Source organism: Mchenga conophoros, linkage group LG4 (genome assembly GCF_057382185.1).
Source record: "Mchenga conophoros isolate Kocher_MC1m ecotype Shallow Benthic linkage group LG4, M_conophoros_male_GT1.1, whole genome shotgun sequence".
In the NCBI taxonomy this organism is placed as follows: Eukaryota; Metazoa; Chordata; class Actinopteri; order Cichliformes; family Cichlidae; genus Mchenga; species Mchenga conophoros.
In genome coordinates this window covers 21,678,107-21,805,244 of record NC_140529.1, presented here as the reverse complement: position 1 = coordinate 21,805,244, position 127,138 = coordinate 21,678,107, and the positions used below count along the sequence as shown (strand labels likewise).

The 127,138-nt window shown below is 40.5% G+C and overlaps 7 protein-coding genes across 13 annotated transcripts; 2 read left to right on the top strand and 5 right to left on the bottom strand.

The window, feature by feature from the left end:
• Window positions 1-23,843: 23,843 nt before the first annotated feature.
• Window positions 23,844-29,475, bottom strand: LOC146576002 (somatostatin receptor type 5-like). Its single transcript, XM_085272616.1, has 4 exons — window positions 29,163-29,475; window positions 26,854-27,556; window positions 26,402-26,740; window positions 23,844-25,149 (listed from the first exon to the last, which is right to left on the bottom strand). The coding sequence occupies exons 2-4, from the start codon at window positions 27,517-27,519 to the stop codon at window positions 25,075-25,077; spliced, it is 1,080 nt and encodes a 359-aa protein (XP_085128742.1). The 5' UTR covers window positions 27,520-27,556; window positions 29,163-29,475; the 3' UTR covers window positions 23,844-25,074.
• A 10,000-nt stretch (window positions 29,476-39,475) lies between these two features.
• Window positions 39,476-41,147, bottom strand: LOC146576001 (myeloid-associated differentiation marker homolog). Its single transcript, XM_085270964.1, has one exon. It carries the CDS (start codon window positions 40,973-40,975, stop codon window positions 40,112-40,114), a length of 864 nt encoding a protein of 287 aa, XP_085127090.1. The 5' UTR covers window positions 40,976-41,147; the 3' UTR covers window positions 39,476-40,111.
• A 520-nt stretch (window positions 41,148-41,667) lies between these two features.
• On the bottom strand, window positions 41,668-44,768 carry LOC146576000 (myeloid-associated differentiation marker-like). The gene is made up of 2 exons (XM_085272615.1): window positions 44,122-44,768; window positions 41,668-43,714 (listed from the first exon to the last, which is right to left on the bottom strand). The coding sequence occupies exons 1-2, from the start codon at window positions 44,386-44,388 to the stop codon at window positions 43,154-43,156; spliced, it is 828 nt and encodes a 275-aa protein (XP_085128741.1). The 5' UTR covers window positions 44,389-44,768; the 3' UTR covers window positions 41,668-43,153.
• Window positions 44,769-50,141: 5,373 nt separating this feature from the next.
• On the top strand, window positions 50,142-56,893 carry LOC146575999 (lipopolysaccharide-induced tumor necrosis factor-alpha factor homolog). Its single transcript, XM_085270963.1, has 5 exons — window positions 50,142-50,550; window positions 53,626-53,866; window positions 54,085-54,126; window positions 55,188-55,332; window positions 55,446-56,893. Exons 2-5 carry the CDS (start codon window positions 53,647-53,649, stop codon window positions 55,549-55,551), a joined length of 513 nt encoding a protein of 170 aa, XP_085127089.1. The 5' UTR covers window positions 50,142-50,550; window positions 53,626-53,646; the 3' UTR covers window positions 55,552-56,893.
• A 4,071-nt stretch (window positions 56,894-60,964) lies between these two features.
• On the bottom strand, window positions 60,965-74,880 carry LOC146575998 (interferon-induced protein 44-like). The gene is made up of 8 exons (XM_085270962.1): window positions 74,814-74,880; window positions 73,498-73,509; window positions 73,086-73,116; window positions 72,185-72,386; window positions 71,880-72,023; window positions 65,193-65,364; window positions 61,715-61,815; window positions 60,965-61,609 (listed from the first exon to the last, which is right to left on the bottom strand). Exons 2-8 carry the CDS (start codon window positions 73,505-73,507, stop codon window positions 61,442-61,444), a joined length of 828 nt encoding a protein of 275 aa, XP_085127088.1. The 5' UTR covers window positions 73,508-73,509; window positions 74,814-74,880; the 3' UTR covers window positions 60,965-61,441.
• A 12,615-nt stretch (window positions 74,881-87,495) lies between these two features.
• On the bottom strand, window positions 87,496-91,267 carry LOC146575997 (interferon-induced protein 44-like). Its single transcript, XM_085270960.1, has 9 exons — window positions 91,251-91,267; window positions 90,635-90,680; window positions 90,173-90,211; window positions 90,021-90,054; window positions 89,630-89,828; window positions 89,096-89,242; window positions 88,674-88,845; window positions 88,473-88,573; window positions 87,496-88,348 (listed from the first exon to the last, which is right to left on the bottom strand). Exons 3-9 carry the CDS (start codon window positions 90,207-90,209, stop codon window positions 88,178-88,180), a joined length of 861 nt encoding a protein of 286 aa, XP_085127086.1. The 5' UTR covers window positions 90,210-90,211; window positions 90,635-90,680; window positions 91,251-91,267; the 3' UTR covers window positions 87,496-88,177.
• Window positions 91,268-97,619: 6,352 nt separating this feature from the next.
• On the top strand, window positions 97,620-124,176 carry spag9a (sperm associated antigen 9a). 7 transcript variants are annotated; one of them, XM_085270954.1, is made up of 31 exons: window positions 97,620-98,113; window positions 101,570-101,690; window positions 105,051-105,121; window positions 105,218-105,306; window positions 105,428-105,578; window positions 107,622-107,708; window positions 108,712-108,847; window positions 108,972-109,065; window positions 109,163-109,284; window positions 110,266-110,280; window positions 110,563-110,620; window positions 112,542-112,694; window positions 112,947-112,998; window positions 113,099-113,229; window positions 113,385-113,441; window positions 115,009-115,170; window positions 115,297-115,426; window positions 115,683-115,772; window positions 115,874-115,990; window positions 116,100-116,286; window positions 116,366-116,581; window positions 116,661-116,880; window positions 117,162-117,278; window positions 117,519-117,599; window positions 117,715-117,782; window positions 117,951-118,099; window positions 118,252-118,423; window positions 118,683-118,796; window positions 120,182-120,364; window positions 120,682-120,819; window positions 122,011-124,176. In XM_085270954.1, the coding sequence occupies exons 1-31, from the start codon at window positions 97,814-97,816 to the stop codon at window positions 122,127-122,129; spliced, it is 3,900 nt and encodes a 1,299-aa protein (XP_085127080.1). In that variant the 5' UTR covers window positions 97,620-97,813; the 3' UTR covers window positions 122,130-124,176. The 7 variants fall into 7 exon arrangements, with proteins under 7 accessions (XP_085127080.1, XP_085127079.1, XP_085127081.1 ...); XM_085270953.1 differs by having other exon boundaries at window positions 117,948-118,099; XM_085270955.1 differs by lacking the exon at window positions 110,266-110,280 and adding an exon at window positions 109,772-109,783 and having other exon boundaries at window positions 117,948-118,099.
• Window positions 124,177-127,138: the final 2,962 nt, after the last annotated feature.

Sequence of the window (127,138 nt, the reverse complement as noted above, 5' to 3'; positions counted from 1 at the left end):
TGTTGCTCATCTGCACATCCTTCACTTCACAGCGATGATTCCACTGAGTCGGAGCATCATTTCCTCTCTCAGCTCCTCTGGGAACTCGAGGAAATCACTGTTTGTCAGGCCTGGAGTCCAGGCTGGCTCACTGTTATTTTAGCTGTACGCCTACCCGCTGATGGACTGTCTAATCTTGATGACTGTTCCATTTAATACACTAGTTTCCTGTCAATCAGCCATGGAAGGATCATCCTTTTCACGGTGGGGCACTTTAGGGAATTTAATTTTCAGCGGAGACAACACAGCAGCAGAAAGTGGGTCGTTATCGTTCCTGCTCCGAGGTTCACTTTATTTTTAGATGGGTGTTAACATTTCCCGAGGAACATATAAATCTCTCTCAAAATGTGACAAACCCTGCTGCTGATTTCTCACTTTTAATTTTATTTTGGGGGATAAAATAGTCCTTAGATGAACCATCAGCAGTGGAGCTCCAAGGATTAGCGGACTGAAAAAAATGACTGGGAACAATTTTGATAGCGATTAATCATTTGGAGTGATTAAAAAGTTGTGCATTAATGGCCAAAACGTGTTGCTGATTTTCATAAAAATAGCCCCCCCCAAGGGCTAAAACTCAAACCTTTCATCGCAAAGAACAAAAAAAACACATGCGCTCATGAGCTTGCATAATGATGAAGATTTATTCTGCCTGTCAGGCCCTGATTGTGCTGCAAGAGCTGCGTTTCATGTTGCATTCTTCTGCTGACAGGGACCGAGAGGGGAGATATGAAATTGTAATGTAGCGCTCAACACAATCACCCTCCTCCTACATGAACTTTTGCACGTTCTCTAGCTCTCTTTCTGTTCCAGTTTCCATGTCATCATCACATCACCGCTTCTTCTTCTTATACTGGCGGATGGTGGAGGTGAGGTGGAGAGATGATGGTGAGGGTGGGTTGGATTCAGTGACTGACACCTCCCGGAGGAAAAAAGAAGGTTTTAGTGAATGTCTGCGCATAGAAAGAAAAACAGCTGGGGATTGTCAGCATCCACACACACACACTGTAAGATGTGTTTTACCAGCACCAGCGAGGTCTTCTGCTGCCTGTTTATATTAAAGAAGACAGCTGGTGCCATCGGGGGGAGAATTCTTGGGGGAAAATGTCCATTTTTAGTCTGTGTCACAGCTGTCACTGCCTCACCTAAATGGCTCCATGAGTCAACAAGCACGCAACACATACACACACACAGTGTCCACAGCAGGACAAGCTTCAGGTATTTTATTCCGATGACGCAATCACAACCGAAGTAGTCTCAAGTGCCTAATTTAGTGCCCAAGTTTTACCCCCTCATCTCCTCAAATCATGCTTTTTCTAATTGATATAAACAACTTAGAAAACACAGGCGCGACCTGGATCTCCGTCACACCCATGTGACCTGGTTTAATTGCTACTGACACACTGGAGCCCTTCCTGCTGCGAGGCTCCTTCCGCTGTCGGTTTTGCAGAGAGTCTCTGAAATATCAAATGGGGTTTTTTGAGACATAAACCGGTGTGAAGAAAATGGCATTGCTCCAGGAAATGCTGCATTAATAAGTATGACATATGCCATTTTCTAATCTTAAAGTCATCATCATCTCGGTCCCAGTCCTCTGGGTCATCTGTGACACTCCACCGACTGCTCTTTTGTTCAGGAGGCCTCTTATATATGACTTTAAACTTGAAATTGAGGCGGCGAGAGGTGCGGATAGACAGCAATCACATCTGGGTTTCAGTGTATTATGGCACACTCAATAATCTGCATCCATGCATCTTGAGTTTATTTTCTCGGATCCATCTGTCATACATTATTGAAATGGACAGAGACATCCTACCTTCCCCCTCCTGGCAGAGGGAGGAAAAGAAAACACTGTGGGGTGGAGAAGGGCACAGCTCTCAGCTTTAATTAACCACACAGGGCAGCTCACTCCTCCTCCTCCTCCTCTTCTTCTTGCTGATCCCCTCTGTGCTCCTCTCTCCGCTATGTGTGCAAATCACATGGAAAGAATGTTAAGTTTCCTGACTTTCAATTCAAATTCCAAAAACAATACACTGATTTCTTTTAGGTGTGGTTAAGACTGACTTGACAGACAGTGCTGCAAATGATGTGTGAGAGATTTTGGGTGTTTTTCAGCCAAAATGCATGCCTTTGTTAAAGCATTCATTTAAATGCATCAAAGTCTGAAATCATATTTCATGCTGTATTATTATTATTATTTTTACCCCTAAGCTGTTAAAAGGCTGACAGGTTAATGACGTCACCCCGCCAGGCAGGCGATGTAGGATTTTGAAATGGATACCATATGTGTGTCTACTAGGACCCCTAGGGGTACTGGGGATCGCGCAGTATTTATATATATATATAAATACTTCAGATTTTGCACTCCCTTTATATATCTTTGTATGATAGATATTGTAAGTTTCAGCCAGATCCAAAAGTGTTTGCATGATGACATAGTTGTTGTAAAATTGCCTCTGCAGACCAACAAGGGGATCTTAAATCAAAGATGGGACTAAAGTGCAGGGTTTAGTAAACTATTGCATTAACTGTTCAGGAATTACATTTTTATACACAGTGAAAAGTAATTGGACAGCCGACCGAGCTGGTAGCCATTGGCATGTTGAATTTTGTGGTTAGCAGCTGTGTGTTTTGTCTTTTGTCTCCATTGCACAAAAATTACCGTTAGATAAAACACAACTGAAACACCTTTACTTGTTATTTAACACACTTGCTAAATATCAACATGTTAGCATTAAGGTAAGTAAAGGAAGTAAGCTTTGATTTAAATAGCATCGCTCAACATAAATGTCATGTGTTGCACTGCTAAAGCGCACAGGGAAAAACTTTGTAATATGCTCCGTGTTAGCATTTATCTCAAATTTTCCAAGTAAAACCTGAGTTAACATAGCTGCAGATTTTCTGTAGTTTGCCAAAAACACTCAAAATCATGAAGCAATAATTTAGAGTAAAATGAAACATATTCATATAAATCAAATGTTTATTTAATATTATTATTAATCCTTACAGAAAGCATGCTTGCTATAAACTGAAATTATACCAATCAAGTTCATTTCATTCAACCAGATTCTATTAAATTTAATGTTCTACATTGTACTTATGCAACAAAACATGGAAAATTTACATGTAATAAACCTGCTTGAAGTCAGCATCTTTTATTTACTTATGTATTTTGGGCTGTTTTTGGCCTCAAATAAAATGGTGTTGCTAATATTGTCTCACGAGGCATGGTTCTTTTCAACAACAAAACACTTGCAACTTGGACCTCTGTTCATAACTTCTGCAAACATGTTAAAAACTTTATGCACTTGCTAAATGTTCATATTTAGGAGCAATAATTGCGCATGTATTTTGATCTGTGATATGTCCTGCGTCAGTTAATTGCAAACAGGTTCTCGGAAGGGCCTCTGCAGTACCTTTACAGCTTTGCCCTCCAGCCATCAATAATTTTAACGACCTTCACAATAATTAACTTGCAGCTTGTTCGCTGGTACAGTGCTGAGTGCGTGACGTGAAGATGGCTGCAGGGAGACGAGCTTACCTATCAGCTTTTTAAAAAATATATATTAATAATTCATATTTTGAATCAAAAGTTAGATTGAAAAAGTTATACTGAGTGCCGTGGTTTGTTCACACTGTTATAGTGACAAACCTCGTATCACAGTCTGCTCGCTTTCCTGACAAAAATGTCTGCTGTAACTTGAAATGTGGGAAAATCTCAGTGTTGTTCCCATGAGCTGTTTCACTCTCAGGTATCATCCTTAAGCCTCAGGGGCAACAGTTTCCTCAACTTTATCACTGGATTTCCAGTTTGCTGGTCTCATGTGCTTCTCAGAATTTGCTAAATGACCGCAATAGCTGCGAGTTCCACAAAGCTGCTTTTTGAGTTTTTCTTTTTAATCTATGTGCGTTCAGATGTTACGGTGTTAATCTTTAGCTTTTATTTCATGACTGCTTTTTATGCACATACTTTGCATTGTTAAAACCCAACATTGTAAAAAAGGCACTAAATGTCATGAAAAGAAAGTAGACATGCGTCATGCTGGTTAACAAACTATCCTGGGTTTTTTGCTTTACACGGAAGGATGTGCTTTCTCGCAAGGCCAGAGTCTTCCCCAGAATCGTGCTGTTAATGGAAATTAATGGTGCACCTCACTCGGTTCTGACTGGGCGAAATGAAATACCCCCACAAAAACCCGACCAGTGGACCTGCAGGTGTGTTCACTTAGTGAGAACCCCATGTGATTTCTGCTGTATTGCAGTGTCTTTTAGCGGTGCAAAATAATAGCGGAACAAACCATTCCTGTAATTCCTGTCAAAGTTTGGAAGGACCTCTGGGATTTGTCTGTTTCTGAGTATAGTTGAAGTTATGTGTGTATGAAAGATCACATTTACTTGTGCTTAGTCGTTCGTGGCTGATTTTTCTTAGAATCAGCAGAGAGCAAAAAACACTTCTAGTGTACTGTGCACTGTTTTCTGTTTAATAACAATACTGTTTAGCATATGACATTGAAGGAGCTAGAACAAAAGCTGCATGACTGCAAAACTTTTTGTGTGTGTTCACCCTCACAAGTTACCACAAAGCAAGTTGTCAGTAAAAACACAGCAGAATAAGGGCTAAGCAGTGAGGTAAAAAGTTTCTTAAAGAAGTGTCAAGTGTGGAGGCTGTGGAGCAGAAAAGAGTTAGACACTCATATGTATATCTTAGAGGAGGTTATGAAGTGGTCAAGCAATTTTTTTTATTAGATGTGTTACTTTAAAATCCTTAGATCATTGCCATAATGAGTTCATATTTTAAATGTAAAACAGACTATGGATAACAAAGGTGTTCTGTGGTGCAGTGGTTTGCAAGATCATGAAATTTGCATGATCTCTCTTTGCATGTGTGGGGGAAAAAGTCTGAAGGCATGGCTTTTAGATTAATTGGTGACTGGCTGCTGATTTGAGTATGTTATCCCTGTGATGAACTGTTAACCTGTCCACGGGTGTACCCCGTCTCTCAATCTGTGAAAGCTGGGATAGGCTGAAGCTACCCAGTCCATTTAGAGCCCATCACTAAAATGCTGATTTTCTCCTTGAGGTACCTCGTTGGGCTTTATAACAACCTCATTCACTTTTGCATTTATAATTACTGAAATGTTTTTGGGTTGAGATCAGGTCACTGACTTGGCTGCTGAAGAATATCTGATTTATTAGCCCCGAGAAACTCTTTTGCAGTATATTTTGGGCCATTAACCGTTTGCATTGTTAAGCCCTGTCTGATCAGTTTTGCAGCTTTTGGCAGAATGTGACAGAGTATAGACGAGTAAACACGACTGTTCATCCTACTACTTCTGTCTGCAGTCACATCATCAATAAACACAAATGACACTAATGACCCAGTTCCAAAGGCAGTCATACATGTCCATGCAATAACATTACGAAGACCCAACTCATCCGCTGGATGGGCAGGTGGGGGGACGGGCGGGCAGCATGGACACCCAAGTTTGTGAATGTGAAAACCCGAGAACAAGGTGACGTAAGATTTTGAAATCCATATCATAGGTATATCTGCTAAAACCCCACATGTGTTTGAATCTCAGTGATATCTAACTCAAGGTCAGAGGTCAAATTTTCTGAAAATCTTTTGAATGCAATAACTCAAGCAGGAAGTCACCTAGGATTTCAAATTGATATACAATGGTGTATATCAATGCCAATAACAAATCTGATATATAATATAAATGAACTGTGGTGTATTCAATTTTGAATACACGTAGACATTGAGGGCTAGCAGGAGGGACTATGCGCTTACCTGCTGCTCTCTGGCAGGTAGCTCCATGCCCTCCTGGGTTTTAAATGCACCTTAGAACACACATGCATCAACACTACAATGAGCGGGTGGAGGGAGGTTTGGAGTCTTCTCTCACCCCCGTTCTCTGCGGCCTGCTGGAGCGGGGGTGCTAGGAGGAGTTGGTCGTCCGACTGCGGTCTGGAGTGTGGGGCCTCCCTGCTGCTGCGGAGTCGGGGCGGTCTGCCTCTCCCCACCACAGGGAAAAGGGTAACACCACCTAGGTCTGGGTGCAGTTCCCCCCTCCAGGGGCAAGGGTACCTAGACCCGGTTCGTAGAGTACGCTTGGGGAGTGTGATCGTGTGTACAGCGTCTCTTTATGTCTGTCTCCACGTTGGTTGAGTGTGGAGTAAGTGCATATGAGAGCATGAGGGTGGGAATGGATGTTTGTGTCTGTGTGTGCCTGTATGTCTGTGTCTATATGTCAGGTTGGGTATCAGACGCCACCTCTCTGGGGACATCTCAGGCCCTCCAAGGTTTGGAGGCCTATCTCCACCCACCACCACTTCCCCTGCCAGTGGCAGACTCCCTCAGGTGTCGGTGTGTTGGTGGTTCTTTGTGTGTGGGGGTGGGCGTCCGGGTACACACCGGCTCACTCCTTGGCGGCCGCTTATCGGGGCCTGGAGCCTGGGGCTCGCTCGGGCCACTTCGGAGGTGGGGTGCCCCCGGCCTCTCGGCCTGGGGCTCGGTCACTCAGGCACAGCTGGCTGCCGGCGCGTCACTGCAACTCCCCCTGGCTTCTGCTCTGCGGCTGCTGAGTGAGCCCTCATCTGGGACTCTCTCCTCAGCTCTTACTGGGACAGTGGCGCGGCTGCCCCTCTGTTGGTCTTCCTTGGTCTCTTGTGTTCTGGGGGCCTCTGGATGTCTGGAGTTTTGATCTCCTCCATACCTGCTTCATACCCTGGAGGACGGGGCTGTGGCTCCCCACACTCCCTAGCAGATCGTTACATGGAGAAACCTTTGGAATGCAAGCATGCTGATCCACACAGGTATACACACAGGTGTACACACGGGTATTCACAGACGTGGACTACAGCTTTCTTGGCTGCTGCCTCAAAGCACATTGTGCGCTGTCTATCTTGCGTGCTGCACAATATCGTTTATTACTTAGTATCTACTGATAGCTACTGCTAGCTAGTTTATTGTGATGGTGCCGTTTTTTTTATTATGTTGCTCTTTGTTGTTTGCTTTCTCTTCTGTTTTTTTTCTCCATACAGGTGACCCAGGTGTTTTGTTTGTTTGTCTGTTTTTCTTTCTTTCTTCTCCCCCTTCTCACCGTCTCTTCTCCCCTTTGGTTTTCTTTCTCTCCCTCTCTTTCTTTCATTCTTTCCCCCTGTCCTATCCCCCAGTCATGTCTGTCCCGTTTGTAGCAACTGAAAATAAAATAAATTCATAATTATAATAAAGGTCAATCAAATGGACCAATATGGCAAGGCCATGATGATCCACTTGGTAAAATAAATCCGCTTGGCATCTTTCTTGGCCTTAAGACAACAATTCTGATGGCTAAAGATCCAAACGGGACACAAAAAAATAAATAAATAAATAAATAAATAAAATAAAAAAATAAATGAACTGTGGTGTATCACATCTTTGTTGGTAAGTTCAGTTTCTCTAGCCACACCCAGGTCTAATTACTGCCACACCTGTTCTCTATAACAAATTACTTAACTACGACCTGCCTGACAAAGTGGAGAAGACTAAAAGATCGTCAAAAGCCAGATGTCATGCAGTGATTCAAGGAAATTGAGGAACAAATAAGAAACAAATTAAATGAGCTCTCTCAGTATGGAAAAGGTTATAAAGCCATTTCTTAAGCTGTGGGACTCCAGTGAACCACAGTGAGAACCATTATCCACAAATGACAAAAACATGGAACAGTGGTGAACCTTCCCAGGAGTGGCAGGCCGACCAAAATTACCCCAAGAGTGCAGTGATGACTCATCCAGGAGGTCACAACAGAGCCCAGAACAACATCCAAAGAACTGCAGGCCTCACTTCCCTCAGTTAAGGTCAGAGTTCATGACGCTAACAAAAGAAAGACACTGGGGAAAAATGGCCTGTGTGACAGATTTCCAAGACGAAAACCGCTGCTGAGCAAAAGGAACATAACTTTTGGTAAAACAGTCTGTAGGCTGACAAGAGAAGAACTGAACTTTTGGAAGGTGTATGTCTCGTTATATCTGGCGTAAAAGTAAAACAGCATTTCAGAAAAGGAACAGCAAATATGGTGGTGGCAGTGGGATGGTCTGAGGCTGTTTAGCTGCCTCAGGACCTGGAAAATCATGAATTCTGCTGTCTACCAAAACATCCTGAAGGAGAATGGATCCGTTAGTGACCTCAAGCTGAAGCGCACTTGGGTTCTGCAATACAACAATGATCCAAAAAACACCAACAAGTCCAAGAAAAACTAAATGAAGAGTTTGGAGTGGCCTAGTCAAAGTCCTGACTTGAGTCTGATCGCAATGCTGTGGCACGGCCTTAAAAAGGTGGTTCATGTTGGAAACCCTCTAATGTGGCTGAATTACAACAATTCTACAAAGATGAGTGGACCAAAATTCCTCCACAGAGCTCTAAAAGAGTTAGCTGCTTGATTGCAGTTTTTGCTGCTAACGATGGCCCAACTAGTTATTAGGTTTCTTATTGAGAACAGGTGCCCCCTTTCCGACAGGAGATCAGAAAGGGGGCAAACACTTCTTCGCACGACAGTATGTGCATCTACTAGGGGGCTTAGGGGCAGCACTTGTGGCCGTCAGTGATTTTATTCTTTATTTTATTTTAATTATTCTCAGTAATTCAGGTCCCTGATCAGTTGGGAGCAGAGATGGGCAGTAAGTAACGCGTTACTTGTAACGTGTTACTGTAATCCGATTACTTTCTTCAGGTAACGAGTAAAGTAAGGGATTACTATTGCAAAAACGGTAATTAGATTACCGTTACTTCACCGTAGGAACGCTGCGTTACTGCGTTACTAAAACCGTGATTTTTTGTGAGAATGTCTCACGACAGTGACGTAAGCGAGTGGGACGTTCGTGGCAACAGCTGTGTGCAGATCAACAATGGATCATATACAGTGGGGCAAAAAAGTATTTAGTCAGCCACCGATTGTGCAAGTTCCCCCACCTAAAATGATGACAGAGGTCAGTAATTTGCACCAGAGGTACACTTCAACTGTGAGAGACAGAATGTGAAAAAAAAAAATCCATGAATCCACATGGTAGGATTTGTAAAGAATTTATTCGTAAATCAGGGTGGAAAATAAGTATTTGGTCAATAACAAAAATACAACTCAATACTTTGTAACATAACCTTTGTTGGCAATAACAGAGGTCAAACGTTTACTATAGGTCTTTACCAGGTTTGCACACACAGTAGCTGGTATTTTGGCCCATTCCTCCATGCAGATCTTCTCGAGAGCAGTGATGTTTTGGGGCTGTCGCCGAGCAACACGGACTTTCAACTCCAGCCACAGATTTTCTATGGGGTTGAGGTCTGGAGACTGGCTAGGCCACTCCAGGACTTTCAAATGCTTCTTACGGAGCCACTCCTTTGTTGCCCGGGCGGTATGTTTTGGATCATCGTCATGTTGGAAGACCCAGCCTCGTTTCATCTTCAAAGTTCTCACTGATGGAAGGAGGTTTTGGCTCAAAATCTCACGATACATGGCCCCATTCATTCTGTCCTTAACACGGATCAGTCGTCCTGTCCCCTTGGCAGAAAAACAGCCCCATAGCATGATGTTTCCACCCCCATGCTTCACAGTAGGTATGGTGTTCTTGGGATGCAACTCAGTATTCTTCTTCCTCCAAACACGACGAGTTGAGTTTATACCAAAAAGTTCTACTTTGGTTTCATCTGACCACATGACATTCTCCCAATCCTCTGCTGTATCATCCATGTGCTCTCTGGCAAACTTCAGACGGGCCTGGACATGCACTGGCTTCAGCAGCGGAACACGTCTGGCACTGCGGGATTTGATTCCCTGCCGTTGTAGTGTGTTACTGATGGTGACCTTTGTTACTTTGGTCCCAGCTCTCTGCAGGTCATTCACCAGGTCCCCCCGTGTGGTTCTGGGATCTTTGCTCACCGTTCTCATGATCATTTTGACCCCACGGGATGAGATCTTGCGTGGAGCCCCAGATCGAGGGAGATTATCAGTGGTCTTGTATGTCTTCCATTTTCTGATGATTGCTCCCACAGTTGATTTTTTCACACCAAGCTGCTTGCCTATTGTAGATTCACTCTTCCCAGTCTGGTGCAGGTCTACAATACTTTTCCTGGTGTCCTTCGAAAGCTCTTTGGTCTTGGCCATGGCGGAGTTTGGAGTCTGACTGTTTGAGGCTGTGGACAGGTGTCTTTTATACAGATGATGAGTTCAAACAGGTGCCATTCATACAGGTAACGAGTGGGGGACAGAAAAGCTTCTTACAGAAGACGTTACAGGTCTGTGAGAGCCAGAGATTTTCCTTGTTTGAGGTGACCAAATACTTATTTTCCACCCTGATTTACGAATAAATTCTTTACAAATCCTACCATGTGGATTCATGGATTTTTTTTTCACATTCTGTCTCTCACAGTTGAAGTGTACCTCTGGTGCAAATTACTGACCTCTGTCATCATTTTAAGTGGGGGAACTTGCACAATCGGTGGCTGACTAAATACTTTTTTGCCCCACTGTATCGAGTGCAGGAGAGAGTATGAGCGTGCAGCGTTTAAAGCGTGGAAGTACTGACCTTACTTTGACTTTGATTCCATAAAAAGTGACAAAAACATTAGTGTCCGTTGTGCGTGGGAAGAAACCCCCTAAACTTCCAAGCAAGCTACCACGTAATGGGAAATTCACAGAGAAACTCGCGGATTCTTCCACTGACCGCTGCGGCACACCTGCACCAGAGCACACCTCCGCCTACCCCACTCCTGCTTTACAGGTGAAAATAGAGCAACAGGACCGCTGAGTCTTTGATTTTATTTATTTTCTGCTGTTTTTTACTTGCATCTATTTGAAATAGTGAGTGTAAACACAAAAGAATATTTTATTTTATGTGCTGGAATAGTTTTAAATGTTAAACTAATTTCTTCAGAGAGAGTTGCATATAATTAAATTTTTGCTTGATGCATAAAGTTAAAAGATTTTAAACAAGTTTAAAAAAAAGAGACCTTTCCATTTGATTACATTTTATATGATGGATTATGCAGAAAAAGTAGAATTGGGCTGAAAGATCTATCACTTTATCACCTATTCAGGTTGTAAATCATGTTTTAAAAAAGTAACTAAGTAACTAAGTAATTAATTACTTTTGAAAATAAGTAATCATTAAAGTAACGGAATTACTTTTTTGGGGAAGTAATCAGTAATTAGTTACTGATTACTTTTTTCAAGTAACTTGACCAACACTGGTCTGGAGGGAGGTCACTCACTAAGATTGTGCACCCTCTCTTGAAAAACAAGAGTGAACTGAGAGTGCAAATAGGTCACCCAAGTCATCCAGGTCTGCCAAACTCTGTGGGAGCTTTTTCTGTTTAACATAACGACACATCTTTTGGGAAAGATTTACACCGTGGACTTGGACTACATCAGTTTGGGACTGCGGCTGTTCAAACACCAACATGCGTCTAAAGAATATCTAAAACCTTATGATTACTAAGAAATTTTAATGATTCCAGGTATATTAAAACTTGTTTATGGATTTATACCTCCTCTTTCCGTGAAATGAAACTACCTGAACAGATAGCTGTAACAGATCCCTTTTATAGAGGCGATATGTAAACAGTGTAACGATGAAAACGTAGTCATTTATAGTTTCGAACCTATGAGGAATATCTTTCACATCTCTTTTATTGAGTTTCGGCTCACTTCTGGCCACCTTCATCTTTAATATTTTGGTCTATGTTCACTCTTACCACATTGTTTTTGACTACAAAATGCTACGATTGTAATAATAATAATAAAAAACCCCTCAAAGAACAGCTGGAAGTTTAGCAATCATTGACCATTCAACCCCATGTTTTGTGTTGAAAGGCTCACTGTCAGCGGTGCTGAGATCCTTCAGCTGGAAACAAAAGCAGACACAATAACAGATTAGAAATTTAATTAATAAGGCAACACAAAACCCTGGTTTGTAAATGTTCTGGCCTCAGGACTGGCTTTGGGCTAGAGAACTGCGTAAAATATGTATTGATTATAATTTTAAGGTTTATCGACAATGCCAGAAACTGAAAGAGAGCACAAAACTGATATTTGCAATTCATGGACTGGAAAACATTTAACTGTGCTGCCAAAAGCACATGCCGTACTGAGCATTTGTATGCTGAGATTAAACTACTACTAAATGCTTGGACGTGTCCTTGTTTTGAACCATCTGTACACCTGTCAACATGGGCACATTTTCAGCAACCATGACTGCTGAATTCCACTGATAATTTGTGTTATGTATGCAGATGTTTGCTGGTATTCTCTGTTATTTTACTGTTATTTTAACTGCTGGTCTGTCTGGTAGCAGCTTTTGGGCTTTAGTAGACATACATACTTAGATTGGCATACCTTTTTTGACCCACATTTGAAAATCTTAGTATTCTTTACCTGATTGTGACACACAAACACCGACTGTGTTACTATACACCAAATTTTCTCCTGTGTGAAACTGGAAAATGACTCTAAGCTTAATTTTCTTTGGGAAAGTCTGCAAAATCTGCAAAGTGATAGATATTTTTATATCTTGTATTCTATGTGCACCATGCTTCTCTTTTGAATTCTTCTGCACACCTTTCTTTGTTGTCTTCCATCAAGGTCAAGGAAAGGTGTTTAGGAAAAGGAGATGGGAGGTGATTTTTTTAGATACTGGCCTTTTTAACACATTTGCCAAGAAAAAAGCTGGACCAATAAAAGGAAAAGATTAAAATGAGCAAATAAACGCAAAGAAGGGAGAGAATGGAGACAATAAAAGTTCTTATGGCGGATAAATCTTTGTTTGATGTTGGGTTAAAAAAAAAAAGGTAAGCGATAGAACAAATGAAGTGCTTGATGGTAACTTCCAAGCATGGCGAAGGTAGTGTGATGAGATTTCTTGGTGTTGAAGTTTTGATCCATTTTGCAAGCCACACCATACCCTGTAAACTCCACTGAATTTGACCCAGTGTGTTTCTATAACATCACAATGACTCAAGTGTAGCTCTAATGTGTTTAGAGAAGAAGCAGTCTATAACAGCGTTTCCATTTGATTTTGACCGAGCAGCTGCAGAAACATCTTGAAGTAGTGCCAAACAAATCCTACTTGTGGCAGGTCAGAGGTCTGCCAGACTGTTATTGCTGCAAACGGAATATTTAATGACAGGCGTAAGAATGTTGATGTGCATGGATCACATTACATCTGTGTGCAGTTTCTAAGCGAGGAAACATGATTGTGCTTTACTTTGGTAGTATTCTTTTTTACTTTGCAGCACCCCTGCAGCTCTGGCAACATTTGCTTTTGGAAAGGATCTTCTGGAAGCTCTCCTTGAAGTTTTTACTGAGGAAAGCATAAAGACCTGGTTTTGACAGGAGCTGACATACAGTGGAGCAAAAAAGTATTTGGCAGCCACCGACTGTGCAAGTTGTCCCACTATCCTCCACTCATTACCTGTATTAATGGATTCTGTTTGAACTTGATATCTGTATAAAGGAGACCTGTCCACAACCTCAAACAGTCAGACTTTATCCTCCATCATGGCCAAGACAGAGAGCTGTCTAAGGACACCAGGGACAAGATTGTACACCTGCACAAGACTCGGATGAGCCAGTCCACAACAGGCAAGCAGCTTGGTGAGAAGAGATCGACTGTTGGAGCAGTTATTAGAAAATGGAACAAACTCACAATCTCCCTCAACTTGGAGCTCCATGCAAGATGTCACCTCGTGGGGTACAAATGATCTTGAGAACGGTGAGGAAACAGCCCAAAATTACACAGGTGGGACTGGTCAATGACCTGAAGAGAGCTGGGAACACAGTAACAAAGTTTTCTATTAGTAACACACTATATCGTCATGGCATAAAATCCTGCAGCACTTGAAACGTTCCCGTGCTTAAGACACCACACGTCCAGGCCCATCTAAAGTTTACCAGAGACCATCTGGATGATTCAGAGGAGGACTGGGAGTATGTCACGTGGTCAGATAAAACTAAAATAAAAGTCTTTGGTATAAATGCCACTCGCTGTGTTTGGGAAGAATGCTGAGTTGCATCCCAAGAACACCATACCCACTGTGAAGCATAGGGGTGGAAACATGCTTTGGGGCTGCTTTTCTGCAAAGGCAGGAACACTGATCTGCAATAAGGAAAGGATGAATGAGGCCATGTATTGTAAGATTTTTGGTAAAATCCTCCTTCCATCAGTGAGAGCACTGAAGGTGAAAAGTGGCTGGATCTTCCAGTATGAGAATGATCCCAAACACACCACCCAGGCAACATAGGAGTGGCTACATAAAAAGCATTTCTAGATTTTGGAGTGGACGTCAACCCAATAGAGAATCTGTGGAGGGAGTTGAAAGTCCCTGTTGCCCAGCGACAGCCCACATCATGGCTCTTGAGCAGATCTGCATGACAGAATGGGCCAAAATACCAGCTGCAGTGTGTGCAAACCTGGTGAAGACCTACAGGAAATGTCTGACTGCCAACCAAGGTTATATTACAAAGTACTGAGGTCAACTTTTGTTATTGACCAAATACTTATTTTCTACACCATTATGCAAATAAATTCTTTAAAAATCATTCAATGTGATATCCTGGATTTCTTTTTAACATTCTGTCTCTCACTGTTGAAGTGAACCTATGCTGAAAATCGCAAACCTCTCTCATATTTTTAAGTGGGACAACTTGCACGATTGGCGGCTGTCAAATATTTTTTGTCCCACTGTAGGTGAGGATGGCCATGGAAAAGTTGATATCTATTCTTTTTTCAGGGATGATATGAATCATGTTGACAATGCTGAAAGTAAAAAAAAATACAAATCAAAAAAGTACAAACACCTGCACAAAAGTCACCACCAGGAGTGTCACCTTACACTTAGATCTAATCTGCCTAGTCAAGCCTGTATGTGCACATGCTGAGCTCACCTGAAAGTAAAATTTTAACACGAAAGTTTAATGAGGGCAGAATTTCAGTGGAAAAATCATTTTTGAACAACTCAGTCTATGCCACTTGTTATCTTCACCAACTTTGGTTTTAACACTGCGAAGAGGATAAATGATGAATAGGACGTGATCGATGCTCATCAGTGTCAGGGAAAAGGTGGAGGTGAACTGGCTCATAGCAGTCATGCTGATCTTGCAGATGCGACTCGAAATGGCCAATAGGAAAGCACGCTATTGGTCCTTATGAAGAGAATCCCCAGAATGTAGAGTTCAGGATGTAAATGTTGGTTGCTGTGTTCATTTTTGCATATCGGGCCATCACGTAGATGGCCAGTGTGTTACCCAGAAAACCCACGATGAAGACGATGGCGTGGATGATGATGATGACCTAAACGGTAGCAGCATACAGCAGGTGTTTGAGAAACTGTCAGGAGTAAAGCTGTAAGTGGAAGAGATGCTGACGTTCTCAGATATCCCACTGTAGTCCTCGATTTCACCTCCGCTGAGGTCATGCCAGAAAAAGTCTCAAAAGAGAAAATGACAGAGTTGTACAATTACTATACCACAAACGCAAATCATCCCATAAAATGTTTTCACAGCAGGAATTTATCTGCTGCAGATGCATTTGCAGTGCTGTTAACAGTCTGTGTGTCACGGCTGGGGCAGCAGTCGTGTGGTGGAATGAAGGAGGACCCAAGATGCAGATGGCAGTGGAGATGCGAGTGGAGATTTATTTACAGTGAAAATAACAAAGGTGGGGGCAGAACTGAACATAACCCTAAACTGGGAAAAACTAACAAACAAACCTGAAAAACATAAGGACAGCGGGAGATGTACAGAGGTGGCAGATGAAGAATGCTGGGCAGAGAGATGTGGAAAAATACAGAGTAAATGTTGAATAGCACAGAAGACTCACAGAGAAACACAGATGACACGACGAGGTGCACAGGCAGACACGCAGTATAAATACACACACCAGGTAATTAGGAAATGGCACACAGGAGGGGACACAGCTGGAACTAATGGGCATAACGAGACACAGACCTACAAAGTAAAACAGGAAACTCACAAACTGTTTCACGAAGAGAACACGGAGGAAGGACACAGGTAGGGATAATAGAACACTAAACACACAACTCAAACCCTAAGAACAAAAACAAAACAGCAGAAACTGGAAAATAATAACAATAAACTCAAAACACTGGGTCAACGACCCGGGATCATGACACTGTGTGCTTTCTATGAGGGCATACATGAAGTCTGCATACATGACAGTCGCTCTCTAGCTGTAAATGTACCAGAATATTATTAATACTACTTGCACACTGGTGCACATGATAGAGAGTAAAGTTCTGTTTGTGCACCTCTGCTGCTGCAGTGCATATATGAAAAGAGCTATAGTTTATTATATTGTGGAGGATTTACTATTCTGTAAGTTTCTGCTTTAGGAACTCCATTTTTGCTGCCCTTTGGATCACAGAGAATTACCATATGTAGAGAGCGCCGATTTCCTCATATTTACCAGGAGAAACTCTCCTGTGAATTGTTTGGGCATGTGGCCAACATGCTATTTCTTTTAATGGGAGGCTGCGCTTTGGAAGAGGATGACATTAGTTGAGCAGGCTTTGTGTGCTGCTACTGTCACTGGATTAGATTTCCATAATGGAATAACAGAGAGAATAAGACAACTAAGTGGCAAGTAACCCCTGTTGAAAGATGAACCATCTGGCATCTCATTCTGCAATATTGAACACTGAACAAGAGGAAATGCACATGAAGAATCCTGAATGCGCTCAGGATCACTGCTGTTCACATCTTTTCCCTGCTGCCATAAAAAAATGACCACTTTATCATGTCCCGTGTAACTGAACAGGCAGCATTCACCGTATTCAGCACAAGTGTTAAGTCTTTTAACACAACTGTTCTGCATGCAAAAGGATGACAAAATAATCAAAACATTTTATTAAGAAGAGTTTATCATTTGCATTCTTTACTTCAGCTTATAAAAAACACTAGATGGAAAGTTCGTTTGAAGTCAAAGTAAGCGAGGGAACATAGATCTCTGCAGGAATATTCCGTCCAAGCATGTTTGAGGTGCAATACCCAAATCAAATAATTCAGACTCTGAGTACCAAATGTTAAAAATGAGCACATATTCTAGTCACAGACAAAGCAAAACAGATAAATAATTTAACCAATCTTTAAGATATATTTAGATTTGGAGTATTCTCTGGACAGAAGACGGGAACGTATTCAAAGAAGGTCAGGAGAGGTTGACAAAGAAAAGTCAGGGAGACGAAGAAAGTAGACAGGAGTAATGGGAGACTAGGTGGCAAATGGAAAGGAAAAGACTTGTAGTCATTTGTCTGTGAAGCTGGACACTAAGGCAGGACAGAAGGACTTGTACTGACTGGGTAGGCATAGAATGAGCTATGAAGGATGTGCAGCAGGTCAGGGTGATTAAGCACAGCGATGGAAATGTACTAATGAGTTAAGAGAGGCTGTTGAGAAGGTGGAAAGAGTGCTTTGATGAGCCTATGAATAAAGAAAATGTCAGAGAAAGGAAGATAGATGTAGGAAAGTTAGTGAATTAGGAAATGCAGAGCATTAGTGAGGAGGAAGTGAGGGCAGCTATGAAGAAGATGGAGAGTGGAAAGGTAGTTAGTCCAGATAACATACCAGGGGAAGTATGGAAATGTTTAGGAGAGAAGAAAGTGGGACGTCAAACTACTTGTCAAACCAAATAGTTCGATTCCTGGAGAATCAGAGAGAATGCCTGAGGAATGGAGAAGAATTGCACCGGCACAGATTTTCAAGAATAAGAGTGGTGTGCAGAGCTGCTGACAAGACAGAAGGAAAGGTGATGAGCATGATGCTATGGGAAAGAGCTGCCAAGATATGTTTGAGGAGAACGGCTACAATTAGCAAGCAGCAGTATGGCTTTATGCAGAGAAAGAGCACTGTAGATGTGATGTTTGCTTTGAGAGTGTTGATGGAGAGTTATAGAGAAGGTTAGAAGGAGCAGCACCGAGTCTGTGTGGATCTGGAGAAAGCTTAGGGTGCTAAGAGCTGTGGCACGGCATGATGTTGGAAAGGTGGCATGAGTTGTTCAAGGTGGGGGTGCGACTACATCACAGATTGGCTCCTTCCTGTTTGTTGTGGTGATGAAAAGGTTGACAGATGAGGTCAAGTAGGAGTCTGTCGATTAAGATGACATTGTGATTGGTAATGAGAGCAGATGGAAAAAGGCCTGGAGAGGTGCGGGCTTGTTCTTTAGAGAAGAGGAATATTTATGGACAGTGATTTCTGCACGTGTTCCTGAGCCTGTGCATTGATTTCCACAACAGAATTGTTGGGTCGAAAATTTTGAATCTAACATGATAACCTTATCCAGCCAATGATATAGAGATCCACCCTTTTAGATCCAATTAAAATCAAATCATTTAAAAAGATTCTCTGGAAAAGAGTAGAATCTTGAAACAGAGCTTATTAAACAGTCATATAAACAGCAAAACACCGAACAACAAGACGACACATAGCAAAGCAAGCAAAGACAGAGACAGAGACAGGAAAAAGCTGGTGGGGGTATATCTGACCTGTCTTTTATAGGGCCCGTACCCTCTTTTTATCGTTCTTCATCACCTTTTAGTACTTTTGACAGTTTCAGGGCCAAAGTGAGTTCAAAAGTTTAAACAGTAGAAGCGTCTCCCTTACCACTCATAAGAGATTTTTTTTTCTCCCCATAGATCCTAAATCTTGCTAACGAGGTTTTTTTTTTACAACTTTGGGCTGTTTGGACTGTTATACCATGTGCATCGTCTGAGGGGCCAATGTCGACTATCTGTATGTCATAACCTGCCACCACGCTCCATAAAACTGTCAGAAGTTACATAGTAGCTTTACTTGTTAAATTCCAGAGCAAACAGTGTGCATCAACAGGCTCTCATGCAACATGTGGCACAGCCTCATGACTCATTCCACTAGTGGGCACACCTATGATACAAATGTGGATAATACTTTACCTAAATTAATGGGTCTTATGCACTTTGATAATACAAGTTAGATGCTTAGCATGGTAATCCTGTTATATAACACACTCCAGCATGGATATCCAGTGTGTACAAGCCTCATCAAAAACAGACATGATTTTATCCTGTATCCTGAAAAAAAATCCAAAACGAAATCATGGCTGTTTTTAATAAAATGCTGTCTGAGTGCCCAAAGATCACAGAAATCTATACTGATTTTTGACCTTGTCTTGAATCTTTTCACGATATTATCCAATTCAACTCAATTGTATTTATACAGCATCAAATCACAACAGCAGTCACCTCAAGTGCTTTATATTGTAAATAATAATACACAGTGTTGGGAAGGTTACTTTTAAAATGTATCATACATCAGGTTACAGAACACACGGCCCAAAATGTAGCTTGTAACGTATTCCGTTAAGTTACTTAACAGTAACTTAAAGGTAACTATTAGCTGAGGTTAATTCATAGACCCCAGACTGTTAGACTTGTGGGGGCAAAAAAGTATTTAGTCAGCCACCGATTGTGCAAGTTCCCCCACTTAAAATGATGACAGAGGTCAGTAATTTGCACCAGAGGTACACTTCAACTGTGAGAGACAGAATGTGAAAAAAAAAATCCATGAATCCACATGGTAGGATTTGTAAAGAATTTATTCGTAAATCAGGGTGGAAAATAAGTATTTGGTCACCTCAAACAAGGAAAATCTCTGGCTCTCACAGACCTGTAACGTCTTCTGTAAGAAGCTTTTCTGTCCCCCACTCGTTACCTGTATGAATGGCACCTGTTTGAACTCATCATCTGTATAAAAGACACCTGTCCACAGCCTCAAACAGTCAGACTCGAAACTCCGCCATGGCCAAGACCAAAGAGCTTTCGAAGGACACCAGGAAAAGTATTGTAGACCTGCACCAGACTGGGAAGAGTGAATCTACAATAGGCAAGCAGCTTGGTGTGAAAAAATCAACTGTGGGAGCAATCATCAGAAAATGGAAGACATACAAGACCACTGATAATCTCCCTCGATCTGGGGCTCCACGCAAGATCTCATCCCGTGGGGTCAAAATGATCATGAGAACGGTGAGCAAAGATCCCAGAACCACACGGGGGGACCTGGTGAATGACCTGCAGAGAGCTGGGACCAAAGTAACAAAGGTCACCATCAGTAACACACTACAACGGCAGGGAATCAAATCCCGCAGTGCCAGATGTGTTCCGCTGCTGAAGCCAGTGCATGTCCAGGCCCGTCTGAAGTTTGCCAGAGAGCACATGGATGATACAGCAGAGGATTGGGAGAATGTCATGTGGTCAGATGAAACCAAAGTAGAACTTTTTGGTATAAACTCAACTCGTCGTGTTTGGAGGAAGAAGAATACTGAGTTGCATCCCAAGAACACCATACCTACTGTGAAGCATGGGGGTGGAAACATCATGCTATGGGGCTGTTTTTCTGCCAAGGGGACAGGACGACTGATCCGTGTTAAGGACAGAATGAATGGGGCCATGTATCGTGAGATTTTGAGCCAAAACCTCCTTCCATCAGTGAGAACTTTGAAGATGAAACGAGGCTGGGTCTTCCAACATGACAATGATCCAAAACACACCGCCCGGGAAACAAAGGAGTGGCTCCGTAAGAAGCATTTGAAAGTCCTGGAGTGGCCTAGCCAGTCTCCAGACATCAACCCCATAGAAAATCTGTGGCGGGAGTTGAAAGTCCGTGTTGCTCGGCAACAGCTCCAAAACATCACTGCTCTCGAGAAGATCTGCATGGAGGAATGGGCCAAAATACCAGCTACTGTGTGTGCAAACCTGGTAAAGACCTATAGTAAACGTTTGACCTCTGTTATTGCCAACAAAGGTTATGTTACAAAGTATTGAGTTGTATTTTTGTTATTGACCAAATACTTATTTTCCACCCTGATTTACGAATAAATTCTTTACAAATCCTACCATGTGGATTCATGGATTTTTTTTTCACATTCTGTCTCTCACAGTTGAAGTGTACCTCTGGTGCAAATTACTGACCTCTGTCATCATTTTAGGTGGGGGAACTTGCACAATCGGTGGCTGACTAAATACTTTTTTGCCCCACTGTATGTGTCATTCTGAAAGGTATTGCTTTCAGAACTGCAAATGATTATTTGCAGCTAGGAGGTTGTAATGCAGTCTTCAGTAATAGTAATAAATTGCACAGCAATAGTACATTGAAGAAACAAGGTAGTTGCAGTAGGTCAATGCTAGTTTCTTTTTTTTTTTTTTTTTTTTTTTTTTTTTTTAAAGAACTGGCATCCAGATGTTTCTTTAGGTTGGAGTCTTTTGACACCGAGAGCAGCTTGATTGCTGGCAAACAGAGTTTGCATTGCACAGTCAGATTTCTTGACAGCGCCTCTTATTGCTTGTTTTGTTTGGGTTTCGAGCAATGCGTGGAATTACCAAAATTAGAGCGGGGATAGCCCAACACATGAAGCAGGAAAAGACCGCTGTGTAATCCATTTATTTCAACAAAGTAACTGGATTCTAATTATCACCTATTTAAACAGTAACTGTAACAGAATACAGTTACCCATATTTTGTATTTTGAATACATAATGCCGGTACATGTATTCCGTTACTCCCTAACACTGATAATACATACAGAGAAAAACATAACAATCATATGACCCTCTATGAGCAAGCTCAGGGAGGGGCGGGGCCATCTGCCACAACCGGTTGGGTTGGGGTGAGGAGAGGAAGACAGTGTTGTCAATTTTATGTTCAGGGACATTATTCTGAAATTTATTACGCAATTTAGAAATGAATTATTATTATTATTATTATTATTATTAAAATAATAATAATAATAATAATAATAATAGTAATAATAATAGTAATAATAATTCATTTTTTCAGATTGGTGACTGTTCATTTTTACATTTTCTCTGCCTCTCAAAGAAGCGCTTTTTATACCTCATCATATTCCTAAGTTGACATGTTATCAATTAACCCAACAACCTCCAGCTGTTTCTTTTTAGTACCTCTTAGAGGTCCAGTGTTTTTCAAAATGAGCTAATATTTCCACAAAATATGATAATGTCTCAAACTAAACATCTGATACATTTTCTATGCAAATCAATCCTCTCTGTTTGTATTTACACTTTAGTCAGAGTCTTAATTTTTTTTGGAACTGGGGTTTGATGCAAAGCTTCACTGAAACATGGTCCAAAACACAGAAGTGACATGCAGCCCGCAGTATGCTGTTGAGAAAACAAACACTTCCATCACCCATTCCCTTCAGGTTGCACTGGGACTGACATTTTTCCAAGTCTTAAAAACCACTTTAAATGTTCATATTAATGGCTGAATAATTAGAATTTAGAATATCAACCTTTCTGACATTATTTTTGCTTTTGCATGATTTTCTTACACTTCTTAGATTGACAGAGAATAAAATCCTTTCCTGAAATGATGAGACGGTTTTTTAGCACCTTTGACACCCTGTCAGTGTTAATGTGGGGATATTATGTGGTTGTTAATGTCATTGTGTCTTTGTATGTGAAAACCCTGCCCAACATTTGTATAATCCTCCTTCCTGTTAAACATAAAATACACTTTCAACAGGTTTAAGGTGCTGAAAACATTCTTAGGAGATTTTGGTCCATATTGACATGACATCCAAAGGTGCTTATTGTCAACTTCAAGACACTGGTTTGAGGTGGTTTGATCTTTATGACACGGTGTGTCATCCTGCTGGAAGCAGCCATCAAAAGACTGGTACATTGCAGTCATGAAGTGGTCAGCATTAATACTCATGTAGGCTTCGGTGTTTAAAATTTCTCAGTGAGCTAATATCCCCTCTACTATTACACCACGACCACCACCAGCCTGAACTGTAAAAACAAGGTAGGATGGAACCATGTTTATTGTTTATGCCAAAAGTCGCAGTAGAAACTCATCAGACCAGACAACGTTCTTAAAATCTTCTGTTATCCAGTTTTGATGAGCCTGTTTCAACCTGTAGACTCAGTTTGCTGTTCTTAGCTGAAAAGACCTGGCACCTAGCATGTTCTTCTGCTGCTGTGGACCATCTGTTGATGCTGTTTTGCATACCTTTGGTGCAATGAGTTATTTGAGTTACCATTACCTCTCACAACAACAAGCCCGCTTTCTCTTTCTCTGACCATTCTCCGTTAAGCTTGGAGATGGTTATGTGGGAAAGTCCCAGCAGTTTCTGGAATACTCAGTTGGTGGCTGTCTGGTACCAACAACTGCGGTACATTCAAAGTCACCTTTCTTCCTCATTCTGATGCTCTGTTTGAACTTCAGCAGGTTATCTTGCATGTTTATGTGTCTAAATCCACTGAACTGCTGCAGTGTGATTGCCTAATTAGATAATTGTGTTAAGGAATTTAGCAGGTGAACAGGTGTGGCTGCCAAGAGGCCCAGTGAATGCACATATCACAACTGTGCACTTATAATACATCCTGCTGTGTGTCAGCCCCATTCCATATCTACAAATTAGAGAATATACAAACATGTTGCTACTTTAGAAATATTAGATACTTTGTTTTGATGTATGCATTTTATATGTCTAACAGCTCTCATACCAGTGTTTACTTACTATTTGACCATTTTCCTTCATAAGAAAAATGAGACAGCTACTCCCCTTTTACTACTCCTATGAATGGAAGGAATAATGCATAAAAATATTAACATTTACTATCAGATTCAATGGGAACGTGCTGAAACATACATCTGCTTTTATTTAAAAAAACATACAATCACAGTTAGTGGAATAAATGTACATATAATGCAACTTTGTAATATATATATATATATATTTATTACATATATATATACAATTAATTTTGTTTAGTTAGTTACTGTTCTTACTGTCTTGGAGCAACTGTGACCATGGAGATGCAGAGTAACAGACGTCACCGTTTATTAATGGTCAAAGTAGCTTCACTATTTTTTTCCTTCGTATAGGTGACCCATATACAACACATTTAACTTTCATATGCATAACAAACTCAAATTCACTCGTCTTTTCATAATTCACAGTGCTTTGAACACAAAAAAATTCCCTTGTTCCATTCTCACCTGTAAGGCTTTCACAAGTCCATCTGGATTTTTAACCAAGCTCAAAGTCACGACTGGTCACATGCTTTTGCTTGACTCATGTTACAAATATAAGACGGGTAAGTGCTGCTCAGCAGGTTTGTCCACCAGGTTGAGAATGCTGCTTTACTTCCCCGTGTTGTCCACTCCAGTCTGTCAGACTGACTTTAATATGTCCCAAAAAACCTGTCACATGAAAATCCACCGTAACAGTCATGACCATTCAGCCAGCTTTACATCAATCAACAAGACAGTCACAAGTCTAGTAACAGCAGTACAAACCGAATACTGTAAATTCACAAATTAAAGAACGAACAGTGTCTGAGATAAAGCGGTGCAATAGGAGCCCGGGTCAAAGATGGCGTGAATGTAAGGCTAATACCTGATACATGAATATACGTTCAATCTAACGTCATTAAAATGTATACCGGTATTTCCACAGAACTGATTAACTACTTTGTTATACACAGTTTATTTCTAAAGGAATGCTTTCACTTTTCAAAAAAATTAACCTAATTTTCTTTTAAGCTGAGCACTAAAAGACCCCTCTTGTTTTTATCACAGTTACTTCAACACAGAAAAGAGTATGATAGTTGTTTAGTCCCAAATGCGCTCAGTAAGGTAAAGTCAGTACTTTCACTGAAATGCACATTTGACTGAATTAACAGGTAACAGCACCATGACAAGCTAATAGAGGTGAGAAAGCATGGGGTCTAATAATGCAAATTGAAAATTTTCAGCATTTTGTAATCCGATGACGTTTTCTACGTCATCATGACATAAACTTATGCCTTGTATAACACAGTCAGTCTAGTACAAAGTCCATAAAAAATATGCTGCAATGACTTCTTTTTACTCCTTTGAATGTTCCACTCAGGAAGAAATGATCATTAATAAAGGCAGGTTATTAAATGACAAGGGAGAAAGCATCCAGGTTCCATGTGGTATCAAAACAGTACATAGTGGATCAGCAGTCATTGGCCATTCACCACATTTTTTGTATTGAGAGGCTCACTGTGAGCGGTCCTGAGATCCTTCAGCTGGACGGACTATGGAGACAAAAGCAGGCACAATACTGGATTAGAGATGCAGTAAATGCAGCAATGGAAAACATATACATATAGATCTGGATCTGGGTAAGTATTATTACAATTTTCAGACTTATTCAAAAGTACAAGCTGATATTTACAATTCAGAGACAGGAAGGCATTTAGTTGTGTTGACACATTCACATGCGCTAAAAAAAGTGCTCAGAAGTTTAGTGTTTCTAGGAAATGCCATTATTTTGAAAGATCTCAACACATATCTGGGCAGGAATGCAGAGGCATATTTTCAGAACTAATCTGTATTCCAGTGAAGGATTGCGTTACTCAATAATATTTCTACTTAATTTTAGCTTGTTTAAAGTGTAACTGATCATTAGACTAACCCTCAAATAAGCCTCTTCAACTTCTTCTTACTCAATGAAATAGAGATATAACGCTTGTTATGAGCTAGCTCTAACCAGACTAGAAATACAAGTGGAGGGTAAGGGTTCACGAGTAACCAAGAGAACAACATCAATATCTCCACTTTGAAGAAACATGCCTCACAAGTTCAGATGAAATGGTACCTGCATGAAAAATGCCCGAGTGTCAATGGTAAACATGTGTTTCTTGGCCTTTCTTGGATTCTGGCCTTCGAAGCAGAGTTGGCAGAAAAGCCACATCAATTAAAAGGAACCGCTTGAGACGCACAAATGTACACAATGTGCAGATGAAGACTGTAAAAATAGCTTGTTTCAGGGCTGTTGTGAGTGTTTTATATATGTTGAGAAAAGAAAAAAAAAAAGGAAAAGAAAATCTACCCATTTTTCTTTGCTAATCCAATTCATGGCTGCAAGTGCCATGGGAGGTAGACCCTGGATAGGTTGCAGGACCAATACAGAAAGACAGATAACCATTCATGTTCACATTTACACGTGCAGCCAATTTATAAAAGCCAATTGTCCTTGCATGCATGTTTTTGCACTGTGGGAGGAAGCTGGAGTATGTGGAGAGCAACCACGTAGGCACCGTGAGAACATGCACGGATTTAACACCCAGGACTGTCTAGTGCTAACCAGCCAATGCAACCTGTAAGCTGCGGACAATAACCTAAAATACAGCTGTAATCTATGCAAAAACTTTGCACCTAATTGGATCAATAAAAAGGGTTAGGTGACCCCCCGCCACCGCCACCACCCCTTCAAGTGTTAGTGTCTTACTGTTCCTATTAAAACTTTGCACAAATGCTGTATGAGAAAACAGGATATTGGTTTACCTTGGTATCATTCTGTCTACCCTGCAGCACCTGTGCAGCTCTGGCAACATTTGCTTTCTGAAAGCAGAGCACTTTCTGGAAGCTCTCTTTGAAGTTTTTGGAGAGGAAAGCATAAAGAAACGGGTTGGCACAGGAGTTGACGTAGGTGAGGATGACCACGGAAAAGTAGATGTCCATACTGTGCTCAGGGATGATATGAATCAGGTTGACAATGTTGGTGGTGTAAAAGGGAAGCCAACAAAATACAAAGACCAGCACGATGATGACCACCATGCGTGTCACCTTGCGCTCGGATTTGCGCCGCTTAGTCAGGCCTGCACGTTCACGTGCTGACCTCACCTGAAAAGGAAAATTAAAAGAAAGTTTTAATGAGAGCGTGAGAGCAGAATCTCAGCAGAATAACAAAAAAATATATTAGCTAAGTCACAGGGTGCTTTTATTTGTCACTTTACCTTAATGACAATGAAGAGGTAGCAGAGGCAGACAACAATCAGAGGACCAAAGAAGCTCAGGATAGAGGTGTAGAGGATGAAGACAGCAGACCACACATCATGTGGTTCAGGCCAGCTCATGTTGCAGGTCTTAAAGTCCTCCTGTACACTTGAGAAGATGATGACTGGCAGAACAATCAGGAATGACACAACCCAGACTATGCAACTAGTTATCTTCGCCAACCTTGGTTTCCGCCATTTAACACTGCGAACAGGATAAACCACGAAAAGGAAGCGATCGATGCTCATCAGTGTCAGGGAAAAGGTGGATGCAAACTGGCTCATAGCATCAGCAGTCATGCTGATCTTGCAGACAGCTTCTCCAAATGGCCAATAGGAAAGCACGCTGTTGGTCCCTATGAAGGGAATCCCCAGAATGTAGAGTTCATCCGCCACAGCTAAGTTCAGGATGTAAATGTTAGTTGCTGTGTTCATTTTTGCATAGCGGGCCATCACGTAGATGGCCAGTGTGTTACCCAGAAAACCCACGATGAAGACGATGGTGTGGATGATGACAATGACCTTGTTAAACGGTAGCAGCATGGTGGTGTTTGAGAAACTGTCCGCAGTAAAGTTGTAAGTGGAAGAGATGCTGACATTCTCAAATATCCCACTGTAGTCCTCCATCTTCAAGGAGGTAGAGCTGATGTCCACTGGAGTTATGCTAGAAAAAGTCACAAAAGAGAAAAAGACAGAGTTGTACAATTATTATACCACAAACCTAAATCACCCCGTAAATGTTTTCACTGCTGCAAATGCATTTGCAGTGCTGTTAACAATCTGTGTGCTTTCTATGAGGTTGTTATCTGGATAGAGAGTTCAGAAGTCTGCATACATGACAGTCACTCTCTAGCCATAAATGTACCAGAATATTATTAATGCTACTTGCACACTGGTGCACACTGACACGGTAGTGAGTAAAGTTCTGTTTGTGCACCTCTGCTGCTGCAGTGCATATGAAAAGAGCTATAGTTTATTATATTGTGGAGGATTTACTATTCTGTAGGTTTCTGCTTTAGGAACTCTATTTTTGCTGCCCTTTGGATCACAGAGAATCAGCAACATATGGGGAGAGCACCGATTTCTTCATATTTACCAGGAGAAACTCTCCAGTGAATACTCTGAGTGAGAGAGAGAGTAAAGAAAATGCCTCCCAAGGCTCTTGAGTTCACTTCTTCTCACATATGCTCACTGCTGCAATCAAAACAGTTGCCACTTCACCAGAACAGGCAGCCGTGATCATCATTTTATGTGTTTGTGGCCAGCACAAGCATTACGTATTTGATTACATTCGCTTTTTATATTAAAGAAAAAGGACATGATAATCTATATTGCATTTTCACAGATCTAGGAGGATTCTTCCCTTTGGTTTAACCCCCCCCCAACCTTTAAGTGAGATTTTTTAATGTATATTTGTTTGAGGCGCTAAACTAAACCAAAACGGTGTAATTCAAATGAGAGATATTTTCAAAAGCTGGTACAGATGCAAAGCTCAAAGCAAAACTGCAGACTAACTTCAGCTGAACCAATTCATCAGACATAAAGAGAGTAAAAAGTGGCAAAAACAATCAACTTTCTTCTCCTATTTACAGCTTCTACCTTTTTTTTATGTTGTTGTTGCTGTTAAAAACACCCCAAAACCTTCAAACTGGTATTCTGTTTCATGTTGGCATCTCAAAGTTGCCCCCAGGCGCCATAAACGTGTCACACGATGTAAAACAACAAAGAGTAATGATGGCAACGACCAAAGCAGCCAGCATTCTAATAGTTAATAATCCGCGCACTTGTAGTAACTGCTCCTTCGGTAGCTCACTTAAATAATCTTATAACTGCCTGTTGTCGGGCGTTCCCAGCTGAAGCTGTGAAAATTTGTTGCACAAATAAATAGTGTGACGTAAATATTAACCGAAACACGCTGAAAAACAAAGGAGTGACGCGCAGCCCGCAGTATAATGTTGAGAAAACAAAATATGTCCAGCCCATGAGCCTTCAGGCTGCTTTAAGCTTGCCATTTTTGTTTTCCACCATAGCCCCCAGTTAAGGGAGACAGTTTAACCGTTCATATTCATATTCAATAAACGAAATCAACTAAACTACTACTTTCATAAATAAAACTTTAAGGCTTCTTGAACATTTTTCTAAGCATGACAACGTATTTTTGCCCACTTTTGGTAAATATTAGTTAAACTATTAAAATACCTCTTCGAATATTCTTTAAACTCAGTCTAAGTTAACATGTAATTCATGTCCAAGCATTTGCTTCCACCAACCTGTGCGCTCCCGTGCGCCTCTCCACGACCCAGCGCGTCTTAGGCACTCATGCGCTTTTGGAAACGCCAACGCTCCTTTCACAATTTCTTTTAAACAGGAAGCATCTCACTTGACTTCTCATTTTGTGCCATCTTCCCGAAGTCTCCGTGGTCCAGTCTCCATAACCAGCCACGCCAAGACTGCTGTTATCTTCGCCTCCCCACGATTTTCCTCAAGCTTCTTCTAGAGAAGAAAACCCAGTGTGCGGAGAGATGCTCTCCTGCAATGATGAGAAGGTCTTGTAGTATCCACGACTCACTGTGAGTGTTAATGTGTGGGGAAACTTCGTCCCGCCTTCGGATGAGGAAGCCCCACCCACGAGGTCAGTTGTTGGTATAAAAGCATGCATTACAGCCCTCCTTTCCTTTAATTTTTTACTGCGACTTTTATTGCCGCCCTTTAGGTTAATGATAACATGACACTTTTACCATTATTGTGAAAATAGTGGAGGGAGATGGAGCAGTGCCAAGCTCCAGCCAGAGGAATAAATTACCTTGATGGTGGCCTTGGGCACCTGAGATATTAGAGCAAAAGGAAAAGGGAAGGAAAGTGGAAGGGAGGGTGAGGGTGCACTTTTGAGGAAGACATTTGATGATAATTGTGTGGGAAAGCTGCCTAATTTCAAGCAATTAGTTTCATGTTGTTGTCATCCAGGTCAGTGCAGCGTTAACTAACACACACACACACACACACACACACACACACACACCACATATGCAGGCAGAGTGCGCTTGCAGAGGCACACTCACACAATGCCCCGCTCATGTCATTAGTGTCATGTCTGTATCAGGCTAAAACACCACACAGGGACATCAGTGACTTCTCACAGTTTGAAAGGTCCAGTTCACTGGTTCAAACCAGATCAACTGTTTATAAGTAAACACTGCCGGACAGGTGTGCACAGAGGCTTGCCCTGAAGGGACAGGTGGTGTGTAGGGGCATTTAGGATACCAGGATAATGATAAGGCTCATTTATACTAAGCTCTCACCAATGCAGGCTCATGGGTTCAAATTTTATAAGGCCAACGTTTTTGTTTTTGTTTAGTTTTTCCAGAACTAAAGAGCTTCACAAATGCTTTTTACTTTATAGAAAACTAAACAAATGAAAAGTTGCTAAACTGGTCTGTAACTATTAACAGCAGGACTATTAAAGAGGAGCTCAAATACAGTTTAGATGTCTAAACTGTGGCTCCAGCCAAAATCTGGTGCAGTGAAGGTTAGAATAAAGTCAGCATACCAGACATTTCTAAACTTCTCCTCAGAGACTGCATTAGCTGCTAGAAGAAAACACCTGGATCTTTCATCCAGCTGCATTGTTCTTACTGAGGGATGCAGATTTATTCTGTCTTTTTGTCGAAGGAACGCTCTTTGCATTCCTTCTGTTCTTTATAAAACTGTGTAATAACTCTTCTTTCTGTTACAGGTGAACACGTAAGATTACACACACGTATTTCCGCATCATATGCAGACCAAATTTAATGCTAACCAAATAATCACACTATCATTTGAACTATGGCAAACTGTTGTCATGTATTGAAACAAACCAAATTAACCCAGTTTACTATATGTTAAACTTTGACTCTCTCCTTCAAGGTCAATAGATTTGAAGGTCAAAATTATTATGATGTCATACAGAGCTGTTATAAACTGTGTTTCTTACTGCCATATTTTGTATTGACAACATGTAAGCATGTAGAGAATGATATCTAGAGATTCTAAATATCACATTATAGGAGACATGATGTCACGTTTGACCTCTGACCTTCCAACATCTGTCATGCTATTCTTATATGTCACTACACTACAAACTTCTTAGTGTATGTTTAAAGAGCACACATACACACAATACAGTACTACTGCTCAAAGAGTGAGCTGCCTTGGCAGTGGTTTGCACTCTCGTAGTGCTTCCTTTTTCATTTAATTTAATTTAATTTAGTTTTTCTGTATTATACATGTCATTTACTTATGAAAGCATCTTTTTTCCCTTCATTAAACGATGAATGATCTATGAATTAGGGTTGATCTGATATCCTCGTGTTAGTGTTGTTCCCAGATCATCATACTAAATGTTGTTCCAGGATCAACATTGCAAGTGACCAATCAGAATGTTGTGACGTCATACTCTTGCGACTTCGGGAAAAAACGGCGTAAAACAAAAAACTGTACTAAAGCTGCGTGAAACCGCCTCTGTCCGCCGATCAACGGACCCTGACCCTGACCCTAACCGTAACCCTTTAATAAACGGTAAGCAGAATTGATATTGTCCTTGCAACATTGGAATTTCATAAATGCACGAATGGCTTGGCGCGCAAAAGAATAACGTCACAACAATGTGATTGGTCACTTGCAATGTTGAACCTGGAACAACATTTTCATGATGGTCTGGGAACAACACCAACACGAGGATATCAGATCATCCATGAATAAGCCTGCATTAGAAACATGAGAAAGCATTTTCTTTCATGAGTAAATTCACGGTCCAATAACGGCTTCATGTAGAAAATATAAAAATGTTGAAATGCAGTTGGAAGTGAAGCATAACGGTTTCCTTTCTTCTTGATCTCTGCCTTTCTTTTCTCATACGAGTCACTGTGGCTTACAGCGGTTGTCATGCCCCCTGCCTTTCTATATCAAGCCTTCTCTCTGTGGGCACTGAGATGATATCAGAGCGGTGTCTGTCACTGACTTTGTCTGGCCGACGGCAAAAAGCTGGCAGAGATCGATGAGAGAACTACTTCTAGGTAAATGGAGCGATACTTATGTGCTTGGAACTGGAGGAGCTCTTGACCCAGCTAAATCAATACTGAACCTCTGGTTATAAAGAGGAGACAGAGGGGATGAGTGAAAGAAAGAGGAAGACAGAAGAGAGAGATTAATCAGATGATGTCCAAAGTGGGGATTGTGTGTCTATGTGTTGACAGATCTATGTGTTTAACTCCCTCTAAAATCACCTTGGCAGAGCTAAAAACAGCTAAAATTCACAGAATCTGAAGTGAGCTAGCTATTTAGAGTGACCTTCTTGACATACAGCACCCAGGGGTAAGAGTTTTGTTTATTATCTTGTGATCTGATTACATCACAGTGCAGTCATGTCATAAGCTTTTATGCAAGTTTAATTAAATTGTATTATAGAAACTGGCCTGTGCCTAGTGGTAGGAGACACAACAATCTTGATCCAACAAAAAAAGCCTGCATTTATTTACTTTCTGCTTCAACTTAAAAGTGATTTAAGAGTGATCACCAGGCCACCTGTGCGCATTTACTTTTGTTACAACGAAGGCAAATAATGAGGCTGTTTGCTTCTACACAGACTTCAAATGGAGCCGATGGCTGTGGTGACCTTAACGTGCACGGTGTTAGCATGTGGGGACAAGCATCGTGCTAAAAGCTAACAAGGTTTACCTGGATTCAAGCAACCCCTTTGTCAAATGTGTGCCAAGATGAGAGTTTTAACAAACATTTTATAATTTGGCACGTTCCCTGCTAGTTTAAAACCACCCGCAAGGCTAAAGTATCTCGGTAATGTGAAAAGCTGCAGTATTTGCAGTTATTACGGCACTTCCTGGACTTTACACTTCAATGAGGCAGTTCCTGATTTAAACAGATTTAGTGTAATTCAATGAAATGCCGAAGCTGTTTGTTATTGAAATATATATATATATATTCAAAAAATATCTGAAAGGAGAAGTATTACACAACAGAGGAACAATTTGATTCAATTATTTTCTTTTATAAGACAGTGCTTAATGGCTCAGGGTGTTTGTGGAGTAACAGCTTCCCCTAGTGGGATTTCAATATTATTCTAATAACCATGCACACTTTTTTTTAAGGCCATCAGATATCAGTCATTCATAAAGGCCTTTTCTTTTAATAAAATACTTCAACATATCTATGCAGAGATGGGTTCATCCACTCATCCAATTTATTAACAACTTTTCTACTGCAGGGTCATGGTTTGAAAGTGATCAGTGATTAAAAAGATAAAGATAGTTTAGTTAAATTATAATTTTTTTTGACAAAACTGATGCATTTTTATGTTATACAATCAAAAGTACACCATCACTCTGAGGATTTATTACATGTTTTTGTCTGTATTTGCATGTCACATCACTGACAAAAAACAAGTTCATAAATCATTTGACATAAAGACAGAGTTAAGTTAAAGTAACTTTACCTTGAACTTAACTCAAGTTATGGCCTATTCAGTGTTATGTATACCGCGCCAAATCACAACAGCAGTCGCCTCAAGATGCTTTATATTGTAAGGTAGACCCTACAATAATACATACAGAGAAAAACCCAACAATCATATAGAATAGAATATAATTCAACTTTATTGTCATTGCACATGTCACAAGTACAAGGCAATGAAATGCAGTTTGCATCCATCCAGAAAGTGCTTTAGCAACAATATAGATATATTACAAAATATATATTAACAATAATTTAGATATATAGATATATTACAAAAATGGGTCTATTATTGTTACAATGTACATGGTATGAAGGTATATTATGAATATGCTATAACTATAAGTATGTACAGGCTGTAGTGAGTGTTCAAGCTATGTACAAGATATAAATGTGAAACTATAGAGAAATATGAAATATGAACTATACAAGTTATAAACAGTTGTAGGACTATAATTATTGTATTGTATAGAATGATTGTCTATACAGCATTGACAGTAGTGCAGTTTAGATCAGTGAGATATGTGGATAATTTCTACAGTGGTTATATAAAGTGCTAGTGGTTGTGAGTGGTGGTTCAGGCCATGTTATTATTGTGTGTATGAGGGTACAGTTGGCCATTTGTTTGTTTTTGCTCAAGTGTGTGTGTGTTCAGTTATTGGTGGTTGTTGGTGTGTGTATGTTCAGTCCATGAGTTTAATGTGGGTCCAATGTCAGGAAGCAGAGTGACCTCCTATGAGCAAGGACTTTGGTGAAAGTAGGAAGGAAAAACTCCCTTTTAACAGGAAGATACCTGCAGCAGAACCAGGCTCAGGGAGGGGCGGCCATCTCTCACAACCGGTTGGGGTGAGGGGAGGAAGACAGGATAACATTGTCTCTGTCCACGGTGCAGTGGGTTAGTAATAAAGTAGTTTTATATATGATATGAGCCAGAGCTGAAGTTTTGGGGAAGTTTGAATATTTTATGATCAAAGATAAGACCTGTTTTACTACTACTACTACCAGTTTAAGCACTAAAATTTACTACTGGTTTCACTTATTAAAATAAACATCTTCCATGAAGTGGACAGTGTAGTGATATTTATTAAATTCTGTAGCTCATAACATCACCTTCTTCCACTGCTTGTCAACCACTCAGGCGTCAAACCCTATATTTTTTCGAGCCTTTACAAATCGCATAGTTTGAGAGGATCTGAACACAGGTCCATGTTCCCTTTCTCATTATGCTAATAATAGCAGTGCTTAATATTCCTTCTAACAAAAGCCCCTTTATACTTTACCCTGAAGGGCAAATTAGAGGAGTTAATTAGGAAAGACTGAAAGGCTAGATTGTATTATCAAAATAAGCCAGTTTGACAATGATAATTATAACTTGTCGGGACACTAGTTTTGGATGCAACAACCAATTTCTAAAACGAGACATGTCACTAAGCATTTAGGCATCGTTTGGCTTTTACTGGAGAGACAGTGTCAGCCTGCATTCATCTTTCCCCCTGGAGAATTGAAGGATCTACACAAAAAGGAAGCAGCTCAGAATAACCTCTGCAGAGAGGTGTGTATGTAAGAGAGAAATATTAAATGAATGAATAAGCCATGGCTAAACTGAACTGACTCAAGTTGTTTAACAAAATACACGAGTCTGTGTTCCCCGACATTTTAAAGACCTGCACAGAAGTGTCTCCAAATCTGCTTTAAAAAGAAGTAAATGACTTGCATTTGGTTTTTCTTTTATATAGAGATTGTTTTTTGTACACTTTAGTTGTGGTATTTGATTTACAGTCACCTGCCTTTAATTTGATGTACACATTAATTTGTTGTTTATCAAAAATATCTAATCAGCCAATCACATGGCAGCAAATCGGTACATTTAGAAATGCAGATGTGGTCAAGAAAGCCTTTCAAACTGAGCATCAGAATGGGGAAGAAAGGTGATTTAAGTGACTTTGAGTTTGATGTCCTGGGACTTTCTACACAACCATCTCTTGAGTTTGCTGAGAAGTCTGAAAAAGAGGAAATATCCAATGAGCTGCATTTCACTGCGCAAAAAGGCCAAATTGATGCCAGAAGTCAAAGCAGAATGGGCAAACTGCTCTGAGCTCATAGGAAGGCAACAATAAGTTAAAAATCTAGTTGTATGCAGACGAGCAACTGTGAAGCATATAGGCTACAGCAGCAGAAGACCACACAAGGTGCCACACCTCGAAGGTAAGGGGTTTCATGTTGGTACAACCAACATGAGCCATCCCATGTTGCACCTATAATTCAGGTTGTTGTTGTTGGTGTAGTATAGAGGATATTAGCGCACTCTGGGCCATTTAGTACCAGTTGCAGATGGTTTAAATGCCACAAGTACCTGAGTATTATTGCTGATCATGTTGATCAGCATTCCAAGCCCTTTTGGGATGTGGTGGAACAGGTGATTTTTTATTATGCATGTACAGCTGACAAATCTGCAACACCTATGTGATCCTGTCATGCTGGTATGGCAGCTTGTTGAATATGACATGTGTTGTAAAGGTACAAGCTGAAAGCACAACTAATAAAGCAGCAGGTGGGTGTAGTTATTATTCTCATGTTTCAGTCTTATTAAAGCTCTATGTTTTTGTGATTTCAAAAGTGCTGCAGAAATAGTATTTCTTTTATATTTGGTGATAATTATTAAGGAGGTAAACAATGATGTCTGAATTTAACTGTATAAATGAAGCAGCTTTGAAAGCAAGTTAAAGGGAACAATTGAGGTTGCGCCCGTGGAAAGGTTTTGCTTTTCAGTGTTTGATGAATGTACTGCAGGTTGGTATGAAAGGAAAGGAGCATGTGTCCCCTCTAACAAAACCCTTTAAAAAGCAGAGTCAGTTGACGTTAAGATGAGTAATTCCCAACAATAAAATTCAGTCATACTATCCACATGTTATCATTAGCAAACGTTCAGGCTGACTTTCTGCTTTGACTCTGGGGTGGTCTGCACGTTCATCCCTTTCCTCTCCAGGACAGGAAGCCTCTCATCTGCTGCTCTGATGGTCTTTCCTTTCTCTTTCCTGTCAGATGCACCTACCTCTGGCGCTTCTTACCTCTTTTTTCAAGGACCTCTTTTGAAACACAGATTACCGTGTTTTTTTTCACATCTAGTTGGGAACATAATTCAATAAATCACATAACAATTCGGTCTAGAAAGTTCAGCATGGGGACAAATGAATTTCTGTGCTATTTTCTGAACAACACTGTGACGGCCGCATAGCAGTGATTGATCTGAATATTGCTCGGTGATGATGTGACGAAGAATATGCCTCACGCGAACACATACACACACACGGGTTTACACAAATTTGCCACAATCAAATCTACCAGCTGGGCCATGTTACTTGCACACGAATAACTGGGTTAGCATAATTTTATTGCTGACATGCTGACATAGAGTAGGCCTGGATTTTTTGCTTAAAATTAATGTACGGCCTAAACCCTGTGCGTAGATTAGTTTTCTCTGTGGCTGTACCAGTGCCTGTATTTATCACATACCATTTGGTTTGTGATGTGTGGTTCAGATTGTTCTGCCTTGTTAGTCCCAGAATGAAATATTCTTGCAATAGCATGCCCTACGAGATTAGCTGGACATACAGATCACCAGTTGCATTAAACATACATGCTGTGTTAACTCACACTGCTGACTTTCAGCCTTCTTTCACAGCCAGAATCCCTGATTTTGAACAGTCACATGCACGCTGACGGACGATCAGTCGACCTCTATCTCAAGCTGAATATACTCATCAAGCCTCCAGATGTTTTTTTTCAATCTGACTTTTTTAAACGTGTCTCCTCAGTGCTGATAAACAGAGAACATTTCTTGTGTTGTGTAGTTGGATTTTGGCTGTGCATGTGGTAAAATGACTGCATTTTGAATCTGCAGCTGCAGTCTCTTTGGACACATGAGACAAAAAAAATGAAGAAAGGAAAAAAAAAAACCTGCATGAAGATACAGCAACTGCTTTTTTTAAGCATCAAATATGTGCCTTGAGTAGTCTTCAGTTCAATATTTTGGCCATAAATTTAAATATAATTTAATTCAGCTTCCATTCAGTTCACTTCGGTTGTATTTATTCATTTAGTTCTAATTCACAAAACACTGACTTTATAATGTAAGGTAAAGATCTTACAATATTAGGTCAAGGAGAAGTTTATTAGGAGAACTCAAATCCCTTAGCAGCTGCATTTGGTGAAACTAGAGAAGAAGAAGTCAAAGGAGCTTGCAAAGAAAAGCGTCTGGACTTCTTTAAGTTGCTTGAAGACGTTTCGCCTCTCATCCGAGAAGCTTCTTCAGTTCTAAGGTCAAATGGTGGAGAGTCCCAGATATAAACCTAGTGGGAGTGTCCCCCCACAGAGGGACAAAAGGACCCCCTGATGATCCTCTAATCGCCTGAGCCACACCCAGTTTCCCACCTTGGCTCAGGCGATTAGAGGATCATCAGGGGGTCCTATTTTTTATGTGTTCACTGTGCACTCTGCGCACTATAAGGCTTCTTAAACTGAAACTGTTTGTTTCATTTTTCAAAATAATAATTCAGCTTAAGATTGTGTTAAACTCTTTTGCATTATGTTTTCTATGGTAGTTTTGTACTTTAATAATTGAACAGTTGCTTTATGTTATCAACAATTCTTTGTTCTCTTCCGTATTACTTTAGTATTCCAACTAAAAGTTAGAACTAGTTAATGATTACCACTAACTCTGCTGGTATTTAATGAGCAAACACACAGGGAGAAAGCGTTGGTTGATTTAACCACACTAAACGTAACACCTCTTTACATAGATGCTTTGAATAGTAAATACAGTCACAAAATACATTTTACTGCAACTCCTTTTAATAAGGAAGGCACATTTTGGATGTATTGTACAGTGTACTTTTTCATACCTCTTTTCCCCCCTGAAGTGGAAGAAACTCGTGAACTGTTGATCGTGAGTTGTCCATTCGGTAATCTAAATCAAAGCACACCTTACAGAATCCAATTTACTGTCACGTCTGGCATATATAGACGATTTACTTAAATGTGGTCTTTCCTTCTGACAGACTGACATGAGAAGAAAAGCTAAATTTCCATGCTTCACTTACTCTATTTGACCCAAGCTCACTCACACAGATTGGTATACCGGGCAGCACAATACTTTTGGGATTACATGTAAGATCTGGATGAAGCTGTTTTAAAAGAATTAACTGAGGTCCTACTTTTTGCTTCCTAGCTTTCCAGGCCTGCCCAGCACATCTCTAAAGAAGAAAGAAAGGGGGGAAAAAAGAAAGAAAACACCTTCCAACAAATCCAACTTCATTTTCTTTTTTGGCTTTCCCACGTATCCCACCAAGGTCTGGAAATTTCTTGCCGTCTCACTGCTGTCTCTGCTTCATCTCCGCCTTTAGAAAAAAAAGAAATGTCCCTGTATTTCTCTCATTTCTTCCAGCCCCATCTCAGTGATAGGTCTGTTTGCCTTTCAGTGTTTATATTTTCCTGTTTGTGTTGCACACTAAGGATTTTGGTTTTATTATATATTTATCTGCAACACTGGCTTGACATTTAGGGAACAAAATGTGGTCTTTATTATATAATTCAGGTGACCACACCCGAATAGCAGAAAGTCTGGGAACATGGAAACAGTTGTTATTAACTGGATCTAAAAGATGAACATACATGTCAATGTCACGCATTGGTTTGTAGATTACTATTGTTGAAACTAGGACACGTTCATTTTTAGGTAGTTCAGCACAAACAAAATAATACTAGACTTTTGCTTTCACTTTTCAATGCAGGATACTTGGTTCTACATGAAGGTAGCAATATCGACCTTCACCTTCGAAGGAGATACCATTATCTAAATGTCGATCTGACTGTACTGGCATTTATATTGGCCATTAAACGAAAATTAAAAAGTAACCAAGGGACTGGAGAAGCACTCATGCAGCACGAGTCTTCATGCCGAGAACTTTGACCAGCAGAGGGCATTCAGTAACTTTCTTGTTGGCAACAGGAAAGTTGCCACAAACACAACAACCAGCTGACTGGCCAGAATGTAAACAAGTATATAAACTACAAACAGCAAATGTGCAGTTATTGGCTGAAATCTGTTTACATTTATATCATCCAATGTTGGATATCAGACTTTTTAAATCAGCAGATATCGGTATCGGCCTAAACAAATAACATATCAGTCAGGCTTTACGCTAATACTCAAGAGTACATCAATAACATTTTGCTCTTGGCCTTCATTTTTTTTTTTGAAAAATAACCACCGTGTTTATTATACAGCGAAATGTCAACTGTCAAACTCTTCCTTTCATCAGAAAGTTGTGACACCGTCAAGTAAAAAGATGAATGTGAACACACCCACCTTTATTTGGCATATAATTTGACTACACGACGCAGCAGAGCTATAGATGACCTCAACATTATTACCTGTACTGTTCGATCACCTCAGGATCCAAAGTTCCCCTCAGATATTTGTTTTGTTTTTAGATCTTACGACAGTGATACCACAGATCTAATCATTAACTGAGTATGTTTTGGTACTTTACATTTCTTTTATGCAGTTATTTAAGACAGCACTTTAGATTATAATAGACTATATTGGATTCGTTATTTGGTCAGCAGCTGTATAACACAAGTTTATAAAAAATTGAAACACTTTTATAACCTTGTTCTATTAAGAGTGATGCAAACACAGAGCATGTTTTGTTTCATATTAGTCTTCACGATTCATGATGCAGAACACAAGACGTATGGAGTACACAGTGTCCAGGGTGTAAACAATAAAGTTAAAGATTGTCATGAAGGTGACCACCACCAGCTTATCCCAGGGACAGAAGTGACCACAGTTAGGGGGTCTTTGTTTGTTCTTAGAGAAACTGTAGAGTGGCCAGATCACCATAGCTGTCGTGTACATCACTGCTGCCAAAATGTTATAGACAATCACCACCATGTCGAAGGAGATCGGCAAGTAGGAGGTCAGCTGTGCGAGGGTGAGCAGGATTATGATGATGGAAAAGATAAAACACAAGGAATACACAGCCACACACCACTGGATTCCTGAATTACCAGTGTACTGGCCTTGATCCAGGGATACAAAGATGAGACAGGCAATGAAGGTCTCCAGCATCTTCATTATCCCCGGCAGCGTGGAGAGGAACCCGCTGGTTTCCCCACGAGGATAAAGGCGTGTTAAGACCACCTCACCTGCATATGTGGCGGAACAAACCCAGGAGACCACGGAGGCACCGATAGCACGGTGGCAGGTTTTGCAAGTGAAAAAAGTGGGGTAGATGATGGAGACGATCAGGCACATGAGGCTCGCAAGCATTGCAAAAGCGGTAGTGAAGTCATCCCAGGCGAAAGGTACTTTGCTGTTGACGGTGGTGAACTCCAGGATGACAATCAGAAACGTGAAGAAGAAGCAGAAGCACCAAGTGAACATGCACCACGCCCAGTAGGAAGATGAATTAGCTCCTGCCGCTCCCGCCAGGCTAAAACACATGCAAGTGAGGATAGCTGCCATTATTCGCATGATCCCCACTGGCTGGGTAAGGGATCGGACATCTACATTCACCATGTCTGGACAGGATGAGTGTCTTTGACCTTAAAAAAAAAAAGTATTCTTTGGTTTTCCAAGTCAGTTTACTGTACTCAGTGTACAGCAAGCCTTTGACTTTGAAACCAGCTTAAATGATAGCAGCTAAAGATGTCCATGAAGGCAAAGACCAGAGCAGGTGTGTTCTTTGAAACAGAAACGCAAGTGGTGGTGCACATTCACTCAGAGCATCCTGGGCTTATCTGAGCTGTTTATGACCCCTGTTTCACGCCATTGATTGGATACTCATGAGCGTTATCATGTTAGCCTCGCAACCCACACTGGACTCTGGTCTTTGGCACAAACCCAGCTCAGTACAGCATAGTGATGGGGTGTAGGTCATATCCTAGAAATAAATGCGTTTTTTCCTGTAGTTTTGTTGACTTGATTTATTGCTTCTGTGTAGTTAAAAGAGAGCAATTTGGGACACTAAATTATGTTATTGAGCTTTTAAATTTCAGGCACTGAAGACACTGACCTGAGTTCCCTCCATGGTGCATCCGTGTGAGTGTTAGCATGAAAGCTACAAAAGGTGCTATAGAATGAAGAGCTTGTACGAATGTGTGTGAAAGGTTGGATAAATGAGGGTTAGAATAGATAATAAGTACTGTTATATAAGTACTATTCCATTTACACTAACACATTGGACATCATATGATTCATTTCCTTAAACATTCATGGAATATTTAAAATGTAAGAAAACCTTAAACAAACCACAAAACAAAGAAGCAGAGAAAAGTGTACATTTATAAGAATACATTTAAAAGAACACACAATCACTACGGTACTTTAACACACATTAAATCTGCAGATGCAGAATGTGGATGTGACCCATGTGGTCTCTTCCTCTCCAGTTCTTCCATTTTGTAGCTTTTTCCTTTTTTAAAAAACAAAAACAAAATCTCTCATTGCTCACAAAACTACATACTACTACATACAATCGCTTTTCATAGTTGTTCCCATTTTTGTATGCGGGTTGCTGTACATGATGGGTGAAAGGTTACGCTTCAACCATATATGCTAGTGGTTATCAGTTTTATTACTTATACTCTGATAAGCAAACTGGGCTAACCTTGAGCAACTGCTTTTATGGTTCGAATGGTCTGTTAAAAGAAAACTAAAATGGAAAAGTACTTATCCTGTACTCTCCCTTTAAGTAATAGATTTACTAAGGGAAATTTTTATTTTGTGACACTGAGTGAAGGTGTGCTTCATCTTTAAAAACTTTAAAATATTTATAAAAATAATGTTTTATTACTGTTTGGACAAAATCCAAATACAACCAGTTTAAACTGTGCATTTTTCACTGTTTACTGAAAGAATAACCAGAACCATTGTAGACTAATCAAACAGCAAAGTGGTTACTGATTATTGTTCCAACTGGCTTTAGAGCTTTGGATTGAATAAACAAACCTAAATAAACCTGTTCTGGCAGTAAACGTCCAGTAATTCTTTTCCTGTGTAAACACAAATGAGGAGCCGTTCGACAGCTCAGCTCATCATCAGCAGTTAAATCATTAGGACAAAACAAAGCAGCTTCTTTCTTTAACAGCTAAAGACTGCCTTTAAAAAAAAAACTACAACAAGAAAAAACTTTCTTAAGTCTGCTCTTTTTTGTTCTCTTTCACTTACTCCATGCCCATAATCGAAAAAAGGGAGTGGAGTTGTTAGCTCGAAACCCATAGCTGTGTGTATTGCAGGATATGCACACTTGGACACACCTTTGCAAACATTCTCAAAGGGGAGTTCATTATTTAACCCTGAAACCATGAAAGTGGTATTTATTTAAGATTTACTTATCATACTTTATTACCGAGGTGCTAAAACAACCATATGGGTATGTAGGCTTGTTCAATAACGTTCAGTAACCACAATGACTGGATTTTAATGTTCTTTATCAGGGTGAGATTTGTAAGAAACTACACTGAATGAGTTTCCTACTCGGTACTTTTACAGGCTCATGAACGTGAATAAAAAAAAAACGCTGAATCAACCACAGCTACGTTATGGCTTCAAAAAATGCAAAATCGTGTTAAAAAAAGCTACTCTAATTAATATGAAATCTGCAGTAAAAGAATGACATAAACCATCATAAAAATAACTATCATACAATCAATCAATCAATCAATGAAAGATAAGTTCAAGCTGACTTTTTGCAACCTATGTTCTGCTGACGAAGAAGACGAGCTTAAACGAGTAAACTGTATCCACAATGTAAGCAATGAGGTTCAAGCAGGTCATCACAGTAATGACTATGTAAAAATCATTGGTGCGTAAATTGTTCCTAAAGCTGTAAAATGGCCAAATGACCACAGCTGTGAAGTACATCAGCACTGCCAGCACATTGCACACCGTCAAGACTTTGTCGAAGGGCGCAGGGAAGAGAGACAGCAGGCGGCCGATGGTAAAAATGATGACGAGGAGGGCAAAAATGAAGCAGATGGAGTAGACGGCAACGCACCACTGGAGCCCCGGGAAGATAGAGTAAAAGGTGAAGTCCAAACAGATGAAGATGATGCAGGCCACAAAGGCCTCTAAAACCTTGAGGAGGCCTGGGACTGTGGAAAGGAATCCACTGATCTCACCAGGTTTGGCCCGAGTTAGCCCCACCTCACCGGCGTAGAGGATGAAGGCCAAGCAGGTCGTGACACTGGCACCAATACCTCTGCCGCAGCTAGAGCAGACGAAGAAATATGGATAGATAACAGCTGCTGTGAACATCTGTGTGAAAGAAAGGGTGGAATTTTTTTTTACTCAGAGTTGATTTTGACTGATTTCTTGTGTTTCACTCCGTTTAACTAGTTATAGATTATTGATAAAGCTGCAAAAAAATAAAGCTCTACCATGGGACTTTTAAACTCATCATTTAGGGTGTTGATATGTCTATCTCTAAAAACATAGTAATCTGCCTCTTATTTTTCATGAAGTAGTTTAATTGTACTTAAAGTAGTTTGAGCCGTATGAAACCTTTAAATTTAAGTTCAGCTTAAAACACTTTTATTTTCTTCAAGTCTCAGTGGCAGTGATCATGAAGAAAGCTGGCTAGTCCTTCATACAACCTGCAGCAATAGCTATAGCAAGAACAGACAAATGACATTAGAGTTTAAAAAATAAAAATCGACACATACCATCAGGGTAGCCAACATGGCAAATGCAGCAGTGAAGTCATCCCAGGAGATGGGCAGCTTTGTATTTAGAGTTGTCAGTTCCAGGAGGAGCACGAGGAAGGTGATGCAGAAGCAGAAACACCAGCTGAACATGCACCAGGCCCAGAAGGACACAGAAATGTGGCCCAGTGATGCCACCAGGCTGAAGGAGATGCAGGTTAAGACCACTGCCAGTATCCTTAAAATGCCCACCGGTGCTGTGAGTGTCTTGAAGTCCACCGTAACCATGCTGACTGTAAGCCGTTAGACAGATTACAGCTGGATCGATCGTTAATTTAGCACCTCTTCTATTTTTCTCACTTCAAAATTATTATTATGCTATGTAGAAGCTGTTTGGTTTCTGTCTCAGCAGAAATGCTGTCGAATGTAACTGAAGGTATGTGGAAACTGCGGCCGCTCCCTCGTTGCATCCCATCCAAAGCTGCAGAAATGTATGACATTCACATTTGCTTATCACTGTAGAGGGGTTGGTTTATTGACTAAGCTGTTAGGTATAACAGGAACAACACCTGCTGACACAGGACTCAGACTTCTCTATTCACCCTATTGCTCATCCATTACGAATTCTAAATTAGTGGCATGTTCAGGCCTTTACAACTTAAATCTGTTAATATGTTACAAGAAGCTGAGGAAATGGTCCTTAGCAACATGGTATATTGTTTTATCTACAGATGTAAAGTAGGATTATTTCAAAGAAATATGAATTAGTTGCTTTATATTGTGAAAAAAAACTTCTGTTTATCTGAATAATTTAAAAAAAGATCCGAGTTACTATACAAATTATTTAACATTTTAACGTGGACAGTACTTATAGCCTGTGGATGCAGTCAGTGTTCAGTAATGTTGTTCATCGGTTAGTGAAGTCCCAGCTTGAAGCCTCGAGTTTTGCATCGGCATCTAAGGGTTTGGAAACAGAATGTTATGAATGGTCTGTACCAAAATCAGGAACAGAGGGACAGCACACTACAGTACAAAAAACCCACCCCCCATAACACATGCAAGTCATTATCTAGCAACACTAAACAGGACCATAAGTCACTGAACAAACATCATGCTGCACCAGAAAAAGAACAGCAAGTAGAGACTGAGACCTCTTTCTACAATTGTAAGATAAATAACCCTTTAATGCCAAGTGCCCCTCCCCCCCACCCCCACCACCTTTTAAAGCAATAAATTGCATTAACTTCTGGATATAGCAAATATAATACAAGTTAAAACTCATATATGCAAATTAATATTTAATCTCCCAATTTAAAAAAAGTGGCTAGTCAAGAAAATGTTAATTAAAAGAAAAATAACTTCCTGTCAATTCAAGTTTTACAGGGTTAAAGTTTAGATTGTTTTAATAGGGTTTATGAAGTGAGCTTCAACACAGTCAAACTTATTTCTATTATAAACACAGTCTCCCCCTGTTGGCACTGAGAAAGAGCTTAAGCCAATTTCACATTAGCTTCATTTTTCAGAGCCAGAGAAAACATCCATCTTTATATACAGTCTATGGGTAAAACAGTGGAGACTTAAGTCTGTGAAGGTTCTCAGTCATCCAGGTCATCGTAGTCAGAGGAGCTTGCAAAGAAAAGCGTCTGGACTTCTTTAAGTTACTTGAAGACGTTTCACCTCTCATCCGAGAAGCTTCTTCAGTTCTAAGGTCAAATGGTGGAGAGTCCCAGATTTAAACCTTATGGGAGTTTCCCCCCACAGAGGGACAAAGGACCCCCTGATGATCCTCTACCTAATCACATGAGCCAAGGTGGGAAACTGGGTGTGGGTCCCAATCAGCCAGGGTTTCGGGTGAGCTCATTGTGAAACCTGGCCCCACCTTATCATGCGAATTCTTGAGGTCAGATGACCCAGGATGTGAGTGGGCGTTAAGACGTCTGGGGAGGGAACTCAAAACTGGATTATAGATGGCAGACAGTTGGTGTTGTAAACCACCGCCTCTGTTCAAAGATGGTCGCTCACAGTGGACGTAGATGGCTTAAGTGGAGACTTAACTAATCCTATAAAACCTTAATTATTTAACTGATAACAAAAACGTTAGAAGCTGATGTTGCTTATTTTGATCATTTTTGTGCTTTTGAATTCATTTGTGCTGCTTATGTAGCTCACAAGCAACTCAGTTTTCAGTAGAAATTAAGAGGATAAATAGAAACCCGGTGTGGATAATTAGATGCCTGTATTATCTGATCTCCAGATAGAGCACCTCTATAAAAGCAGAGATTTTGTTGCTAGTCTGGAGCAATGCCATATCACAGACTTCTCTGGACTAAATAGATATGAAAGGGTTTCCAGGAAAAAGCCTCTTCTCTCTAAAAACAACATGGCAGCTCAGATTAAGTCTGTAAAGTTTTAAATGAACAAACCATAAAGATACTGGTACAATGTCCTTTGGACAGATGTGACCAAAGTGGAGATGTATAGCCATGCACAGCGAAACATTTGGAAAAAGCAAACATAGCATATCAGCACTACAGCAGCTCCTCATACCAGCTGTTAGGCATGGTGGTGGAGCGGTCATGATTTTGGCTTGTTTTGTGGCTAAAGAACCTGGGCAGCTTGCATTCATTGAGTTGTGAGGTCATCTACCAACAGTTAAAACTTGCCCATAATGCAACAGGGCAATGATCACAAGCACAGCAGCAAATCTACAACAAAATGTCTGAAAAAGGAAAGAATCAAGGTTCTGCAATGGTCGAGTCAAAGACGAGACCTCAGCCTGACTGAAATGCTGCGGTGGGACCTTCAGAGAGCCGTGCCTGCAAAATTCAACAAAGTTGTAACGAAGAGAGGGGCAAAGTTCCTCCATGATGCGGGACACTAATTAGTCATACTGAAAGTGACTTAAATTTATTGCTGCTAAAGGTTGTTCTACAAGCTACTGGTTCATGGGGAGCTCAGGACTGCACAGAGTCCTGTGAAAAAACATGTTTTCACAGGATTGTAGATGAAAGATTTTATGGATCAACTTTTGTGTTGAAATAGTGCAGGATTGGCACAGAGCTATTATTTTAACTCTGCCTCATCCCTTAAATATTTGGGAAAGTGTTCTGAATACTACATAACCCCATCGATTTAGTTCTCACTCCCTTATAATAATCTATTACAACAACTATACTTTATAACTAAGGTTACAGAGTATTTCACTTTACATGGGACAGCACTATTTTATGATTTTACCCCCCACTGATCATCCTGAGACACTGCTCCAAATTTCCATTGGCTCTAGTTTACAAAAGTCAACACATACAACTCTCACAAGAAATGTGTGGCTGAGAGAGAGATCCCTACTGATGACAGAACAGAACAGAGGCTACAATAACAGCTAATCGTTTTATCAGATACTGGAGCACACATTTAAAACAAATATCACATAACAACATAATAACAAACTTTAGCTTTGATTTTTGCATTAAACAATCAGTGTGTAAACTGGTCCCTCACACGATTGATACTAAACTTATAACTTACAAACTTCATTTGTTTATTTTAATGCCAGATATGTGAAAAGATGACCTCTTACTCTTGTAATGCGCACCAGACAGAATCCTGGCCCCACAATAAGCATCTTAGAAATGGGAGAAATGCTGAATACAAAGTTTATTCCTCTAAAAATAGAGGAAATAGAGCAATAGAAAACTATTTGAAATAAAAATAATTATATAATAATATGGAATTGTGCTGATAAGAGAGACTTTCCAGGCATGGCCACTTAGGCCCCAACAGGAAAGATAACTTGACTTCTTTGTCTTTATCAGGTCACTTTTGCTTAAAATTGCATACGCAGTAGTACAAGCTACTATGAACGCTGATTAAACTGAGACCTGAACTTGGCCTACATCCTTAAACCTGCGGTTTTTCCAATGCACAGCCGGAGTACTTTAGCGACAGCAAAAAAAAGTGTCATTGTTTAAAAATGGATGTGGAAGCAACCCTGTGACTTGAGTGTATTTATCATTGTTCTCAATAAAAAAAAAATCCCCCCAAAACCAGAACTCTGAATCACAGAGTAACTGAGCTAAAGACGACATCTGCACAAAATGATACATACACACCCAAATACATTACTCCAAGTAAACGGTTTCTCATTCACAGTTAGCCTACCCAGACTGCAGGAAGTTTCAGTCTGAGATGACAGCTCACAGCATGACAATAGAACGAAAACCAATGAAAATGAAGGCCAAACATGTAGCAACAAGAATGATCGCTGGGTCAAGTTAGGTCGCAGCATTCCCACTATTCACCACTTATCATTGAAAAGCACCCAGGGGTACGGTCATAGGCCACAAAGTCCTCAAATGTTCTCAAAATGGAAAAAGACACAAATCACTGGGGATTTTGTTAAATGTTAGTTTCTAGAGATGTTGGAGGAAACAATATCAAGCTCTGTGAAACTGTGTCAGTGTGGCTTTTGAAAAATGTGCAGCTTAAACCAATCACTGCCAGCCATGTACCAAGCGCAGGCAAATAAACCCCAACACCCACCCAGTGTGTGTTTGTATTAGACGTGTGAGTGAGGGGAAGGAAGAGGAACCACAAGCTCATTTGTTCTTAGAACAGAAACAAACACTTATGCTTGCCGTCCATTGAGTCCCATGGTTGGGCCTGAGTTCTGAGATCACAAACGTGGACACAAATCTGTGCAAACGTTCCCTGGGAGTTGCCTCCTGCCCTGCTCTGCTGTTGATGGATGCTGTAATCCTAAATTAACCTTGGTGTCAAGAGTGTTTGTCTGAACATATACTTAAGTAAAGGAACACAACACTATTTTTCTAATTTTGTTTGACATATTTTCCATTTATGTTTTTTGTATGTATGAAAGTATTTGGACTGTAATTGATCTTACTTTGTTTAAAACTGGAGCAATTTCCATCTGTAGCTCAATTTGATGACTAAACCTTTCCAACACTGTTTTATGATCTGTACACTATAATATTTTAATAGAGCTCTTATCTGCTTTTTTACCTGGGGAGATAAGTTAGTATTGTGAAAATATGCACTGAATGAAGTAACATAGTGGTTTACACATTCACCTAAAAAGAAAAAGATCACTGATTTAACCCCAGGGTGAGACATAAATACCTTCTGGGTTGAATCTGATGAAGAAAAGAAAATCACATTTAGTGAACAGGTTCACTTTGCAAGATTTCCTGTGTGATTATGACAGACACTATGAATCAGTTGTTGCAACACCGGATGCTTGAGATACTCTTTGTGTGCTGGCGCACTCTCCAGTCTGAAGGATGCTTGAACTGCTCCCTAAGTTTAGAGGAAATAAAAAACAGTGTTGCAACACTGGAATTACGCTGACCTCTAGTGGTCGTAAATTGAAAGCAGACACTGGTCAGGCCGGCTGCACTCATACTCGGACACTGCAGTGTCTTCCAGAAGTGATGAGTAATGGTATTGTAACAGTCCCGTGAACCTCTCAGTGTCCTTTCCTGAATATCGCAAGCACGTAGCACCTGAGAGGAAAGTGGATATATAATAGAATAGCAGGCATTTATATAGCTGCTATTCTATTATTCAGTACAACATTATTTCTTGTATTGTAAATCTGGTTGAGCACATTTTTGTCAGCACATTCAAACTGTTTTGGAAGACTGAGAATGTCCTTACGAAATTCAGTTTTCTCATTGTGCTTCTAAAGAGCAAGGCTGGATGTGAAAGAAAATATGGCCACATAAGTTTTCATTTACTGAGTTCACTGAGGAAGTCAAAACCACAGGAAACCACAGATGTAGGCAAAAAAAAACAAGAATACAGAAACCAAAAGCTGTACCATGCATTGATTGGTTTACACTACCAAAGTCTAAGAAAATAACAAAACAAAAACGGTTCACATGAAAATAAATCTTGTTTCTTGATCTCCAGATGTTAAGTGAGATGATTCATGCTGTTATCGGACTCTATGCGTGCGTAGTTTTTTTAAACACGTAGGCAGGGATGTAGACACGGGCTAAAACTGATAAGATGAATTGTGGTAAACAAGGAACACTTTGTTCTCAGCAGCGGGACACACTCTCCCTGTCTTTTCATATTTGTGCTCACATATATCTTATGGCTGTGCTTTTTATGGGTTGTTTAAACAATAACTGAGCGAACAGGGAAATGCTTTTCTTCATTTCTTCTTCTTCTGACACACCCAGTTACATATGAGGGGAGGAGGGAGCGAACGGGGAAACAGAGAGTGAAGACTAACAGATCCACAGCTCAAAAGCCTTCCAAAGCTGACTGAGGAAATACGCTTCTTCTCCGTTGGTTTACAAGATTTTGTAGCAGTCGTGTCCATCGGTACTCTGTATGGACCTTCCTGTTGTGGTTTTACTGTGTTTCCCCTTCAGGCACTGACAGAGAGCTCCAGGAAAAAACTTTTTTTTGGTGAGATAAGAGGTAAGTTAATGTTGTTTTACGTTTGCTGTCAAATAAGGATGAGTTTCTTCCTGGTTCATAGTTAGACTGCCTGTTTTTTTATGTACTTTTGTAGAACAGAAATGGAAAAAAAGGTATTTCTTCTGTAGTTATGCTTCATAGCTTCATCAACACTAACGCTTATTCAGAAAGAACATTCAAACAAAACTGGATGAGGTGCACAGGGTGTGCTCAGGGGAATGACAGCGCCTCATTAGTTTAAGTGGTTTGTAGCTCTCTGTAATTGATTTAGGATGGATTTAGAGCAAGATACAGAAAGGCTTGGTTGGACTGACTGGGCCTCTTTCCTACCACACTGACCAGCCCACGGTACACAATGTAGGCTCTGTATTATAAAAAGAGACTAAGACCAGTAATCTGTAGTCAATGTACAACAGGACTCAAACTGAGTAAAGTGCATTCAAACCAGATTGCATCATGTCTCACAAACTAAGTAAATGTGTTACACAGTAGCATAGCTTCGTTATTGTTACTTTCCTGTTTGGTACTTCAGTTCATTTCAGCTCTGTGTAGATGTGGATTAAGATTTAATTTTTAAAATACAAAACACTGTCGAAGTTAAAACCACAAAAAACAACAACAACAACAAAAAACCCCCACACCAACTATATGAGCAACCCGTCTTAGTTGAGTTTTTTTCATAGTATTTTATATAAAATTGTAACATTCAGGAAGAACATTTTTGGAGCCACTTTACTTGAGCCCTTGAATAACACTTAGTAAATATTACTTTTTTATCATTAAGGTATTTGCTTATGTTGGAGAGAGTATTTCTTTGTTATTAGTACTTCAGATGACTGCGCTATATATACAGTGCTATGGAAAAGTATTTACCCACTTCCTGATTTCTTATTTTTGTGCATATTTGTCACATTTACATGTTTCAGATCATTAAACACATTTTAATATTAGACAGATATAACTTTTAAAGTAATGACTTTGTTTATAAAGGGAATAAAGTTCTTCAAAACTACCTGCGCCTGTATGAATAAAGCTGTCTGATGATGTGAAATAGGCTAAAACCCCTCAAAAAGCAACACATCGTGCCATGAAACAGTCATCTTTCAGTCTGGGTTACAAAGCAATTTCTAAGGCTTGAAGACTTTGGAACCATTTTCCACAAACGGAGAAAACTTGGAACAGTGGTGAACCTTCCCAGGAGTGGTTGAGTGCATTGAAGACTCATCCAGGAGGTCACAAAATAACCTAGCACAGCATCTAAAGAACTGCTGGCTTCACTCAGCTCAGTTAAAGTCAGAGTTCATGATTCAACAATAAGAAAGAGATAGGGTAAAAATGGCATCCATGGGAGAGTTCAAGGAGAAAACCTCTCCTGACCAAAAAGAACATGAAGTCTCGTCTCAGATTTGCCAAGAAACATGTTGATGATCCTCGAGACTTATGGGAAATATCATATTTCACACCAAGAGTCAAACTTGTTGGTGGTAGTGTGGTGGTGTGAGGCTGTTTTTCTGCATCAGAAGGACTTGCTGTAATTGATGGAAACACGAATTCTGCTCTCTACCAGAAAATCCTAAAGGAGAATTTCCAGTTCAGCTCATAGGCTGAAGCTCTAGACAATAAAGATTATTGCCCAGTCTAGTCAAAGTCCAGACTTTGTTGAGTTGAGATCCTTTGGTGTGGCCTAAACAGGCTATTCATTTTAGAAACCTTCCAATGAGGCTAAATTAAAACAATTGTGCTTAGAAGAGTGGGCCAAAATTTCTCCACAGTGCTGTAAAAGACTCAGTTCAGGTTATCTCAAATGCTTGATTGCAGTTCCTGCTGCCAAGGGCGGCACAACCATTTGTTAGGTTAATGGGGCAGTTACTTTTCATACAGAACCACAATTTTACTTAATCTTTTTTTCAGGAGTTACTATGATAAGTTTCAACTAGAGATGGATCCGATATTACGTATCGGTCCGATACTGACCTACATTACTGGATCGGATATCGGAGAGAAATAAAGAATGTAATCCGATCCTTTAAATATCAAAAAAGCACCTCACAAAACTTGCAACACTGGCGTGACTCAGCTCATAACCGTAGCACGTGGGAGCAGTGTGCTCACGTGATAGAGGCTGTGTGTATTTGTAGCCTCACTACCAAACCAGCATTTCATCTCCGAGGAAGTGATCCCAGAGAGAAGTAGAGCAAGTGTGTAAGTTCATCTCTGAATGTTTGTAAAGCATTCCCGCGTTAAGCTTAACAACGATATATGGAGCGACTGCCTCTTCTCTCTCCCTCCCCTTCCTGCTGCTACCTCACTCATGAAACTGATCAATGATCAGCTGATCGGCTTTTCTGTCGCAAGTTCGTCTCTCTTGCTTGTTTTTGGCCCACTTCGTGCCAGAAAGAGGAAACCAGCGGCTGAACAACAGCAGCACGTTTAACCTTGATAAGCTGTAGTTCGAATTTATTTAATATTACTTTCTACACCAGGATCCTTTTCTACGTAGCTGACGGCTGGTAACTGTGCAGGGGCGGATCTAGCATTATATTAAATATTAAATATTTATAATATAAACTGCAGAAAAACTACAACCCCCCCCCCCCCCCCCCGCCCCCAAAAGAGTGTGAATCTTGGATTTCTGTCTACGTATCTAAGCCACTGCAATTGTGTTGAGTTGAGTTGAATACTTGTGGTTACAGATTGGAGGGCCTCTTAACATATTTTTTGTGCTACACTGGGTAATGAGCTCAGTATCTGAGCAATAGTCAGATACTAACCTCATAAACCATTAGAAGGATATCAACCACTGGAAATATTTATGTGATGCTGTGGTTAGCTTTTAAAAAGCTTTAGCTCACACCAACATCTGCTAATGTTTCCTCTGAAACCATATAACTGGTTGTCACACACAAACCTTTGAATAAACAAATGCAATTAATATTTTGCCTCCTGTTTGCATTGGACAAAGCAAATTACAAGTTCCTCGTCACTCATTGAAAGTGACACAAATCTCAAATACTGTGTTGCAGTGCCAGAAAACTTAGATCAATACGTCTTAAGTTTTTATTTGTACTTATTCAGTTTCAGTTTACATTTCTGAAGATGGAAAAAGGATATCCACCACAGGAATCAGCTCCACCTTACCCTGGCCCACCCTTGGACTATGGACAAGGAATGCCTCAGCCAGGGACGTATCCTCAGCCAGGGACGTATCCTCAACCAGGGACGTATCCTCAACCAGGGACGTACCCTCAACCAGGGACATACCCTCAACCAGGGATGTACCCTCAGCCAGCACCTTCTCCTCCAGGATATCAGCCAGGTCTGTGTCTGCACTCACAAATTATTCCTGCTTTTTATACCAAAATATTCTAATAAACCTTTGTTGTTATGTGTTTGCTTAAATACACAAATGAAAGAGATTAAAGATTAAAGAGATAAATTATAGAGTGACAGTTCTCTTCAAACAGTATAGTAAAGTACTTATTTACGTATGTATATTCGTCCCTGTTGTGATGACTTGTGTACTTTGTTTAACAGGCGGTGTCTTTGCTCCTGCACCGGGTGCACCTGTCACAACAGGTGAGGCAACCTGATCCTGTAAAGTACACCTACGTGTCTTTGTATGATTTCTCAGAACTCTTGCATGCAAATATGCATCATGGGAAAATAAAAACATTAAAAGGTTAAAGTGTAACTTCTCACAGCTGTTAAAAAGCTGTTAAAAAAAATGAATGTGCATCTGCTCCAGCGTGTAAAGTGAACAGAGCTGCCTCTGTAGACACTGGCTGAAATTCTTGGTCTCATATCAAACTGATCTGAAGAATAGGCTTGTTTGTAGCCTCTCTACAGGGAAAAGCAATTGTTCAGAGTTCACCCCATGTGCAGTCACATCCTGAGTCCTGCCTTTTGAAATAGATGCATAAGAATTCACTCCAAAGCCACATTTGTGTGTTAAACACATGTAAAACATTAACTATGTCACAGTTGTACAGTTATATACTACTACTAATACCAGTAGTCTTCTACTTCTAGACTATATTACTGGTCTATGCTGTGCTGGACATCTGCTACTAGAAACCTTAGTGCTTGAATGGCTCATTACTTTAAAATACAAGACAACAGAAAGGCTTTGAAAAAAAAGCCCCTTTCCACCCACAACTTACTACTGCAACCACTACTGCTTGCTACTTGCACCCTCCAGTGGTGATGTCGAGTCTTAGCTGTTGATACAAGGCAAGGATGGGGAACACATTTCCACTGACTTAAGTAATGCAAGTGAAGGGTCACACACTTGACGAATGATTTGAAACCACACTGGGTTTGGTTATAGTTAAGTAATAGGAGCAGGCCAGCTGCAGGAAGTTGGCTTGAGATCAATCAACATAAGGTGGCTCCTTATGGAAGTTTTGAGGGTTGTTTGGTTTTCCTTTGCAGGAGAGTTCTGGTCATCAGCCTGCATCTTGCAAATGTCTGCTGCAAGATGCAACAGACATGAGATCCTCACTGCCAGTTTGATAGTCAGTTTAAAGCCAGTCTATGAAGCTCGACTGTGCTTTGAATTTTAAAATGGAAACAAAGGTTAATAGAAATAATAGGAATAAACACCTTTATTCTGTGTTTTACACATTTCTGTTCCTCAGTGACTAACATTGTAGTAACACCGAGGCTACAGGATGTTCCTGGACAAACTGTGTGTCCTCACTGCCACCAGGCAGTGATCACCAGGACACAACACACCCCGGGCCTGCTGACGTGGGCTATTTGTGGAGGCCTCGTCTTCTTTGGGTAAATACAACCATTTAGGTAGAGGATTTTCAAGCTAAAACTCTAAAAGAGCTGAGACACATATTTGATCTTAAGAAAACCTTAACATTACAAGTGCTTTTTTCCACCTACAGGTGCTTTCTTTGCTGCTGTATCCCATTCTGCGTTGATTCCTGTCAAGATGTGGAGCACCACTGTTCATCCTGTGGCAGAGTCATCTACGTTTATAAGCGAATGTGAATCTTTTGATGACTCTTACCCACTTGACTATGACAGAAATCAGTGGAAGATTTGTAAATCAAGAGATTCAAGCCAAACAACATACCAATAAATACTTTTATCAGGTGCATGTTGTAGTTATGAGTTTTTCTCCTTTGCTCAGATGTGAATCTGGGCGGTTGCTCATGCTGTAATTCTGTATTTAGACATGATATTATTTTGAGATAAATAAATATTGAGTTTATACACCAGATACATTTGTAACATTACAAATCCAAAAATTAAATCTGTAAATACTAATAGATTATATTTTTTTCATAAACTTCTTTGTGTGTTTTTATCATATAATTTTATGCCACTGATTGCACGATATTTTATATGTATCATCTTTATTGTTTGTTTTCTCTTAGTATACCTAGTTTTGTATTGCAATACTTCTAATGCGCTTTGAATTACTTAGACACCCAAACTCTTAAACTTATTTCCAAATTATTTCTGTGTAACCAGCAAAACTCGGACAATAAAGGAATATCCTTGGAATATTGTTTTGTGGTAATTAAATGCACAGATAAATGAGTGTGGTTAGGAGGCTAATTTCATCATTGATCTGATGTTGGAATCATCCTGAAAAAACAACATGATTTTGTTTTGTTTGACTGCGGTTTGACTGTGTGATTAAGTGTCTGTCTGACACATAACACACAAGATTAATGAATAAACAAACAGATTAACTAATTAACTGATTTTCAATTTTGCACTTTCGTTTGAAGGTATGTTAAATTTTTTAATTAACTTGTGAGAAAAGGGCTAGGGTTACAAAGCTAAGGAATTTTCATTTTGATTATTTGTTTTTTGTTGTTCTTCATGTAGTTCTTCAGCTTCTGACATATTTTTTTAAATGTTTATCCCCATGTCATCAACAAGCTTCTGGAATAATTCTGCTAATTTGACCAGAATTGGAGGAGTTCAGATAAACTTGTTCGTTTCTAAAAAGGTTGGCTTAGGTCGGGGCTTTGGGAAGAACATTCCAGAAGTTTAATGTCAGCCTTTTTTATCCATTTCAAAAACAATGTTGGCTTGTGTCTGGGATCAATGTCCTTGGAAGATCCAAGTTTCAACTGTTGATTTGAGGTGAAGTTGAGGTTGTCTTCCTTCTTTGTTAATCAATCTACTTTGTCTTCAATCTACAATGTATCACTACCACAGGCAGCAAAAAGCCTGAGCATGATGCTACCACCGCTGTGTTTGACAAACACTGTGGTAAACTTGTCCATGTGGGCAGCTGCAAATTTAAGTCGAGCTTGCAGTTATCAGTTTTTGTCTTGTTTTGTAAAGTCATTAAAGTAATTAATAACTTAAAAAATTCAAAGGTTTGTTATGTACAATCATTCCACCCCAGAGAAAACACCAGCTAGAACCATCTGAAGTAGTTCTAGTGGTAATATGAGCATTGCGAGCTGTAAGTCCTCCAATGGCTCCAGTAGATTCCAGGTACAACACTGGAGGTCTCTGTCCAGAAGAGTGCAGTCACAGAATAGCTAAGATACTGTGCAGAAATGTAGGGAGCTTAAGGTCGACACACTCACACACACACACACACACACACACACACACACACACACACACACACACACACACACACACACACACACACACACACACAAAACCTTGTGAAAGTTTTAGATATAATCCCACGGCATGCTGGATGCTGTAGAGAGAGAATCCCAGGGTGTGTTGTGACAACATGTAAAGCACATGGAGGAAGATAAGGGAAAATACATTTTAAATAAAATGTGACATGAAAATAGAAAATCTTTCTGTGTAGTTGTCAACAAAAAAAGAGCAGCTCAAACATTTATTTTAGAGAGAAGCAAAAGCATACACAGCTGAGTAGTTTCCCCTGGTACATTGTTTGAGGTAAGGAGGCTGAAAAATGTTCAGTACAACTTCCTGTTTTTTTCTTGAGCTTAATTAGTTTTAATTAATTAATTTTTATGACATTGAAACCATCTATAATGGTTGTAACTAGTTACTTCTCTTTAGTGTTGCATGTTTTTCTGCCTGGAGATGAGGGTTAGTAGCATTAGTTGGTCTACATGTTGTGGAGATGTTGCCAGCGGCCCTTTTCAAAAAGAATATTTGTGCCTATGTAGGTGTAGGTGCTGTAATATTGTGCTTTGTTGTAGCTATGGGAGGACAGAGTTCTCAACCTGATGACTCCTTGTCTTCTAAGAGTAAGACGTTTAAAACGGAGAATCAAGTTTAAGCTTTACAAAAACAACTGGGAAACATTGCACAGTTAATGTTCTTTATGTATTTTGTTAGATTTAGAAAATGAATGGCGGAAACTAGAATGAAGATGAATGTGTGCTGATGTTCAGTGTTTGCTTTTTGGCTTCATGGACTAAAACTACAAATGATTACCTTCTGCAATCAGTCACCATTACCCTTGTTCTGAACTGCGTCTGTACTGTAACTATAAAGTATCTGCATCACTAGCTTATTTGGCTTTAACACCGCAAATGTTCTTCCACAAATAGAAAAGAGAATGATCTACAGTACATAAATACATACCAGCCTCATAACAGTGAGATCCAGTATCTCAGAATTCTTCTTTATGGACCCACTGGTTCTGGAAAGTCCAGCCTCATCAACTCGGTTGATGATGCTTTACGAGGCAGAACGATCAGCCGAGCTCTGGCCAACGCAGCTCCTCAGGAAAACTTCCCGAAAACAGTACGTGCCAGTTTTGAACCAAGTTTGTATTTCATGCGCTGTAAGTGTTTAGCTAAGCTGTGATGAAACTAGTCAGCATATGGGTTTCTCTATCAGCCTTGGCTGGCCTTTTAGTAATAAGCAATGACTTTGCACAGTATAGGTGCTCAAATGTCATCCTAACAGATTTATTATCAACTGTATCATTGCAGACCTCACCCAGCCTATCAGAGCCTTCTCCCCTGTCATCAATCTACACTGTGCTAGAGACTAAAGGGAAATATGTTAAAAAAAAAGTGAGGAGGCAGTATTATTATTATTATTATTATTATTGTTGTTGTTGTTGTTGTTATTATTGTAACTTCATTTATATGGCACTTTTCAAAACAGAATTACAGGTGCTTAACAGTTCAAATAAAAGCCAGAGATTGAAAATAAGTGTACATGTTAAAACATACAGACATGTAATCAGCCATAATGACAAACATTCATTCCAACATACATGCATACACACATACATGATTGCAAACTAAGGCCAAAAATGATCAAATATATATAAAAATTAGTTTTTAGCAATTTCCTAAAACAAATAACAGAGTCGGCCTGATTGACTGAGAAAGGATGTTTCACAGTTTCAGTAAATAGGCCACAGGCTGACTGCAGGCAAGTGGAAACCAGAAGTGGTGGATGGAAGAGCTAAGTCGGGTTGGTGCGGCAACAGGGTGATCCAGCAGGAAGGAGCCGGAGATGGGACGATAAAGCAGGTTGTGGTTTTTAGAAGACATATAAACTTGAGAAACTCTGCTACAAGAGACTTATCTCCACTCCTGCAAATAAGCAGAAGCAACACACACACACACACACACACACACACACACACACACAGTAGATGGTGACTGGGAGAGAGAGAGAGAACCACTCAAGGTCAAAGTGGAACAAGGTCATGCTGATTCAGGATCAGTTATTCAGGGCGAGTGAAGTGCTGGCGTGACACTGATTTTCAGTTTGGAGTTCAGTTTCACTGACTTATCTATTTGTACTTTTAGGAAACAGCCTTATTTAAGCCTCAGTTTATTGAATCACAATACCAACTGCCTTATGGTCTCCGCTGATAAGGTGACTTATTTACCGTAACAGCTAAACATTTCTCTTTTACAGTACACAACTTTCATCTAAATCTAACCATAAAATTCTGATTATTAGGCTTTAACATAATAATTCTTCTTCTCTGAACAGCGACAAAGAGAATAATCTCCAGTGCTCAAAGAATTACTTACCTGATAAAAATGAGCTCTAGAGCCTGAATTTTTCCTGGACCCGAGCTGGACCCAAGTCCAGCTTCACTGACTTGTTGACTCGTTGACCCTCTTTTATGAAGAAGAGCAACCACTCACTTCTTGGTGGATGCAACGTTTTGGGATATTGTCTCTTTTAAAGCATGTGTTAATTCTGAGTGTGATTTAATCAAGCGCGTGTATTTCATACATGAATAAAGTCTCACTGTGCCACATTATGGCAAAAATCGGTATATGTTTACCTATGAAACCTTCCAGTGCTTTTACCCTGTATGATTTTTCACTGATGAACTGTTTAAAAGTAGAATTTGTTCATTCCCACTAGACTCTCTCCTCTGTACACTATAAAATGACCCATTGCAGTGACGTCTCTGTAGATGAGCCTATCGGACGTGCTACGCAGCAATCTCTCCACCGTGTCCTGGTTCTGCCCCCAGGCTTCCTCCCAGTGGGACAAACCCAGAACACCCCCCCAGGAGACATCCTTGTGCCTGAACCACCTCTCTGGTTTCCCTGAAACCATATTCAGTCAGCTGAAGATAATTTAAGGGTTTTTGTTTCGGAGTCTTTATTTGACAAAAGTAGAGTTAAGCAGATAAGAGCATGGGGGGAGATGCAATCCCACACAAAAGGACTTCATTAAATTTGATGTATGATGTACTCAGTGAGTACTAAGGGAGTCCCATACATAATTTAGCTCAGCTAAATGTACAATTAGATTATGAACAGTCACACGAATGACTTAAAAAAAATCAAATGGAAAAACAAATTTTGTGTACAACTTTAACTTCTATAGGTTGTCTTTCTTCAGTGAAGGCTTGGAGAGTCCCGAATCAGAATATTGTAGTCTTTCTCTATAAATAACAAACTCAGACAAAAATACTTAACAAGTATTTTTACTTCAGAAGCTAGGATGATCTAATAGATGAGTAAAATAAAGGAAGTCCAACCTCAAACCCTACTGAAAGGCACCAACCAGATGGTGGACCTTCTTGCTGTGTGGCAACAGTGTTAACCACCATGCCACCGTGCTGGCCCAAGAGTGAAAATGTCATCCATATAGTTATTTCTTTCTTTCATTCTTTCTAATACAGTGAATGACTGTTGGAGATGACTCTATTGTAACTAATGTATGAAACTAATATAGATGCAAATCCATTATCTAACATGTTTGAAAAATTGGTACTCAGGGAGCTAGTAGAGCTAGTGGCCATGCTCCCCGTTCATGTTGAAAGGATGCAGCTGACATGGAGCTATCTGATCAAATGGTTAAAGGTTTTTCCTGGCACACCCAGCAGGGAGCAGTGTGAGATCGCCTAGGAGGAACTGGAAAATATTTCTGGGAAAGATCTGGACTAAAGGTCACACCCACAATGTCCTGGAGTAAAGCCTAGTCCTGAAACACAATGACTCTATTCACACAATTTGAAAGCTTTTCTTTTTTTTTTTAATCTGAGTTTTTAAGTTAGTAAAAAAAATACAAAAGAAGTGGAAACCGTAGGGGCAAAACAGACACAGATAAAAACAATTGAGACAATCACACTGGGGAGGAAGTAAAATCAAGCAGAAGAAACTGGTGACTTGTGCTATGGGAAAAACATGACGAGGTCAAACACACAATACAGACTGAAAACAATACAGTTTTTGCATAAAAGCAGTGGTGTGATGTGTATGAGAGGAAAGGCACTGTAGACTAATGTATTATTAAAAGTTTGTGCATTAAGTCAGTGAGATAGGAAAAGAGTTGCTACATATTAATGAACTTTAGCCTATTTGAAGCCAGGAAAGAAAGCTGGCAAAAAGGTAGACTGTGAAAATTAACAGACAGTCTAGGTATAAAACGTGCGACTGAATAAATATTCAGTCTGATGTTTAAATGAAATGTTTCATTTTCTCATGTCTCAGTCATTCAAGTGGCTGAGATAGTCTTCTCCAAAGACAATCATCTGTTTCAGTGCACACAGGATGTGAGCATCAGTGGCATCATTTGTATTGATTTCTGAACTGTAGTTCTTCACAAGAAAGATGCTGTTCACTGGGAGGCCCAGATCCTGGCTAAATCTGTAGACCTGAGTGTTGAAAAGATTTCAGTGATTCAGTAACTGTAAAAAGATTTCAGTGCTAAATTTAGAAAATATAACTGAAAAAGTGCATTCAAAATTGATAAAATTTACCTGTTTCTTCAGGTGGTCACTCTTGTAGATGTTGTTCACATTCTTTTTTGCCTTGGGACAGGCGTCATCAACTTTAGTGAGAATAGCCAGCTGGGGAATTTCTGTTAATGCAAAAACGTAATCACTTTATAAACATTTGTTTTTCTCCCTCTTTTTTGCTGCATATCCCATAAATTTATTTATATATATATATATATATACACCCAGCACCTAGTGCTCCGATTACCACGGGGACCACCGTTACCTTCACCCTCCACATCCTCTCGAGCTCTTCTCTGAGCCCTTGGTATTTCTCCAGCTTCTCGTGTTCCTTCTTCCTGATATTGCTGTCATTCGGAACCGCTACATCGATCACTACGGCCGTCTTCTTCTGTTTGTCTACCACCACTATGTCCGGTTGGTTAGCCACCACCATTTTGTCCGTCTGTATCTGGAAGTCCTTGGTGGTTGCAGCCTTTCTAGCGGCCTCTTCATGGTTCCCATTCGCCTGCGGGATCCCCAGATACTTGTAACTGTCCTCTACGTCTGCAATGTTGCCTTCTGGTAGTTCAATCCCCTCAGTTCTGACTACCTTCCCTCTCTTTGTTACCATCCGACTACACTTCTCCAGTCCGAACGACATTCCAATGTCATTGCTGTATAGCCTGGTAGTGTGGATCAGTGAATCGATGTCTCGTTCACTCTTGGCATACAGCTTGATGTCATCCATGTACAGGAGGTGGCTGACAACTGCTCCGTTCTGTAGTCGGTATCCGTAGCCAGTCTTGTTAATGATCTCACTGAGGGGGTTCAGGCCTATGCAGAACAGCAGTGGGGACAGAGCATCTCCTTGGTAGATCCCACACTTGATGGTGACTTGTGCTATATATATATATATATATATATATATATATATATATATATATATATATATATATATATATATATATATATATATATATACATATATATATATTGTTAAATTATAATATTATTTTATGCCATGTTAGACCCCTAATTAAAGATTGTGAATTATTATGTAGTCTTAGTTGGCATCATTCTCCTGAATTAGAAGAAGATGATAACTATTGCATTAGTTAAACTGATTTGCATTACATTAGACTGCTGATTTATTGTGGATGAATGATATTGTTTTATGATGTTATAAGAAATACTGTTTGCAGAAAGTCATCGCCTTATTTGTCTGATTAGAAGAGAACGGAACATGCTGGAGTTTTCTGCCCCATCTCAGCAGGAGCAGATAAACGGGGAGCCAAGGTCGTAGCTTAGGCGCCGTGTGAGAGACAAGCATGTGAATGTTTAGGCTTTTATGATAAGGTGGGGGCACCAGAGGCTATAAGAGTTTGATCAATGATCCATCATTTTGAGATCTGAGGCTGTCTGCATACAGTGTCCATCTCCCACGTGTGTGACTATTACAGTTTTTCTCAGTCGCTTTGGTGCGTTTCTCAGATCAGAATTGAAATTCTCATAACTATTAGTTCAACCTCCACAACACTCAGTCATTTGTGCACATCATAGTAGCAATTTCTCCTCTCTCTGAACAAACTGCAAATGATTTTGGACATGAATCAGTTGCTTCCATACATTTCCCTGCTGCTTTCTGACATTTCCATTTGCTTATGTCATGTCAGTCAAAAGTAATCATACCTATGGATGCTGAATAGTCGTTCCCAATAAAACTATTAGTCATACATCCATTGCTTGAGTCATCACACACAAAATTGTTGAACTAGTTATCACATGCCAAATATTGGCCATCTGTCAAGCAAATCCTATACCTTTCTGTATCATTGTTCCTGGAAATGTCTCCGAAATTGAACAATTGATCTCGGGTGAATTACAGCTGTCACTCATGAGGAGGCGTGTGAAAGTTTAGTTGTAACCAATGACAAACAACTTGTTCACTGTCAATTATGGATGAATCCTGTGAATCCCCAATTGGCAAGCATATATAAACTGCGCAGGGGCTAGTGTGTACCATTTCTACACTTCTGTGACACAAAATGGAAGGTCAGCACCGTGGAAGAGGGGTGAGGATGCAGGGAGGAAGGGGAAGGGGAAGAGGGAGAAGAGGCAGATATAGGCGGATTCCTAATGAAATAAGGGCTACAATTGTGGACCATGTTGTCAATCACGGCCTCACCATGGAGGAGGCTGGTTGAAGGGTGCAACCCAATATTGGAAGAACTACTGTCAGTAAATCATTCAAACATTCCGTAGGGAAAACAGGTATGCAAACAGTAATACACTGTACTGTACTGTGCCATCTCAGACACATCACATGTTACTGTACTGTATTTGCAATTTCACAAAAAGTTTACTCTGCACCACATAGGATTGTAAGACAACCTCGCGGAGGCGGAAGAGGGCCCCTTTTTACCCCACAGCAAGAAGAAGCCATTTGTGCAATGGTCATTGCAAACAATGCAATAAAGCTGAGAGACATACAAAGCGCTGTCATAGAGAATTACACGGTATTTGGCAATATTGAATCTGTTCCAATTTCAACAATTGACAGAGTACTCAAGAAAAATGAAATCCACATGAGCAAATGGCCCTGCTAGCAGCCATGGATGCAGCATGTGACGACATCACAGCAGGGTCCTGCAGAGGATGGATTCGCCACTCCAGGAGATACTTTCCTCGCTGCATTGCGAGGGATAACATCTGTTGTGATGTAGATGAAAATATGTGGCCAGACAGACAGGAACGTCTGGATGTGCCAGAATGATTTACTGTACTGTTACATGTGCTGTTTATTGTTCACATTAGTGCACAGCTCTACCAAATGGGTGATTTTATGTTTACATGTATTCTACAGTGAACAAGTGACTGTAGCATATTTTTCTTTTGCACAATTCTGTAGGATTACAAACACTTCTACACAATGGAAATGTGAAACGTACGTATTCAGTGTCTCAGTTACTCCCAAGACTCCCATAACATCTACAGTGACTTTACTGCACATTTCAGATGGCTGTACAGGTAGGCCATAGTGCTGTCGTCAGCATTTTCAGGTGTCACCAATTGTTTTTGCAATGGGAAACACTGAAATTATAAACTGTCATAGTGGAAACATGACAATGCCATTTGACTATCTTGTTCATAAAGATGGTGTCAAGACTTTTCATTTTGATGGCACTGACAGTTTCATTGACATGGATACTTGCTTTTGAGGTATGGATAATCAATTCTGTGCATGTGACGTGCTTTTGCAGGCTATCCACTAGGTTTTGCAGTTTGCACTAATTGTTTTGGGAAATGCACTAAATGCTGTGCAAATGTTAATGGTGTTCTGAGAAACGCACCAAAGCGACTGAGAAAAACTGTAAAATCATCGTTTGACTTAACCCGGCCGGACCAGTGTTGTTATTGTGGTTTTTCTCTTGTCTCCATCCCCAATTTTGAACTCGTAACAATATATATAATTAGTCCAAATAATGTATTACAGAAACCTTTGCAACTGCTACCTTACCCAACGCAGTGGCTGCCAGTCTGATATCTCTCAGCTTTGCGATCATGTCCGGAGTTAGTAAAGACACTACGGCAGCAGGAACAACAGTGACCACAACATGAACTCTGTCACTCAGTTCAGGAGCAGCGTTGTATCCTAGATCTCCCTCTTCCAGCTTGTTTTCAGGATCAAACTAGAAAACAATGGAGTAAGAAGAGGTGTAAAGAAGATTACACCTCTTCTTACTGAAACTCATCTCAGTTAGTTTTTCTCCATTGGTTTGGCTCATTTCTTGAAACAGAAATTACATTCTCAAAATAACATGGACAAACCTCCAAACCTCTTGGCAAATGTTCACAACAGAATGGCATTTCTCATTCATTTTATCAAGTGGCAAATGCCTAAGTACATGTCTCAATTGTCTCAGCGCATCTTTGCAAATGAACAAGTACAAGTAGCCTACAGTTATACAGTTAGCCCACATTTAGCACATTTTCCAAATGAATAGATCTTGTAGATCTAAACTGATTAGTTGATTCTCAGTCTAATGATCATTCTCTCTAAAACATCAGCATGATTTCATTGTATAAGTACTCGCATGCACAACTGTCTGTTCAATTGTCAAAATTGGTCAAGAACATAATACCATGAATACCATATATGAATTTCTTTGAATATTTGATAAATTGATGACAGTCATTGACAGTCAGGTGAAACTAACGAAGGGGTAGTATCACACACAGGTGTGTTCCATGATTGTGTGCTGGCAAACACAGATATATAGAGCTTGACCAGAGCCAGTCCGATCTCTGAACATGGATAGACAAGGCTAAGCAAACGGACAAGGGGAAGTTCTTCCTCAAGGAAGAGGAGGAAGAAGAAGAAGAGGAGGACTGAGAATGCGTGGTGGAGGAATAGGGGGAAGAGGCCGCAAATAATGCCATCATATTGAGACAGATCCGTGATGCCATCCTTCAGGACAATCATATATTCCAGAATATAAACACAATAAGCATCTCCACAATAGACCGGGTTTTGAAGAAGCATCAGACGACAATGAAACAAATCTACAGGGTACCATTTGAGAGGAACTCTGACAGAGTGAAGGAGCTGCGCTACCAGTCTATAAATGTAAGACAGTTACTGGTTGTCTCTCATTATAACCTTACCTGTAATCACAGTAAGCAGTAGTTCACTTATTTGGTTTCAATATCTCCTTTACCTGATTTCAGAATCAGTATTTGCTTCATCTGACTTCAACAATTTCAACAGAAAACTGCAGTTTACTGTATGATACAATTCTCATCATAATCCTTATTTTATTGTCTCCCAATCAAATCTATCTACTACTGTAGGTTTTACTGTAACATCTCAGTAAGTCATCAGTATTTCCCACTCCCCTTTCTATCAAATACCCCTGCAGTACTTCGTAGGCCTATCACTAGTTTAGAACCACTGGAGTAGTGGCCTGTAGTATATTGAACCTGTGGGGGAGAACATGTAATTGTCTAACTGTAGTATATGACTCTTCTGTATGGCTGATTTTATGTTCTTTACTCTACTTTAGAGAATAATGGCATTGGAAGGACATGAGACCCCTCACATCCTGGTGTTCGTGGATGAAGCTGGCTTCAACCTGGCCAAGGGCTGAAGACGTGGCCGTAATATTATTGGCCACCGGGCCACAGTGGATGTCCCAGGTCAGTGAGGGGGCAATATCTGTGGGGCAATATATGTGCTGCCATTTCTGAGAATGGTGTGGCTCACACTGCCAAACCAATTCACCGGACAATTATATCCACGCTCTTTGGTTCTGTCCACCAGTTCAGAAGTTTTGGCGCGAGATATGTGAAGACTTATCAAAGTGTCTGAAATGTAACATTCCAGCTTCCCCCTTAGTGTGTTTGTTGGGCAGCTTAGATAATGTCACTTCAGAAAAGAATATCACCCATATGGTTTTCACTGCCCTATGCATAGCCAAGAAAACAGTCCTCATGAACTGGAAAAATAAAAATAATCTTAATTCTAACCAATATAGAAATTATCTATTAGATTACATTAGTCTTGATACAGCCTCTGCTACCACATCAGATCAATTGCTCTGGGCTCCTTTGATCAGCTCCATCACCTAATGGGGGTGGGGGGTCATAGTTTGGTCCCGCCTTCACTGTTGTGATTGGTGTGGGGGTAGGGACAGACTTAGGGCGTCGGGGGGTTCCCCGGAGGCATCTTCCTTGGGGGGCTCAACCCGGGGTAGCGGTCATGTCCGGTTAGGGGCTCTGTTGGCTCTCAGGTGACTGTTTCCTCGCGGCTGCGTGCAGCGGGGCTAGGGGAGGGTCTGTGCTGACGGACGTGGGTTAAAGACCTGGTAGCCTGGCTGCCCCTGGGTGGGTCCGGGATGGGCGTGAGGTTCTGGGGGCGCTCCGTCTCTGGGCTGGGACCCGGACCGGGCCTCGGGGGCTTGGGTCCTGGTTGGTGTGTTGCCGGGGTTGGGGCGGGTGGGTGCATGGGGGCCCAGCCCTGGAGCGGGGTGCCGCCGGTGCATCGAGCCACCTGGGGGGCTCTTCAACTGGTGGGGGAGATTGTCACATCTTGCAGGAGCTTTCCTCTCCTCAGGAGCTCCCTCTGCAGGAGGGGGAGATACAGGAGAGGTGGAGGAAGATCTCAGCCTGGGTGTTTATTGTCTTATGTAGTCTGGAAGATGAGTGGATGGTGGGGTGGGTGCAGTTTTCTCTGTGGTGGGGTTGGGAGGACTGTCCCGGGCTCTGTGGGGCCGGGAGGCGCTGCTGCACTGGGCCCCAGTCTGGATGGGCCTGGGCCCCCTTTCCCTGGCGGGTCGCGGAGTATGGGGGTGCCTACTGGGGTCAGCGGGGGAGCTGGCCCCAGGGAGGGGTTACCTGCCCCTCCCTTCCTTCCCTCCCCATCTCCAGCTGCCTCCCTCTTCCCGCTCCACCACAACCACCCACACATGCAGGACCTTGGAGTAGGGGTATGTCACCAGGGTGCAGAGGAGGCTACCCCCCCCCCCCCCCCCCCCCCCCCCCCCTCTGTCCCCTTCTGGCTGCCTCTGCCTCAATTTTATCCCACAACTTAGACATTCACATTACTCACACTCTCATTACACATACATATAGGATCTTGGGGGTGGGCACGATACACGGAGTCCAAAGTTCCATCAGGGTGTACACCCCACCCCTGGCATCATTGCCCACCTCTCAATTTTAAATACACGTAGACATTGAGGGCTAGCAGGAGGGACTATGCGCTTACCTGCTGCTCTCTGGCAGGTAGCTCCATGCCCTCCTGGGTTTTAAATGCACCTTAGAACACACATGCATCAACACTACAATGAGCGGGTGGAGGGAGGTTTGGAGTCTTCTCTCACCCCCGTTCTCTGCGACCTGCTGGAGCGGGGGGGCTAGTAGGAGGAGTTGGCCGTCCGACTGCGGTCTGGAGTGTGGGGCCTTCCTGCTGCTGCAGAGTCGGGGCGGTCTGCCTCCCCCCACCATAGGGAAAAGGGTAACACCACCTGGGTCTGGGTGCAGTTCCCCCCTCCAGGGGCAAGGGTACCTAGACCCGGTTTGTAGAGTACGCTTGGGGAGTGTGATCGTGTGTACAACGTCTCTTTATGTCTGTCTCCACGTTGGTTGAGTGTGGAGTAAGTGCATATGAGAGCATGAGGTTGGGAATGGATGTTTGTATATGTGTGTGCCTGTATGTCTGTGTCTATATGTCAGGTTGGGTGTCAGGCGCCACCTCTCTGGGGACATCTCAGGCCCTCCAAGGTATGGAGGCCTATCTCCCCCTACCACCACTTCCCCTGCCAGTGGCAGACCCCCTCAGACATCGGTGCGTTGGTGGTTCTTTGTGTCCGGGGGTGGGCGTCCAGGTACACACCGGCTCTCTCCTTGGCGGCCGCTTATCGGGGCCTGGAGCCTGGGGCTCGCTCGGGCCACTTCGGAGGTGGGGTGCCCCCGGCCTCTCGGCCTGGGGCTCGGTCACTCAGGCGCGGCTGGCTGCCGGCGGAGCTCACGGGCGCGTCACTGCAACTCCCCCTGGCTTCTGCTCCGCGGCTGCTGGGTGAGCCCTCATCTGGGACTCTCCTCAGCTCTTTCTGGGACAGTGGCGCAGCTGCCCCTCTGTTGGTCTTCCTTGGTCTCTTGTGTTCTGGGGGCCTCTGGATGTCTGGAGTTTTGATCTCCTCCATACCTGCTTCATGCCCTGAAGGACAGGGCTGTGGCCCCCCCACACCCTCTAGCAGATCATTACATGAAGGAACCTTTTAAAAAACAAAAAACAAGCGCGTCCATGCTCACAGGTGTACACACGGGTGATCACACCCACAAACTACACCCTTTTTGGCTCCTACCTCAAAGCACACTGTGTTCTGTTGATCTTATGTGCTGCACAATAATGTTTAACATTTAGTATTTACTGTCATATTCCCATATATCATTGTGATGTTGTTTATTCTATTACTCTTGTTCTCTTCTGCTTGTTTTCTTTTTTCTTTCTCAGCAGGTGATCCAGGTGATTGATATATGCATTTTTTTTCTCTGCCCGTTCTGTTGGTTTTTGTCTTTTGCCCTTCTCCCCCGTCCCTCTTCTCAGCTGTTTCTCTTTCCCTCTTTCTTTCTCCCCTTCTTTTCCCCAGTCAAGTCTGTCCCGTATTCAGTAAGTGAAAATAAAATAAACAATAAAAGGTGAATCAAATGGACCATTACGGCAAGGCTGGGATGGTCAGTTTGGTAAAGTAAATCCGTTGGGCATCTTTCTTTGCCTTTAGACAACAATTCTGATGGCAAAAGAGCCAAACGGGACAGGCCAAAAAAAAAAAAAAAAAAAGAGAATGGTGTGGCCACTCACATCCCCAGTCTTGGCCCATACAACACACACAAGCTCCTCATCTTCTTGGATCGCCTTTATACCGATTTTATCCCTGAAAATGAGAGAGGTCTCATAGGGCCTCACATACCCATTCATGTAATTGTGTGGGACAATGTCAATTTCCACCATAGCCCACTCATAAGGGGCTGGTTTGCAACGCATCCAAGGATGGTCATGGGGTTCCTACCACCTTACTCTCCTTTCCTCAATCCGATAGAGGAGTTTTTCTCTGCTTGGAGGTGGAGAGTGTATGAGCATCATGCTCAGGATCAGCCATCCCTGCTCCATGCTATGGACGCAGCATGTGACGACATTACAGCAGATCAATGCAGGGGATGGTGGCGGCATGCACGCCGTTTCTTCCCTCGTTGCATCGCAAGAGAAAGTATCCACTGTGATGTGGACGAGAATCTGTGGCCAGACGGACAACAGCATGTAAATAATCAGGAGGGTGAAGACAGTGAACAAGAGCGGGAGAATGAGTACAGCGACCACTGAATAAGTCCTTGTTTTTTGATTTTTTGTTCATACAATTTACTACTGTAATGTACATTTTCTTTTTACATATGTATAAAACTTTCTTTGCGTGTGAATAACAAATGGTTATAATTTCCTTGGTAGTGTGAGTGCAATCTATGATGTCAAACCTTGGAGGCTACTCTTTTCTGTTGTATATTGTTGGTCCTCTGCCATAGTGACAAAACATCGAAACATTTTGTATGGCAGTGCTCACATAATGCCAAAGGGACGATGCATTTTGGGGGCACTGACTATTCAGATTAGAAAGAAATGTAGTTTTGACACATGACTGAACTGTTTTAGGGGAGATATGAGCTTTTGCAGGTGGACCATGTTGTTGTGATCAACCATCCAGGTTTATTTTGACAAAAGCAGCAAGAATGATGAGAATGTCCGATCTGTGTCGAGAAATGAGCCAAAGCTATTGAGAAGGATCTTTGCCATTTTGGAGACACTGACTGTTTAAATGAGAAAGGGATTTAGATTGAAGCCCGAGTGAACAGTTTTGGAAGAGATATGAACTTTTGCAGGTGAGCTATAGTGTTGTGCTAAATTGTAAGAGTGTTTTGCCAAATGATCTTAGAGTTTTGAGAATGTAATTTCTGTTTCAAGAAATGAGCCAAACCAATAGAGAAAAACTGTAATATCTCTTGTTTATTAAATAAACAAGAGTTTAAGTAATAATTGTGATTAATTATGATTATATTCAGAAGGCACAAACTAAACAGAGCCCTGAAAAGAGTAAGTCTTACGAAGTTTTGACTCTGGAGAAGATGAGATAGGATGAAAGACGGTAGAAGTCAGAATCAAGGGTCTTCAAAGTCAGAAAAGAATGAACTGACTATGCAATAAGGACTTAAAGGCTGCTGAAGTCCAGAAATTATCAGCCTGTGATAAATGCCTGAGGACATGGAGGGAGTGATGCTTGAAAGAAGAATAGCAGGCTCATGCTGAGACTGAGAATATCACTGCTAAAATTATTATGACTCAAAAGAAAGGTAGCACATCATAAACAGAACTTGTCACAAGATCTAAACCAAGACTACACACCATTACTCAACTCTGAACTCACACAGCTTATTTTTAAGATATTAACTTTTATCTTGCAGGCATATAAAATAATAATTTGTAAACATATATTCCCCTACTATATCCCATACATTTGAAATGAAAACATTGTAACACTAAAATGTAAATGCAAATCTAGTGATTTGCAAATCGTATGAACCCATATGAGAACACAAATAAACAAAACCAAAAAACTAGACATATGAAGCAAAGCCAAAGGTCAAAAGATTCTACCTCGTAACCATCTTTCACATGTCCTCGTAGGGCAAGCTTAATGTCTTCCACATGAACGCCTTTGTTCCTTTCCATGCCCATGATGTCATTAATAACAAATGAGTAATGACCTTCATTGGTTTTGGAGAATTTATATGTTTTGTACTGAAAACAGAAGATGGAGTTCATAAGTCTTTGTTTAAAGCAGCTACAGTCATTATTTGACAGTAAAAAAATGATAGATAGATAGATAGATAGATAGATAGATAGATAGATAGATAGATAGATAGATAGATAGATAGATAGATAGAAAGAAACATACATACCTTTTTAGTGAATGAATCTGCTGTATTGTGGTGATCTGTTGGAGCTCGACTAGCAACTCTGCCTTGTAAAACGCTGTCAACAGAGTTGATGAAGGTAGATTTCCCCTCACCAGTTGGCCCAATAAGCAGAATTCTGAGATGGGTAGCTTCATGATTTCGAGGACTGTACGATTTCAGAAAATCCAGCGTATCCTGGTTATTCCTGCAAACAATCAACCAAACAGACACTGAAACTTTACAAATAATTTGTTTTTGTTTTTAGAAATAAAAAGGTATCACTTTAATTTTTCTAAAAATTTAGCATAAATAATATTTCTTGAACTTTAGCCAAAACCTTCTTTTAGGCTATACCAGTTTTGTGTTTTACCAACAAAAACTGAGCTATCATGAGCAGGATAAACAACACCAAATATTATGTCAGTGATCTGGGGCATGTAGGTTTGGATCCCCCCCCTCAATCAGTAACGCCTTTGTTTAGAAACTGTAGTGTGTTTTTCCATATATTATCTTTGTCTAATATTTACATTTATTTGATAATCTGAAACATTTAATTGTGAAAAAAGAAAAACGAATACAAAAGGAAGAGGACAAACACATTTTCACACCACTGTAGTCTCAACAGAGTTATTCTTGTTCACTAGCTGGCCCGCTAAGAATGGGTTTGAGAAGAATGGTTTCATTATTTTGATATTTTTGAAATTTCACAAAATCAAGAATTTTTTGTTTATTCTTGTTAATTAAAACAAAACAAAACATTGAAATAAGATATGGCTTGCACTGTTAGCATAACAGCGATGCTCTTCTATCACACACAACAGTCAGCTACCAAAACAAAAAATCTAAATTCTGTGTTAAGGAGCAGAACGAAGCCAAAACAATAATATATGTTTATCATACTCACTTTGGCAAAGGCCTCCATGGCTGACTAAATCCTGAAGAGGAAAATCACATATGTTAACATAATGGGAAGACAGGAACATAAACAAATAGTGTCACAATGCAAAATTTGAAAATTTATCAAGTGTTAACATCATTATCATTTAATAAAATTTGAGTGACAGTAGGTGAAGCATCTATTGCTAATATTGTTACTGTTTTTTTTTATGTTCACCTTAATTACTTGGTTAGGTTGAAGAATAAAAGTTCTTTAAAAATGTTTCACATATAAGGATTTCACAGTTTTCAGTGTTTATTGTAAAAATAAAAAAACCCCAATCATAAATGTTTTTAATTTTTTTTAAAACTTTGGATCAATGAAGCGATCATACATTTTGCTCTGAGACTAGTGCGACATGTAACAGGCCAGGACTTACCTCCGCCCATATCTGTAAAACAAGACAATTATATGAAAAGGTCAGCAAACTGAAATAAAAAAAAGATGAAACTAGATATGATTTGCAATTCAGAGTCTTTCATGGTCCCTTCATCCTCACTATATGCGTTTGAGTCCATTCCAAGATTCAGAATCCTTCAATTGAGTCTCATAAACAAATATTTTATTGACAGTAAAACAGAAAATATAACAGGTATTTAAACTAAGATATTTTACTATTTCATGAAAAATATTAGTAATTACTATAAATATAAGTTATAATAAAAATATTAATAAAATATTAATTTAATAGTTAATTGTGAATATGATGACAGCAACATGCTACAAAAAAACTTTGGAGGTGAGCAACAAAATGCTGGAAAAATAAATGGTGCTAACAAGAAGCAGCCAGAGGAACACTTTACAGCTAAATAGGTTAATTTACAACAGCTCAGTGACATGATTGGGTATAAAAAGAGCATCTTAGGCAGAGTTTGTTAGAAATAAATATGGGCAGAAATTTATCAATCTACAAACATTATGCAAATTATGGAACAATTTCAGCAACATTGGGTGTTCAGGATCAGGCTGCACTGCATTAAAAACAGGCATGATTCTGTCATTGAAATCACTGCAGGGCCTCAGGAACACTGTCAGAAATCACCTTCTGTGCATACAGCTTGACATGCTATCCAAGCAGATTAAAGCTCTATCATGTAAATAAGAAGCTATATGTGAATATAATCCAGAATAATCACCGTCTTCTCAATTTAGATTTGCTTAGTCAAAGTTGAAAACTTCTATGTGTTCAAATGATTTGAAATGTAAACTAAAGACGAGAAGGCCATCTGGCGTTTTATCAGTGAAGATCTTGCAAGACAATGTTAAACTATTTTCTATTCTACTTTCTATTTTCTCTTTTCCAGTCAAGTCTCGGTGCTCAACTACATGCAGTTCAGACCTTTCACCAACCGAAAGCATTTGGTGCATCAAACCTCTCCTCTATAAAAGTCCAGCAGCTGTTAAAAGAGGAAAGGACGCTACACAGAGGTAAACATCCCTATGTCGAAATCCAGTATGAAAACAATAGAACGGAAGGTGTGTGTGCATAGTGGAAAGTAGATATGCTCCTGGAGAAGTTAGGGGAACTCACACGTTTTATCAGAGTTACTTTTTAACACACACACACACACACACGCTCTGAGAGCAGAATAAGCAAGGCTGTGATTGTAACTAACTACACAGTGAACGAATTGTCTTTCTTGTTGGTATTGTAACTGAATTTGAGTCAAAGCAGTATAATTGAAAAGGTCTTACCTTCGCCGATGTGGTTCTGGACACAATGACTGCAATGCTGACACGTGAGGCTATTCTGTTAGTTTCCTTACTGCTTTCACTTTCATATTCATCTATTTTTTTTTCTCAAGTAAGTCATGTGACTTTAAATAAGCATAGTTTTCTTGTTCACATTACTTATTGAATTACTGACATGCAGGTTAGTGCGCTGTCAAAATAAAAGACGCACACCTGCAACGCGCGTTTGCGTACATACTGTATAATAGGCACTGTTTTTGTCCGCTAGAGTGGGATTTTCACTACATCTCTGTGCTTTCATCATTTGTTTGAAGCCAGTTCACCTCCTTCAACCACTTTTCCGAGAATACGCGCTTCTTTTGCGGTTCTGACTCCTTCTGACATTTATTTGGAGGTGGAGTAACACCAAAGTAGGGGAGACTGGGGATAGTTGTAACGTGGGTCAGTTGTAACACTTCCAATTTCTCCAATCAGGGCTAAGTTTCAAATGATGTGATTCATCCTGTGCATGCCCAATTCAGTTCTTCTATCACATGTGAAAAATCAGCACATTTTGTCAAACACAGACAATTTAAGAAGTTTTTTTTAATTTTTATTTTTACTTTATTTCATCTTCTAATAGCATTATCTGCTTTGCAGTTAAACTCATCAAATTAAATTATGTTATTGTATGTCTATGGGGATATATTCTGTGTAGGTCTTTAGTGCTAATGTTTTAGCCGTTGGCTGTAATGTTAGCTAGTTCATGCTATAGTTGTAACAGCAACAGTCTGGGTTAGTTGTAACAATAATGCAGATGTTACAACTTACCACACTATTAATTTAACTTATATTAAACAAGTTGGGGCAATGACATCAGCAGAGAGATGTTCCCTGGTCACCTTTGGATATGCGGTTAATGCCATTGGCAACACAATTCCTCCACTGTTTGTGTTCCCACGCATACATTATGCAGACCACTGGGTCAGAGATGGACCAGTAGGAAGTATTGATAGTGGAAATAAGTCAGAATGGGTGCAAGAAACAGATTTCCTCATCTTTCTGAAGCACTTTGTAAACCACACCAAGGTAAGCCATGAAAAAAAGTAATGGAATGAGCATGAGAGGCTTTGAAAGGACTGAGAGATTTCTGTTTTAAACTTTTACATTTTATTTTTGTTTAGTTTTTGTGTCTGAAGGAGGGAAAGATTAAAATAAATCTTCAATGACATCAGTATGATGCATGGCCATTGCTTCATTGGCTCATTGTAAATTTCTTGTTGAACTTGGGATCATTGTCGTGTTTCATGATTCAAGCCGCACAAACTTTAGCTGTTGGGTTTCTACCCCCAAGTGCGCTGTGGATGTATTACAGGTGGAGCTATGGGAGGCCCATCTCAGCATAAAAAAAGACTTTCAGCATATTTGGTGTGTTCTAATTACAGATACATTTACATCTATACATGTTATGGGTCTTAAAATTAACTAAGAATCTTTGTTTAAAATATCTCCACAGGAGGAGATGATTGGCTTATTCTGAAAGAAAATCATGTACAGTGTAGACGGTGCTGTGCTCGCCAGTCAGAAGACAAAACAAGACTTGTAAAAATGAAAGTATGTGAACGTATTTCCCATATTTGTAGCTTGCAACACGGTGGCAGTCATTAGTTCCACTTCATGGTCTCAAAAGTTGTCGTTCCTATTTAGTTCGACAGACACATACAACAGGAAAACGTTAATTAGGTACAAGTTTTTAAGGTAAGGATTATTTTTTATTTGATCAGCAAAATGCTTCAACTAAAAGTAAAACTAAAGTGTGCATTCTTCTGCATTCATAAATGCAATCAAGGATGGATGATCATTGTGACACTATGGGAATATTTTTAGCATGCTAAAACTGTATTACAAACATAATAAATTTAATATATTTTTTCAAAAACACATTTTCCTGTTATTTAATTTTTTAATCAATAAAAATACATTAGTGAATTGTATTTCCCCAGTTTGATTAATATAGCAATGAAAGCATTGGTACTTTCATTGTTCTAATAAATTTTGGGCAAAGAGTGTTATGTTCTAAATGTTTTAATTCATTTTTTAGCAATGGGAGGACAAAAGTCTCGACCTGTAAACACTCCAACGAGTAAGATAAAACATAAAGTCAAACAGATCAGAAAGAATTACATATTTTTAAGAAATGCTTTCTTAAAAAATATTTTCTGTTTTCTTTGTCAATTCTGTGCAATTTTTCAGCTTTAAGTGAAGAATGGAGGAAAATACAGTGGAAGTGAGTGTTTGATCCTGAATGGGCTTTTGTTGCCACGTAAATGTTGTAAATTAATTACTTGCAAAAATCGGTTGCTGTCAGCTGAATTTCCCATTCTCATTGGTGTTCATAGCATAGTCTCACCACTGTATCTGCACCACTATCAGTTTCACTTTCTTGACTTTAACTTCATAAATATTCTTCTTTGAACAGTGGCAAAACCAATGATCTCCAGAGCATAAATAATTACCAGCCTCATAACTCTGAGCTCCAGCACCTCAGAATTCTTCTTCATGGACCCGTTGGTGCCGGCAAGTCCAGCTTCATCAACTCAGTTGATGCTCTTTTACAAGGCAGAATGGCCACAAATGCTTTGGCAGATGGAATTTCTGGAAAGAGCTTCACTAAAACAGTATGTTTTAATTCTAGTATGGTTTAGTCAAGATCATGCATTTTGTGCAATTTGTTAAACAAAAGTCATGCAATTTGTAACAAAACTAGGGGACTGAAACTAAACGGCTATAAAGCTGCACGTAGAACCAAGGTCTCTTGTTTTTCCACTACAGCACAGTAAAGATTAGCACTTAGAGGTCTTAGGATGTGGTCTGCTCTTGCGTGACAGATGGGGTTTTTTTTATTTTTTGCTTCTTGAATCTTTGTCTGAAGTTTAGTTTCACTTTACTTTTCTCCATAGTTGTTCTCACAGATATCAGCCTTATACTAAACCAGAAACCAGCTTTGTAGTCTTCAGTGATTAGGTGACCCTGTTATCAGAATCGTTAAAACCTTTTGTTTTACAGTATGAAACTTTCAAAATCCACAAAGGACGACCAGGAACTTTTTATCCTTTTGCCTTCACTGACATCATGGGCCTTGAGAAGGACACAGGAGTTATGCTGGAAGACATCATACTGGCCATGAATGGGCACGTGAAGGATGGTTACACGGTATCATGAAGTTTAAGGTATTTTTGCAGACACTATTGAATGGTGTATACAATGACACGATTTAATTATGCCTTTAAATAACACATACGGTGTATTTAAAAGTTAGATTTAAAAATCAGAGGAGGAGATACATTTGTTCCAACGGGGATCAAAGTCTGGCAGAGGCATGGACATGTAAACCAGGAGGGGGCAATCCCTCGTTACCCTTGGGAGAAATTACACTGTGCATGTATATACATGTGAAACATTTTTATATACTTGTTTAACTGATTTGATTGTTTTCCAGGTCAGTCCTGAATCTTCATTATCCGAACATGATCATAAGTACAACAAGGAGCCCGCTCTAAATGACAAAGTTCATGTTTTAGTGTCTGTGATCGATGCCAACAAAATAAAACTCATGAGTGATGATATAATAAAAAAGATGAGGACTGTCAGACTTGCAGCCAGGGACATGGGTAAGAGCCAAGCGTGGTTATAGGATAAACCCAAAATGAATTAAATAAGCTGACAAACATCACTTCAGCTCTGATATTCTGTGTATTGACAGGAATTCCCCAAATGGCAATTCTCACCAAAATTGATGAAGCCTGTCCAGAAGTTAAAAAAACATATAAGAAATGTGTATAAGAGCACCTGGTTGAAGGAACAGGTACTTTTCTAGCGGTAATTTTCAGTATTTAGCTGGAATATTTATTTATTTTTTACCAACAGTTTAATTCAAGTAAATTTTAAGTAAAATAAATGCTAACAAAGGTTAAACTGTTAAAATTTAGATGGAGATAGTGAGTGTGACATCAGGTATTCCACTGGACTGCATCTTTCCTGTCAAGAACTACCACTCTGAGATCCAAACAGATGATGACATCGACACACTGATACTGGCTGCTCTGAAGCAGATGATCAACTTTGGAGAGGACTACGTCAACAAATAGAATAGAATAACAGAAAACAGCAAAATAAATAAATAAAACACATAAAACATAAAATTAAAACAGCCCTATGTTAAAACAAAAACAAGATAAAACAGCATCGAATCACCTAAAAACAACTAAAATAAAAAACCAACATCTCACGTGGTGTCAAAGGCCAGGGTAAAGAGGTGGATTTTCAAGAGTGACTTAAAAACAGATAAAGAACTGGCCTGTCTAATCTCTAAAGGAAGCTCGTTCCACAGTTTGGGAGCTGCTACAGCAAAAGCACGATCTCCTCTAAGTTTACGCCCAGTCCTGGGTATCTTCAGGAGCAGCTGATCAGCTGACCTGAGAGAGCGGGTGGGTGTATAAGGCTGTAGCAGCTCAGAGAGATAAGATGGAGCTAGGCCATGGAGAGCTTTAAAAGTAAATAAAAGAATTTTATGAATTTTAAGAATTTTATGGGATGTGCTCCTGAGCCCACATGGTGAGGACATAGAGGGGGCGACACACTGTCTTACAGACTACCTCAACTTTTGTGTGGACACAGTCGCCCCTGCTAAGACGGTACGGTGTTATCCTAATAACAAACCGTGGGTAACACAGGAAGTCAAAGCTGTCCTCAACATGAAGAAGAAGGCTTTCAGGAGCAAAGTGAAGGAGGAGATGAAAGCAGCACAGCGGGAGGTGAAACGCTGCCTGAGGGAAGCAAAGGACACCTACAGGAGGAAGGTGGAGCAGAAGTTGGAGAGGAACAATATGAGGGAGGTCTGGAATGGTGTGAAAACCATCACAGGCCACAACACCAAGAAAAGCACAGTGGGGGGGACTGTGGAGAAGGCAAACGAACTCAACAACTTCTTCAACAGGTTTGACCAGCCCACGACCCCCCCACCCTCACCTTCACTACAGAGTCCAATCCCCACTCTCCTGCCTCCCTCGCTTCCCCCCCTTCCTGACACCATGACACCCCCCTCCTCCAATCCCTCTCTCAGCAGCAAGACATCTCCCCCCCTCCCCTCTTCCCAAACATCTCCCAGTGTCACAGTGGATCAGGTCAGGAGGCAACTGAGGAAGCTTCGCCCCAGAAAGGCAGCAGGCCCAGACAAGGTGTGTCCTAGGATGCTTAAGGCGTGTGCTGCTGAACTTGGGGAGCCGCTACAACGAGTCTTCAACCTCAGTCTGCGACTGGGGAGAGTGCCCGCCCTATGGAAGACATCCTGCATTGTCCCGGTCCCCAAAAAGAACCGGCCCAATGAGCTGAATGACTTCCGACCGGTGGCACTGACGTCACATCTTATGAAGACTCTAGAGCGGCTCTTCCTCAACTTCCTCCGACCACAGGTACAACATGCCCAGGACCCACTACAGTTTGCATACAAGGCGGGTGTCGGAGTGGAGGATGCCATCCTGTACCTCCTACACAGAGCCCACTCACACCTGGATGGGGGAAAAGGCACGGTCAGGATCCTGTTTCTTGACTTTTCCAGTGCCTTTAATACCATCCGGCCCTGTATGCTTCAGGAAAAACTGAACAGGATGGAGGTGGACCCCTGCCTGGTGGCTTGGATCTCCGACTACCTCACCGACAGACCACAGTACGTCAGGCTGAAGGACATCACGTCTGACACTGTGGTCAGCAGCACAGGAGCACCACAGGGAACTGTGCTGTCCCCTCTTCTCTTCACCCTGTACACCTCTGACTTCTGCTACAACTCTGAATTATGCCACATTCAGAAGTTTGCAGATGACACGGCCATCATGGGGTGTATCTGGGATGATCAGGAAGAGGAGTACAGAAGTCTGGTGAGGAACTTTGTCGCATGGAGTCACACAAACCACCTGCAACTCAACACCTCAAAGACTAAGGAACTGGTTGTGGACTTCGGGAGGTCCAGAGAAGGCCCACTGCCGGTTCAGATAGAGGGGGAGGAGGTGGAGGTGGTCAACAAGTACAAGTACCTCGGGCTGTGGGTGGACAATAAACTGGACTGGTCATGCAACACAGAGCACCTGTATAAAAAAGCCCAAAGCCGACTGTACTTCCTCAGGAGGCTGAGGTCTTTTAACATCTGCAGGAAGCTCCTGAGGATGTTTTACCAGTCGGTGGTTGCTGGAGTACTTTTCTATGCTGTGGTGTGCTGGGGGAGCAGCACAGCAAAGAAGGACTCATCCAGGCTGGAGAAACTGATCAGGAAGGCTAGCTCTGTGGTCGGCATGAAGCTGGACACTCTGGTGACAGTGGCAGAGAAAAGGACATTAAAGAAACTGCTGGACATTATGGACAATGCTGGGCATCCTCTGCACACGGCCATTAACAACCAGAAGAGTCTGTTCAGTGACAGGTTGCTTCTCCCCAAGACAAGAACTAACAGACTTAAAAACTCCTTTGTCCCACACGCCATCAGACTGTTTAACTCCTCTCTGGAGGGGAGAGGGAGGGGAAACAGGAAACAGGAGGACAAAGGAGGGGGGAACAACTAAGCTGTAGTGCCTCTTCACCTCACTGTACAATACCTTGTGCAATACTTTTTGTAAATAGTCAACAGTGCAATAGACTCAATACTTGAAATGTGCAATTCACTTGTATTTTTATTTTGTATTCCTATTTATTCTATTTATCCCCTTTGTATACTTTATTTATATTTGTCTCTGTATTTATATATATGTGTGTGTGTGTGTGTGTGTGTGTGTGTGTGTGTGTGTGTGTGTGTGTGTGTGTGTGTGTGTGTGTGTGTGTGTGTGTGTGTGTGTGTATATATAACAATTCTGTAACTGTAACTTCGGTCGTTGCTGTGCTTTTTTTGGAAGTCGAATTTCCCAGAGGAACCCACCCGAGGGATTAATAAAGTTCTATCTTATCTTATCTTATCTTATCTTATCTTATCTTATCTTATCTTAAAATGAATCCTAAAAGAAATGGGCAGCCAGTGAAGTGAAGCTAAAACAGGGGAAATGTGCTCAAACTTTCGAGTGCCTGTTAAAAGACGAGCTGCGGCATTTTGCACCCTCTGTAGATGACTAATATATAATGCACTGACCCCAATATAAACATACAACAGAGCAGCATGACGTTGAAGATAAGGACAGGGCATAAACAGGCAATAAGAGTGAGAGAACAAATACACAGAATATACAGTATATACACAGATTACACAGTTTTGAAATTAAAGTGACTGCACTGAAAAAAAGGGACTGGCCATCTCTTGGATTTATGTAAGCATCTTGCATGTATTTAACACAATTGCCACATGTTTTAAAGTTAAATGTAACTACATAGTGTAAAAACTACATGATGTGCAGAAAGGGTGTATTAAGTTGTTCATATCATGTTCAGGTGAAGTAAGTCAATAATATAGCAACGTTAAATCTTGTGAAACCACGCGTGATTTCATCTTGCGGGCTTTGGATCGTGGTTTAAAAAAGGCATCCTTCTCAGTCAAGTTGAGCAGCCAACTCTACGTTTTTTGGTATGTCTTGATTTTTTGAATTAATATTTACCATATTTCAGCCAAATGTACAGGGTGGGCCATTTATATGGATACACCGTAATAACATGGGAATGGTTGGTGATATTAAAGTCCTGTTTGTGGCACATTAGTATATGTGAGGGGGCAAACTCCTCAAGATGGGTGGTGACCATGGTGGCCATTTAGAAGTCGGCCATCTTGGATATTACTTTTGTTTTTTCAATAGGAAGAGGGCCATGTGACACATCAAACTTATTGGTAATGTCACAAGAAAAATAATGGTGTGCTTGGTTTCAACGTAACTTTATTCTTTCACGAGTTATTTACAAGATTCTGACCACTTATAAAATGTGTTCAATGTGCTGCCCATTGTGTTGGATTGTCAATGCAACCCTCTTCTCCCACTCTTCACACACTGATAGCAACACGGCAGGAGAAATGCCAGCACAGACATCCAGTATCCGTAGTTTCAGGTGCTGCACATCTTGTATCTTCACACCATAGACAATTGCCTTCAGATGACCCCAAAGATAAAGGTCTAAGGTGGTCAGATCAGGAGACCTTGGGGGCCACTCAACTAGCCCACGACGACGACCGTGCATGTGTGCATGCTTGCAGAAGGAACGTCAAGGCAGACAATCAGCTTTCTTTTTCTTTCTTTTTTTCTTTTGACAAGAAGTGTAGCTCATACATTGCGATAAATGTATTCTGCTACATCTGCTAATGAGAGAACATGTTTTTCATCACAAAGACTGTGATATGCAGCATCGTTAAAGTGTCACTTCAGTAATGCTGGACGGCATCGTCTTGAGCCGTCTGTTGTAGTGATTTGACACATTATAAGTAAAATTGAAGCACACAATCCCGTCGCACAACATTAACATTTATTTATATACAAAATAAAAATGCTTTTTTTCTTTTAAGCAGAAAAGAAGAAAAAAAATTGCCTCAACAAAATGGCACTTTGGGCACCCACCAGGAAAGGGGCGGGTGCTCAAACCCCTCCCGTTTTGAAGAAAGACTGGGTTTGTGCTGCTGGATTATCATCTTTAGGTTGGTGTTTAAGTGGATCAGAAAGTGCGGAACAACCTTTAAGACTTCAGTGAGAGAATTTTGTTTTTAAAGCACAAAAAAACAACAAATGTTCAAGTTACATCAACCCAACAAAACCATTCTCTGGCATTAACATCAGCACAATAACTGTTTGCTGCGAGCTTCATGCCTCCAGTAGGTGTAAAGTGTGGGTGGCTCATTTTAGTCCACTAGTAATCTTAGCTGTAGGGAAAACAGTTTGTGTGGAGAACAAAGGAGTGATATCCTTTGTTCTATTGGTACTATATGAAGTATAAAGTAACCCCTGAATATCACCAGAAGTCCCCAAAATACTGACCATTTCCAGGTTTGCAAATTGCAAATCCAAACAATGCAAAATTGTTCATTATCACAAAATATACAAAGTGTAAAGTACAAAAACTATGCAGTACAAATCTGTGAAGCAGAACTGTCGGCTTGCACACTTTTCCTCAGTTCAAAACTGCTTATATACTGTGTTTAATACTGTATGAACTGCATAACGCTGTTTGATAGTCCCAGCCAGCATGAAAAGCATTAGCATCTCTTTAGGTCTGAACCTGGTGGCTTTCCTGGTGATTGTATTCTCCTACTCCAGTATGTTCTGCTCCATCTTTAAAACCGGCATCAATGCCACCGACCGGAGGAGCAGACTGCACAGAGATGTAGCTGTGACCAGCAGGTTTTTCTTCATCGTGTTCTCTGATGCCCTCTGCTGGATTCCTATACTTTTGGTGAAAGTCCTCCCGCTGCTGGAGGTGGAGATACCTGGTAAGAAGTGAAACAGCTGCCTTATAGTATCTTAGAGGTTTTACATGGATTTTTAATATAGGTCACTGTGTTACTTTATAGAATAGTTTGCTGAAAAGCATCAGCAGTTATATTTCTCTAAATGTCAATCGCTTGTGAAATGTTTCCTTCCTCAGGATACCATCTCCAGCTGGGTTGTCATCTTCATCCTCCCCATCAACAGTGCCTTCAACCCCATCCTGTACACCTTGACCACCAGAGAGCAGGTGGAAGTTTTACTCTGTCACTGGCAGAGGAGACATACATTAAAGAAAGACGGCAAAAGCCTCACCTCGTCCAGATCTTTATGGCGACGTCACAGGGTCTGTGCTACCAGCCACCCGTTTACCTCCAGCAGGTGTCACTTATAAGCACAGAATCTCACTATGCCTGATGATGTATTTGTAGAGATACAGCATTTTGTAAGCTACTTTTTATTGTTTTACTCCATCTTTAAGAATAAAGTGTGCTTCAACAAGACTTCAACAGACGTTTGCTTGGAAATAATTAGCAGTCACTGTGCCGTCTCATCGAGCTCTGACATTTATAAAATGTGATGACAACCCCAGAAACAAACACCAACCACCCTCAGCAGATGACTGTCTCATCATACCGTTCAAGCTACGTGTTGACTTTATGTTTGCAATGAAATTTGAAATGAAACCATTTCCATTTATTCACTTATGTTCCTCCTTCTTCATAAGGTGATACAGGTACATCCTGGAGAGTCACGTAGAGGCAGACATCCACCACTGTTCACATTCACACTCACATCCAGGGTAGAATCACCAAATATCCTAAAATCAATATATTTGGTCCCAGATAGTGGTTTTACAGCTTTTTTTCTACTGATAAAGACCTGGCTCCCCCCCCCTAATTTCCAGTGAAAACATAACTTTTCTTGGAAATTAACAAAAACCATCTTTTTTAATGTCTGGGCAATGAGCTACCTAAGCTTTTTATGTAATTTTACACATTTATTTCTTACTATCGAAGCCCCAAAAGTCATTCTGTCAGATTTATTTTATTTATTAGCATTTCTTTATCATGTAGAAAGAGATGCACAATTTAAATTGCACTTCTTAGTAATCTGTTATATAGGAGGGAATAAATGTGCAGTTAACTTCTTTAAACCGATAGAAAAGGGAGTTTCAGTTAAGATGAAAGTGAGCTATATGTGGCCCATGATGTAAAATGTGTTTTTCATCCCTGCCTTAAAATTCCTTAAGTCAATCAAGAAAAGTGTTTAGATGACTCTTGTAAAATGCACACATAGATCCTAACCCATCACTGTGGTGAACCTTTTATGAAATTTAGAAGCTGTGGGACAAACACAGGGGGACTGGCAAATACCAGTGACACAATATTAATGAATCACATATTTTTATATACAGATTAGAAAAATATTTCTAATCAATTTAAATGAAGAATGAAGTAATACATTTATTCAATTTAAAAGCATAATAAGTAATGTTTTTTGTGTCGTATGTTGAGGACTTTGTATTTTTTGTATTTCTAGCTTCATTTTTGTTTTAGATGTTTTAGGTTGTATGGTTGATAGTGTAGCAAGATTACTTTTGTAAAAGACACTCTGTTATCAATGGGAGTTCTTGGTAAAAAAAAAAAAAAGGTAATAATAATCATGATCCAAAAATGAAGGTGTTTCACCTCCATATTACAGGGAGTGCAATATTATTAGGCAATTGAGTATTTTGTCCACATCATCCTCTTCATGTTGTCTTACTCCAAGCTGTATAGGCTCGAAAGCCTACTACCAATTAAGCATATTAGGTGATGTGCATCTCTGTAATGAGAAGGGGTGTGGTCTAATGACATCAACACCCTATATCAGGTGTGCATAATTATTAGGCAATGTCCTTTCCTTTGGCAAAATGGGTCAAAAGAAGGACTTGACAGGCTCAGAAAAGTCAAAAATAGTGAGATATCTTGCAGAGGGATGCAGCAGTCTCAAAATTACAAAGCTTCTGAAGCGTGATCATCGAACAATCAAGCGTTTCATTCAAAATAGTCAACAGGGTCGCAAGAAGCGTGTGGAAAAACCAAGGCGCAAAATAACTGCCCATGAACTGAGAAAAGTCAAGCGTGCAGCTGCCAAGATGCCACTTGCCACCAGTTTGGCCATATTTCAGAGCTGCAACATCACTGGAGTGCCCAAAAGCACAAGGTGTGCAATACTCAGAGACATGGCCAAGGTAAGAAAGGCTGAAAGACGACCACCACTGAACAAGACACACAAGCTGAAACGTCAAGACTGGGCCAAGAAATATCTCAAGACTGGTTTTTCTAAAACTACTTCCAAAAAAATTCAGCTTTGATATTACTGAGTTTTTTGGGTTCATTGAGAACATGGTTGTTGTTCAATAATAAAATTATTCCTCAAAAATACAACTTGCCTAATAATTCTGCACTCCCTGTAAAATCACACTTCGTGCACAGCTCTCTCTCTCTGTACTTCAACAACAGTTTCCCGTCTAAAAATCTGTTTTCTTCATTATTCGCTTGCTTGTTACGCACAAGTCTACCGTTGTTTACAGCGCTGTCGGCCGCTGTTTTTTTTCCCTTTTACTTACTTCCAAAAAGAAAACCTAATTTCTGCAGTTCAATAGGCTTCTGAACAAATTTAAACTTTTTAAAATTATGCAAAATGCAAAAAGCTTAACTGTGTCTCTAATAAAACCGCTGTAACTTCAGAGGTGATGTTCATATGTTGATTAATGGTTTTCTTTCGTTTTTGATGTGCTAGAATAGAATAGAATATTTTTTTATAAAATCCCAGGCCAGGAAAACCTTCATGTTTTTCTGTGTTTTATCTTCAGCTACTTTGACACAAAGGCATCTGCTGTGATGCTCACACCTTTGATAAAGTCTTGCGAGTGTCAGCTTCCTTTTTATAGATACAAAAATATGTTAATGTACTGATCTGAATTATAATATTTCTGACTGTCTGAGGCAAAATTTCCCAGATTCAAATCAAATTGAATCGAATCGAATCGAATCAAATCAAATTGAATCGAATCGTGGATCAAATCGATTCGAGACCTTGTGAATCGGAATCAAATCGATTCGAGAAATCAGTGACGATACCCAGCCCTAATTTAAATAACCTTTATCAGATTTGATGGTTTTGTTACAGACTTCTCAAAAAGTGTTTTGCTTTTCTTTCACAAATGTGGGGATTCAATTGTGTTAAAATGTACAAAACAGTGATGTCATGTTCTGTGACGAGGACCCAGGCACAGAGAGACTTGATGCATTTAAGAATCTTATGATTTAATAAAGAAATTTGCAGACTTGCACAGAGATGGTAAAATTATGATGACTGATAACGGAGACGAAGACAACAGACGATGAGGACAGGGAGGAACAGGGGTTTAAATGCACCAAAGTGACAGTCAGAGAGAACTCGGGACAACATTTAAGGATGCAGGGACTGACAGAGACAGGTTTATCTTGCCTGGCTGGGCAGCTCTCTGGGTGCTCAGCACCCCCAAAGCTCTGATCCTAGAATTGCCCCTGAATTTCAGTACCGTCCCGGTGCTGGTAATTTTTCTTATACAGTTGAGGCCTTATCTCTGTACCATTAGTTAATTCCAGAGGTCTTCAAGTTATTTTTTTTTGCCCTTTAAGCAAACAGTATTATTAAAGTACTTCATGACTGGGCCAAGTGTCCTCTTTTTGGAAATCAAAATATGGTCATCCTAGTATAATATGAAAGCAGTATAGTTTTCTTACACAATTACATGTCTGTTCAAAGGTTGATAGATACAAGAGCAAAACACAAAAACTGAAAGCCAAGTCTACAAAGCAGGGTAAATGCTTTAGCCAAGGAAATGAGAATCAGCATGCAAAGAATTACTCTGACATTCTTGTTCAGACCCAAAAGTCATTTTAACACAACAATAAACAAGGTTCAGCAGGTCTGCAGTTTGTTAACGTAGTCCTCTCCAAAGTCGATCATCTGCTTCAGAGCAGCCAGTATCAGTGTGTCGATGTCATCATCTGTTTGGATCTCAGAGTGGTAGTTCTTGACAGGAAAGATGCAGTACAGTGGAATACCTGATGTCACACTCACTATCTCCATCTAAATTTCAACAGTTTAACATTTGTTAGCATTTATTTTACTTAAAATTTACTTGAATTAAACTGTTGGTAAAAAATAAATAAATATTCCAGCTAAATACTGAAAATTACCACTAGAAAAGTACCTGTTCCTTCAACCAGGTGCTCTTATACACATTTCGTATATTTTTTTTGACTTCTGGACAGGCTTCATCAATTTTGGTGAGAATTGCCATTTGGGGAATTCCTGTCAATACACAGAATATTAAAGAATATCAGAGTTGGTGATGTTTGTCAGCTTATTTAATTCAATTTGGGTTTATCCTATAACCACGCTTGGCTCTTACCCATGTCCCTGGCTGCAAGTCTGACAGTCCTCATCTGTTTTATTATATCATCACTCATAAGTTTTATTTTGTTGGCATCGATCACAGACACTAAAACATGAACTTTGTCATTTAGAGTGGGCTCCTTGTTGTACTTATGATCATGTTCGGATAAGGAAGATTGAGGATTGAACTGGAAAACAATGAAGTTAATTAAACTAAACAAGTATACGCAAATGTTTCACACACACATATACACATATGTATGTATATACATATGTGTATGTATGTATATATATATATATATATATATATACACACACGTGTTTTTGGAAATCTAACTTTTAAATACACCGTATGTGTTATTTAAAGGCATAATTAAATTGTGTCATTGGATACACCATCAAATAGTGTCTGCAAAAATGCCTTAAACTTCATGATACCGTGTAACCATCCTTCACGTGCCCCTTCATGGCCAGTATGATGTCTTCCACCATAACTCCTGTGTCCTTCTCAAGGCCCATGATGTCAGTGAAGGCAAAAGGATAAAAAGTTCCTGGTCCTCCTTTTTGGATTTTGAAAGTTTCATACTGTAAAACAAAAGGTTTTAACGGTTCTGATAACAAGGTCACCTAATCACTGAAGACTACAAAGCTGGTTTCTGGTTTAGTATAAGGCTGATATCTGTGAGAACAACTATGGAGAAAAGTAAAGTGAAACTAAACTTCAGACAAAGATTCAAGAAGCAAAAAATAAAAAAACCCCATCTGTCACGCAAGAGCAGACCACATCCTAAGACCTCTAAGTGCTAATCTTTACTGTGCTCTAGTGGAAAAACAAGAGACCTTGGTTCTACGTGCAGCTTTATAGCTGTTTAGTTTCAGTCCCCTAGTTTTGTTACAAATTGCATGACTTTTGTTTAACAAATTGCACAAAATACATGAGCTTGACTAAACCATACTAGGATTAAAACATACTTTTTTAGTGAAGCTCTTTCCAGAAGTTGCATCTGCCAAAGCATTTGCGGCCATTCTGCCTTGTAAAAGAGCATCAACTGAGTTGATGAAGCTGGACTTGCCGGCACCAACGGGTCCATGAAGAAGAATTCTGAGGTGCTGGAGCTCAGAGTTATGAGGCTGGTAATTATTTATGCTCTGGAGATCACTGGTTTTGCCACTGTTCAAAGAAGAATATTTATGAAGTTAAAGTCAAGAAAGTGAAACTGATAGTGGTGCAGATACAGTGGTGAGACTATGCTATGAACACCAATGAGAATGGGAAATTCAGCTGACAGCAACCGATTTTTGCAAGTAGATGATTTAAGACGTTTACGTGGCAACAAAAGCACATTAAGAGTCAAATACTCACGTCCACCCCATTTTCCTCCATTCTTCACTTAAAGCTGAAAACATGCACAGAATTGACAAAAAAACTGAAAATACATTTTAAAGAAAGCAATGACTGATAATACGTAATTCTTTCTGATCTGTTTGACTTTATTGTGTTATGTATTATCTTACTCGGAGTGTTTACAGGTCGAGACTTTTTTCCTCCCATTGCTGTAAAACATTATAGCACAATAATACATCCATACATATGCATTGAAACATTTAGAACATAACACTCTTTGCCCAAAATCATTTGTGTCGTATTGTACTGTGTTGTGCTGCTCTACTCCCATGTTCTGGACCAGAAAACAGGGTTTGATCTTTCGTTTCACTCTATAATACTGAAGTCATTTTTGTACGAAGGTTTGAACTTTGAGAGCGTTTAAACAAGAGAGAAACGTGAAAATGTTGATGCCTGTCTGATAAAAGTGTATAAAGCATGGACTGAGGGATTTTACAGCCTTAAAACATCTATAATAATTGTAAAAAATAAAGTTCGCTACTTCGCGGATTTCACCTATCGTGGGTTATTATTAGAACGTAACACCTGCGATAAACGAGGGAACACTGTAATTTCATAAAATCATTACTCACCTACAAAGAAAGTCTAATATTGTTTTCTTTTGTCTTTAAAATTTCACTGGAAAATAGAAAATAGAAATAAAAGGTTGAGAGAGAAAGAAAGGAAGCAATTTTAGGTAGCACCACCAAATATAACTAAATAACAATAATAAATTACACTGTTGTGAAAAAATTACAAATACGACAGAGGTGCTCATCACTGTTATATGTTCAAGTGCATAGTGTGGAGCATGTCATAAGGCCTTGAGGCAATTAGATGTAAAACACAATATTTATGAATTTTTTAATTTGTAAATTGGTCATATTTGACCCGAATAGGACAGAATATTTGGTATACATATTCAGTAATGCGCATACATTCTTACATATATTTATTCTTATAATTCTCATATTCCTATTCTTATATTTTGCCTTGTTCTTGTGTTTCTTGTATTTTGCACACGTCTGTTGCTGTTGAAAAATGAAACATTTTTAGGTAGCACCACCAATTGTAACTGAATAACAATAATCAATTACATTGTTATGAAAAAAAATACAAATGTATAAAAAGGAATAGAAAGACTAGAAAGAAAATGTAACTTCATTGAAATGCAAAGAATAATGTCAAAGTTATTCTGAAAGTCATTACCTTCTCCTGTGTGGCTCTGGACTGTCTGACTGCAGTGGGGGCAGACAGAGCTCATTTATACTGTTCTTGCTACTTTCACCTTTCTTATCATAATTTTACTTTTACTTTCTTTTTTATTGATGTTGACTCAGTTTACTGTATACCACATTACTTGACTTCACATCACTGGAACTTTCATTACTTTTCACTTAAGATAAGATAACATGAGATGAGATAAGATGAGATAAGATATCTCATTTTATCTCATCTCATGTCATCTTTTCTTAGCTCATTTTATCTTAAGATAAGATAAGATAACATGAGATGAGATGAGATAAGATTAGATTAGATTAGATTAGACTTTGATTCCACAACGCTGAAATTGCGTTACCCCAGCTCAGGTACAGATGGCAGATGATAAATAAAAAAATACAAATAAAATACAAACAAATACAAAATAAGTAAGATAATAAACTATATACAACGGTAGCATACACAGAATGTGATTATTGATAGAGGGTTGTGGAACTATGCAAGACATAAATAAAAGTATTCTACCACTGCTATTACTATGTAAGTAATAGATGTCTACAAATATCTATAAGTATAGACATGTGCATGCACACAAGACGTCCATACTAAATATACATATGCATACATACACATACACATATATCTATACCTGCACACGTCCATACATATAAAAGGTGCATGTGCATGAAGTATCACCATGGATATGCAAGGGAGCGGTCTCTTCGCTGTAACTTCCTTTTGCACGTTTAGAAACCACAAGTTTCTGCTCTTCTGCTCTTCTGCACCTATAGAGCAACTTGAGAAGAGGTTGCGCCATGTATGGTGTGACAGGAGATGACACACACACAGACACACTTGCTCACATACGCTTGCCTTGTCACGTATTTAGCTGAACTGTGTGTAAGCCAGTGGTTTGGACGTGCTTGACAGGCTGTCATACGTGGTTTACCAACCTGTTCTCACTCCCGACGCATAAAATACTGACGATTTGTCACGTCCCTTAACTTCTCAACGGAACAGGGTGCTCGCCTGGTACCCTATCAACCCATCCGGGGAGCCGTCACGGTCCCAGCTCCAAACCCAGGCCCCGACTTGGTCTCGGAGACGGCTGGGGGACCCGTAACACATATTTGACGACAGTGTCGCCTTCTCCAACGCCTCATAGGCCTTGTTATGGACACACAGGTTGCTGAGGAAAGCTAACCACTCAGGTGGGGGCTGTGCGGCATGTTGGGAGCGGCTAGTTGTCTCCCATCATGTCTCGGGAGCACGTGTTGCCAGTTAAGATGTAAAACTGTGTATCTGCCAGAGGTGGGTCGAGTATTCAAAAATTGTACTCAAGTAAGAGTAGCATTACTGTAAAATATTATTACTCAAGTAAAAGTGAAAAGTAGTCATCAAAAAAGTCACTCAAGTAAGAGTAAAAAAGTAGTTGCTGAAAAGACTACTCAAGTAGTGAGTAACTAATGTCCAATTTTTTTTTTAAATAAATGCTATCAGACAAACAAAAATAAAAAAATATACACATTTTAGTATTTTCAAATAGAATATGTGTAAAAACATCAACAAAATAAGGCACAACAATTCTAATTTCAGTTTTTCACAACATAAAGCCTTTTTAACCAATATCTACAGTCAATAATATAAATATAAACAGTGCAAACCATTTCCAGTGACAAGATATGCTGTAAACTTTATATTCATTTTTGCTCCAAATGGCACAGCAGCCTTAGAAAAAACATTAGAACAAGGCAATTTCAACATATGTAAATACAAGGCAGCTCAGTTTACCATAAATTGTATGGGTGTGCGTCTATTTCTGCATATTTAGCAAAAATGTGCCATTTCTTCACTCAGTGAAGTGATGGTTAAGCTTCAGCAGCAGTTTGCTCTCAAGGTTCTTTCTGTGAAGCTGTAACTATTTACTGTTTAACTTTTTGTGCAAAACACATTGCTAGTATTAACTGAACTCCCAAAACAGAGCTACCCAAATCACTTAAATTACACAGTTGAAAGCACATGTTTATTGTTTGTGTATTTATACACAACTACTCATATATATTCAAATAATCAAAAAATAAAAAAAGTTCATTTTCCTTTTACTACCACACACCAAATCCGGTCCGTGGTACTTCCTGGCTTGTTCAGCCACTAGGTAACAAAAGCTCAACACTGCCAATAGCATCCTGGAGCACTTCCGTTGTGTTTTGGAGTTTGTACATGTTTTTGTTAGGATGCCTGGGTCGTTGACCCAGGGTATTTGAGTTTCTTATATTATTTATACTTTCTAGTCTTTGGTTTCTTTGAGTTCTGTCTTATGGTTTATGTCTCTGTCTTCTTTAGTTGCTCTGTCTCCCCTATCACCTGTATCCCCTTGTCTAGTTCACGTCTCTGTGTATCCTTAGTTCCTATATCCCCGTGTTCAGTCAGTGTTTGTGTCTGCCCTGGTCCCACGTCTCTGTTCCCTCTGTGGTGCCTGCCTGGGAGTCTGTGTTATGTTTCCTGTTTTACTTTGAAAGTCCATGTCTGATGTTAATGTGTCTGGTTTTGCTTCCCCTTGTCTCGTTAGGCCTGATTTGCCCCAGCTGTGTTTCCCTCCTGTTACCCATTCCCTGATTGCTCCTTCTGTGTATTTAAGCCCTGTGTTTCTCTGTGTCTGTGTCGTGATCTACTGTTTACTTTGCTGTGTGTTTTGTCAATCCGCCAGTGTTAGTTTATTTTTGCCCTTTTTCCCCAGTTATGTTATGTTTGAGTTCAGCATTAAAGCTGTTTTGGTTTAAGTTCTGTCTCCGGAGTCTGCACCTTGGGTCCTATTCCTGCCTGCACACAGCCACACCTAACAGAAGATCGCGACCAGAACATGGGCCCAGCAGACTCCGTGTGGTATCGGCGACCCGCAGTTTCTGCCTTCCTCAAGGAGAGCGTGAGGCAGGAGGCTGGGCATGCCCAGGAGCTCCAGTCACCTTTCTATGGGTCACGTTTGGCTTTGGGAGGGCCCCGCAGCCTCCAAACTGCCATGGCTATGGCCGAGCCAGCGCCTATGCCTCGGGCGATCAGGTTGAGCACGTGCTCAATCTCTCCAGTCGCTACACCTCCGCCTTTACCCCTGGATTACCAGTCCGACAAGAGGGTTAAGCGGCGGAGGAAGAAAGATTATGTGACGCCGGACGTTAGACTCACTCCACTGCAGTCCTTTGCTCTGTTTTTGGGACTGCAGCGTTCTGAGCTTCATAAACTCTCTGATTCCTCATCGCAGCCCGGTCCGTTGGAGGATTTACAGCCCAGTTTGCCACCCCCCACTTCCCGGAGGAGGCGACGCTCACACCGTCACCACTCTTTTTCTGCGGAGCAACTCCCGGTGGTGAGTTATGATTGCTTTCGTTCCTCTGAGCTGGAAAAAAACAATCATATGAACACTGCTAAGACTGAGACTGTTAAGACTGTTAGACGTGGTGGTGGTAGGAAGCTAAAAAACATTTTAGAGGAGTCTGTGTTTACTGAGCCTGCTCCTTCGCACCATTGTGTTCCTGCTCCCAGGGCAGCTCGGGCCCAGCATCCCCCTGCACCTGTTTCAGTGTTTCAGGTGAGGGAGGCTGAGGTCCAGCTGGTCCCTGCTCTGGTGTCTAGGCTGGCTGAGCCTCTGCCTGTCGCTGCACCCGTACCAGCTCCTCGGGTGGGGACAGCAGCTGCCTAGCCGTTGACGGTGCCTGTCCCGGCTCCCAGGGTGAGGATGACCGGGAACCAGTTAGCTCCGGCACCTGTACCTTCTCCTCGGGTGGGAGTGGCTGGTGTTCAGCAGGTACCCGCACCTGTTTCTGGGGGGGGGGGGGGGGTACTGTTAGGATGCCTGGGTCGTTGACCCAGGGTATTTGAGTTTCTTATATTATTTATACTTTCTAGTCTTTGGTTTCTTTGAGTTCTGTCTTATGGTTTATGTCTCTGTCTTCTTTAGTTGCTCTGTCTCCCCTATCACCTGTATCCCCTTGTCTAGTTCACGTCTCTGTGTATCCTTAGTTCCTATATCCCCGTGTTCAGTCAGTGTTTGTGTCTGCCCTGGTCCCACGTCTCTGTTCCCTCTGTGGTGCCTGCCTGGGAGTCTGTGTTAGGTTTCCTGTTTTACTTTGAAAGTCCATGTCTGATGTTAATGTGTCTGGTTTTGCTTCCCCTTGTCTCGTTAGGCCTGATTTGCCCCAGCTGTGTTTCCCTCCTGTTACCCATTCCCTGATTGCTCCTGTGTATTTAAGCCCTGTGTTTCTCTGTGTCCGTGTCGATCTACTGTTTACTTTGCTGTGTGTGTTTTGTCAATCTGCCAGTGTTAGTTTATTTTTGACCTTTTTCCCCAGTTATGTTATGTTTGAGTTCAGCATTAAAGCTGTTTTGGTTTAAGTTCTGTCTCCGGAGTCTGCACCTTGGGTCCTATTCCTGCCTGCACACAGCCACACCTAACAGTTTTGGAGGTTTCACGTGCTTCTGTATTTGTACGTGCTTCTGTATTTGTACGTGCTTCTGTATTTGTACGTGCTTCTGTATTTGTACGTGCTTCTGTATTTGTACGTGCTTTTGTATTTGTACGTGCTTTGTCTCTAGGGGCCACTGTAAATATACTTTTATTTATTCACTCCAGATAAAATGTAATAAACAAATTATATAATACAAAAAAACAACTATTCACATTTTAACTTTTAACTATTTAAATTTTAAGCTTTTTCCTTTTAAGCAAATTTAAAGTGAAACAACACAAAACACTGCAAACCACAACACAATTAAATATAAATTAAAATATGAAAACAAAAAGAACATGCATATTCTCTGTCATATGGGCCCGCATGAATAAACTTTCTGAATCCTTTATCATCTGCAACTGATAATAGTTGTGGATGATTACTATACCTTTCTAATGTGACGTTGTTGTCCCTGGCTCTTTCTCTCTGCTCTGTTCCTGTGCTACTGCCAGTGTAACTACCGCCCCTCCCCCCCCGCTGCTCGCTCATGTGCGAAGTGAAGCCAAAATAAGTGTCATAGAGAGGGTGAGAGAGTTAAAAAAAAAAAAAAAAAAAAAAAAAAAATACATGGCTCCCAATAAGGAGCCGGCTCGCGTCGTTCACTTCAAAGATTCGGCTCTAAGAGCCGATTCGTTCGCGACCGACACATCACTAGTTGATAACTTTTTCATTAAGTTAAGACCTGATTTGTTTGAAATTCATAGCCAGTGCTCTGACACAGAGCCATCAACCTCCGAACGCAGAAAGAGCATAGAGTATCCAGAAAACACATATGCTGCGATAAATGCACTGCTCTAGTGTCCCCTCTCAGTGCCTTTCAGCGGCACGCAGCAGCAAACAGGTTGTCAGAGGCCGAGATGATGATTAAGTTTAACATTGTCTACAATATTGCCAAAGAGTGCCACTTTAAGCACTGTAAGCCCACGCACTTTTCCAGTAACTCACCTTTCTTGTAGAACTGTGCTTTAAATACAGAACTTTGTGTTGATAAGATTGTTAGTTAATCGTTTACAAATAAATATTGTCTGTATGGACAGCAATTAAAAAAAAAAAGTGAACATGTAAAACTTTTGTGCTGGTGCAGCTAAGAAAAAAAGCGCACCAGTGTAACCCTGGCAAAAAGTTAGTCTAGAGCCCTGGCATTTGTAACCCTTTTCTGGAAAATTTCTCTCCATAGTACTTTGCATGGTATGTCACTCATCTTTTATGTGTATGTAGAAACGTATATAGGCAGACCTATGTTTTTTATTTTACTAATGCACAGCTGGGGAATTACCCAGAATCTTATAATATATTTATTTACTTTTCACTATCTAAATAGTTGCACACAAATCACTTTGCACATTTTTTAAACCTCAGTTATTTTTAATCATATTATTTAGAAAACTTTCGAGGCGACTTTTTCTCCATAAAACTGCCAACAATTTTACGCCGGTAGCATGATGTGACGTCATCACGTGATATGTCTGGTCAACAACTCAGCTGTTGGATAGTTGCTTCACGTACTATGAGAATTGTTGGAATTACAAGTTGTATTGGACGAAATAAAATGCCTGGATTTGTTTGTCTCCTTCCATGTTCAAGATAAACGTGTCATTATCGTGCAGTGTAACAATACGTCTACATTTCTAAATTCAATCAGCTACAGGAAAAAAACATTTTTTTGTTTACATTTAATGTGAAAAAATACAGTGTTGTGTGTCTATATAATATTGTTTGTGCTATATTTTCAAAAGATAAACAGTATCTTTCGCTACTTCTGGGTCTTCAAGGGCTGGAAACTGATCCTTGTGGTTTTGTTCTCATGGTGATTGAGGAATTTGGGAGCTTCGGGGGAGCATTTGAACGCAGCACGGGACAGGCGAGGAAAAAATAGGAAGAAATCCACGTAGCCTGTCTTGCATCGTAATAGTACATTCGTACGCTGTTCTCAATGTGTCCGTTTGATTAAAGAAAAGCTGTCTTTATTTAAGGAACACGGGCGTTCATAGTGGCGGGGTAAGGCGGAGAAAAAACTGGTCCTGTTAGTTGAAAGGAAGAGGACTAAAAATGGAGCTGGAAGACGGAGTTGTGTACCAGGACGACCCGGGGACATCAGCGATGATGTCTGAGCGGGTGTCGGGCCTGGCCAACTCAATTTACCGCGAGTTCGAGAGGCTTATCGGTAAATACGACGAGGACGTGGTGAAAGAGCTGATGCCGCTTGTGGTGGCCGTGCTGGAGAACCTGGACTCCGTGTTCGCGGAGAACCAGGAGCACGAAGTGGAGCTGGAGCTGCTGAAGGAGGACAACGAGCAGCTCATCACCCAGTACGAGCGGGAGAAAGCGCTGAGGAAACACGCAGAGGAGGTGAGCTGAATGGATCTAAGAGAGGGGGAAGGAAAATATCAACATTCAGCATCCTTTTTTTTTCTTAAAGGAGGGCAATGAAGCCTGCCTCAGGTGCTTTCTCCTCCCAGCATCCCTGAGCGATGAATTAACCTATACACGTGGCCTGGCAGCATCCATGGTGTTCAGTGGGGATGTAAACAAGGCAGAGTCATGCTAACGGCTCACTGAAATGGCCCTGTCTCCTTGTTGGCTCTGTTTTCTTGCGGGATGATCTGTCATATAACTGTGTCTATCTATGAAACAACGCATCAAAGCCACATCCCTGGCAAATGCACATATGATGTCCTATTGCATCAGATAGTGAAGTCAGAAACAGCAGGTGAAGTGACTCAGCGTTTTGGGCCATCACTGTAACTGTAAAATACATATATGACGTTTATAAAACACATCAGTGTGAAGAGGATGGAGCTTGTGGAATAACAGTGAGGCATAAAATGTCACAGAAAATCCCACCACGGCTTTAACCAAACTACTCTTAGTGATGTTTACATCACTAAACAGCATAATTTCCATCATTCATGCATGTGCAAAGCCAAACATCCTGCACAACAGTGTTACTTCTTTAAGCTCTTATCTTCATATGCAGAAAATACTGTGTGCACAGATAGATGACCACAGTTCAGATATCTAACACCTGGAAAATATCAGAAATATACATTTATATTTACTTAAAGGAGATTTCCAGTAATTTAGCTATAAACATACTTTTGGGTAAGTTTGGGTAATTTGTAAGAGACAAAAAATAAAGTCTAAATTGACATTACAGTCCTTCCGAACTTAAAAGTTTTTATTTAGAGCTGGAAAACACCTGCAACCTACATTTCCTGTAATGCTCTCGGATCTCATTATTTACAACAGACTCTCACAGCTGGGGAATGTTCACATCTTCCAAAGCGGTCAGGTTATAACACTGTTGTTGTGCAATAATTACTTACTTTGTAGGCCCATGCCTATGAAGACACAGCTTCTAAAGTTTAGGATGTGATATCTGAGTGGGTGCACATTGGCAGCAAAAGTGGAGCCCTGGATTTCGTGTTTCTGGCAGGGTGTGTGTGTTTGTGTGTGGTCAATCTGCCCTGAGCCCTCAATATGAAGGGTGAAGCGATGTGACTCGGACCTTCTGTCACAGCTGGCCTCTGTGGCTCAGGGGCAGTGGAAAAGCAGCCCGGTATGCTGTGGAACCTCCATCCAGTGGGTGATGCTGCACCTTGGTCACAGCAGCCACAAACACTCGTATACACAGTGACAATACTGCTGTATCCTGCATTGTTTTGCAGTATAATGTGTTTTAAATAGACACAGAAACAATAAGCCGGTTTCCTGGGTAGGACTCTTTATCTAAAGCCCCGAGGAGGAGTGAGCAGGGGTACGCTGAGCCTCCTGGGAAGGCACAGTGTTACTTCCAGGTCATGTGATCCTTTGTGAGAAGAGGGGAACATCCTTCAGCTTTCATTTCTGCTTTTCTTTTGTTTTTGTCTTGGGTTTCAGTGTCAACAGACTGCCCTCCTTCCCACCCATTTTATCAGACCGATGAAGGGTGTGACATTTCTGTTTTTGGAAGTCGTTTTTAATGACACCTTTTACCCGCTCCTTCATTGTTTCATAACAGGTAAAAAAGGATAGCAGCACATTCCTGTCTGCTGTGATGTGTTTGCGAGCCTGTTTCCACTAAACTCGGATTTAAATTGAAGATAATCTTGAAAAATGAAGCAGAATAAAGCAGACGGCTGTGAGAATATCTTTAACTTTAATTACATCTAAGGCAGCAGTTCAGCCCATTAAAACTTATTTGCATCATCTTTAAATTTCTTGGGTGTGTCTGATCTGCACTGTTGATGTTGTTTGCTGCGGGAATACTTTCTATCATATCTTCACAAACAGGAAGCTGGTGTTTTAATTGTCTCACACATAGTTACTGCTTTATCTTAGGTCCAGCGTGACTGATTATTTCTATTATTCCTTATTAGTTACTAGCTAATTTCCTTCTGCCATCCCTGGGCAGTATTAACTAAACTAATTTTATTGGTTGTTTCTGGAGTTCTGGTGTTGATGTAATGTAAAGACTGGACAATAATACAGAGTAAACCCTGACAATGAAATTAATGCCTTTTGAGCAAGCACTTGGCGACAGTGGGAAGGAAAAACTTCCTTTATACAGGAATAATCCTGGAAGAAACAGGCCTTCTATGGTACTACTGTACTGCTAATATGGAAGACTGAGAATGTCAGCAAATGTTCATGCTTGAAACTTTTCATGATTCCTCATATTTCTACCACTTTCTTTTACTTTTATTTTATTTTAATTTACTAGTAGATTTCCAGTTTAAGATCCATAGTAATTACCTTAAATTTCACTTCTATGTAATTCATACCTTCAAAAACACAGTAGCGACTCCCTTAAAACCACGGCAAGCAGGCTGCTACTGATGAAAAAGAGTGTCATTTGGGTCGATCACTGAGTATAAGCTAAATTATGTCTTTGCAAGGAAGTTTCCTGCATCTGCTTGTACATCAAAGTAGGGTAAGATTCCTGTGCCCACAGGAAGGAAGAGAGCCACGTCAGGGCCTTGGCTTGCTAAGCTGGACAGGATGTGGACGTTGATACACACACATAAACAAAAGTGCATTTTCAGAGGCCGGCCTATAAGGAAACTGGGAGGAAGCGGCACTGCAGATCAGACTCAAGACACATTTGATAATCTGTCACAGTCGTAGGACCATTAATACTTTTAGGGATCCAGAGATATGTCCTTCATTTTCAGAAGCCACAGTTATATTTGTACGCGTCACATCAGTTTTCCTAAATGTTAATACTGTAAAACAGCGGTCCCCAACCTTTTTTGCGCCACAGACCGGTTTATGCCCGACAATATTTTCACGGACCGGCCTTTAAGGTGTCGCGGATAAATACAACAAAATAAAACAAGTACCGGTACCGAAAAAAAAGAAGATTTATTCATAACACACGTGAAAAGACCAAGGAAAACCGAGTAAACGATAAAAACGATAACAAAATAACGCTGAAAACCGATAAAAACCCTGAAAACTATACATTTCACACCTGAGCCTCAACTCTCGCGGCCCGGTACCAAACGACTCACGGACCGGTACTGGTCTGAGGCGGTTGGGGACCGCTGCTGTAAAACAACTAAATTGTATTTATAATAGTTTTTATTCTAAATACAGTGACCAAATTACTATTTCAAACATGCATTTTGCAGTGGGGCAGAATTCCTCATTTGGTTTCATTACTGTCATGTAAAAATAGAACGCCCAAATTTAGGAACGGCGTCTTTTTTTTTCGTATTGCAAAACAAGCATCAAACAAGATCAGACTGCTGACAAACCAGCTTTGTTATGTTTTGCATTAAGTGTCAGTGAGTCCAACAAAACTGTGTTTGTGTGTGTGTGTAGAAGTTCATCGAATTTGAAGACACTCATGAGCAGGAGAAGAAGGACCTGCAGAGCCATGTGGACCGGATGGAGTCCCACTCCCGCCAACTGGAGCTCAAAATCAAGAACTATGCAGACCAGAGTGAGCAAAAACACACATTCATGCACATGCGCTTATATTATTGTGTACGTGCTTTCAAAAAAAACTTCCATGTCTGTCAGCATCCATGCGCTGAGATGAAATCTCATCGCTATTATAAATAATTCTGTCTGTTTCAGTTCCTGCAGTTAGTCTATTTTTCACTCCCTTACTATCTCCTTCCTCTCATGGCTTGATATGTATGCACACATTAACTATGCAGACTCTCACGCTCTCTTTCTTCATCTTTGCGGGGGTAACAGTAATGGGATTAAAGGATTTCTGTTATTCCCATCCTCCTAATGCGGCAGTACATTACCCGCCCATCTTATGGGTGGATTAAGAGGTAGAGGGGAAGCGATTGGTTCATACATTCTGTCTTGTCAGAAAAAAAGAGGGGATTCACACAATGACTGGTCCAGTATCTGGTGACTAAGTAGCTGGCTGGTTAAAGCAAATCATTCATTCACACAAAGCTGCGAGTGGGAAGAAAACAGGAATTTCTTTCCGAATCTGACTTACAGCAGAAGCTTTAACAAGGCAAACATAAGTATCCCAGTGGCTGGTGTGATGTGGAAAATCAAAAGTGAATTATTTATCGGTTATTGCTTTGTTGTGATTAGGGCTGAACGATATATCGCATTTGCGATAATATCGCGACATGATCAAGTGCAATTTTCTAACCGCAAAGGCTGCGATTATACTGCGATTATAAGGCTGTCCAAATTACTACCATATCCCAGAATTCATAGCGCGGCCCAGCCAAACTCCAGTTTCCAGCAATGGCGGCCGCTACTAAGTTTTAAAATTACTCATACTAATCTTTCTGGGTCACAAAATAAACTTTTAACATATTTTCAGGCGAGAAAGTAGTTGTGTAAACATCAAATATCTGCTCGGTTTATCAAGATATCCCATATTTGCAAAAGTGCTTCGACGTTTTCAGAGGCGTCTGCTACCCACCAGCTCGACAGCTAGCCGGGAGCTCGAGGGTTACTGATGCGGCCGAGAACGGCACAACTCCCGGCACATCATTTTCAGATCACCGCGGAGTTTCGCTGCTCGGGTTAAACGTAATATATAAGTCACTTAGACAACCTAAAAATGTTATTGTTGGGCTTTTTTCAGTGTTTTGTTTGTTCGTGAGTAAATCGGTTTGGCTGAGATTAAAGTTATTAGATTAGATAAAATAAAACTTTATTAATCCCCCGGGTGGGTTCCTCCTTGGTTTTCACACAGCTGACTAAACGTCAAACAGAAAATTAAACAGAAGTATGAGACAGTCGAGAATTTACACCAGTGTCTGGTTATATTTTAGATAGCAAGAAGCAGACGGCAGAGTTTATTAAACTCCACCGAGACAGCGGTGACGCTAATCAGAACTAGACCGTCCAATTTCACGCCTTTAAATTTTAAAGGCGTGTTTGTGTGTGTGTTTATACAATTGCTATTATGTTTGCACTTTATGTGTAATGTTACTGACTGCAGAGATCAGTAAAATGTGTGTATTTTTTATTTATTAGTTTTATTTATTTAATATTATTTTTTAATTGAATGACTGTAGTAGTTCACAGATGTCGAAAAACTGAGTGTGGTAAAGCCACTGATTTTGTTTATGTATATTTCTGCAATCTGCACATTGCACTGACTTTCATTTTAATGTTTACACCAGGGTTCCTTGTCAGCACTTTATGCTCAGATGTTTGTAAGCTAAAAATAAACTATTGTGTATGTTCAAATATACTGTTGTGATTGAAGAAGTTAAATAAAAATGTCAGTCATCAATTCATGCATCACCTCATGTCATCATAACAGAGGTCTGTCTTCCAGGAAAGAACAGTTTAAAATTAATGTAATATAGTATTGGCCATACTATATGATGTATTGCTTGTCTTTGTTTAATAATACAGAAGACAAAGACCTTAAAAAATAATCGCATATCGCATCGCAATCGCAATATTGGGGCAAAAAATCGCAATTAGATTATTTTCCATAATCGTTCAGCCCTAGTTGTGATTGCTGTTTGAGAGAATGATTCCTGCTCAGTAGGTTCAGCTAATTTGCTGCCACTCCCAGTAAATGGTAAATCATTCATTCATTGAGGTGCTTTAAATCCGAGTCCACTGAGTTAAACGGCCGCAGTTGCAGCAAGAAGTTAGGCAACAGCAGTATAGCTTAGATAATGTTAGTGCTTTAGTTTCACTGGCCTGACACGGAAAAGATCAATAATTAAGAGATTGGAGCTGAGTTTGGGGAATTCAGATTTAATTGATTAATAAAGCATCCAGCAGAGTAACAGCCTGATGAGGAAGTTTTAAACAAGTCATGCTTTATACTTAAAAAAAGATTTTTAACTTTCAGTCAACATGAAGCAATATTTTGAATAAAAGCAGCTGAAACAAATAAAATCAAAGGTTTACCTATTCAAATAATTCAACATTAATATGGAATCACTAAGAAGAATGTGCTTGGTATAAACTGAATGTTTACCAATCAAGCAAATTTAATCAGACCAGATTTGTTAAATTTAACCTTTTAAATTGTTCATATGTAACAAAATTAAGTTAGTTAAAATGAGCATTTCGGCCAAAACGTTTTTTGAGTGTAGAGCTTCACAGTGGATGATGCTGTTTGCTTTTTGACATGTAAACTGTTCATTTGGTATGCATTTCAGGATTTTAGGCTAAATGACTCATAAATCCAGTCAGGCTTATGGCCTTACATTCAGCTTCTTCTCCACCCAGTGATTACTTTATAAAACAACACACACACACACACACACACACACACACACACACACACACACACACACACACACACACACACACACTCATCAAGGATTGCGAGAAGCTTCAGCTGTCCCCCTGCACAGCTTTTCTTTCTTCATTTTATTACTGGGATCTAGGAATGTGATGACTCATGACTGCAGAATAAAATTGCTCGATAGTGTCAAAGTACACACTGGCAAGGCATCATCGCACAACACACAGAAGCTTTAGCTGTTGTAATTGATAGTATCCGATAGCTTTAAACCCGTCTGTTGCAGCAGCTCGCTGCGTGGCTTAGGCTAAACCTGATGTGCTAATAAGGGATTAGATGTTTTTGTCACTTCGTAAGGCGCCCAGTGCTGAAAACTATTTGGGTGCGATTACCCCCCCACCCCCAGCCCCCCTATACTGCATAGCAGAGAAAAACTGCACGCCTTTTTACGTACGACTGTCATACACATGCAAAAACCTAATGATCACGGAGAAGAATTACAGTAATGTGACAGTGAGGTTCTGAAGTATTTAACAAGTGATTTAAAGTCTATAAGCTGGTTGTAAAGTAGCTGAGACTGATGAGGGCCTTCCTTTGTTTCAGTTGGCAGGTTAGAAGAACGAGAGCTGGACCTGAAGAAGGAATATAACTCCCTCCATCAGCGGCACACAGAGGTAGGTTAGAGAGAAAGGGAGGAGCGGAGCGTAACTCTGAACAGTGGTCATGACTAACTAGCTCCCTTTTGGGTGTTTTTGCTTTGAATTCTGCAGATGATCCATAATTACATGGAGCACGTGGAGAGGATCAAAATGCAACAGATCAGCGAGACCTCCGAGTCGAGCGCAGTCGGCCGAGTCAGGTGAGAGCGCATAAGTTTGTTTGCCAAGCCACTTTCATATCACACGTCATCGACAGGCAGCGTTTGTGGTCTGTTCTCCAATAAAAAGGGACGTTTTATAATTTTTTTTTAATCTCCCAAGGAGAGAGCGACCTCTTTCTTTGGGAATCTTCCCATCATCTGGCGGAGCGTCTCTGCTCATCCCAGATCCTCAGGCCAGAGCAGAGACACTGGGCACAGAGAGCTGGAGGTTCACTGACTCATCGCAGCCTCGCTCCAACACAAGTCTCAAGGTGGGTGTGTGGGTCGTACCCACCTTGTGATCTATCCTTAGAGAATAAACCTGTGTCTGGTTCAGGCCACGTTATGTCAGCCAGAAAACCGATGTGTAGAAGACACATTCATGCCTCGTCTATGAAGTCTGGATGTAAAAGGCCAACATATCTAATTTCTGCTTCTTAAAGCATCTTTTCCATAAATAAGCTGAAGGCTGTCGTCCAGGTCATGTTAAATAAAAGAAAAGCAAGTGAAATGAAAAATCTTAAATAATGACATCACTTGATTCAAATTGAAAATTAATAATTGATTATTTAATTAGTGCTTTTGCTGTATTATTAAAAAACACTGGCATTATGGAGAATGATATGATCGCTCTAATTGGATTTCCTGTTTGTGGTGGTTTTGCCAGAGGTCGAAAATAGAAGATAGAATAGGGTTTTTAAGCTTCGAGTCCATTTATAAATAGAGAGCCTTTGATAAGGCTCGGGTGTGCTTATGTGTTTTTTATGCAGGCATCTAACAAGGCGCCCTCTGTTTCTAGACTCTTCTTTAGCCATTGATGAATATGCAGACTTCCCCTGGTGTAGCAATCAGAGGAGATCATTAAATGTGTCACATGAATATTTATAAACGTTTTCTGCAGGTACAAATAACACATTTTTATGTGTTATTTTATTCAGTATTTACAGTTCATTTAATTCGTGTTTTAAGTGGGGAAACAAAAATATATTTTTTATATATATCCACAATATAATGGTGTTGATGCTCCTTAAAGTCACTTGGGTACTTGATGGGCATGTCAGCGGTGTTTGTATCTGTGGCAGTCAGAACCTGCAGGGTGACAATGTTATTACATTGCACTGCTGCGTTTTTGTTAAAACTGGGACACCAGCTCTGCGGCGCAGTGCATTCTGGGAATGATGCCGCTGTATGGCGTGCAGCCAGTCACTGAGAGAGGGAGGAAAAAAGAGGCTGGCTGGATTGTGATGGGGCCTTATGTAATCAGAGCTACAGGGCGGTTATTGCTAAGCCACCGCCTTTTGAACATGGGTGTCTTTGATATGCAAACATGGCGTCAGAGTTCAGGAGCGATGTCATGTTTATTTATGGGAGCGCGAGGTGCTGCAGAGGTGAGCGAAAAGCAAACGACAGGTTAATGACCTGCATGTGCTGGCCATGATCTAGTTTCCACATTAGTCATTTAAGTAAAACCATTTCATCTTAGCTCTGAAACTGGCATAATTATGTTTCTGCGTCATTGCATTTTACTTCATTCAAGGGGAGCGCTTAAATAAACAAAAGAATTAAAATGATTCATATGTAATATTACTGTAATGTAATATGTAAGTGCTGAAATTATAAAATACAAAAACTGAAAAAAATTGAATCAATATAAATATATTTGTGTACTTTTCATAACTAAACAATTGTTTTACTATTACTATTTCTGACTTCCTGCACAAATAGTTTTAGCTTTGCAACATGTCATTAGTCAAAACCTATTTTGATTCTATACAGAAAGTACAGTGGCCCTGAGAGGTCAAATGCACTGCACTTCAAGAACTCTAACACTGAAAATGACAAAAGCACACATAACACAACGGAAGAACAAAAGCTCACAAAAGTGACAAGCTAACAGTTAGCGGTTAATAGTGAACATGTATCTGCAGCATTATAAGAATCACACAATTACGTTATTGTGTCCCCAGAAACACTTCAGTTTTGTTTCATTTAACTTCTGTTGTGTTTTTTGTCCTTCTGCAACATTTTTTCTATTGGACGATATTTGCTTAAGTGCATTTGACCTCTCAGGGCCACCGTAGGAAAGAGATTTACAAAACAATAAACGCTGATTTGACTTGACTAAAGACTCATCTGTTGCTTGTTGATGATCTATAAACTATAATCACACATGCACTCACACACACATGCTTATTTGTATGTATGAACTGTCCCATTCACTTCACAGACATGCACACTATGAGGTGTTTGCATTTCTGTTGAACTGCTTCTGCACTTGTGAGCTGCATTCTTACTCTTCCCCCTCCCCCAAGCAGTTGGACTATGGTGACCCCCCAAAGGAAAGGGAGGGTAAGAGTGCGCAGGACTCTACTTGGGGGAATTCACTGGCAGACGACTGCAAGGTAGTTGGATGAGTGGCGGCTGGTACGAGCAGCAGCGCTCCTGCACTGGCCGTGCGCAGCACAGTTTATGTTTGCGTGTGTGTGGGCTTCTGTAGTTTGCTCCACTATGCTGTTTCATCTTTTCAAACACGTTGCTTTGTGCATTTGTAGACTCTCACGTCACAGACCAGCTGTGCTATATGCAACCATGTCTGAAGGCCTCATTGGGATCTTTCAAAATAAAAGTGCACATATGGAGCTGGTTAATTATTAATGTGCAAAAGTCAATAGCAGCTTGGTTGCATCTGGCCTCCAGTTTGTTTTTGATTTTGGGTAAAATGCATGAGTTGTATATATTTGACTTTATTTTTGCTGTATTTATGTAGCTCTTCAAACATTACTAATCACTCATTTTACATTAGCGTACATTTCATCTGTCACTTACTGCTGTAGTTATGTATTATTAGTTTTTGGATTTTCGTGGGATTTGTGTAGTTTACTAGAGTTTAGTAAACTAGCAGTAGCTCCTGTTGTTGTCCTTATTTATGTTCAGTAAATGTTGTTTGAAGCCTTCTGCAGTCTGTGTCGTGTTTTTTGGACGTTGTGTTTGCGTGCCACTTTCTGTGTTGCTCATATTGTCTCTTTGCATCCAGCCAGAAAGCTCTCCTCAGTCCATTCGCAACGTTTAGTGTTTCCAGTATATTTCATTTATATGTGATTATCTGTGTTTTGTTGTGCTCCAATTTCACTAATATAATCTCATATAGGATAGTGTGTCAGATCTTTGTGGTGTAAGTGTGATTTTTTTCTTTCACCTTATAAGAAGTTGGTAAAAAAAAAGCTCGATAGTTGAGGATTTTTACTTTGTGAAAAGTGCCCTCTACATAATGTAAGAGCGGAGAGAAATTGGACTCTTGCTGCTTCTGTTTCTGTGTCAGCTCTATCTTTGGTTTATTTTCTATTTTGGTACAGCTTCAGTTAAGGCATCGCTTTGTTGTTGTAAATGAATCACTTTTCATTACAGGATGAGCTATCAGACTTCACCGGCTCCAAGTCGGCCACACCGATGTCAACCACTGCCTCGGACATGGAGAGGGAAGATGGGAACAGTAAGAGCACAGAGGTGCAAGCTGCTCCAGGGACCAGAAGCATATCAGTAGGTAGGGTCACATATTCCAATACTCTTATGTTCAGGTTTACAAAACAACACCACAAAAACATTATGATGTTTACTTGCATATCCTTCCTTCTGATCTGTATCATCTATGCTTGTGTGCTTTGCAGGTCAGCCTGAAAATGAAGACAGCTCAGATGTGAAGGACATCATTGAGTCCACCCCTGAGCTGGACATGGATCTCATTGGGTACAGACCCTGCAGGTAATACAAAGAGGACCTTTTGGGGGTGTTTTTCTTTTTTAAATGAAAGATCCATCAGGCAAAAAACATGACCTCCTATTGTTCTTTCTTTTGTCAGCACTCCTACTAAAGGCATTGAAAACATGGCATTTGACCGCAATACAGACTCCCTGTTTGAGGAGCTGTCCTCTGCAGGCACCGGGCTCATCGGGGACGTGGACGAAGGAGCTGATCTTTTAGGTGAGTGAAAACTTTACAAAAAAGTGACTGAAAAAACGTGGATTGGTTAGTCTGAGAGTATTATGTAGAAAAGGTCACATAAAAGCTACATTTTTGATGTTTTTCAGATGTTTGACAGATATACTATGTAAAGGTGTACATTTCAATGTCAGATATGTAAAGAAAAAATACTGAAATCTTAAAAGCCAGAGGTGAAATACATGCTGAATGATTCTGTAAGAAGCCTGAATACTTCTTTATAATCACTGCTTATTTTCTTTCTAAAAGGTCTTAAAGGTGATCTGCTGAATTCCCACTTTGATACTTTACTAGCAGATGTTGTTCTACTTTCTTTAAATTCATTGTAACTTCAACACCAGCTGTTTTCTGCGACGCTACACCGCTTGCTTTGGTCCAGCTGTTGTACAAAGTGTTAGCCATCTACCCATGTTAACATCACCTCTCTCTCTCCCGTGTCTCATTCTCTGGCTTTTGTCCATAATCCAAGTGGAGTACTCTGGTGTGTATGACCTCCAACCTTTCCTTAGCTAAACATTTTTCTGTAAAGTTCCTTTGACCTTTACCCATTACTCATTCTTTCCACATCCACCATTGTTAAAGGTTCTTCTTCATTGCGTCTTATATTAGGGTACATTAATATATTTTCGTCTGCCTACTACTTCAAAAAGATTTTGGTGCATGAATGATGGAGTGTAGTGCTTCCTTTTTTGGCCTAATTGATCTTTATACAGCTTTTATTTTTTTCATTAATTTTTTTGCTCTTGTACTTTTCTTCTCTTGAGTGCCGAAAATGTCAAATGTATGTTATCTTTAGAGATTTTACAGCATCTCTTCCTTTTTGCTTGTGGAGTCAGCAGCTACACATTCAGCTCTGGCTCCTTCATCATTTTGGTCATTTCACTGTCTCAAACTATATCCGCATTTCTCTCTCTCTCTTCCCTACTCTTTTTCCGCCTGGCTTGGATTGCATGGTATTCTCAGACCTTAGTTTGATTGGTAAGACCTCACCCACTCTTTCCATTCTTCTCATGTCTGTCATGTGACATGTTGTGCTGTGGGTTTGTGCGTTGCGGTAGTTTCATGTGCTGTGAGACCTACAGTAACAAATATCTCACTAGGAGATATTTCATGTCCAACGTCATGCCTGGTTGGATTTATTCTTAGTGTGAATAGTGTACTTCTTTATATGTAGTGTTAAAGTAGTGACAAATCCAGTTTGTGTTCAATTCAGATTTGTTAGGTGATAAAATTATAATGTTGTTCTTTAATTCTGTTCAGGAATGGGCCGGGAAGTTGAAAATCTAATTATGGAGAATTCACAACTGCTTGAGACCAAGTAAGTAGAATTTAATATCCACTTCTTCATCCTTTGTAGGGCTGTAATGACTCTCTCTAAATTTGGTTTGTTTTAGTTTTTTAAATGTTTTTGTTTTATTGTTGGAGATCATTAAGAGGAAAAAAGCAATGTTGAAAATATTGCACCCACAAACATCCATTGATTAGTATCTAATACTGTCGTTTAACATATTGATGTATTCTCATAACGTAGAATTAAGCCTTAAAAAATACATAGGAGTGAGTGCCACATTTTAGTGGTCACCATGTTCCCCCCACCATCTTGAATACAATGGTGGAAATGGACTTCTCTCTTCTGCCTAATCGCTGAGTTGTGTATGTTGCTAGAGACCAGCCACAAACAAAGAAAAAGGTGAAGGAGAACTCTTAGATGTTCGAGTGCCATGGAGTCAGATTTTTAATTCATGTCTGCACATTCACACGAAAGGTACAAAGAGTCCTTTCGTGTGAATTTGTACACGAAAGGTACAAAGAGTCAGGGCAGCACGGTGGCACGGTGGTTAGCACTGTTGCCGCACAGCAAGAAGGTCCTGAGTTCAATTCCAACATCAGGCCGGGGTCTTTCTGTGTGGAGTTTGCATGTTCTCCCCGTGTTTGCATGGGTTCCCTCCGGGTACTCCGGCTTCCTCCCACCGTCCAAAGACATGCAGCTTGTGGGGATAGGTTAATTGGATAATACAAATTGTCACTAGGTGTGAATGTGCAAATGAATGTGAGTGCGAATGGTTGTTTGTCCCTGTGTGTTAGCCTTGCGACAGACTGGCGACCTGTCCAGGGTGTACCCCGCCTCTCGCCCTATGACAGCTGGGATAGGCCCACGACCCTGAAAAGGATAAGCGGAAGTGAATGGATGGATGGATGGTACAAAGAGTCATGAACTGAAGTCAGAGCCCTAACACATGAAAATGTGCATGCCTGTTTAATTATTACTGTCAGCAGATTAGACTCTCTCTTCTCTAGAAGAGCAGCAGCTGTTTATAAGCTATCATTATGTCAGATAATATTAGGCTTAATAAACACTTCCTTTGATAAACAGTCTGATGACATTTTCACATTGTATGAGAGTTTACTCGCTAGGTGTCCGAGTTCAACAATGTGAGATCTTGTTTAAGGAATGTTTCACTAACAGCTGCTAACAGATTTTAACAGCTGCTAACAGAGGCTAACAGCTGCTAACAGAGGCTAACAGCTGCTAACAGAGGCTAACAGCAGAGCTTACTGACAGAAAAGTGAAGGAAATTTAGCTAACAAGGTAACAGTGGACAGCCTACCCAAAATAGCAAAAAGGTCCCAGAGTCACTTTGCTATCAGAGTACACTGACGATAGATTAACAGTGGCAAGAGTTTTTGAGGTGACTCAGGCATAACAGCATAGAATACCTAGAATAGAAGTATTTACCAACACATATCCACTTTTGAATTTCCTAATTTATTGGTAAGTGTTGATCAAATTCAAATATATTAAAAGAAATAATGACTATTAAAGAGGATTTTTTTTCTTACACAAACAGTAGTAGAAACACGCTGGCAGGCCACGGCTATTATGGCATACAGCCTAGATTTAATGTTTTTGATCTCTCTTGGCTGACTAAAACATGTCTGCCCTACAGTAGCTGTCCTAGCTAGGATTATGCACTTCAATTGGGATAATTAAAAAAACAGAATTCAGTTGACTGCAACCCACTGACATCTATGGGGTGAAATTTTACACACTGTACCTTTAAGAACTGTTTTTTGGTTTTTGGATCACTGTGTCCTGATTGGACATGCAGCACTATATTACTGACTTTTGAAATTCATGATTTCAGTGTAAGTTTTAGAATAACTGAATCCTTTGTTTAAGCTGCCTTTTGTCTTGAAAACAGAGATTAAAAAACAAACGTACTAAAATGTCCTTCCAGGAACGCCTTGAATGTGGTGAATAAAGACTTGATTCAGAAAGTCGACGAACTGACAAGTGAGAAGGAGATGTTGGAGGGAGATCTGGAGGCTTTGCTGCAGGCAAAATCCAAGCTGGAGGAAAAGAACAAAGAGCTGGAGGAGGAACTCAAAAAGTAAGAGCTATGAGAGGAATCTGTGATGTTTAGTTTCTGTCTTTAGTCACAAGGACGATGAAGCACGCTGCTGCAGGTAATTCACTGTTGGTCGCAAAGTATAAATCCTCGCTGACACACTTTACTACTGTGCTATTGGAGCTAAGTAGCAGGAGTCTCTGCTTGGCGAGTGCCTAATGGTATCTCTCCAAATAGAAACTCTGGCTACGCCCATTTCCTATAGACATTTGTGTAAAAACTTATATTTTCCAGAGTACGCCTGGAGATGGAGGAAGCAAAACATAAAGCTAACGAAGAAGAAGAGGTGAGTCCTGTAACCTGTGTCTGTTGAGTGGCTCATTTATGTGGTAGAATTCATGCATTTCTGTGTGGTCATGTTTGGGTTTAATTGTGTGCCGGTACAGAGTGATTTACCTACGGCTCAGAAGAAGCGTTTCACCAGAGTGGAGATGGCCCGAGTGCTGATGGAGAGGAACCAGTACAAAGAGCGACTTATGGAGCTGCAGGAAGCTGTGCGGTGGACTGAGATGATCAGGTGATGAAGCAATGAGTGGTGGACGGATGGAGCAAAGTGCATTTGATGTTTTGTTAGGGTTATAACTTTGTGTTATACATATAAAAAAACATATATCAACATATCCGGACACATAAACTAAAGATTGTTAAAGATTGTCGTCTTCTCTTCTTTAGGGCTTCAAGGGAAAATCCAACTATCTCAGAAAAAAAGAAATCCAGCATCTGGCAGTTGTGAGTCTTTTTGGATTTACTGCATTATTTACTGTTTGTCTTTTAGTTTTGATAGGGCTGCCACGTTGCCTTCCAAGTTGAATCCTGACTTTTTTTGTCATTCAAATATTCAAATACATCTTTTTTCTTATCTTTTCCGGGATGTGCCATTGAATTGGCAGCATTAGGTAAAGATGATTTGACAGACCTCCCCACTAAACCTCTCTCCTACCCTACCCCCCGTTTAACACAGAAGTGCTCCTCCATTCTGAAAGGATCCAACTTTGATGTGTCTTTATCCATAATCTTTGCTCTCAGTGCAGTGCATCAGTTGTTGTTATGACAAACTGCTCAGATGTTACTCTCCTTTTGCCCCCGGACTTTCCTGTCTCCTGCCTGCTGTGTGCCTTTTGATGTTTTCCTTACTCTGTCTGCTCATAGCGAGCAAAGGGAAACTACATATACGAGTATATGTACATGTTGTGTTGCTTATGTCTACCACGTCAGACTGCACATGCAAGTCGGTAGATTTGATTTCTATTATTGCGGAATTTTAATATCTAAATTGCCATCCTTAGCCTTGGTAAGCTCACCTCTGTAGCTTTTTAACATATTCTCAAAAATCAGAAAGAAAAATCAAAAAGCAGTACGATATCGTTCTGCAGTAATAAAACAGGCTTTAAGCATGTATCTTTGTCTTATATATTGTAAAAATTCACACTCACTGGTCACTTTATTAGGTATACCCTACTAGTATCGATTTGGACCACTTTTTGCCTTCAGATCCAACAAGATTGTATCAATGCTTCAGCAGCCTGAAGCATTGATACAAGGCAGGATGGCTTTGTGCTTTCATGGTGTTTAGCCAAATTGTGACCCTACTATCTAAATATAGCAGCACAGCTCGAGACATCAGACCAGGCAACTTTTTTCCATTATTTCATTGTCCAGTTTTGTTGAGCCTTTCCTGTTTTTCACTGACAGAGGTGGTACCCGATGTGGTTTCTGCTGCTGCTGTTCTTGCCTATCTGCTTCAAGGTTGAACATCTTGTGCATTCACAGATGCTCTTCTGCATACCTCGGTTATAATGAGTTGTTATTTGAGTTCACCATAGAAATGGTTGTTGGGAAAATTTCAGTAGATCAGCAGTTTCTCAAATACTCAGACCAACTTGTGTGACACCAACAACCACAACAGCCACATTCACAGTCACTTGAATTACTTTCTTCTGCATCCTGATGCTCAGTTTGAAGTTCAGCGGGTCATCTTGACCACATCTACATGCCTAAATGCACTGACCTGCTGCGATGTGATTGGCTGATTAGATGGTTTTGTTTACAAGCAGTTGAACAGACATGCTTTATAAAGTAGCTGGTGAGTGTATAGTAGTTAAAGTTTTAGTTAGATATAATAGGGGAGTGCTTAGCTCTACTTTGACTCCCAGCATGCTTTATGTCACTGTACAGTTAATGTTGGTGGTAGTTCCTTGATTGTCTGGTTTGTTGGTGACACCCCTGCCTTGCTCTTTCCCTGCGCTCCTGTCGGCTCTGTTTCCCTCTTGGCTTTCTGTAACTTCGCCACGTGCAGCTTCAGCAGACTGTTTAGCTCCTCCTCCAGTGCCCCTGCCGTAAAGTTTGAATCCCAGTCCAATACGAAGTACAGCACTCCGGGCAGCACGGTGAAGAGGAGCAGCACTTTCTCCCAGTTCCCCACGGAGAAGTCCAAGACATTTGACTTCCTCAATGAAGAGTAAGTAATGAGGACGTGTGACTTTGAGTTCTGTGGATTTTACCAAGTTGGAAATTCATTAATGCACCTGTCTATAAAATGTATTATCAGCTGATGGCTTTGTGTCTCTCGTGGTTCTCCCTTTAGTAAGGAACAGTGCAGTTCTCCATCACGTAAAGAGCAGAAGAGAAGCCAGTACAGACAGGTCAAGGCTCACGTGCAGAAGGAGGACGGACGAGTCATTGCGCATGGCTGGAGCCTGCCCAGCAAATACAAGGTGGGAAATGAAAAAATTGCTTTGCATTAGGTCAGAGATGCGATCGGCACTTTTTATTTTGCTTTGTTCGCTTTAGAAGAAGAAATCGTTTATTTTAAATGGCCAGCATATCCTGTGCAGCATAATAAGGTGTATCCTTTGTCTGTTCCAGCCCTGTGTTCATGTTCACCTGAGAAAATTTAAAAGTAGTGGTTTTAAAAGTCTTAAAATAAACTTTATTTACAATATTTAAGTTTTGACTGTTCTACCATCACAGGTAGCAAACGGTGGACAAGTGGAAAACAAAATGAACTTACCTGTGCCGGTTTACTTGAGACCTCTGGACCAGAAAGATGCTTCTATGAAGGTGCTTAAATGAATGAATAGACAACTCTAAGCATACATGCAGGATATTGTTGTTATATTTTAACATTTTGATGTTTCTAACAAGCTCTTTCTGTCCCACAGCTGTGGTGCGCTGCCGGGGTCAACCTGTCCGGGGGTCGGGCATTTTCCTCATCAGAGCTTTCTAAGCAGACAAAGGGTTCTCAGAGCAGCTTGGATCAGCTGGAGCAGGAGAGTAAGGTGAGTAGTTTAAGGAAGGAAGAAGCTCTTTGGAGGCAGTTGTGACTTCTGATAGTTCTTTATGTTTTATACTTTGAGTCGATTCGCTAATGTGTTACGTTGCTGTAAGGATCGGGAAAAAGGGGAGAAAGAGAAGGAGCTGATTGTTCAGGATGAGATGTCCAGTCGTGTGTGGGTGTGCACTAGCACCCACTCCTCCACCAAGGTTATGGTTCTGGATGCCACTCAGCCCTCTGACCTGCTCGACAGCTTCTACGCCTGCAACACTCACATTGTCTGCATCGCCAGTGTGCCAGGTAGGTCCAGTGGTCACGCTTTGTGTTTGTTGGGGTAAAAATAGTTTTTCTTACTGGGTCATTTGTGGTGTTTTGTCAGGTGTGTTGGAAACTGATTATCCAGCAGGTGAAGCTGTACCCCAAGACCTGGAGTCCAGCCAAGGGGATGCGGCGTCACTGGCTGGCAGCGTGGCCAGTGTAGGCTCAGCAGGCAGCGATAGCGCCTCTGCAGCCGAGGGCACCACTGCCATTCCCCAGACAGCTAGTGCAGGTGTTGCCGACCAGCCAGCTAAGCACAGCGCCACCTCAGCCTCTGGTAGTTCTCTACTAAAAAAAATGTTTAGATAGAGTACAGTATGTGTGGTTTGACAGCTGTGCTGTGCTGTGATCCACAGCTCCCACTGTTGAGTTGTCCAGAGAGACCAGTCCAGCAGAAGATGGGGTTCCCACAGCGGAAGAGGCAACAGAAGCAACGGAGGCTAATGCTGGCGTGGGCGAAGAAGGAGAGGAAGATCAGGGGGCTGACCAAAACCAGCCAGGAATCTACACGGAGCACGTGTTCACCGACCCACTCGGGGTGGAACCCACTGACTCCTTAGTTGCTGAATCACAGAGGTGAGAGTGAATATTGGTAGATGCTTTAGTCAATTCTTAAGATTTTTAAGGCATATATGACAATTGCAAATTTAAAATCTTGAAATGTATGAACCCTAGAAGAATTATGTCCAGACATTAATTTACACACCTTAAAAATAAAACAGCCTAAACTTGCTGTTGCAAAATAAAAGCACTGGTATTTTTAGCTTACAGAGGAAACCATAAGAGCAGCTGTGGAAACTCGGCTGCACGTGTTTACTCCATGTTTTCTTAATGAAGGACTGTTTTCCATTATCCAGGGGATCCAGACAGGATGGGGTGACTTCTCTGGCAGAAGACTCGGACCCATCAGAGACTGAGGTCCTGAGGATGAGCAGTGCACTTCCCACCATGTGGCTCGGTGCTCAGAATGGGTGGTAAGTGAGGCAGCAGCCACTAGAGGGAGCTATTAGTTCAGGGGAAAAAGGAGGAGAAAATTTGATGAGGTTGTAACTTCATGGAGAAAATTTGCTTTTGGTTATCATGCTGATTTTGGTGTTTATTTATTTATCAGCGGCTGTGTTTTTGTCATAGTGTTTAATCATTCGGATACATTTTCATGTCTTTATTTAGTTGATAATCAGGAGTTTTCCTCTGCTCGACTTTCCTGTCTTTAGTCTGTACGTCCACTCGTCTGTGGCTCGGTGGAGGAAATGTCTTCATGCCATCAAATTGAAAGACTCGATCCTCAGCATAGTGTGAGTAAAAAGTTGGTTGTGTTTTTATTTAAGGACTTGCACACACACAACAAATGAACATTTAAAAATAGACTAATAAACATACTTTTAAAAGTGTCTTCATAACCTGTTGCAGGCATGTTAAAGGGAGGGTCCTGGTAGCACTGGCTGATGGGACATTAGCAATTTTCCACAGAGGCATTGGTAAGTCTGTAACTGTCTCCGACAGCAAAAAGTCCGGTTCATCAGCAGCCAACCAGTGGTTTTTGCTAGTCACAGGGTGGTTGCCGTCTTATTTTCACTGTAGTGTGACTGAGCCACGACTAATTTTATGCCACAAATTGCCAAAGTCTTCTTGTTTCTTCCAAGCAGACGGACAGTGGGATCTAACCAACTACCATCTGCTGGATCTGGGCCGGCCCCACCACTCTATCCGCTGTATGACCGTAGTCCACGATAACGTTTGGTGCGGCTACAGAAACAAGATCTACGTCATCCAGCCAAAGGCCATGAGGATAGAGGTACAGCTGTCATTGAAAGTTAATAAACCATATGTTGTGCAAGTTATTTTTCTATTCCAGTCAACTTCAACCAATTAAACCTTATTGTTGTCATGGGAACATCCCAATTTACTTCTAACATTACGCAATTGCAATCTATCGCGCCCTTGCAGAAATCCTTTGACGCTCATCCTCGGAAGGAGAGCCAGGTACGGCAGCTGGCCTGGGTTGGAGACGGCATCTGGGTGTCCATCCGACTGGATTCAACTCTACGCTTGTTTCACGCCCACACCTACCAGCACCTCCAGGATGTGGACATTGAGCCCTATGTCAGCAAGATGCTGGGTATACAAACTGTTTGTTGCCTAGCAGTTAATCAGCACTTTTGTAAATCATCTCAACAGACTTCTGGTTTTATGCTCACTCATTTATAGGAAATAATCCCTAGATAGAGTTGATGTATGAACGCTAAGGCAACATACATGTAGAATTCAGCGCTTACTTTCTGTACACACACGTAGTAGAGTGATATTTTGAACAGTTTAGGAGGTCGCAACGTTTCTTCTTCAGATCTTGGATCGAACATCTTCTGTGTGTGTTGCAGGTACAGGTAAATTGGGTTTCTCATTTGTGAGAATCACCGCTCTCGTCGTATCCTGCAACCGACTGTGGGTGGGTACAGGAAATGGCGTAATCATCTCCATCCCGCTCTCTGAAGGTACAGCACAATCTCATCAGCTGCCTGCTTAAATGTCCACTTTTGTTTCATAAAGCAATGCATCATCAAAATGTTCTTTTAGCAGTGTTTATTCACTGAACTCAACTCATTACTGCATTAGGAATAAATACATACTGTTAGCTTTTATGCTCTATTTGCATTGCAGAACATTAGTTTCATCATTTTAAAGTGTCCAAGTCTTTATGATTTAAATATTCTGTGGGAAAACTGAGATGTTGTGAGGTTAAACTGTTTATTTTTGAGTATTCCTGAGTACAAATATATTCATATTTGGCATATGGTTGAATTGAAGCATGCTATTAGTTACGTAAACGCGCGGCGTGTTCTTAATATCAAATCCCTCACTGCTACCTCCACCGTCTCCTTTTATTCTTCTTTCATATTTCAACTCATCTCCCAGATGGCCATTCTGATGCCTCAGGGACCGTCATTGTGTAGCATCACCTTCTCTCTTAAAATCCATAAATCCTCAGTCTCTTCTCGCTGCGTATCTGTGCTGTAAAAGACAGTGGCATTGCCATGGATACAAGTCTCACATAGCTTACATAGTGCAGTTTGATGGGTTTATGCTTCAAAGCTGGGCTCTCAGTAGATATTGGGGAGTGCTGCTCTCTTTAAATATTAAAACTTTTCCAAGGGTGTACCTGCGTTTCCTGTCACCATCTTCTTTCTTTTATATCAGTGTCTGTGTGAAGGCTGTACAGTTCTCTGTGTTTTTATAATCAGGGTCTGTTCTTATGTCTGCTTTAACCTCTAACTTTAGGTTTTACTTAGAGGTCAGAGAATAAAGCGTTCTTCCAGAATTTAGCAGACAGGCTCCTCTGCGCTCTGACTCACTTGATCTACATACAGTTCGACTGCCTGTGTCACAGACTGGTTTCAGACCAGGCCATAACTGCGATAACTGGTTTTTGCAGATAATCCTAGCTTCTTTCTTTTTGCTCCCTGTATGCTCAGACCTGATTTTATTATTTTGATTATCACCTTTAAAGCACATCTGGGTCTGGCCCCACGCTACATAGCAGAAATATGAGCCCTTTGACCTTGGAATAACTGGTGTGAGGATTTATTTAAATCCCTTCTTAAATACACTTCTGCCGACTTCCTTTCTGTGATATTGTATCTACATAGTTTTTCTGGTATTAATTGTTGTAACTACTTTTATCTTTTGGTAGTTTGTCTTGCATTTTTGTTTTTTTGATTGGCGTTTTACCTGTTTCCTAACTTCACCTGTTTTTGTTTGACCTCGTTTGTTTTTCCGTTTTCATTTACCTTCCAACTTTCCTGCTTTCGTTTATCCATGAAAGCACTTTTTTCAAAGAAGCACATAAAGTGGGCAGATGACACTTTACTGTATTCTTCAGCTAACAGAACAACAGGAACAGTGCCAAATCGCCCGGGTAGTGCTGTACGGGTCTATGGTGATGACAGCTCTGTGACAGACTGTGCAATGCCAGGCAGCTTTGTGCCATACTGCTCCATGGCTCACGCCCAACTATGTTTCCACGGACACCGGGATGCTGTCAAGTTTTTTGTGACAGTGCCAGGTAAGAGACAAGTGCAGAGAATCTGTGGGAACATGTTAGGTAATGTTAGCCATTATCAAAGGAAAATTAGCAGCCATGTTGAAGTTGATGTGAAGTTTTCTATGATTGTAAAGAGAATATGAGTGTGAGTGTTTGTTGAACTAAAGAGCACAGTTGAATCAGTGATATGAATTGTACGATCTAGTTTGTCATAGATTAAATAAACAAACCATTAAATGAGAACGTAATCGGTAGCTAAAGTAACAAGAGAATGAAAGAGTCCCTAAAACACTATCTTTTGTTCTCAGTTTCTTCATACTTTAAATTAACTGTCACAGGTCAGGCGATGCCACCTCCAGGTGGTGCAGATTCAGGCTCTGATGACCCTGCATCTGAATCCTCTGACACAGCAACTTCTGAGACCAAAACCTACCTGGTCATCAGTGGAGGGGAAGGCTACATTGACTTCAGGATGGGTGGGTGTAACACAATCCATGTACAAGTGTATATTTATACACAGCAGAGGTTTTTATTCTGAAAAGAAACAGCTGTTTACTAGACTTTTTGGAGTAAAAGGCTTGAATGTGTCCCTTCTGGTATGATGTTTGCTTTAGGCCTTAATCACACAGGCTTAAAGACTGGTTGGCAAACCTCTGGCAACCTCAAGTCCCCAGGAAAAATGTATGATCTCTGTTAGGCAAGTGGTTGCTGGAGGTTGAAGGCTGTCGCCATGTGAAATTGATCTCAAAGCGGGTGCTGAATAAAAAATTTCTTTATGATTGCGATGGTCGCTAGCAGATTGCAGCAGTTACTTAAAGTGCTAAAGCATTAAAACAAAAAGTTTTACGTTTTGAAAAGACAAGTAAACAATAAATTACACTAATCCAGACATGAAGAAAAAATGGCATGAATAATCATTTTCCAATTTAGAACTCAACAATATTTCTGGAGTGATTTAAGAAAGAGTGAACCAGAGATTCAAAATGAGCATTTGTGTAAGATTTATATCTTAGAAATAAGATGTGCTTAAAAAACATATACAGCCAAATGTCATCTGCATAGCAGTAAGAAGAAATGCTCAGGAAGTTCTCAAAATGTGTTAAACACAAAGCAAATATTACAGAAACATTAAGGGCCCCAAAACAGAACCTTGTGGTACACCGTGAGCAAGAGAAGTGGAAGAGAACCTGACAGACATGATGAGAATCACTTCTTTTTATTCTGTAGAAACTGTGATGCAAATTAAAAATGGACAACGTTTCCCTTTGAAGTCAAAATTATGCCAGGCTGCTTAAACCAACACATTTAAAAAGTTCCAAATGTCTCCGGTTCTGGTTTGTGTTGTACTTTTTACAGTTTCACTGCCACTTGGTGAGTAGTTTGTGGACAACTCAGGAAACATGGAAACTACTGGCAACCATGGTGATCTTTTAGCAATGAAACCAATGGCAATGAGATTTTCACTACAGCAGCATACAGCTCTTTGTAAACAATTTCACACTAGCAACTTCAAGTAACCTCTAACAGCCAGTCAGCAACTGTTTCTTTCATCCAGCAACCCCCTTTACCCTCGGGTCCCTGACCACTTTCTAGACCTGTACAAATGTGGCTTTTGCAATTGATTCCACAACTACATCCAGCAACCTTACTCATCATCTTCTCCACAGGTGATGAAGTAGGCGAGTTGGATGGTTTATCCGAATCGACAGCCAGCCTGCAGTCGGCGCCTGCCAAGAACGAGCGGAGTCACCTCATCGTCTGGCAGGTCACGACTTCTCACGATTGAAAAACTTCATAGACTCTTGTGTTTATGCCAGGGGTGCCCACCAACCCCTGCATGCCATTCTGGAAGTTTTTAATTTGTTCTTAATACCTGAGTAGTTTACTACTTTGTAAAGAAATCAAAAAGAAAACAAACAAAGAAAAAAAAACAATTATTTTTAGTCCATGTTTTGTAAATTTTATTGTTTATGAATCTGAAATAGGTAAAATGAAGTATATGTTAACTTTAAGAATACGTCCAGGCGTTCCCTTCTGCATGTTGAAGAAGCTGGTGCACACACAGGGGAAAGGCTACCTTTTAGCACATCGTGTGGGATGGGCAGTTTGATCAGGTAATTGTCTGTTGCTTTGTATCTCAAACGTTAAAAAGGCTTTCGTTGTAAACAAAAAAAAGGCACTTACCTGAAGTTGAAGTCGTCTAAATAAAGAGCAGGCAGTTTTGAGTTAAACTGAAGTATATTTTATAGTAATCAGACTATAGCACTACATGTGTTAACCAGCACCGACGTCTTTCCTGTGTTGAACATTTTAAGACCTGAGCATCAAAAACCTGCAAGTTATAAACGTATAAAAAGGTATCGAATTTCTTGTCACCGGCGATATCAGGCTGATTACTCGACTGTATTGTTTGTTTGGTATTAGAGACATAGCTTGCAGCAAGTGGTGCACATTAAACACACTGTTGCATATTTAAATGTGCTTTTATGCAGGAAAAGCTGTAGGCTACAACATTGTTTGGGAGTTCGAATGTCCCACCAGTTGCAACAGGCTGATGTTTTGTTCTATGAATCATGTCTAAGCACTTTGGGTACTTCAAGGTTTCCTGTGGTTAGAAGAACTAGTTTACTGTAGGTTAGCAGTAGCCTGCATGAAGAAACCCCTCGTGCCGTAGGTGAGGAAAATCTTCCTGTGCCGCCAGCTCAGTGCTTCCTGTTTGCTTCAGCTCGTCGGCACTTTAAATTGTTAGATGTTAGTCGCTTTGGAGGAAAACTGCTGTGTCCTGTTTGTATGAAGGGAACAAAATGTACAAATATTTTTTAGGAAGATGGTCCCAGTAACCAAAGGATGTACGAAGAAGTATCTCAAAACTATTTCATTTGTAACTCAAATATTTGGGAGCTCGTGCGCGCATATATTCAGGATTTAAGCTCAAATGATGCAAATTTAACTAACAGCAACATTTCTGTGTGGCACCTTGAATCGGACGGCACTAAAGAGAGACTCTCCTGATTCCTTCATCATTCCATGTTTCATTGTTACACACACAGATTTCAGGCCTATAAGGCACATTTTCTTTATTCTTTTGTTGTTATTTTGGGCATTGTGTGTGTTTTGTATCCATTTGTGAGACACTTTGATTAAGAGATGAGTATTTTCATGATTTGACTGTAACCTGACAGCAGGATGCCAACATTAAGAAGATGTTGTAATTTGTTTTTATATGTGAAGCCTTGGTCTTCAGTCCATTTCAAAACAGTAACTTTATATTGTGTTTTTGCCATTCCAGTATTTATTTCCTTTGCTATCGAGCCTATCTTGGTTCAGAATGTAACTTTCTACACGGGCAGAGTATCATAGGCGGCTATTGTGAACAGAATAGTCTAACGAGTTTACATGATTGTTAATAATGGTTAAATAAAATGGATTAATGTCATTATGTTGGAAATTTTTCACAAACCATGAGATCAAATTGTGCAGAGAAAAACTTTCATTCATGTACTAAGCTATGCATGTTTTTTTTAGAGAACACTGCTATATTATCGGCTAAATCTCAGTTTATTGCCACCGTTTTGGGTGGGGTGGATGTCAGTGTATGTATGTGCGTGTTTTCTGTTTAGAGTACACATGTACACTTAGGAGTGTCTGCCAGTGTGTGTTTGATTTTCCAAGTGTGTGGTGTGTGTCTGCTTAGTGTATGTTCATCCTTAAAAACAAAACCCAGAGGCTGGTCCCATTTATTTCTCTGGGCGCCATAAATGGTGGTCAATGTTTGCTAAAACAGTATCATAGCCTTATTTTTAACAATCTATTAAACTCAGTTTCATGGATAATGTGCTGGTATTGGTGTCTGTGTTTTTCCCCAGTGGGAGGCATGGTGAAGGCATAGACTGTTTATAAAAAACCAACATGATGTGACCTGTTGGTTACTGAGGTCCACTGTAAAAACCTCAAGCTGAGTAATTTCACTGTTTCTGTGATGAAACCAGATGTGTGAGGAGCACATGTGTCTGACAGAGAAACCAAAGAACACTGTACACTCATGAGAGGAGTGATTTTCAATCACAAAATCAGCCTTCCTTAAAAACCCCCACATTTTTCAGTCTGATGGGAGCTTTGCGCTCATTGGCAACTTCATGGGTCTAATCAACCAATCACGTTGCAGGAACACATTACAGGATGTTCTGACGTTTAAACTCAGCATAAGAATGATGTTACGGCCCGTCTAGGCGCAACCAGACCACAACATAAAGGGTGATCCATCCCCGTCCAACCCCGAGCAGCACGTCACACAATGAATACTTTGTGACAGTAAATACAACTTACCTAGTCAAAAGAACTAAACCAAACAACAATTACTTCCCTCCCTACCTAACAAAAACAGGAGAAAACTAATCAAACAAAAAGGCGGTCCACGCCTACATGCTCCTACATTAAACCAACATAGTGAAACAGTGAACACACGGTCGGGGTTGGGCCGAGGATGAATTAACTGGCAGTCCCTGGAGGTGTCTTCTTATGCGCTGCCTCCCGGTCGTTAGCCAATCGGTAGGATCCATCCACCCTGGATGCACCAATCATGGAGGAGCACCTGCACACTCAAATTTACATATTATAATTACGACAACAGTCGTAACAATGAGGAAGAAAGGTGATTTAATTCATTTTAAACAAAACATAGTTGTTGGTGGTAGACAGGTTGGTCTGATCGTTTCAGAAACTGTTAATCCGCTTGGGCTTGGCCTCACAACCATCTCTAGAGTTTATAGAGAATGTGCAAAATAGAGATTTCTGGCGAGCTGTGGTTCTTTTGACAAAAATGCCTTGTTGATATCAGAGGAGAATGGCCAGAATGCTTCAAATAACAAGAGTAATTCAAGTAACCACTCATTACAACCAATGTATGCAGAAGAGCATCTTTGAAAGGAAAAAAAGAGGAACCTTGAAGCAGATGGTCTACAGTAGCAGGAGACCAGACCAGCTGTTGTCAGCAGAGCTGGAAACTGAGGCTACAACTTACAGGGAATCATCAAAAATGGACAACAGAAGATGGAAAAAATGTTGCCTGGTCATATGAGTCTCGATTTCTGCTGCATCATTCAGATGGCAATTTCAGAAATCTTTGTAAAGCACATGAAAGCATGGATTAATTTTGTGTCCCCGTGATTCAGGCTGCTGGCGTAATGGTGCGGGCAATATTTTCCTGTTCTCTTTTTTATCAGCTGAGCATCTTTTGAATGTCACTGCCTGACTGTGTCAGACCCTTATGATTTCTGGATGCTTCCGGTTGGATAATGCGTAATCGCAAAGCATTATCCTGAACATAGCAATGAGTTTACTATTCAGTACTCAAATGGTCTCCACAGTCCAATCCAGTAAAGAAACTTTGGGATGTGGCGGCCCATTCCATGATCCTATCATGTCAATATGAACCAGAATCACAGCAATGTTTCCAGCGCCTAGTTGAATCTATTCGACAGACAATGCAGTTCTGAAGGTAAAAAAAAAAGGGGGTCCAACCCAGTACAAGCAAAGTGCCTGATTTGACCTCCTAATAAAGTGAATGTACACAACAAAAAGAAGTTGATTTTGTATTTGGTAAGATTTGATATTAGCAATAAAGCTCATAAAAGTATGAGCAAAGTGACTTTTAGACTTGCTCCAACAGGCAGTTGGCAGTTGGTAAAAGAGAAACTGCTTGTGTGTTTAAGGCACGTCTGAATTTGCTAATGCTTACAGGTAAAGTACCACACCCGCACAGTCCTGATGAAGCATACCAGTTTAACAGAAATAAATCAGCCAATTAATGAGTATTACCTTTAGGTGTTTTTGTGGTTTGTTTTAGGGTTGGAAAATTTGACAGCAGCATTTAAAAACAAACAAACTGTTTAACACTGTGATTTGAACAGACCTCAGATGTAAATCTTTCACCGTTGTTTTCCCCTTTCTGTCCTTTACTAATATCCTTTTATGCCCTCTGCAGAAATGAATAAGTAAAAGTCACCCCATGACTAAAGAAACACATCATTGAGGTCAACATCTGTGTAGAATGAAAGATAATCAGGTTTTTTCAGTTATATTTGACCTTTTAACACAACTGAAATGTAAATCTTTGAAATCTATGACTTCTGCTGCCACCAGATGGTGCTGTATGTTTAATTCTAAAACGGACTGATGCATCACCTCAGTTTAACATTAATCGTAATGTCATTTGAAAACATGGCACCCTCTTTAAACGGCACCATGGTGCAGCTCCATGATTGTTATGATGGGTGGACTTGTGCGAGCATGCTAACACATCCAGGTTAGGCACACAGGTTAGGTTAACCGGCACACAGGTGTGACCACAAGTCTCTTTGCATCCCTTCACTGACCTTTCCAAAAATGTACTTTGCGTCAGATGAGCACACACCACCTCAATAATAAGCTGAGAAAGACCATGCTCGAACCTTCCACCAGCCTTCCTGTGGTTCATGTAAATGTTGCATGTGATTTTATGGTCATACATATCAACTAGCATAATGAAAAACAAACAAACCGTGAGCTCAATTGTTCTCTTACCCGGCCAGTAGGGGGCCTTGGTGTTCACATCTCCTGTAAGATGCAGCATCACCACATAACAACTTCCATGAAATTACATCACAACATAAAGCCCACCTCCCACCTCCGTCTTTCCCATCCTCCCTCCTTTTTTCCACCCCCCTTCTCCTTGTAAGCCATGCGGGGGCTGGCATCGAGGGCCGCGCGTACATACAAAGAGGTTTCTGACGTCAGTGGGTTGCAGCCCAGACAGGG

Coding starts and splice junctions, on each gene's coding strand:
- LOC146576002 (XM_085272616.1), bottom strand. CDS start 27,519: ATGGAGGACTACAGTGGGATATTTGAGAATGTCAGCATCTCTTCCACT. Junction 26,741..26,853: donor ACCTCTTCATTGTCATTAAG/GTAAAGTGACAA, acceptor TTTCCTTTTCAG/GTGAGGTCAGCACGTGAACG. Junction 25,150..26,401: donor GTAGACAGAATGATACCAAG/GTAAACCAATAT, acceptor TTGTCTCCATAG/TCCGTCCAGCTGAAGGATCT.
- LOC146576001 (XM_085270964.1), bottom strand. CDS start 40,975: ATGGTGAATGTAGATGTCCGATCCCTTACCCAGCCAGTGGGGATCATG.
- LOC146576000 (XM_085272615.1), bottom strand. CDS start 44,388: ATGGTTACGGTGGACTTCAAGACACTCACAGCACCGGTGGGCATTTTA. Junction 43,715..44,121: donor CCATGTTGGCTACCCTGATG/GTATGTGTCGAT, acceptor TCTTTCACACAG/ATGTTCACAGCAGCTGTTAT.
- LOC146575999 (XM_085270963.1), top strand. CDS start 53,647: ATGGAAAAAGGATATCCACCACAGGAATCAGCTCCACCTTACCCTGGC. Junction 54,127..55,187: donor GGGTGCACCTGTCACAACAG/GTGAGGCAACCT, acceptor TCTGTTCCTCAG/TGACTAACATTGTAGTAACA. Junction 55,333..55,445: donor GGAGGCCTCGTCTTCTTTGG/GTAAATACAACC, acceptor TTCCACCTACAG/GTGCTTTCTTTGCTGCTGTA.
- LOC146575998 (XM_085270962.1), bottom strand. Junction 65,365..71,879: donor ATGTGAAAGATGGTTACGAG/GTAGAATCTTTT, acceptor ATTGTTTTCTAG/TTTGATCCTGAAAACAAGCT. Junction 61,816..65,192: donor ACTGGCAGCCACTGCGTTGG/GTAAGGTAGCAG, acceptor TTGCATTAACAG/AAATTCCCCAGCTGGCTATT.
- LOC146575997 (XM_085270960.1), bottom strand. CDS start 90,209: ATGGGAGGAAAAAAGTCTCGACCTGTAAACACTCCGA. Junction 89,829..90,020: donor TGGAGGAAAATGGGGTGGAC/GTGAGTATTTGA, acceptor TTCTTTGAACAG/TGGCAAAACCAGTGATCTCC. Junction 88,846..89,095: donor ACGTGAAGGATGGTTACACG/GTATCATGAAGT, acceptor ATTGTTTTCCAG/TTCAATCCTCAATCTTCCTT.
- spag9a (XM_085270953.1), top strand. CDS start 97,814: ATGGAGCTGGAAGACGGAGTTGTGTACCAGGACGACCCGGGGACATCA. Junction 98,114..101,569: donor TGAGGAAACACGCAGAGGAG/GTGAGCTGAATG, acceptor GTGTGTGTGTAG/AAGTTCATCGAATTTGAAGA. Junction 116,287..116,365: donor CTGCATCGCCAGTGTGCCAG/GTAGGTCCAGTG, acceptor GTGTTTTGTCAG/GTGTGTTGGAAACTGATTAT.